A 119,231-nucleotide genomic window follows, 5' to 3' on the forward strand; every position below is an offset into this window, starting at 1 on the left:
TTTATATTTTAAAATGAGATATTTATCTTTTATTTGATTATGTTTATCCACAATTAGTTACATGAATTCAAACATGAAGCTTTAATAAGTTGTATTTGTGCATAATTTACTTGTAATCTTAAACTTTAAGTAATATACATCAATACACAGTACTTCATACATAAAAAATGGTTTTTAAGAGTTTTTGTCAAATATTTTATAATATAGTATAGATATATGTATTTATTGTTGTACTATCTTATTAAAACATAATAATTAATATATAATTATGTCAAAAAAATAATAACTATAATATGTAATTAATATTTATAATCAATAATAATTATATTAAAAAAATTATTCAACGAAACATCGATTATCCAAACTTTTAGTTTGTATCTTAGTTTATATTTTCAGCATTATAAATCTGTGTTATTGTATTCAGTTTTATATTATTATCTTGGTACATAATTATAACCAATATTTTTTTTAAAGTTTTTACTAATGAAATTTCATTCGTTAATTGTTTTATGATTATACAAATGTTCTTTTTATGTATTAAAAGTTTTGTCGATTATTCGTATTCTAGTTTTTACTAATTTTCATTTCTATTGAAAAAATTATTCAAATATAATTTACAATTTGAAAACACAAAGTAACTAAATTATAAACTTAATACAAAATATTACTTAATATATTAAACTATTAGGGAGAGGTTCATTTGAGAAATGGTAAGTATTTGAGAAGTAAATAAGTGATCTTAACCCTTCATACGGTTAATATTGGTTAAGAATTGCGGTTTTGACTGGTCAATATTTGCGACTTTGACAGGTCAAGTGGAAAATAGAGGGGTAGTTTTGTAACTTTTACAAATAGGCGACAAACAAGTACATATGTGAATTAATTAATTAATTAATATGTGATCAGTTAAATAGTTTATATGTGAATTACATGAGTTTGCATATTCACTTGTTTTGTCGCCTATTTGTAAAAGTTACGAAACTACCCCTCTATTTTTTATTTGACCTGTCAATGTTGCAAATATGTGAATTACATGAGTTTGCATATTCACTTGTTTTGTCGCCTATTTGTAAAAGTTACGAAACTACCCCTCTATTTTTTATTTGACCTGTCAATGTTGCAAATATGTGAATTACATGAGTTGGTGCCTATGTCTTGGCTCCTGGGTTCAAAGAAACAGAAGAAAGAAAGAAAAAGAAAGCTCACGTGTTTTATCTGATTTTCGTTGCTAGTTTAAATTTGCTATCCATTTGTGATTCAAGGTGAGTTTTATTTCAAAGTTTTAATTGAAATGCTTTTATTACAGAACCATATAGTTTTAAATGGGGTGTCTTCGGACATGATTAATTGCTATGTGTTAGTATAAATTTGGGTTTTGATATGTTATTATCAATTGACCAGAATAAGGGTGACATAATCAGAAAAAATGTATATTTTGTAATAAAGATGACACAATTAGGAGTTGGGTAAATTTGTAATAAGGTGGCACAATCAGTAGCTAAGTGAATTTGAAATAAAGATGACATAATCAGGAGCACAATCAACTATTTTGTGAATGATGATCTTTTGATCATGGGATACTGTTATCACATCTGTATGATGAGATGAGACTGGTGTTATCGCATCTATATGATGTGATGAGGTGAAGTGATCGTATCAGTGTGATGCGATGAGATGGTTTATCACATCTTATGGTGCGAAAAAGGTGAGTTATCACATCCTTAGTATGCGAGGAATGAGTTTATCGCATCCTTGTGATGCGAGAGGTTATATTTACTGCATCCTTGTGGTGCGACAAATTGTGTTTATCACACCTATGTGATGCAACAAAAAGGGTAATCGCATTCTTGTAATGCGATAAAACGTGTTATTATGTCTGTTGGTTGCATGAAATGGGTTATCTTATTATTGTAATATACTGAATTGGTTGTCTCATCTTTATGATGAGACAAAAAGATGGGATAAATATTATTTATATGTAATCTTTATAAATATTAGCTTTTCAGAAAGTATTTTGGTGATTTCCATCCTGTAATAACAATCAAGAGGATTACTCACTAAACTATATGGTCTAACACTCGTTTTATTAAAAAATGTGCATTACAGGGCAGACACATGTGAAAGATAAAGAGAAAGGAAAGATGTGAAGGGATATGTTATAGCTTTACATCTGTGAATTTTTGTGGAAGCTGAGTTATAAAATGTACTTGATATGTGAGTTTTATGCAAATATGTAAATATGTGAGTTTTATGCAAATATGGGATAGAGTGTTACATTCACACACACATACACACACACACACACACACACAGAGGGAGACATTCTTTTGAGAACTCATGAAATTGTGATATTTGTGCATCGTGTGTTATTTCATATGAGTTCTTTTTTTTAAAACAAAGACAATAATTTAGAATATTAATTAACATATATGTGTTTCACTATGTGCATGCTTCACATGTGCTTGGATCATAATGTGAACTTTTTGATGTGTTTGTGAAACACAAAATACACGTAAAAAAGTTTCACACTCTGAAACGAATGCATATAAAACAAACACACTGTGAAACAAATATATGTTAATCAAAATATTTAATAGTATGCCTAGATAGAAAAAAATCATATGAAATAACACACGGTGCACAAGTTTTCGATGTTATCACAATTTAATGTGTTCTCAAATGATTAAACCCCTATATATACACACACACGAAAGATCGTGTGAGAAGAGACGTTAAGGGGAGAGGTGTAAGAAGGGATCTGGACCCTTGATCACTTTTAATATATATATATATATATATATATATATGTCATCTTATGCCATGTCTTACAAAACATTATGTCTAAATCTTGAGACTTGATATTGCCATCATGCCACGCCTCTTATAATCTTGATTTAAATTAATTTCGATTAAAAAAAACATGGTAAATTTATGGAGTTTGTCAATTAGTTATTAGTTGATTTTATATAACTTTGAAGTATATGTATATAAAAAATAATATGTAACCAAAATTTAAGATATTTACATTGATCTATATTATATCATAAAATATTTGAAACAAAGTATTAAAAAACCATTTTTTATGCATCAAATACTATTTATTGATACATATTAATTAAAACTCAATATTACAAGTAAATGGTATATAAATTACAAATTTTCAAACTACATAATAAACATCCCATTTTAAATATTAAATATAATTAGGATAAACATCTCGTTTTAAATATTAAATATAATTAGGATAATTATTGAGTTATAACAAAATATTTAATTATTATCTTTATAAAAAATATACTATTAAATCAAAAATAAATCACATCGTTATTAAATTTGAATTAAATTATAATAAAAAATTGAATTAAATAAATTATATAAAAGATCGATAATTTTTAAAATTGTTAATCTGATACTAATATTGATATTTTTTTAAATTTTTTTATGAAGTCTTCAAATTTATACTTTATTCAAACATAAAACCATTATAGCTTTCTCAAAACCACAGAAAACCGAATTATAACATCGAAAAAATCAAAGAATAAAACAAAACAATAAAATCAAAATATATTTCGCTGCATTGCCCAAATACACTTCTAATAAATTATAATCGATTCTTACCAAGTTGTTTTAATTTCCTTTTGCTAAATGATTTATAATATGATTAAGATTTCCATTAATGAGCACCCATAATCCTATTTCTTTTCATCTATTTATGTAACATTATGTAATTACTATAATCATTTACATATTCACATGTGATTTGTGAACAATCAAATAACAATGATGTTATGATGTATAGTTGTATACCATTGCATTTGATAATATACATAAACATACAATATTGGTTTACGAACGTGATATGTGCAATCTAGTGATAAAAAATGGGTTTCATACATAATCACATGTGATTATGTATAAGATAACTACGATAATATGTAATCTATATACGATCAAAAGTGATTGTATGTATTATAGGTGCTCACGGGTTAAGTTGATCGGGTCGAAGATATTTGAACAACCCAACCTAATATTTGCAGTTTGAAAAATCTTACCCCAACTCAACCCATATGAGTTGGTCGGGTTAGTCAGGTTGGTCAGGTTGGTCGAGTTGATACTTTGGTACATTAAAATGTTCTTCTAACATAGAATATGTTATTTCTCTACTCATAATTTTTTTTCATCATCAACCATTTGATACAACTTATCCATACTTCTTACGTATATCACATTCAGTTAATTTTCTCAATTTACATATATATGTTCACAGTTACTGAACATATATACGAATGAGTTATATAAAGATGTGAATAGATTGAAACTATGTGTATATGAAAAACATACATGATAGTGTATTGTCCAATGTACATATTAATAGACATTCAACAATCATATTAAATCCAAAAAATAAAATGATATCGGGTTGGGTTGAGTTCGAATAATAACAACCCAATATCAACCAAATACCTACGGTTTAACAATTTTACAAATCAATTAGACATCAGGTTCTTTAGGTTGAATTATTTCGTGTTGGGTTGATCAAATTTTTGAACACCCCGAAAATGTATAATAAGATGTGATCATATAAATATTTGTTTTTTGGTATAATTTATTTACTTTCAATATTAAATTTAATTAAATTAAATCAGAAATAATCAAATTCCATGGTAGAGAAAAATGTGGACCGGAGAGAGACTGTAGAATTACACAATTGTCACTTATCTTCTCTCTCTACAGTCTAACTTGACAACCATTGTGATCGACTGCAAAACCATCTTTCTCTCTCTAAAAATTTGCTCTTATTTATCACACCAAGTTGGTGAAAATCATTGGTTAACTTTTATGGTTTTTGTCAACTTCTTTCCTTTGCTTCTCTTTCAGCTTTTGGTGTTCAATCCACTCTGCAAAAGGAACCCTAGTTTCATTTCTTTATTGGTGTAGATGACTGCCAAACCTAAAAGGGATCAAGCAAGCTTCACATAATTTTAAGTGTGTTTGCCACAATTGAAGGTTATTTGCTTGATTTATTTGTGTTATTATATATATATATATTTGGTTTGTGTAATTATAATTTGCAAGTTGTATAGGGAATTTTTTTTGTGTGAGTTTCTGATCTGATGAGATGATATAACGGTCCGATGATTACGGTTACTGCGTGAGTATTGCTAAATGGATTCGTACTTCTCCATATTTTTTGTTGAATTCTCGATTGAAGTTATGAATTTTTTATGTCTTTTAAGTCCCATATGAATTGATATGATCAATCTGGTTAAGATAGATGGGTGTATCGATGGAAATTGGTTGAATCTTCTATTATTATTGGTGTAGGTGTGATATCCCTGCATCCATGAATAGATTTCAAGGCTAAGGTGACAACCTTTGTGAAATTTCCACTGAGCTAGCAAAAAATAAAGGTAAATACACTTGATTTCTTTCTGAATATTACACTTCTGATGTATGCATATATGTTTGTAGCTGTAGTAGAATTTAAGTGTTGATTTCAGATCTTATTTTAGATTCTATTGAAGTAATGCTCTCCTTTTTCATGAGGTTTCTTATATCTCATTCTATTTAAATGTTCTTAGGGTTTAATTTTAGATGCTGAAGACCAATTGTGCTTTAAACAGTTATTGATTACTCCCAATCCAAGCTGTCTTTAATTTGTTCTGAATCACTGGATTGTTTTTCTGATGCAACGGTGTTCATGAAAATGCTTGATACAATGCTGGTTTACACTGTCTGATGCACACTATCTTCCTTTATCCTAGCTTGGGGCAGGCCATTAAGAATGCTTACGCAGAATTGCAGACTACATGCATTGAAAGGTTTTCAAGAGTTTGTAATCCTTTGTATTTTTACGTAAGGATACATAAGTCTGATGCATATTCGAGTGCACTTTGGTTAACGTAATTAATGTAGTTTATAAAAGAAATAATATTTACACAAGTGTGATGTCTGTTCTATTTTGGGAATTCACAACGTCAAGATTAGGGTTCCAGAATTTGCTCTTCCTCTGATGATCAGAGAAAGCCAGCTGTAACCATAAAAGCTTTTTTTTATGCAACTGGACCAGGAGTTCCTTTTAGCAATTTGTTTTCAAATATTATCCACTAATTTCTTCTTTCATCCAAAAATAATAATTAGTGTACAAGTATTAGTTATCCTCAGATTAAGCAATTGTCACCAACTTCCATTTTGGTCATGTTATGGTATATTTTGGTTCAGCTATACATGTTTTTACCTTTTGATGTTTAAGTATGGTTTTTTACCCTAAGCTTCCCTCTTACAATAACTTAAGCAAGTTATAAGATGATCCGAATTGAGTCTTGAGACAAGGAAATTGGGTTCAGTTGCTATGCTTTCACGCATACACAGGGTAAAAACCTGTTCAGCTGTCTTATACCTTTCGTGTCAAAATTATTTATGAAGGTTAATATACCTTCTTTTTGAAGTTATAACATATAGTCTTACACTTTTACTATAATTGTAAGCACCCTGATGTTGTAAGCTTTTCTGGGTATTGATAATTGCAGATACCTGTGTTTTGTAGAACAGCTTATCCTTCGTATCACACCTACTTTGGTTGTGCTTTCCATTGTGGTTTCATTATTTGTTTCTCTTTCTTGTATTAGGACATTGAGATTATGATCACTGTAATAGTTTCGTACGGGATATCATCATTTACTTTTTCTCTTCACAAGGTACATTGAATCTAATGGCTGAAAGCGGAAAAGGAAGTCGTGACCTTGGCAGCCAGTCAGATGATAGCTTTCAATATGAAAGACAGTACATTGAGCAGATTTATGATGCATTCATATGCCCTCTTTCAAAACAAATTATGAGAGACCCTGTTACCCTGGAAAATGGGCAAACTTTTGAGCGAGAGGCTATTGAAAAATGGTTCAACGATTGCAAGGAGAATGGAAGAAAGCTGGTTTGCCCCTTGACATTAAGAGAATTAAAAACAATGGACATGAATCCAAGTATTGCTTTGAGGAACACAATTGAAGAATGGAATGCTAGGAATGATGCCGTTCAGCTTGACATGGCTTGCAAGTCTTTAACTCCTGGTAGTGTTGAAAGTGATATTTTGCAGGCTTTGAAGTTCATTCAACAACTTTGCACAAAAAATCTTTCAAACAAGCACATCATCCGTAATGCTGAGCTCATACCTATGATTCTTGACATGTTGAAGAGCACCAGTCGTAAAGTCAGGTGTAGAGCTCTGGAGACTCTTCGAGTTGTGGTAGAGGATGACAATGATAATAAGGTTGTTGACTGATTGATATATCACCGTTCTTGACTGTCCTGGTTCTTATCAAACATTTTACTTGTGTATAATCGCTGTTTTTTTCTGCCTTTGCAGGAAATAATGGCTGAAGGGGATAAAGTGCGCACAATTGTCAAGTTCTTGTCTAATGAACAGTCCCAAGAAAGGGAAGAAGCTGTCTCGTTGCTCTTTGAGCTATCTAAATCTGAGGCTTTATGCGAAAAAATTGGCTCTGTCAATGGGGCAATTCTTATTTTAGTTGGAATGACAAGCAGCAAATCAGAAAATGTTTTGATCGTTGAGAAGGCTGACAAAACTCTGGAAAATTTGGAGAAGAACGAGAATAACGTGAGGCAAATGGCTGAAAATGGCAGATTGCAGCCTCTTTTGACACTTCTCCTAGAAGGTACTACCATAAAGTTTCATAATTTCAGTAGTTGTTATTTTACTGGTCCATATCATCTTGTCTTTTTCTTCAATGAGAAGCGGGAAGGCAAGTTATGCACTTGGTTCACTTCAAGCGCACTTGTTATCTTAATTCAGTTTATTTGGATAAATATAGAAGGTCAGAAATGGGGTTAGCCTGGGGGGTGGGAGAGTACCAGTTAATTACTTGATGCAATTTGAAGACTTTAACATGGCTGATCATGATTTTTAAAATGAGCACACCAACCTGCAATATTTGAATTCCTAAGAAACCAGTATGACCTTGTTGGAAAAGTCATTAATGTAAGGTGTTGTTTGTTTGTTTTCCATTAAGTTGTCCTTTTTGGATGTTCATAGTTTGTTTTTTTCTTTGCTGAATAACTGGTCTGAATAACAGAAATGGCCATATGACCCTTTTAGTGAAAGGAATAAGATCACACCACAACAAATCCATAGAGCCCAACATCTTTTCTTGGTTCATTGTGCATTGCACGGTGCTTCACTATTCTAAATTTCCCCAGTATCAAAATTGTCAATTAACTCTTTGCAATCCTAACTACCAAACCACAAACCTGTGAAGTTTTTATCGAAAAATATTATGAACATAAAAAACGATGGGAACATAGAGGGTGCAGGGTTTTTTAATTAGAATTCTTAGATTTGGGTTTGGGTTTTGCTTTCTACAACAGGAAATGTGAATCGACCACCTTTGCATCGACTCCTCTTCGTCAACTGGTTAACAATTCTCCAACCCCGCCACTGTTAACCTCTTTTCCCCAATCTCTCTTTATCTGGTTTGGGGTTTTCAATAGCCCTTAATCTGATTTGATGCCAAGTCTTTGCAAGGCAGCATTCGGCGGCAAGGCAGTAGGGGCAGTGAGGGGAGCAGAGAAGAGAAGAAACCTGATGGAGTCGATGAGCAAAGAACACTGCGATGCAAAGGAGAGCAGAGAAGAGGAGTCCATGCAAAGGTGAGGGGATTTATTTTTATGAGAGAAATGTGAAGGGAGCTGTTATTAGAGGTAGTGGGTGTAAAAAGTATGGCTAAACATATAAATCATTCCTTGGATTGCTAAGCGATTAAGCCACGGGCTTAATCAATAAGTCGTAAACAAACACCCCAATGTGGCTGAGTGGATAAGCCCCCAACACCATTAATCTGATCAAGTAAAAAACAAACAGCCCCTTGATGTAAACCGGGAAAATCAAAAGATTGAATTCAAAGGAAACCAAATGTTTCTCACTAATCTAATGCTTACAAGGGGGTTTTCTGGCATTCGAGAGGCCAGAATCTCTCCACAGGACTCACGCCCAAGAAAAAGGTTTACAAACCGAATCCCCTCCTAAATCCTCAAATCTCTTACTTATACTATCCAACTGCATTACCCACTTGTACTACTGCAGTAGACACTTGTACCAAACCAACTACTTTTGACCACACTAAACAGGGTATAACACCCCTAAGTCACTCAAAAGGTGGGGGGGGGGACTTGATATATGAGGATGGACTCACTTGATATATAACACCCCTAAGTCACTCAAACCATTAGCTTGAACAGACGTAGTTATTGTTTAGGATATCTGCACAATCCCACATCCTAAAACTTAATATAGAAGGATGGTTTAGTTACACATCCGCTTACCTTTTGAGTATAAAAATGAGTTCATAGTTGTATATTGGACCTTCCTGTCTAAATTAAACTGCTGCTCCACAGGCGGGGTCAGGGCACCCTTTTTTCTCTAACAAACATGATTCAGTTAATTATTTCCACCAACAACTGGAATCTTTACCATCACTATATATTACAAGCATGTAACTGCTTTGCTGATAGAATACCTGAAAGCACTTCATAAGCTCTTATTTAATCTTGCTATAATCATAGTTGCTGTTTCAGAACACCGACTTACAACCCTGTCTGCATAAATGAATGCATCTATAGTTACTGTTTCAATGCTAACGGTCCACACTTATAAAAAAGGATAAAAATATGTAGTTGTTCTGAACCCGGAACTTCCAAGCAGCCATAAGTCATAGAGTAACCAAACCAAACTGAATCAGTAAATCCCACTTGAATCATGTTTGTTGTTAGAGATGTCCTAAGACCTGACCTCTATCTAAAGAGTAGAGTGGTTGTTCCTGTGAAGACCCCCAGCAAGATTGTGAGCAAATAGGTAGCAAGAACAGAGACTAGCCCATAAGTCATGTTCAGTATTTGGTTGAAGAGACTGCAGTGGGTCAGACTACCCTAATCTTAATGTATTCATGTGCCTAATCAGCCTGATAAACGTTGCATGAGTCCTCAAAAGGATTTTAGCGGATCTTCAAATCAGTCATCAAATTTATAATAGAACACATGCTTCTATAATTGCTTTTGGATTAATGGTGTTCGACACCTAATGTTTGTATTGAGAAACTTATGCCTCCAAAAAGAGCTAGCATTCAACCAAGCACATCTGGTATTTATGTAGCAGCATTGCAACGTGGACACATCCATTTCAAGTGAAGGATCCGGTGCAAGTAAACTTAATACATACATACTGCAAAGACCTTGTGCAAAAAATATAAATACCCAAAATCAGAAATTCAAAAATTGCAGTAGTAATGCCATATTACAATGAATTATTAGCAGGATGATGGTAGGTCCAAGTATGCTTTGGAAGCTTCCTTTTCTTAATCTCCAAATTCTAGTACTTGCTAGCTGACACTATTCATGATCAATACATTCATGTTAACCTAGTTGAGGATTTTGTATGATGGTTGTCTTGGATCAAAACTATGTGACAACATTTTACGCTTCTTACACTGCAAATTAGGAAAGATGCTCTTGCTAATTCACTACTCGTTAACAAAGGAAACATCTCAAAAATAGATCAATCATAAATTGGCTGTCACAGTATCACACAATTATGTTTCTACTTGCATTACATACTTGCTTCTTATTCCACATCCATCTATACTCCCTCTCTAGTCTCTCCCATGAAAGATGCAACAGTAAATTTACATGTAGAAGTGGACAAGTAATCTTAATGCCTATATTACCCTTCCATTATAGAGGAAAAGCCGAGTATGATGGTGTAAATGGATACTTTTCAGGTTCTCCCGAGATCAAACTGTCTATGGCTTCATACCTTGGCGATCTGGCTCTTAGCAATGACGTAAAAGTCTTTGTGGCAAGAACGGTAGGCTCATCATTGATCAACCTCATGAAAAGTATCGACATACAGTCTCGAGAAGCTGCCCTAAAAGCCCTAAATCAAGTCTCATCTTGTGAGGCAAGTGCAAAGGTCTTGGTTGAGGAAGGTATACTTTCTCCTCTTGTCAAAGATCTCTTTGCCGGCCCAAACCAGCTTCCCATGCGACTAAAAGAAGTATCAGCTACAATCCTGGCCAACATAGTGAGTTGTGACTGTGACTTCGATTCAATCCCAGTGGGACCCAACCATCAGACCCTGGTGTCCGAAGACATAATTCACAATCTACTCCATTTGATTAGCAACACTGGACCGTCCATTGAGTGCAAGCTTCTACAGGTTCTTGTTGGGCTCACTAATTCTCCCACAACTGTAATTGGGGTCGCGTCTGCTATCAAAAGCTCCGGTGCCACCATCAGTTTGGTTCAGTTCATCGAGGCTCCACAGAAAGATCTGCGCATGGCTTCGATAAAACTTCTCCAGAATCTTTCTCTGCACATGGGCCAAGAATTGGCTGGTTCATTATGTGGTTCTGCTGGCCAGCTTAGCAGCCTATTCAAAGTAATAGGGGAAAACATTGCAAGCACCGAAGAGCAAGCAGCCGCCATTGGGATTCTAGCAGATCTCCCCGAAAGGGATGCAGGACTCACCAAACAGATGCTAGATGAAGGTGATTTTGAAATCGTCTTCTCAAGAATCAAAATGATCCGGCAAGGAGAGACTAGAAGAAGTCGTTTTGTGACACCGTATTTAGAAGGACTCGTGCATGTCCTTTCTAGGATCACATTTGTGTTAGCCGATGAACCCAAAGCCGTTTCATTTTGCCGTGATCACGACCTTGCTGACTTATTCACCCAACTGCTTCAGACAAATGGGCTTGACAACGTGCAAATGGCTTCTGCTCTTGCTTTAGAGAATCTATCCCAAGAATCCAAGAACCTGACGAAATTACCGGAGCTGCCAACGGCTGGATTTTGTGCATCGATCTTTCCTTGTTTAAGCAACCAACCCGTGATGACGGGTTTGTGTCGGATTCATCGTGGGGCTTGTACACAGAGAGATACTTTCTGTCTATTGGAAGGACAAGCCATGGCCAGATTAATAGCGCTCTTAGACCATACAAACGAGAAGGTGGTCGAAGCATCATTAGCGGCATTGTCGAGTTTGTTGGATGATGGGGTGAATATAGAAGAAGGGGTGAGTATTTTGTGTGAAGCAGAGGGAATCAAACCTATTCTTGATGTGTTACTTGAGAAACAAACAGAGAACTTAAGAAGACGAGCGGTTTGGATCGTGGAGCGACTATTACGGACCGAGGACATAGCCTATGAAGTCTCTGGGGATCCTAATGTTAGCACGGCACTCGTTGACGCCTTCCAACACGGTGATTATCGAACACGACAAATCGCAGAACGTGCCCTGAAACACATAGACAGGTTACCAAACTTCTCCGGTATCTTCCCTAACATGGGATAAGGTCCAACATTTTTCCATCATTCACATGTGAAAGATCTCATTGTGGTTTCATGGCAAGTGTTCACATATGAAGATCTCATTCTGGTATTGGTTTCATGGCTATCATTCGCATATGAAGATCTCATTCTGGTGTTGGTTTCATCCTGGATGCATCTAAGGAGCAATAGGAGGGAAGGGAGGTACATAAGAGGTATTTTGTGTTTTTGTTCTAGTATAAAGGTACTATACTTGTATGTGTTGTTGATTTCTTCTGATTGTTGTTTGTTTATCTTGATCAAAAATTCTTGAAATCTGTTTTGGTGTATAATATTTATCAGGTCAGGAAAACCGGAAAAAAATGTGAAAAACTAAGAAACACCCAATATGGTATGCACATGTTCATACAAATAAGTAATTTGTTAGGTATGCACATGTACATAACATACACGCATGTATAGAAACCAAAAAACAACTTCAATTACTTGTCTGCACATATGTATATTGTTCGGACAAATGGTAAGTTACCAGATGTTCCTTCATTTTTCATCCTTTTTTAGGGATTTTCCGTTGAACCTCCCTTAATATTTATATAGGACAACTACTCATAGCACAGGGTTTTTACCAATAATCCGGGTACCGTTAGATCAACGACTCTGGCAGAAAAACGAATCAAATCAACAACAAACAAATGAATACGAAACTCATAATCAAGAGAGAAAAAAAACAGAAGGATTTATCTGCAGGAATTACAACCACCGTTCATTTCGTCAAGCATCCGATCAATGGTCACAAGTGCAAAACGGCCACTGATTTTGTTAAGCATGAAGAAGCATCCAATTGATGGGCTACTTGGTTTCTAGATATGTGAATCCAGTTCTTTGTTGAATCGGACACATCAAACATGGTCAAGAAATCCAACACCTGCCCAAATATCTTGAACATTTCCACCCCCAAAATCAGGTTTTTCTGACCAACAAATGTTGCATTCCAGTCCATGGGTGCATCTGGATGTCTCGATATTTCTTCCCATTTCAGACACCTCAAATCAAGCTCCCATACCTTTCTAACCGCTTTGTTCCTCCTCCCGATTTCACCATCTCCTTCGCACCACGAAACTGACACCATAAACAACCGTTTATCGCACGATATAAGCTTCGGATAATACTCGTGAACACGAGCCGGCAACGTGTTCGTATGAATTCCAACCCAATATCCCCTTTCTATGTCATACGCCGCAAGGTTATCTGTTTCCGAGTACACATAAAACATCCCTCCGCAAACCACCGCCGAACAAACCACCCCGAAATCACCTGGCACCCTCTGGATTTCCGTCCATTTATTCGATGATGAGTCGTAAATTTCACAAGAGTCCAACGGCTCGTCCCAGGATCCAACACCTCCGACCGCAATGATAAAAAACCTTCTAACATCTTTCATGCTTGACTGCTCGTTCTTCTGTCTAACCAAAAGTCTGGATGGTTTTGCTGAAACCTCAGTTTCGTCAACAGAGTTTCGTAGCTGACGCCTAACAGAAAGTCTGTGGGGATCTTCGTAAACATCCGATACTCCACCAATGCGTGTCCTGAGCAAACGTCGATCTTGTCGACATTTGACGATCAAACAATCGGAGGTTACTTCATATACACCGAGGATAGGTTTCGATCTCGCGTGTTTCATGGATGCAACCTTATGCCAGGCCTTTGTTAACGGGCTAAACACTAAAACTCCTTTGTGAGTCTTGACAGAACTTCGGTCCATTTTACCGAAGTTGGTCAAGCTAGAACAACCTCCGACGATATAAACATCGTCGTTGATGCTGACTACGGAGAACAAGAACCGACCTTTAAGAACTTCGGACTCGACTTTATGCCATTTGTTGTGAGAAACATCCAACGCGTGAATCTCCCTCGAGCAGTAACCATCTTTGACGGTACCGAAAAGAAACAACCACGGGCTCTGATACAGACCTTCGCGCCTCATCTGCATAAACCGAGGCGTGGTCGTCAAGATTCTCCATTTCTTGCACACGAGACGGGCTTTCATTAGACTCGTCAATGGGAGTCTCACCAAACACATCTCCACAATATCGTCGGGAAGAAAGACGGGCCGCTCTTCGATTTCCGTAATCTTCCGATTACTTCTCTTCCAGAATCTCTCCTTCCCTCCGTAAGAGAAGCAATCAACGTTAGTATCGTCGGTCCCACATGCGGGTTTATACCCTTTTACGTCTTCACTCGAACTCGAAGAACGTCTTCGACAACCCATATCCCCAAAGTCTTCACCTGTAGTAGCTCCGACCTTGCAACCTCCGGCCCGACTGTATAGAGTCGGACACCTCAATGAAATCCCGTCCTCATCATGGCTCTTCCGCTTTAACTTTTGGCTCAGGCTCCTAACTAGACGCTTCGACACACTCAGAACCTCGAGTTCTTGATGAAGCGATGTCTCACCCGTCAAGCTTTCGGATATCATCTTGCTTTCTAATGTTTAAAACACATCAGGATCGTCAGACCTGTCATACATTACAATTACATACAATTATGCCAACATATAATAATAATAAATGCGGGTGTGTTCGGTACAAGGGAAGGGACATGATAGAACATAGCAATAACTTGTTGCCCCATGTTTGGAGCGACATTAGACGGGGACATGACAAGACAATGCTTTTACATTTTTGTAACCAAAGAATTTATCAACTCCATACTGGTTCCAAATTAGAGGAATGTCATGGTTTTCAGATCTGAATTCTGATTCTTTATTACCTTTCTAGGTTTTGTTGTTCTATGATTTGCTTTGCAAAACACATATTTCCAGTTTTTAAGTTTGAAATTCAAATTACTTTCCTAAATCTTGATATAATAGGATTTCCTATAGCCAAACAAATTCATATGGATTCGAACTCTGATATTGAATCATACATCCCTGAACATGATCCAGATTTCTAGTCTTCAAATTCCAATTGCTTCTTCAACTTTTGTTGTTTTACAATTTCTTATGCTTAATCATCGGCATTCAGATAATTCCATATTCGATCATACGTTTGAACCCTAGTTCAATGCACTAAGAAGTAAAACCCCAACAAATTGAAAACGAAACCCTCAACAACACGGTATAGGATGAATTTAACCAAAAGTAAATACGATCGCAGAAAATTCACAAATCAATGCGCTAAAATGCGTGAAAAATCGAGATGAATTCTCTCAAGGGAAACACACAATACTGCGAGAACTGATGAAAGCCATCGAAGATTAACAACACTGACCTCATCCAAGTATCTCCGGCCACCGCTTTACAAACAGAGCGAAATCTGTTCTGTATTTCGATTCAAAAGCCTTGATCTGCGCATAAAGATGGATCCAACAAGAAGTAGAAATTTGGTGAAAACTGAAACTTGAAAGAGATGAAATGAGGGGGCAAATGATGGAAGGAGAAGGAATGATAGTTGTTAGGGTTTGAAGGATGGATATGGTGATTTTAGTAAAGCTTAAAAGGCAAAAAGCAAAGATAAAAAAAGGAAATGCAAAATTCTGTTGAGAGAGAGAGAGAGAATGCATCTGGTTCTGGTCTCTTTTTTAAAACAATCATCATTTCAAGGGGTGGAGCATTTATTTCTTCACCTTTGCCTTTTCATTTTTTTTATATAATATATATCATTGATATACGATAAATACAACAAATAAAACTTATATTATTAAAAATATCTTTAACAGCTATGCTAAAATAGATAAAAGTGAGATTTTGGCAGTTTTATTGCTCTAACAGTTATGTTATCCTCAATGCTAAAATAGAGATACATGTTGGAGATGTTCTAACCTTCTAACATGTCAAAGGCTCAAATACATTTAGGACTAGGGGTGTTCATGAGTTGGGTTGAAGACATTTAAACAAATCAACCAAACGCTTGTGGTTTGAAAAATCTTAACTCAATCCAATCCAAAACAAAATGCAACTCAACCAAATCCAAACTGTACGGGTTGGTCGGGTTGGTGAGGTTGATACTTTGGTACATTAAGATATTCCTCCAACATTGAATGTGTTATTTCTCTACTCATAATTTTTGTTTCCATCATCAACCATTTGATACAACTTATTCATACTTCTTATGTATATCTCATTCAGTTTTTTCCTCACATATATATGTTCATAATTACTGAACATATACACGAATGAGTTATATAGAGATGTGAATATATTGGAAATATGTGTATATGAAGAGCGTACGTGATGGTGTAACTGTCTAATGTATATAATAATAGAAATTCAACAATCATATTAAATCCGAAAATAAAACGATATCGGGTTCATCGAGTTGGGTTGGGTTTAAATAATAATAACTTAATATCAACTCAAAACCTAAGATTTGAAAATTTTACAATTAGATTAGACATCGGGTTGCTTCGGTTTGAGTTATTTCACATTGGGTTTGGTTGGGTTAATCGAGTTGATTGGGTTGATCGGGTTTTTGAGCACTCCTAGTTAGGACATTACTGAAGTAAATCAAGGTAATGCTATATATATTCTTTTTATGTCAGAATTAAGTTAAATCATGCATTAAAAATATAAAAAGTAAGTCTTGATATTCATATCTGATAAAAAAAAATCAATAAGTGGAGTACATTTAATAATATAAAAAGATGCATTTAAATCATGATTGAAAAAAAACATACTAAAAAGGTGTAGTTGAGATTGTATGATTGTTCCAACTAATACAATTGGGTAATTGAAACATGCAAATCAAGCAAAAAAACAAGAAGGGCAATGCCAACAATGTCAGCCATTAATGCATGATAATCGTGGGTTTGATTGATGTTATAGTATCATTGGGTTTTTTTAACCATTTCTTTCACGTTTGATTTAAATGTCATTACATCCGTAATATTTAAAAGAAAAAAAAATCAAATTTAACCAGTTTATCATCGTAATTACGGACCCGGCTGTCGTAATTTATAAATCTGGCTGTCGCAATTGCATATTTGTGTTGAATTTGAATTGTTTTGGCTTTAATCCAGGTCCGCAATTGCGTAAGTTGTGACATTTGGGTTAACTCGGAAAAGAAATGGTTAGAAACTCAATTTGAATGAGGGAAATGGTCATTTAACTCAAAGACTTTTTTTTTAAATGTATGAACGTATGAGTTCGTTTTATATCTTTTTGTTTCTTTGTACTGTAAGTTTAAAGTGAATTTCAGATGGGGAAATTAGTAAAAATAGTTATTACTCTTGTATAAGTTGGTCTTCTAGTCATTCATCTCCCTGATTTATCCAAATATCATTGCATCTGCCAGTTTCACGTCCGCCACTTGCGTATCTAGCTAAAAGACAAAAAAATCAAATTGTAGACCTGACCGTCGCAATTGCGGACCTGAAAAAATCTGATAATTTTTTTTTTGTCTTTTAGCTGGGTCCGCACGTGGTGGACGTGAGACTTGCATACATAGTGATATTTGGATAAATTAGGGAGAAGAACGGTTATAAAGACCAATTTATATGAGAGAAATGACTATTTTGACCAATTTTCCTTTTAGATGCTAATACTTCAAAAAAGATATATTGTCGAATAGACTTGAGATTACATCATTATCGGGCTTTCATATGCATTAATTGTAGCATATGTCAAATGGGAAGTCAATTTCTAAAGAAATCTGTAAAGATTGATACAGAATATGTGAATTTAATAGAATCAAAGACTTCAGATATTAAATAACAATTAAAAAGATGTAATATTGCCTCGTGGACAAAGACAAATTCTAATAAACATGTCTCTTGACAACCTGTTTTGTTGGCATAATAGCTCATGAGCTACCGGTAGTCAAGAGGATTTGAAAGAGAGTTTTTAGTTTAGTTTTAAGGGGCTGTTTGGTAGTTGCTGAATGCTTTAATGATTAAGTGGTCAGAATGATTAAAATACTCTCATGATATAGTGCAAAATGAAATATAATTGTTTTGGTAATTACTTACAACGAAATTAGGGCGTTGAATTGTAAATGAAGATCTAGGATACAAAATCATTTAAAGGGTTTTAGAACCATTAAGAGCCAGACTTTTTTGCCAAGCAAGATTCACCTCTTAACGATTTAAAGACCGTCTCTTAATGGAACTATTAAGAGGTAAACAAACAATCGCTTAATTATAGTTGTAATTTTTAGTTTACATTCAAGTATATGTATTTCATCATTCTATCATACATCTGTAGTTATTACATTGTATTCATTATTTTCAGACATTTTTGATGATGTGTTTTTAATGCCCGTAAGGTTTTACATTTTCTTTACTTCTTCAATTTGAAGACAAATTATACATATTGTGGTCGTCAGAAAGAATCACAGGTAAGAAAACGAGATAACAATACAGTGTTGTCTTTCATTACCAGACTTATTCTGTTCATTTGAGTTTCATGTTGATAAAAATAACATCATATTGACGAGTTGATCGGTAGTCAAAGTGTTTGTATGTTGTAAAAACTTAGCAATGGGTCAACTAATACAAAAACAGTTTGAAAAGATCTTTTAGAGTAGCAGATGAAATATTTACTTTTTTTTTTAATTAACATGGATATCCAACCCGCTATGCGAGCCTACTAATCTCAGAGCGACTACCTGCTTTGCAGATAGCCCGGAGTCACCGTATTTGAACCTCCGTGGCCACAAAGAAATTTTTTATTCCTCCTTGGATTTAAACCTATAACCTCCTGGTACTTTTGACATTTGGAGTCAAATCTCAAACTCATCAGGCACCACCCTTATGGTTGAAATATTTACTTTTTTGTATGGCTTAAAGAGATCAAACCGACACAGAGCCAAATGTGAGTAGGTATTCAGAGTCGATTCAACGACTGAAGTGAACGGTTGGATTCAAACGTGTCTCCCACAAGATTTAAACTTAAACCAGTTGTTTAATTGAGCAAAGTTTGTCTACCTTTTTACCCAGTTGAACTACGCGCCTGATGACAGTGTAACACATAACGTTATAAACAAATAATTTCATAAAAGATGGACCCCTACACTATTAAATATAGTCACAATTATCCTGATTTATCATAAATATTAACAAATGGACCACAAGATAGACTAGACCCCTCAAGATATTTGCATTGGCCATTAAATGTTGGAAAGGTTTATTGAGATAACTGAATTAGATTTTCTATTAAAGTTGAACCTTAAATATTACAAACAACGTCAACTCGTTTTAACTCGAATGGCAAACCAGTTTGGTAACGGATGTCTAAATATTTGATGCTTTTTGATGATCTAAAAGGGGGCAAACATGTATAAAATGTGTTTTATAACTCGTTTTAACTCGAATGACAAACATGTAGAAAGGTGTCACCCCTTTTTACACGGTCATTGCTACAAAACCATGTATAAAATGAGACTTTCATACACGGGCTGGAGCAAGAAACCGTGTATAAGAGTTAACATCCTTCAGAAACAGTTTTATAATAATAATAATAATAATAATAATAATAATAATAATAATAATAATAATAATAATAATAATAAAAGCAGATATGAAATTCTTCCCAAACTGCGCCTCTTCTTCCCTCGATCCCTTGTCGCTCCCTCACCGCCCCCTCCCTCCCTCGCCACTCCTCGGTCTCTCCATCACCGTTCCTCTCCCATAGTTGCATAGTGAATGAATCATATGTGATACGTAATATATCATATGTTAAACGAAGCTAATCACATATGTTTCAAAGCGTGAGTCCAATAAATAGAGAAAAAGAATGGTGAAATAGATAATGAATCTACTGTGGATGTCACATGTGATATTTGATAAAAATTATAGTTCTTTTTATCAAAAGTGTATCTAAGAAAATTATATAAACCTGATAAGAAAATTGAATTAATCAAAATTAAAAAAATAAATAAATATGAAAGATATAATGAGATTTTTAATAACTTATCCAATTCAAAATGGTAATTATTCTAATTTCTAAATTTATTTTTTATTTATGATATTTTTTAATTAATAAAAAATAGTATAATAATAAGCAGTGTAAATCACATTTTTGATCCTTATGGTTGCGATTCATTATCAACTTTCATTCATATTTTGAACTAATTACAGTTTTGATCATTGTCATTGTTACGTTGTTTTGGATTTGGTCTCTCTGGTTGCCATTTTATTTCGAATTTTGTCTATCTGATTAACGCCGTTAAACAAACCCAGTCCAAGTTAAGAATATTTGGATCTTTTTACTTATTTGGTTTATCATATTTCAATGTTGGAGATCTCATGTTCAAATCCAAGGAGAAATAAAAATCCCCTTGTGGCCACGGAGGTTCAAATGCGGTGATTCCGGGTTATCTGCAAAACAGATGATCGTCCTGCGATTAGTCGGCTCGTATAACGGGTTGAATATCCAAGTTAATAAAAAAAAAATCAATGTACACATGCTTAAAGCATGTGTACAACCTATTGATCCATCCTAACCAAAACCCACCTCTTTTTCGGCGAACCAATAGTCTGGTGAAACCTCTCCGATCATCATTTCTGACAAAACCAGAGTAACTATAATAATTAAATGTGTAATTAATTTAAAATGAGGACGAAAGTTAATAGTGTGTGAGACCCACATGGACCAAAAGTGTAATTTAGTCTAATGAATAATAATGTCATCTTATTATTACTAGAAAGATGTTTCGTATAATATAGCGAGATAATATCTCAATTTTAATGTTTCGTTTTATTATTTATCTCTGTTGATATAATACGGATTTAGTGGTTTTAAGAAAGCGATAATGTTTTTTATTTTTGAGGAAAATATAAATTTAAAGATATCAAAAAGATTTGAAAGAAAATATATATCATCGATATTAGTGTCAAATTTACTATTTAAAGTTCTAGTTTTTATTGTGTAATTTCTTTAATTCAATATTTTATTTATAATTTAATTTAAATTTAATACCGAAGTAATTTATTTATCGTTTAATAGTATACCTTTTATAAAGATAAATAATTAAGTATTTTGTTATAATTACTAATGATTGTTCTAATTATATTTTAGATTTTTTATATTAAAAAATGAGGTGTTTATCTTGTATTTGATCATGTTTATCTATAGTTAGTTACACAAATTCAAAAATGAAGTTTTAGTAAGTTATATTTACGCACAATTGACTTGTGATCTTCAATTTTAAATAATATGCATCAATCAACAATACTTTATATATAAAAATAGTTTTTAAAATTTTTTATCAAATATTTTAAAATATAATATAGATTATAACATTAAATATTTTTTTTAATATGTGAGTAAAGCTGAGTTTTTTAATATACATATTTTTGTATATTTTTAGTATTTCTTTTTCTTTCAATAATTGTATGAAACAATCATCAACCAAAATTATATAATAGATTTGGGATCATGTGAGACCAACCTGTTTTCGTGAGATCACTTTTTTACACTTGAAACTTCACAGCAAAATGTTGTAAAGGTGATTTTTTTTAACCTTCACATTATTTTTGCTGTGAATGTTCGACTTTTTCTAACATTCACAGTGTTTTTGCTATGAAGCTTATGTGTAAAAATGTGGTCTCACGAAAACAGGCTGGTCTCACGTGAACCCAACTCTTATATAATTTACAAATAAATGGATTTTATAAATAACTTTAAAAAAATATTATTAACATTTTATTTATTTTTATGAAAATCAACGTGGGTTTGGTTGAGACACTCATATGATATGATTTGATGAGTGTGGAATGATGATGCCCATTTGGTCATCGATTATAAATAGAAACACCTTCAACTAATTCTTTTCTATTTTTTTTCTCAATATAATTTTTAAATTATACTTCCTCAATTTTAAAATAAATGTTCCTGATAAAAAAAAACATATAGTTTTAATAGGATAAATTCTATGGAAAAATAATATATTTTAACTTGATTCTTATATTAAGTAATATATTTTTAAAACTTTTATTTTGATACTTAAGATATAATGTTTTAAATATTTAAGTACCCGAAGAACCATTTTGGTACCATTTGATACTTAATAAGGGCAATGTTTATATAGCATTGTTTTATATATGAAACATTTAAATTGTTTTATATGTGAAAAAGGATAGTCCTTGACGTTTTACATATGAAACAACATTGTATAAACACTGTACGGATTAAGGAAGTGTTAAAACGATGCCGTTAGAATGCAGCATGAACATCATTAGAGAAAATGAATGTAAATTTAGATCAAGCCATGGAATATTTACAATGGGGTTAACATTAACAGTCACACTCCTCTCCTCCTTCCTTCCTTCCTATTCATCCTCAACCATACAACAATAATGTACATAAATTTAACACCATGAATCAACCATTTCGTAGCTCCGATCGGCATCGCGATTTCACATTTCGAGCGTGCTCGCTCACGAGTTGCTGTCCAATACACCTTTCAGAAAATTCAGCCCTTCTGCCGAAATACTCCTCCTGACTCGAGTCTGGGGTATCTCAATCCGTGGCGGAGGATCTGGCGAAAAACAGATGACAATAACCGTTAGATTGTCACAAGTGTTCCTTTTCAGCGCTTCACGGACCAGCTCCCTTGAGCATCTTTCTGGATCGTTATGAATCATCAGTTCTTTTCTTGTTATTGTGACTGCACATTGGCTGCTCATTACGTCCCACAGACCATCACACCCGATGATCACAAACTCATCATCTTCGGTTAATACCACTTCTTGCAGCTCTGGCTCTGCGCTTAACGGGCAGGCAGACCCTTTTGGGCCTTTCATGTGCCAATCTCCAAGGGCTCGAGCCACTGATAATTGGCCATTTAGGTACCCATCGTAGATGGCTCCACCTAGTTGTTCTATTCTCAGTCTCTCAGATGCACAATTCGGTTTGTGGTCTTTCGATAGTTCAATTGCTCTACCTCTTTTTCCTAACACGGCCCGACAATCGCCAGCATTCGCAACCACCATCGTTCTGTTGGAAATAATATAAACTAATCATCAGTTCAACACAATAAGACTATTCTTACACAAAGGGTCAAGGAATTGGAAGAAGTTTGATTCATCGAACCCGAAAAGTCAAAAACTTCCATTCACTACCTGTATGGACTAAGCTATCTGTATGGATCAAGTACTAATATACAAGACTCCAATAACAATGCCATAGAAATAGCTATAAGGCCACCCTGGTGCACCAAGTGAGCATCAGGGACAAGACTGGACGAGCGAGAGTGAGGTAGGAGGGTCAAAAAATTGTGGATGGTTTTAGGGTTTTGATTTGACAAGGTTAGTTTAGTAATTTATCAATGTTGTCTCGTCCCCTGGTTTTTGTTCCACCTAGTTTATTGGGACAAAAAGAAGCATTTTTGTCCCACTTAGTACAATCATGTCCTTAAGGGGTTGTTACTTGTTAGGTTGATTTTCCATTAAGTACTATATGGATAAAGTTATCTCTATAGATGAATCTATCTGTATAGATTGGAAATATTTTTATTTGGGAGGGAATTTTCATAATGGAAGCCATGTGTTTTTTAATCGAGAGGGACAAGTTTAAAAAAACTTAGCTTTCTACATAAAGCTACTTCCTAAAAAGCTTATTGAATAAGTCACTACCAAACAATCATATATAGTTGACTAAATAAGTTGTGGGTCTCATTAAGCTATTAATAAACATGCCCTAAGGGGTTGTTTGGTTGGTTTTCCCTTAAGTCCAGTATGGATAAAGTTGTCTGTGTGGATTAATCAGTCCGTATAGATTGGGAAGATTTTTGTTTGGGAGGTTTTTTTCATAGATGGAATGAACATGTTTTTCAATTGGGGATGACACGTTTGGAAAAAACTTGACTTTCTGCAAAAAGTTCACCCTAGAAACTTAGTGAGTAAGCCACTTTCTATATCCTCAAGCCACTACCAAACAGTCATGTATAGCTGACCGAACAAGTTGCGAGTCCCATTAAGCTCATTAAGCTGCTAACAAACAGGCCCTAAGTCTAATGTCGCCAAACATAACACAAGTTTTTGTTCTGTTATGTCCAGCGTATCAAACGCGCCCTTACTGATAGAAGTCTTTGTACATTATATTCCTTGCATTTATAGCAACGGGACTGTCTCCATAGCTCGAACCTGTGACGGAAAGATCACAAAGGTGTAATCTTTACAGGTTGCTCAAAATCACAATTCCTAAATATTGATTTTGGGGTGATTCTAAAGGCTTAGAACACAAGCAGGGTTCACATACCTTCCAAATATTAGAGCAGTCAACGCAGTGGTTCCGGACGAGATGTCAAGAGAACTGTTTTCTGCAAATGCATGATCGGCTTTCACAAATGCATTATGAATCGCCTTCTCCAAGCAAACAGGGAACTGCGAGTCCTCAACAATGAACTTTAATATGTTCTTTCTAACGTAAGATGCAGCATCCGTGCCACCGTGTCCATCAAAAACCTGTCGACATAAATTAGAAATCTTCGGTTCAATACATCAACGGGAGCAATGTTCCTATTTGAGTAAACACGTATCTGAAACTAACAAAAGGGTCATCGGCCCAATGGTATCTGGCCTCCCACGTGGTCAAAGGTTCAAACCTCACCAAAGGTGGAGTGTGCACGAGTATTTGTGTGTGTGTATATATATATATAGGTTTTAAATACAAACCATAACCAATGCTTATATTAGGAAACAATAATTATGATTGATTCATTATGACCAAGATATTTATGGAAGATGATAAGGTTGATTCATTATGATCATGGCTTTAGAGTAGAAAACAATTGAGATATTTATGGAACCAAATATTTATTACACTAGATGGACGGTTAAGATTTGTTTGTAAGAATTACAAGGTTTGTATTTCACACTTCCTCTATAGAGGAGCAAGTTCCGTCAATAACCTCATTTTCATTAAGAATCGAGGAACTACCCATAGGGTGACACGTGGCATATTCATCAGAAATATGGACTTGTAACCTGTTATTCACCATGAATGTTGTAATATAATCTCATGAACGTTATATCATATTCATCATGAATGTCTGTCTAATTCATGATTTCATGATGAATATTCATCTTGAAGAGGGACACATGGCGGGTTATGGGCCGTTCCCCGCTTGTCAACAAAATACAGGTTCTCAACCAAACTCCCCCCTCCCCTCTCTCTATATATGTATATGCATATATACAACAAAAACATGTGTCTGTAACTGCACTTCGAAAATTTTAGATCAGCAACTAAATCAGCATGATGATGAGAAAGGAAGCAGTAAAAGAATTTGACATACCCCATAGAAAGCTCCGGGGGGAGGGAAACCTTCTGTTCCATCTAGATATTCAAGAAGGTTGTCTATACATATATGTTCGTCTTCCATATACTGCTTTGGTCCTTTCTCTGCACAGCTTCCCGATCGGATTATGGGCAAAAATTCAGATTTCCCATCTGACCCTGACTTGGCAGCAACAATCCCGACCCCAAACTCCTATCAAAGTCAGCCAGAGTATGTTGAGTAACACCCAAAAACATAAGCAAAAGTGGATCATTCATGGAAGCAAGGTGGGTTCTTTCACAAAACAATTTGAAAGGCAAAGTAAAACAAGAATAGGAAGTCATCTTAATTCATCAAATTAGCTCAAAAACAAGAAATTTGGACAAGATTTTCTAAAATGAATCCTATACAACAAATACCATAAATGGATGATTAATGAACTTCAAACAACAGAACATGCTATTCATTATGAATATGCTTTATTATACCGTATTCATAGGTTGTAGCAGCGTTGCTGTGCTCATACTCTGCCGAACAACTGATAGATGCCTTGGAGGTTTTCGAATAGCCATCTGTTTCAAGTGATCTGAATTCTGTGATATCTCATCTTCTCCAACAGACACATTAAAACCACCTTCTAACATTGCAAAAGCCGGTGAAAATTCAGTACCTGCAGCCATGTTCTTTCTTGGTGCATATACACCCCCAGTTTGAACCAATTATCTTCCAACTAAAACAGAAAAAGCCCTAGAAAAAAACTACAATATTTTGATATTGGGATCGCTACGAAAACTGTGATGATCCCCAAATAGTCTCAAATTAGATTCGCTAAAAAGCTATCACAAAGCAGAATCTCCCTCGAATTTCTCTTCTAATTCTACTGAAAGTTCCCACGAAACCCCTGATCGTATGGATTCGAAGATCCAAACACGATTACTTCCGATATAAACCTCAATCGCTACAACTATGGTTAAAATTTTCCACCAAATTTTGACAATTGACCCTAAAAGTTGAAAATAGAATATGAAGTTGTGTCGATAGAGCAACAATCGACAGCCAAATCTGCTAAAACCCAAGTAGTATATCCTAACAACGGATCATACCCATATGATGAATTTCAGAAATCCAGATCCTCTTTTTTGGTATAGTTGGACAACATAACAATAATTAACAGGCTTATAAAATATGGTAAAGAAAGAAGAAAGCAAATTGCTCACGGTTGAAGGCGAAGATTGTAATACTTTTGTATGCCCTTTTATCACAGTTGTCAGCGTATTTTAACCCTAAAGAAAACTTCTTGAAATGGAAATGACAGAGAACGATATATACATATACACACACACACACACACACACACACATATATATATATATAGAGAGAGAGAGAGATATGAGATTTTAGAGAGAGAAAGTGTAGGAAAGCAAATTAAAGGAGTACTTGTTTGTATGTTAAAGATAATACATTCAGGCCCCTATATTTTATATAAAATAAAATAAGACCCCTAAGCAAAGAATTATCACATTTTTAACCCATTAAATATCTCATATCCACCTGAATTCCATTTCAATAACAAGTTTTATACAATAATTTATGATATTCTTAATCATTTACGTACTGATTCAAGGTTCCAAGTACACATCATCCATACAACCTTCGTGAGTTTGAACTTCCATTGATTAGTTGACGGTTTTGAAATATAAATTCGATTTTGATCCTTCAACTAACGAACCAACGAGTCAAAAAAAATTTAACGAGTTTTCACGTAAGACAAATCACATTTTCATTAAAATTTTAATATTGGATTAAAATATTCACATTGCCCATATATATATATATATATACACACACACATACGTACACAGAACTCCAAATAAAAAGACGATATATACGTGCAATCTTATAACTGTATACAGAAATGGATGTCCGATACATTGATGTTACGTAATAATTCATCTCATAGATTCTTTTTTGCTTTTTATAGTGATGCGCTTAGAAATTTTAAGATGATGAATATTTTGCAAATAATAGTGATTAATTAAATATTAAACCAAAAAAATATCGAACAAATACTTAACCGGATTAAAATAAGCGGGTGTCTTTAGATAAAATTTAATTGTTTATGTTAATAAGATTAATGTTCGATTTTTAATATTAAAGAGAATTAATAGAAAATGAGATGAGAACAAAATAAATTGAGAAATTTTATGGGGCATACAACTAGGGGGGTTAATTGTGAACATAGTCTAAAAAGAGAGGGGTCTAGATGCAATAAAACTAACAGTGTGGTTGGCAACCGGCAACTTCAGGTCATCGGATTGGTCGAGGTCAGGCTGAACACGTGTCAGATAATAATTGGTAGTTGACCTGATCCATGATTGCCTTTTTTGTGTATCCAACTGCAAAAGCATCCCAACCGTTGGATTTTGGGGATCATCATATAACGGCGGATGGATGTCCGTCTCTTTAGGGGTAGGTTCATTAAACCATCGCTGTTAAATGACGGTAAGGGCGGTGCGTTCCTTGTATTCTCAAATGACACGCGGCGGATAATAAGTGGCCTTCTTGAGAGTTATTGCGGCTAAGATTTCCTTTTTTGAATAAACAATTATATTTCTATTTTGGTTGCTCTAGAAAATAAGAAAAAATATGTAATGAATATTATATAATTTTGTAAAGGCCCAACTTTTAAATCCACTTTATTTATATTAAATCCGGTAAAAAAAATTAAAATTATTAAAGTATTACCGGTTATAAAATGTCGTGATGATCGAAGCAGTAAAAGATAAAGCTTAAATCACAAAGGTAGTGCCTGATTGGTTTAAATTTGGGCTCTAAAGATCAAAAGTGTCTGAAAGTCATGGGTTCAAATCCAAGAAGGAATAAAAAAAATCTTCTTGTGGTCACGGAGGTTCAAATACGGTTTAAACCACAGTTACTGAACATATATAAGAATGAGTTATATAAAGATTGAGAATAGATTAAAAATATGTTTATATAAAGAGGGTACATGATAGTGTAATTGTCTAATGTACATATTAATAGAAACTTAACAATCATGTTAAATTGAAGAAGAAAAATATCATCGGGTTCATCGGGTTGGGTTGAGTTCAAATAATAGTAACTCAATATCAACCCAATACCTACAGTTTGAAAATTTTACAACTCGATTAGACATCGGGTTGTTTCGTGTTGAGTTATTTCACATTGGATTGACTTGGATTGGTCGGGTTTTTGAGCACCCCTAGATAAACTACCCCTAAACCTATCCATTTAAAAATATTAGAAGAGTACTCGTGCAATGCATCGAGACACATTTCTATTTCAATCCGATTGGTAAATGTGATATATGTAAGATTTAAGATGTACAAATAAGTTGTATCAAATGGTTATGAGTAGAGAAATAACATATTCAAGGTTAGAAGAATATTTTAATGTATCAAATTACCAACCTGACCAACCTGTACGGTTTGGGTTGGGTTGAGTTAAGATTTTCAAACTGCAAGCATTGGGTTGGGTTGTTCAACCCGACCTGAGAGCACCTCTAAGTTTACCAATGGGGTGCCACTTATCTAATCGCGTATGATCGATGTCTTTAATAGGCATGACAACGGTACAGGGATGGGCAGAGTTCTAATCCCCGGCCCCAGTTTCTATGAACGGCTCCGAGCCCCGGCCTCGGTCCCCGGTGGGTATGGGAATTAATATCTCGTCCCCGGTTTATTTTGTGGTTAAACCACGGTCAAACCCCGATCATCATCCTTGGTCAAGACTTAATTCTAGAAAATAAATAAATAAATAATATATATATATATATATATATACACACACATATCTATTATATAAAATATATTAATAAAATTATATATTGAGTACTGGGCGGGAGCGGGGAATCCCCGTCCCCGTCGGTGGGGACAAATCACCATCCCTAATCTTTAATCTCATTTGGTAATAAGTATAATTTTACCCGTTAAGTGGAAAAAATAGAAAAAAATACTCTTAGTTGGTAAATGTTTGTCGAGTAAAAAACACTTACCAATAATCTATTATGATGTTATCGTAAAAGGTAAATAAGAGTGATGAGTCTTATCAGTAAATACTTACCTAATAATTGTTTAGTAACCAATGATCTTGACAAAAGAAAAGGGAAAGAAACAATATTTTAACCACAAGGGTTAAAAGTGTCAGGAGGTTGTCAGGAGGTCTCAGGTTCAAATCCAAGATGAAACAAAAATCATTTTGTGGCACGGAGGTTCAAATGCGGTGACTCCGAGCTACCTACAAAGCAGGTGGTTGCCTTGGATTAGTCGGCTCACAAAACGGGTTGAATATCCAGGTTAATAAAAAAAACAATATTTGTAATAATAAAAAATTAACGGAAATAATTCATTTAATAAAAGCAATGAGTTTATACACGCAAGCTTTTGACAGTCGAAAGCCAAAACAACTGACTTCTTACACGTAAAGTATTAGAATTTATTAGTTTGATGGTGATGAATAGCCTATTTACCAAATATTTATTCGAAAAAGTGTTTACCGATAAAATTCAATATTATCACGTACTTATCAGGTAAGATTTTAATTCATCAAAATGATATCAAATGTAACAATTTATTCGGTAAGCGTTAACTGTGATAAGAGTCATCGCTCTCATTTACCGGGTAAGACTTTCAATACTTGTCTTTGTCTTTATTGGGTATAATTCTTGGTACTTACCATATTCATCCAATAACTTAAGCCAACGAAGCAAAAAAAAAACAAGAGGACGGGTTACCGTTTTAAAAAGTAGCAGGTTACTCATTGCTATAATGGATAGATTTTTTAAAGTATGATGTCTTAATAAAGAATAATTTGAAAGTATATTGTTGTAATAAAAAAATGAAAATACAACACTATAATAAGGAAATTTATAAAAATAAGTTGCTATTTCATACATTTAACCCTAATTTCCCACAATTTCAAACAAAATTCGATATTCTTTGACTCGGCATGAAATATAAATTTAATATAAATTTTTATGGTCGTTTGAATGCTTAATTATACAAAACAAATCACCAAACGATGGACGTCATTTTTGGCAACCTCCGAAGAGAAGAAAATATTATGATTTGTGAAACAAAAAAAAAAATCAAGCTTCGTAAACTTTGCACTCCTCTTCAGCCGGGTTCGTCTTGCAGAAATCCTCCAACGGATCTCCGCTTCCCGTCGATGCAGCCCCGGGCCATTTGCTCGCCACTAGATGCGCCAAATCAACGACACGTTGGCTACAATAAACAAAAAAACGCACATTAGCTTCTTTAAAGACTCAGAAAACCCCGATAAGTATATATATGTCAAACGACCTTTTGGGTACCTACTGTTCACCTTGTTGAGTTGGTTTTCCATTAAGTCATGTATGGATAAAGTTGTTTGTGTGGATTAATCTGCCTGAAATCTTAATACATTGAAAAAGTTTTCTCATAGCTGAAATGAGTATGTTTTTTAATTGGGAAGGACAAGTTTGGAAAAACTTGGTTAACGTTTACACAATTTGTGTCGGTAAATAGTCAATAACTTTTGATTTGTGAGACTTGAGAATCAATATAGAACCCCGAAAAGTGCATTATACCTGTATCCCCATTCGTTGTCGTACCAAGCGACAACCTTAATCATGTCATCGCCCATCACCATCGTCAACGACGAGTCGATAGTGGACGAGACATCAGAGCACCTAAAGTCAACCGACACGAGCGGCTCGTCGCAAACGGCCAAGATTCCGTTCAATGGACCGTCGGCAGCTTTCCGGAAAGCGGCATTTACGTCCTCGGCCGTCATGCCCTTCTTGGCAACGTTGACCACAAGGTCAACAACGGAGACGTTAGGGGTTGGGACACGAAGCGCTATGCCGTTGAGCTTGCCCTTGAGCTGGGGCAGGACCAACGACACAGCCTTGGCGGCACCGGTGCTTGTCGGGACTATGTTCAATGCTGCAGCTCTAGCCCTCCTCAAGTCCCGGTGTGAAGCATCCAATAGCCTCTGTATCACACTGAATCAAGTTAGCCAAAGCACAACTCTCAAAGCAATCAATACAACTAATGTTTACAGGGGTAAAATAGACAATTACACATATTCGGAAGTTTATCGGTTTACAAAAAACAAAGACCTATGTATATACCTGGTCACCGGTGTAGGAGTGAGTTGTAGTCATTGTCCCCTTCACGATAGCTGTAGAAAAATTAGAGAACCATCGACGAGTTTTAGGTAGATGTATAATGGGTTGTACAGTACAAGTCTTTTATGCATCGGCAAGTTTAAACCACTGGCGAATGCATCATGTTTAGATGCTCAAACGAGCATCGAAAAACGGGTGTTTTTTCTTATTCAAAGTACGAAACATATGCTTACTGAATTCTTCGTCCATGACCTTCACGAATGGAGCCAAGCAGTTGGTGGTGCAAGATGCATTGCTGTGAAAACGATCATATTACGCAAATTTAGATCGTGAATGCTGTGCGTATAAACTACGATAAAAGTTGGCGTAAAACGGACCTGACGATGTTGGCAACGTCATGGTCATAGTCCTTCTCGTTAACACCAATAACATATGTCGGAATATCGGCACCTTTTGCGGGTGCAGTGATGATGACTTTCTTGGCACCGGCTTGGATGTGCTTGCCCGCACCAGGCCCGTCCACGAACACCCCAGTTCCCTAATCATCACACAAAATTCATCCGTCAAGAAATTTTTTCAAGAATACATTAGAAATGGGAATATTTAGATATATTCATCATGAATAGTTGATTCTCATGGTTCTTAAATGAACTTTCCTGCATTAGATATACCTCGATAACAATGTCGATGCCTAGTTCAGCCCACGGAAGCTTGAGAGGGTCACGGCTGGAAACAACCTTAATCAGCTTTCCGTCAACACTGATTGTCTCGTTATCGACAATCTTAACATCGGCTTTGAAGGTACCCAACATCGAATCATACTTGAGCAAGTGAGAAGCCTGAGATAGCAAAATTTCATAATGAAGCTTTGCAAACTTGTACCCTTTATCAATCATGGTAACATTCACTTACGTTCTTGACACCGCCACTGTCATTGACGACGATGACTTCGAGTGGGGAGTCTTCGCGGCCGTGCCAGCATCGAAGAAAATTCCGACCAATACGTCCAAATCCGTTGATTGCTACCTTCAATTTGGCAACAGTCTCTACCTTAACAGGGCCTGTTACAGCACCTGCAGCCTGATTCACAATGTTTCTCCCGTTCAAATCTACATATGATCTTTTCACATAAATGGAACCCTCTACAAGATATTATATATACATACATAGGGGTAGGTTCAAATGAGAACCGTAAATACTTTGAGAACCTAAGAACCAACTATTGATACTTTATTCATGATGAATGTCGTGATAGATGATCATAATGAAAACTATTCATAATCAATATACATCATATTCACAATGAAGATGCATGATATTATGATCATTCAAGGTTTATTCATCAAGAATAATACATGAAATGGTTGGTTTCAGGTTCTCATAATATCTATGGTTTTCATTTGAACTTTCCTCTACATACATACACAGATATATATATAAATATATATATATATATATATATATGGAAGAAAAAGAAAACCTTGGGAGTAAATTGGGCAGACACAGCATCGAAGAAGGACGAGTCCCTGACATACTTGGCATAGGTGACACTCCCGCTGGATCGGAGCCCGGAGAATTCTGCTATGTCCAATCTCTGCAATCGACCAATAATTAAAGTCAAAAAAGTCAAAATTATATATATACATATATATATATATATGTATATGTATATATGTATAGAGAGAGAGAGAAAGAGAGAGACCTTGGTGGCGCATTGGGAAGGGAAAGAGAGGGAGGGGGAGGTCTTGGAGGGAAGCCTGGTGATGGTGGGGATTCTTGTGGAAGCCAGAGCTGCATTGGAAGCCATGGCTAACTGCAACTAAAAACTCAGAGGTCTATCTTCTCCTCACTTTATATAACTTCTACATTTCCTTCTTCATAAGATTATGGGATTGAAAATATGGTGAAGAAATGAGTGGTAGAAGAAGCAGATAAGATCATGCTTTCAATCCAAAAATCACAGCCACAAAAAGATTAAAATTTGTAAAAGTAAGTACGGTACTATGAATTTGATTACAGAAAAATAACATGAAAAATTCCAAAATAAAGGGGACTTCAGGTTTGGAAGGATAAGATAAAATGCTTTTTTGCAGGTCTAAAGGCAACTTACCACAAAATACTTGGCAAGATTGGAGAGGGTATAAGGTAAGGCAGATATCATGTCCACATGGCATCCATGTGTATCAAAGTGGGTCCCTTTAATTTCATAGCTTAAGGCACCACCAATCCTAATGAAGATAGGAACATGTTTAAGGAACTTGTACAGTACAAATTCTATTCAAGGTCTCTCATGGTACATGGTCAAGTCTCAACTCATGCAAGTAATACATATACATATACGTATACAGGTTCAGGTTTAGGGGAAACCCACAAAAAAATGAAAAACCGAGGAACATCCTAGTAACTATATCTTCAATTACTTGTTTATTGTACATATGAACGTTTATTAGGGTGTTCCTCAGTTTTTCAATTTTTTGGGGGGTTTTCCCCTAAACCTCACTCTACATATACCGATATACATATACATATACACACATACACTATATCATTGTCTTGGATTGGAACATTCTAGCTCTAGGAAGTAATTTTGCCATGAAAAACGCAAAGATCCAAAACATAAAAAGAAATATTTCATGTATTACAAGGTTAAAAAAGGATAATTTGCATCAATAATTTAAAGTTGAAGTCAAGAACAGGAGAGAACATAAAAGGGTCAACTATTATTTCTTAGAACAAATCTTGCATACTGGTATTGAAGATCTGTGATGACAATGATGACGATCAAACACGGAAGTAATATTCTCAGGCAACGGATTGACTCTTTTCAAAAACAACGGCACCATTCTTGTTTGACTCCTCATCTTCTGATTTCAATTGAGAAGATACATCATCTATTGCATCATTCAGCTGTGCTATCTTCTCCGTCAATTTTTTGCGTGTTTTCTGAAGAAAAAAAGGAGATTAAATAAGTTTATTACTTCAAATAGTTCTCACGGAAAAAAGGATCCTTGAAGCATAGCATTGGTTCAACTTGAAGTGAAATATATGCAAGGAGTATGGAACAAAGGACTTGTTAATTGAAATGTTGACTTGAATTTTTTTGAATCAAACCATAGACTTTGGTTCGGTTAGGTTTGGTTTGGTCAAATTTCATAGTCCGGTGTTCTGGGTCAACTCAAGATTAAGAAAAAGGGAAAGAAAGAAAAAATCGGACTCAAAAAATATGGAGTATGACCAACAAAACTTGATTTTTAGCTTTAGATGCCGAGTCAAACTTGAGCAAGAAATTGAAGACTCACTTAAACGCTTAATATGAAAATCCAAAAAAGATTGTATACCTCCAAAGCTTTTTCTTCATCATAAATGAAAGTGGGCAGCTTCCTCAGCAACTCCTTTTTGTCAGCTTCAGCTAGTGCCTTGCTTATCTGGTTAAAATCAAAATAAAGCTTTGATTAAGTAGAAAGTTCATGCTGATATCTACGTGCAGGAAGAGCTGGTAATGAAACGCAATGAAACAAATCTGCATATTGCCCGTGCATTGGCCTCGAATTCCTAGATCCACTAAACTAACCTGAGGTGCATACACACAGCCAAGTGTGCCAACAATTAAACCTCCAAGAACAAAGCCGAAACCAAAGGCACTACCATTAGTTGATCTTCCATTATCACTGGAGATAAATAAGACAATAACTTACTCCTACAGAATAATACCAACATGCTTATAAGAAAGAAACTGATAATACATAGAGATTAAGGGAACAATAATACATATTTGAAGAACCTTCTAGTTGGATAAGATGAAAGTTATTTATTTGTGTATCTACAAAAGTGAAGTGCCGCAATATGAGTGCGGAAGCTATAAAAGCATCAAAAATAAACAATTGGACTGATTGTGTAACTGGACCGCAATCTATAGCAGAACTGGTGACACTCAATGTTGAAATCATGCTGCTGATATCAACCTTAAGCAGGTATGACATCAACAAATGCTTGGCAAATTAAAAGGGGGTGTTTCAAAGTTCAATGTAGAATAAAACTAGATACATTCTGCTAACAAGCTAAATGAGCTTTAAAAGAATCAGATGGACAAATTAAAGATGATGAGCAATGAGAGAGAAAGAAAGTGAAGGTTGTGCAGAAGCGACCCAAGAAACAAATTTGTATCAGTTGTAATGAAAACTTATGGAGTAAAAAGAACATGGTAACTTTTTGATATCTTCTGCCCCCCAAAAAGTTGGCAACAATTGCCATTTTGGGATGTCCTACGACAAATATTAATTAAAAAATATGTTTTTGGGTAAATTCTAAAGTTATACTGACATGTTTACCTATACTATTGTGACATTGATTCTTGTCCAAGTGTTGGAATAATAGTTGGACAATATGACAAACTATGTGTTTAGTCAAATGTTGCAATGTTTTAGGACAGAGAAAACATTCAAAAATCGAAGGCCCAAGTTATCTAGGGGATTAATCATTAGCCATAAAAACATATTTTGTTAAGGCCTAATGCAGAAGCTTTTCTGGTCATTAGAGTCTTCCACAAAACCAAACCAGCCATACATCAATCTATAGCATAAAGATTAATGAGGGACAAGAATAGTACGATTTTGGAGTTAAAGAATCCAGAAGAACCATAGAAGCATAACGAGGATAAAAGAATTAGATGGCTCCTAAAGTCCCTACCAAATAATATCAACCTTGAATTTTCAGAAACTTAGAAATTAAACGAAACACTCACACGTCAAAAAGTCAAGGGACAATTACCTGTATCTTGCTTGAACAGAAAGCATCCTTTTGGATGTGCGTAATCGTACATTACCCACATGACCCTGTCCAAACAACAATTTGGTGCTCTGATCAAGCGATTTCATAGAGGAACCTACCACAAGATCACACACCAAGATTGAATCTTTTAAGTACTTTCCAACCACAGATGAAACATGCTTAAAAAATTGCATATTTTAGGTAATTACATTCATACATATTGCATACTTCTCAAGGACATCAATCCGTGTAGATTTTCCCAAGGATGGTACCATGTCAATTTGCTAATATTGTACAACAAACTTATCAAACAGGCTTTTGACAAGTCTCATGAGTGCATGACATTCTTTCTCATCTTTCTATATGTATATGCATGTGAAGGAGAAAGCCATGTAACCATTATCATCAATATCATATGTTCGTTGCACTACAAATGGCATAGTAAAAATTGGGAAATGAATACTTTTTCAGATGTTTGGGAGCTTGAGCAATGGGAATAGAGATCATGATTATGCTTTCAATCAACAAATTGATGAAAAATCTACAAAGTAGCCTCATGTGTTTTAGAATATTAGATAAATATGGAATTAAAACAATGTCCTTGCTGGCGTCCATATTTATGCCATCACTTTCCTACTCACACCGCCTCACTATACAACATTTTAGGTAATTTAAGGATGTCTTGTGCTTTTAATTTATTTGTGTTGTGATGCATTATGAAAGTTGATCCATTGTTAAAGACGAGGAAAAAAAGTTTAAGAAAGATTTTGTAGACAACATTAAGACATAGCAAAGCATTGCAATATTGTTTCAGCAGGCATATAATCGAGTCATAGCCAACAAATTTATCACCAAATTAAATGTTTTCGACTTCACAATAGATATCTTCACTGGGTATAATATATCCACCACACGTTGTATTCAATGACCACGTTCATACTAATAAGTACATCAAACTTTCTCATTTTGCAATTCAACTTTTACATTGTCACTACCATAAATCCTATGATGGTCAAGACCATTTCTAATATTTTATCCTAGATGTTTAAATATGTGTACTCAACAATAAATCAGCAGTGCGAAACCGATAATAAATAAAACCCAAATGATGCTACTTTACCAATAGAACAAAATATGCAAAACTGCAATGGAGGTTTAATCTTATATGGATTCATGACATCAAATATAATTAAGGAACAAAAGAGGTTGACATTGCTACATAACTTGCGATCTAATAAAAGGATAGCACTATTTACATGATCTAAAAGCATATCTACCCAAAGAAACCCTTATTTACAAATTTGGGAGTGATACAACAGCTAGAAACAATGCAAATGTTAGGGTTTACAAACTCTACCAATCCATGAAAATAAGATCAATGCACACAATTTTTTTTTAAAAAACAATACACTTAATAATGAATCCATAAATCATATACTTGATGCTAAATTAATCAAACGTAAAGTACATGAAACAATTGAATTAATGACAACAATGGTGATGAATGAAGAACGGTACCAGATGATGATTGATTTGGGTTGTTGGTGGGTAGAACCAAGGGATTTGATAGTGCAATCATGGCTTCAGATTTGCAATACAGATCAGAGTTGTGTGGAATGAGAAGGTGGTGGTGGCGATTATTGGTATTCTTTATTTTCCTGTTCGATAATATCAATGCTTTAGCAGCGTTGTTAACGATGATGAAATCAAAGATCACCCAAAATCAAAACCAACCAAAACATCACTTTGAGTAGGTTTTTTGTAGTTACAAATTAATTATTGTATTTATAAGATATATAAAAAAAATGAATTATTTTGTATTTGTAGTTTTACGAAATAAATATTAAAATTTAGGGGTTATTTGGCATATGCTAAATTATTTGGTGTATAATGATTAAGCGGTTATTTGACAATTGTTGAATGATTTGGTACATAATGATTAAGAGACTTTTATGATACAGTGCAAAATGAAATATAATTGTTTGGTAATTGTACAATGAAATTAGGGCTCTTAATGGTTAAGGGATATCCATGATACAAAATCATTGGCAGGGTTTAGAACCATTAAAAGACAGACTTTTTTGATGTTGCCTATTAATGAAACTATTAAGAGATAAACAAACAACCAGAGCTCTTAATGGTTAAGGGAGACTCGTGATACAAAATCATTCAGATGATTTTAGAACCATTAAGAGACAGACTTTTATTGTCAAACAAGATTGATCTCTTAATGAGACAGAAGATTGTCTCTTAAAGGAACTGTTAAGAGGTAAACAAACAACCTCTTAATCGTTTTGATTATTTTTATTTTGACGTTTTAAGAGGTACTAGTAATTACTTTACAGTAAAATTATACTGATTAAATCCTAATATTTATTCTCCCATATAACTTAGGTTTCTCATGTTCGAGCTATAACTTAATAGTTCTTTTTTTTTGTTCAAACTTTAATAAAACATGACAATGAGTCATTCTACTGAGACACTAATCATAATACCTCCCTATCGGAGAATATTATTACATCCCTATCTTCGTCAGTAATGGGAACTGATAATTTTTTTTTTCTGTTTATGTATGATATTTTAAATCAAATTTATTGAACATCAAATTCGATCTAAAATGGTTCATGTTTAAATCTTACGTATTTCTAAAAATTTGTTTTTATGGAATATCAAATATTTATATGTTAACAAAATTATAACATCATAAGTACTTGTTTGATCAATATGCTTTCGACTATCCATGGTTTTTTATCTAAAAAAAGTAAAACAATTTTGCATAAACGTATATAAAAAGAAAGGTCAAAATACTATTTCGAAATCTAAAAGATACCAAATCTAACTCTTTATAAACAATATATTCAATAATAAATATACAATATATATTTAATATACAGGGAGGGATGGTTCGAGGATAACGTTACCTGCCCCTGTCCCCATCCTCGATTTTTAACTTTCGGGGATACTCATCCCTATCCTTGGTCGGCGAATTTGTGAGGAATCGTTGCGTTGGCCCCATCGGAGCGACAAAAAGATTCCTAGTGGGGTTTGTCTCATTTCCATGGGTACTTTCCATTTTTCAACATTGACATTCGTTATTAATTATTATATTCTTTCTCATTCATATTGCATTTAGAGGAACCAAACATCCCTGTAATCTTAGGGAAGTCGGCGTAAATTTTAGAACTTTAAGGATTTTGATATGTGTTGTCTCTGATTTCTTGATGAGTCATGACTCTTGGTTGACTTGACTTTAAGACCCCAAAAATGCATATTTTGGTTAGGTTTCATCACCTACAAAGTAACCTTGTTCGCACTTCTGATCAATGGTTGGACCATGCCCAAAAAATAAACCTCGGCAACACAACCATTTGGTGGTTGTGGTTTTACAGTAGATCAGTGAAGGCGTCAATGACGATGATTCATCCAGTTTTGTTTCTAAATTTGTGTACGACACTATTTATTTCAGTGAAACTAAACCATATGTTTAAAGGAACGATAAGAATTGCACCTAAAGGTGTTAATTTTCCACACTCCCTCCCCCTGACCATGAACTCGTTGAAATCGATCCTAAATTTTCACGTTTTCTAGTGAACTTCTATACGAAAAAAGTGTCATGTTGCAAAAATAACTGTTCATAGAAAATGTCAGAGGACTCCCCGTTGAGGTCGATCATGTCATGCACCATTGTCCACCGACCATCAAATAATTGCTACCCATTGCCACCGTTTACAGTGGTAGGTTACTAAATCAACGTGTTTCATTGAAAGTACATATGTTTTATTGGGTTATTTCACTCAGTATGCACATCGTTTTATGGTCTTTTCTTCAAGTTCGTTATGATATTTTCCCCTTTTATTAACACACCAGATTGTACAACACAATTCTATCGATATATCTTAGGTGGCTTATTGACATATTTTCTTGCCATACAATCCGCATGAGCCGTGTCCCCTTTACATGGAATTCATGTTTTTCTTGTTCTGTTCCCACATATTACGCAAAGTTGTTTGTATTATTAAACTATCTGTATTAAGTTGGCAGATTTTTCTCACATATTTTCTTTTCTTTTATGCATATTTTTTTATGTAGCTTATGGCCTTCTCCTTATAACTCTGTAGTTAGTCCAATATAATTTTTACATTAAAAGTTTACAGATGCCAACCAGATAAATATTCGTTAGATTTACTTATCTGTATCTGCTTATATTTGATATCCAGATACACATTAAACGAATACATATCTCGTATCCGTCCAAATTATTATCACCCGATATCTAGATTTAATTATGATTGAATGTCATTAATTATTTCTTAAAGAATAAATTTATAAATTATTTGTGATGAAAGTTAAAATGTTGAAACTTGAAAGAAAAATGAAAGAAAAGGCGGAGATTGAGGGTTCTTGCTGCGTGTAGAGACTTGGTCCACGATTCCCACTAAACAAAGTGTGCTTTAAGCCAATGGAAGGAGGAGTAGCAGCAGCATGAATTCACGAGTAAACCAACAAGAGATTTTCGAATCAAATGCGCATTCAGGCAGTTGTGGATCATACATTCAGTTTTAGTTTTTACTACACAGAATAACCCCCAACCTCCTCTTTCTCTTCCACGCCTCATTGATCGATAACACATTCCCCCGACCCACAAACCCTAGAATTTGAGAAATCGAAGTGGGGTTGGGTTATTTTGCAGGTTTAACATCTAATCATGAACAATTTTCTTATCCTGGACTCGAATCTTTCCCGTTGTTAGAGTGAACTAGATGGAGAGCACGCATTAGTGGATTCTGGGTGTTAATTTTTTCTGGTTTAGTTAGAATTAGGGATTTCTATGGCGATCTTGACCGTTAAATACTCTTTGATTTGAGGATTTTTGACTCCCGACTTTGGTTCTTGATCATGGCCAGGCGACATGGATGGGAACTTCCTGCTCACACTTTTCAGGTACAAATTTTGTGCTTAATTTGCTACTTCGATCTGTTGTATGTGTGTGTTTTTCTTATTTTTTGTAATGTGGGCTGGATTAGAAGTATTTTGTCCATAAACTATGTATAAATCATGGTTATCAGTTAGAGATTGTGGCTGGGTATCCATAGAACAGCTTGTATGCATTATAATTTATGAGATTTGACCAACTAATGACAATTTAGAGCCCATTTGAACACCCCTTTCTGTCACTCCCATATCCTCTCAAAGCTGATGAGCTTCTTTGCACATTTTTCTCACCAAACAGAGTGATTAACTTTATGAACCATTGCATTTGTCATTCTTATGTAAATTAGCTATCTTTCTTGCACAGATGCCAGAAAGAACATATAACTGATTGTGAAATGTGAATGCAAACCTACCTTACTTGTAATTTGTCGTCCAAAATCGCCTAATCTTGCAAGCTATACTACGTTTTCTTTCCTTCTTTTTTTCTCTTATTTTTGTGTATTTTTGCAAGAATGATGGTTTATTTACTACAAAAACAAAAACACCCGTATAAGTGATTAACTTGTGAGAATATTTCACTTTTTGTGTGGCATTCATTCAATATATTTAACCTGAATGTGCTACTTCAATAGCTTTTTAGAGTTTAATGTGGCTACAAATTACCTGTTTCTGTATTTTGATATAGCAGAACCAATTCCTCTTTTTGGTTATCAAATCAGATTCAATAGGGGCAAGCCTTGGAGCTTCTTTACGAATGGAAGGTCACTGGTTCTGTGGTTCGAGTCATGTAAATAACTAAAAAATCTGTGTACAGAAGCATCCTTCCCACCCTTTTCAAAACCGAGACGATTCTCTAGTTCTTTGTGACGATGAAGTGTCTCTATATTTGCTTTTTGAGGCTGACATTTATTTCATTAATTTGCAGGTTGTGGCTATTACAGTATTCTTCTTGTTGTCAGTTGCCTTCTATGCATTTTTCTCACCTTTTCTTGGAAAGGCTATCTATGAGCATGTGGCATATGGTGTCTATTCCTTCTTGGTAAATGACCTTTTTGACCTTCAATTAGTTATGTATATGTTAAACATAATGTTCCTAAAAGTTGTTTTATGTTTCAGGCTCTCTGCGTATTTGTCCTTTATGTAAGATGCACGGCTATCGATCCTGCTGATCCCGGCATTCTAATTGAACCGGATAGGGCATCACCTTATAGATCGCATAACGGTATAGAAGTTCCTGGTTAGTGACCGTATTTCAGCGTGGTTCTCTTGTCATTTGTTATATACGAAATATATTTTTTCCATTTTATCCTACCGTTGTTAGTGGTAAGAAGATCTAAAGATGCACAAAACCCTACATTAAAACATAAAAGCTCGGAAAATAAAAATGATCATATTAATAACAAGACTAATATGCAGGTAGCAAACTGTGAACGCCTCATGGACATTTAGGGCCTGTCTGTTAACAGCTTAATGAGCCTCACAGCTTATTCGGTCAGCTATATACGACTTTTTGGTAGTGACTTAATGATATAGAAAGTGACTTATTCAGTAAGCTTCTATGGGGGAGCTTTGTGCAGAAAGACAAGTTTTTTCCACTTCTGTCCCTCCCAATTAGAAAACACGATTCTTCCATCCATGAAGAAACCCTCCCAAACAAAAAACTTTCCCAGTCTATATAGACAAATTAATCCACACAGACAGCTTTATCCATACAGTACTTAATGGCAAACCAACCAAACAATCCCTTACTTAAAAATGGTAAAATGTTTATTTGGATATCAGGAAATGCATCTTCTGTTGGAGAACCTAGCAAGATGGGGTTTCAGAATGGTGGAATATATGACAACGGTAGTCCAGGTTTCTGTTCGAAGATCGGGGGACTCTTTTGTGGTTGTATTGTTAAAGAGGATTGTCGAAAAGATGAAGACATGCAACAAGGAGGGGAGGAAGAAGCTTTATTCTGCACATTGTGCAATGCAGAGGTATCAACCTGCTATCTATATTAATAGAACATTTCACGACATCGTTTCCGTTGTATATAACATTTCATGCACAATTGAATGTTTTACGTGTCTTAAACCATCTTTGATTGTTGAAATCATGAACCATGTATTAATTTTTATCAATAATCGTATCAAGATATTATCGGACAAATAATCCTAAATCTTGTTTCCGTTTCTTATAGGTGCGCAAGTATAGCAAACATTGCAGAAGTTGTGATAAATGTGTTGATGGGTTTGATCATCATTGTCGGGTAAGGACCAAATTTGAAACGGGTAGCACTCAACATTTGTGGGTAGCGGCCATTGCTGGTCCCACTCAAACTTTCGTTGCTAAATGAATAAAGTAGTTAGAATACATCATACCCTATTGGGACAACCGAACAAGCACATTAATACAAGTGGTGGATCCAGAAACTTAGATGACTGGGGGCCCTAGCGTATAAAAAAATCCGAAACCGAATGACTCCCCAAACCAAAACGATTTTGGGTTATTTAGTTTGCGGGTTAAACAGTTCAGTTAACCAAATAAGGTAAATATCGATTTCGATTATTTTTATACCATATAGGTCAACCGAATAGCAAAGTATACTATTATTTAATTTCTATAATGTCCTTCTAGATGAATTGGTTTGAACATATATAAAACTAAAAGAACAAGAAATTGAGATATATTTAACAAAATCATCAACCAACGTCATCATTGTAGCATAATTGCAAGAACTAGTGGTAACAATATACGGGGATAATGACCGTCAAGCAAGAGAGTGGGGTTTTTTGTTAAAATGGACTAGGCCACTGGGGAACCGTCGAAAATTACGGGGGGGGGGGGGGGAACTAAGCACATAAGAGTAGAAAAAACAAAATTTTACCTACAAAATTTTAATTTTTGTACATATTGAGTGGGGGCCTTTCCCCCACCTTGATAAAGGTAAGTCCGCCCTGATTAGCACTCAACAACCGCTCTACTGTAGAGGACATATCTGCATACATCCTCCGTGGACCCTACTTTTGAGTGGGGCATACTGAGGGTCTATTTGTTAACATTTTAGTGAGTCTCACAACTTATTTGGTAAACTATACATGAATGTTTGGTACTAGCTTAATGATATAGAAAGTGGCTTATTCAGTAAGCTTCTAAGGGGTAGCTTTATGCAGAAAGCCAAGTTTTTTTTCCCAACCTGCCCTTCCCAATTAAAAAGCACGCTCCTTCCATCTATGGAAAAGCACTCCCAAACAAAAACCTTCATGATCTATGCAAACAGATTAATCCACACAGACAACTTTATCCATACAGTTGATGGAAAACTAACCAAAACAACCCCTGAGTGTGTTCAGTTTGGACTTCATATGGAGTAATCTGTTATTCGCAAAACCTCTTACTCTATAATTTTTCATTATTTATCTATAAATTCACATGATTTACTTTTTATTCTAATTTATTTCTTACCTATAAATTTCCTGTGTAGTGGTTGAACAATTGTGTTGGGAGGAAAAATTACTTTACATTCGTGTGCTTAATGGCTGTAAGCCTTGTTTGGGTAAGTTGTTATTTAAGAAACTTATCGTTTGATATTTGTACGTGACTAGTTGTAGCTTTTCCTTTCGTTTTGATTTTTTTTTTCAATAGCAATTATTGTATATATAATTTTATGTGTTCTCATAGCAGATTATTGTATATTTTATGCATATACGTCTTTTAAATGTGAAGTTTGTTATTCAAATATTGTATTGTGTTCTCATCTCAGCTTACTTTTGAATGCGGGGTTGGGATTGCTGTTCTCGTTCGATGCTTTGTAGATAGAAGGGCAACGGAAAATCAGATTGCTGACAGACTTGGAGATGGATTCAGTAGACCTCCATTTGCAACCGTGGTGGTAAATTCACTCCTCCCATACTACTATAACATTACTCCCTCCATCCCAAAATAAATGTCCACAATGAAAAAGGCACACAATTTTAGAAATGTGTATTATTACAAAGTTTAATTAAATAAATGATGATTTTACCATTAATAGTAGAGGGAGTAATGGATTTCTCCATCTGATAGTTAAGGGTAGAATTGAAAAGTAGGCACTTACTTCTGAAAGCGGACCCTTATTTTGGTACAAACTAAAATAGAAATGTGAACACTTATTTTGGGACGAAAGGAGTATTAGTTATGGTCACTTTCATCTTCCAACTAAATTCAACAAATGCTTTGACTTTTTGGTTAAGCTTTTAATTATAATCAAAGGTCTAAAATACGTTTTAATAATGACAAAGTAAGGGACCTAGTGGAGTAAAAGACGTAGTCAATAATGTGTAATGATGGCGACGAACAAATTTCCAATTTGAACATGAAAACTTACTAAAACTAGAATCTAACAACTTTTATGGGATATCCAAAGTAGTTGTTGTGATTTGCATGAGATGGAGGGAGCTGATGTATTGTCATCATCCACTCAACTCTGGAGGTAGAGGTCAAGTCTACATACATCTTACTCCTCCTAGGCCCCACCTCCTTGGTGGGTGGGTAGTTAGCAAGATGACCCTCTACTGTATTTCCAAGTTTTTGTGGGATGAAGGTCATTCAGATAAAAGATATTTTTAGAAGGTCATGCTTCTAATTGAGAACTCGTTTAAGGTCGTTCATCCAAAGGACCCCCTCCGGATGGGATATACTAGGCTCATTTGGTTTTGTTTTATTATCAACCGTTTCTATATCAAGTGCTTTCCACTTTCCACATTTATTTGCCATCTTATTTTCTTCACATTTGCATTTGGTAAAGTCACTTCTTTTTCTCAGCAAATAATTTTGTTTTTCCCGTTATACCCTTCTTTCAGGCAATATGTACGCTTGTTTCTTTTCTGGCCACCATTCCGCTAGGAGAACTCTTATTTTTCCACATAATCCTCATACGAAAGGTTTCTCTCTCTCTCTCTCTCTATATATATATATATGTATATATGCATGCATGTGTGTGTATTGCATATCTATTAAGCAAGAGTTGATATCCTTAATGCAGGGGATCACAACATATGAGTACGTAGTTGCGATGAGGACCCAGAGTGAACCACCAGGTCCGTCAATAGATGGAATGGATCAACAAAGCCTGCAGTCTTCTCCCACAAGCTCTGCGGTGACTGCCATCAGTGGACGAAGCTCCCATGGCTTGAGCTTGCAACATAAAGGTGCTTGGTGCACCCCTCCCAGAATTTTCATGGATCAACAGGTACCTCCTCCTGTTTTAGACCGTTATCTTAACAAAATTTCACATTTAGCCATGCAAATAATGTGTCCCATTTGGCCGGGTTGGTAGGGTTTTTGTGCACTCCTAATCAATATCGAGTATCTACTTTCCTAAAATAGAAAAGATTGTTTCTCCACCTTTTGAAAACTATCATTTTTCATTGATCTCAAAGTTATTAACATGTTATATATTATCGTGACATCAGGATGAAGTCATCCCACATCTAGAGCCAGGACGGCTTCCATCCACAGTCGATCCAGATGCAGTCTACCCACCCGACAAAGGCAAAAGATTACCTCAACGACCTGTCAGAATCAGCGCCTGGAAGCTCGTGAAACTGGATTCGACCGAAGCAATCAAAGCAGGCGCCAAAGCCCGAGCTTCATCCTCTGTTCTACGCCCATTAGGCGCCAAATACAATCAATATGATCCTGACCATCTATCTAGTAGTAACGTGAGCGGAAAAAGCAGCCCGAACAGTACCCATCACAGATTCCATGAAAGGAGCCACTCCAAAAGCTCGTACCCACCTAGTCGAGCCAGCAGGGAGGATCTTGAAACCTGCGGTCATAGTGTTAGTAATTTGAGCAGTCCAGTGCCCGGTAGAGACCATTTTAATCCCATGTACCAGTCTTCAGCAAATCAGTCCCCTTGGTCTGGAAAGGCAAGCGAAGGGGGGAACAACGAGCCAATGGGGGTCCCACCTCCTGCCAGGAGAAACAACTTAGGTGTTGGTGAAAGTACGAGATCGTCCTCGGTGTACTGGGATCAAGAAGCAGGGCGGTTTGTCTCTGGTTCAACGACAAGAAGCATAGGCGGCTCTTCGTCTCAGGCTTCGGGCACAGAGCTAACGTACACTGGTCAGTCGATATTCTTTGGCGGGCCGCTTGTTGGCGGCGGTCGGAACGGTGGGGGCGGGGGCGGGGGCGGTGATCCTCAGAGGGGCCCAACCCCATTGAGTTATTATCAGCAAGGTAGATCACAGAGAGGAGGGCAGCTGCCTGTGTTTGTTCCAAGTGAACAAAACCAGACTCCTAGATTACAATGAGAATGAGATTGGGGTTATGAAATTTGTTTTCTCTGTAGATCTGTTCTTGAATCTTTTTCAGCAAATTTTGTCTTGTTTTCTAGATTCTTCTGCAGCCCCAATTTCAGATTGTGTTATCAAACCAACTGTGAAGTGGTTTAGTGTTGATTCTTGAATTTATCAGTCTATTGATTTACACCCCTGGGTCTCCACATCTGAAAATTGATTGGGCCATACGAAAAAGGGTTCTTAGACCATCTCCTTCTAAGATGCTTGGTTATCAAAATGACATGTATGCAACGATCTTATATGGTAACCGCTTTTCGGTAAAAGTCGTCACCTTCATTGTCGGGTAAGACTCTTATTCTTTGTCTCGTCTCTTATAGCATAAGGGTATTGGTTCTTGTGCTGTTAATCTGCTAGGCATTTGATTAATGACTCGTTAAGCTTATTCATTAAGCTCTCTATTCTTAATAAAAGAATAGTGTTACGAACAGTAAAACACCAAATCTGATATGATACTATTTATTTGCACAATTATTTATTAGTATATTCTGTTTTAATGGAGAAAATGGTAACAGCTATTGTTCGTACTAAATTTTACACAGATTGAGAAGTACTTTATCAGTAAAATTAACTAATGAAACAAAATGTCGTTGTAGTATAGTGGTAAGTATTCCCGCCTGTCACGCGGGTGACCCGGGTTCGATCCCCGGCAGCGGCGTTTTTTTTTAACATGGCCATTTTTTCCGACGACAATTGTAATCATATGATATTGGTATACCACTATACCTAACTGAATTAAACAACAAGGTCGTTGTAGTATAGTGGTAAGTATTCCCGCCTGTCACGCGGGTGACCCGGGTTCGATCCCCGGCAACGGCGATTTTTTAACTATCGCCATTTTTTCCGACGACAAATGCAATGATATGATATAGGTACAACCTAATGGAAACAACAAGGTCGTTGTAGTATAGTGGTAAGTATTCCCGCCTGTCACGCGGGTGACCCGGGTTCGATCCCCGGCAGCGGCGATTTCGTTTTTTGCTTCTGAATTTTTTCATTCCGTCTTTGTTTTTGTTCCGTTCTGAACCAGGCGAATTCATTTTTTGGTAATCTGTTTCGAAACATACACAGAATAATATCTATACGCATCTCAATTTGATATCAGAGTCCAATAAATTCAAATGGTTAATGACAGATATTTGAAATAGAACTTATTGGTTTGAACTTTTGTTTTACTTTTTCGTTTCTTATGGAATAATTTTGGTTTGAATAATTTATGTTGCAGATGGAATTCGACATTGTCCTCACTTCGTGTCGCATATTGTGATAATTTGGATTTTCGTTTTCAGTTCTAAGTCACCCACAAACTGTTTGCTCAAATGCCACAACCACAGTCCTGCAGGTACGCCTTTGGTCATTTAAGTATTCTAAAGAAGATACTTGCAGTTACTTTTTTTCTATAGTTTCTCTAGTTGTTATACTTTATGAACTAGGATCGTAGGAGAAATTATTTTGGATGCTGATCCTTCCTTAGATTAGGGGTGGGTTTCATACCCATAAACTGTTCGATGAAATGCAGAACCAACTTGTTTGATGAAAATTAGCATCCTATGATGATCATGGATATTAGCTGTGCCTGGTCGAAGAAATTTTGCATATCGTTTACAATTTTCTTTTTAGATGAAATATGATGTAATTTATGATTTTATATTAACATCTTGTTCCACAATTTTCTTGTTGGACGAAAATGATTTAATCATTTACAAAAACCAAATGTTTAATTAAAAAATGCTAAAAAAAAGAAAATATATCTTGAAAATGTGGATGAGAAAACTTGTTTACAAGGCTGTTCTTTAGCATGTTAAACGTGTGATTTTGAACATGGGGCCAAATTTTACGTTGTTAAGGGCTTTTTCATCAACGATTGTTATACTATAGCCGACTTCCATGCCTCTCTAATTTCTATCTGAAAACTAAAGTAACACGCCTTATCATCACCTCTGTAATTTGTATATAGGTTTCTTTATTATCTCAATTTGGAGTGTAATCGAAAGCTTTAGGTGTAATAGGGCCTCCAAAAAGATTGGAACGTACCTGTTTGTGTATAAAGTTTTACACTTTATGTTCAATTGGTATTAAGCAATTTTTCAGAAACTATCTTTGATTGGTTAAGTTACCAGGTGAACTATAAGAAACTGAACATTTAAATGGATGAGCGTTAAGATATGAAATTATGTTGATTCCATTTAAAAGTGGTGTATTTTAAGGGGGTGGCATTGTGATTTGCAAAAATACAAGGGGGTGTGATTGTGATTTGAACATATCTTGTGGCCAAGATTTGTGATCATGTAACTGAATCCCCTATTAACACTCTGGTTAATTGGTTTTTCAGGGTGTTGGCATCTTTGAAATAATTTTTTTTATCAATATGGGTAAATATGTTTTCCTTTTTTATTTGACTCCCAAAATATTCACATTTGGTCCATTTCTGTTAGGACCAGCAAAAAGAAGAAACCTTTTCTCAATCTGCTTTTTTCCTCATCAAGATTCAGGAAAAAGAACTTGTTGGAAGATTTGTTTTCATCATCTTAGAGCCATTGGAATATCTTAATCTTGATGGGTGACTGTGTTTTTGCAAAGGTGTAAAAGGAAAAGAACAAAATCAAGAAAGGAAGGAGGATATGATGGTTAAGAAAAAGCTTACATTTTGAGAAGGTGGTTGTGTGAATTCAGGTTTAAATGGCAGGAGGAGGTAGGGGGCTAGACGAAACTGCAACATGGTCGGTGGCTATGGTTTGTGCAATCATTGTTATAATATCAATAATCTTGGAGAAGATTCTTCATCATGTTGGACATGTAATTTATCCTCCACATTATCTTATTTCCATTCATTTGAGAACCAACTATTCATGAATTATTCATTATGAATACCGTGATAGAAATTCATGAATGAATATCATGAATAATGGAAATGCATCAATAAATTTTAATTTGTGTATTCAGTTGATTGTTGAATGTAATTGATTGTGCAAACATACATTTTTTGTTCCAGTATCTAAAAGCAAGACATAAAATAGGGCTACATGAAGCATTGGAGAAGATTAAAACAGGTAAGAATATATATAAGCATGAGGTTAATACAGGTGGGATACATGAAATTTTTTGTAATAATCTGTTTGATGATATATGTTGCAGAGCTTATGGTGCTTGGATTTATTTCTCTGCTTCTGACATTTTGTCAGAGCTACATTGCTGCCATTTGTGTTTCTAAGATGCTTACCAAAGATTTCTTGCCTTGCAAGAAGAAATATCCAGATAAACCATCAGATGATGACGATGGAGATGGTGGTGAGGCAGAAAACCGCCGCCGGCTCTTATGGTATACTCACGGTCATAGAATTTTAGCTGGCGGCGGAGGTCCGGAAAAAGAATGCAAGCCTGTAAGATTTTGTTTAGTTTCATTTATTCTTAATAGTTTTCGTCATGCGCATATTCGTCTAAATCGTTTGAATGTGGTTAATTAGGGATATGAACCGCTTATTACCGTTGAAGGATTGCATCAGCTCCACATATTCATTTTCTTCTTGGCAGTGTTTCATGTAATCTATAGTGCCCTTACAATGATTGCTGGGAGAGCAAAGGTGACATTCTTCCTAAGAATTTAATTCTCTTCAAATAACAAGCAAAAATCATCCCAAAAGACAATCTTGAAAATATTGTTGGAATTTCTCCATCTTAAAGCCTACATATTTCTTTATTGCAGATCCGCGAGTGGAAAACCTGGGAAAAAGAGATTATGGAGCAACAAGCAGCTGGACATGGTATTACTTGAACTTTCATGTATAAGTATGACTGCAAAATATGTGGAATCCCATTAGATTACTCTCCAAAAGAGTCCTTGAGGAGAGAAGTGTGGTTCCAATATATATATATATATGTGTGTGTGTGTGTGTGTGTAGAGAGAGGGGGAAGTTTTGTTAGGAACCCAAAATTGATTTGGAACCCGAGAATCGCCTCAACATGCCACGCGTCCCTCTTTGAATGAATATTTATCATGAATCACACATTCATGATGAATATGGACGTGTTATTCATGATGAATATGGTCGTGTTATTCATGATGAATATGGGCGTTTTCTTCATCATGAATCACATATTTATGATGATTATGTTACAATATTCATATGTTAGGTTTCGCACTATGGGCGGTCCCCCGTTTCTAGTCAATTTTAGGTATGTAGAAGAGAAATGATCCAAATCTAGCCGACTTGGGATCCTCTCCAATGGAGGCTAGACGGCACAACGTGTCCCATAGTGTTGAAAGGGGGCTAGACGAGTTTAGATTGCCCCGAAGTTGTAGACCTTGGCTCTGATACCAAGTTGGGGTCCAAATATCTTGTCATATATGTACGCTTATCATTTGACGATCCTTAATGTTTATTTGCAGATCCTTCTAAGTTTCGGCTTACAAAGGAAACGTCTTTCGTTAAAGGCCACACCACCAATACCGGATTGTCAATAGTCTTCTATACTGTAAGGAGATTATATTACTTATCAAATGATATATCTAAGCTTTTTCTTCTTTTATGTTCACCTTTCTTTATCATAGTCCATAGAAGCAATTACAGCATGTTCATCAGATTGATTATTGATGATAAACAAATCTTGATTTCAGGTCTGCTTCTTTCGGCAATTCTGTAGTTCTGTTAAGAAAGCAGATTATTTGACCATGCGCCATGGATTCATCTCCGTGAGTTCTACAGTCCTAATTTCTTTCGGCATTGATGTATCATATTTGGCCAACTCTTTGAAGTATATTATATGTAATATTATATACGGTAAAACTCACAAATACTCCTCACATTTGGTTCCTTGATCTCCAAGAAGGATGGGGATCTACAAGTAACCTGGGTACTGCTGGCCAATGACCCTTTTGGTATATTTGGCTAAGGGGTCGTTTGGTTGGTTTTCCATTAAGTTCTGTATGGATTAAGATGCATGTGTGGATTAATTTGTCTGTATAGATTGAGAATGTTTTCGTTCGGGAGGGGTTTTTAATAGATGGAAGGAGTGTGTTTTTCAGTTGGGAGGGGCAGGTTTGGAAGGAAAAAAAACTTGGCTTTCTGCATAAAATTCCCCCTAGAAGCTTCTGAAAAAGCCACTTTCCATACATTAAGCCACTACCAAACAGTCATGTGTCGCTAACCAAATAAGTTGTGTGTCTCATTATACTCATTAAACTGCTAAAAACCAGGTCCTAACTCTTTTCTCCAACAACTTTCTTCAATTTTGATATACAGGTCCATTTAGCTCCTGGCAGTCAATTTAACTTTCAAAAATATATAAAGAGGTCACTCGAAGACGATTTTAAAGTAATTGTGGGAATCAGGTAATTAGTTTCATGTATATTGGTCTTTTTACTTTTATTTAGCCCTATGAATTTTAATCCTATTTGTCGTGGTTGATGCTCCTTTCAGTCCGTTGTTATGGTCTACCGCGGTCCTCTATCTGTTTGCCAATGTTGAAGGTGAAGTTTAGTGTTTCTATTTATTGATACATACATATATATATGTATGTATATATATATATTACAGTATAAGACTCACAAATTAGTACTCATTCATGATACATGCAGGAGCTTATGCTATGATTTGGCTATCTCTATTTCCTGTTGTTGTAAGGATTTCTTCGTTAACCACCTTGAGTAAATGGTGTATCAGCATAAACCCTAAACCTTAAATCCCATTTTCTTGACGAAAATTGAGAATACTTGTGGAGAGATCCTATATATCTTGTGTATTTAGTGTATGAAAGAGGAATAACTAACGAACTAACTAACTGACCAAGTGTTGATTTTGGTATAAAGATACTGTTAGCAGTTGGAACAAAGCTTCAAGCAATTATTGCACAGATGGCTATGGACATTCAAGAAAGGCATGCTGTAATACAAGGCATACCTCTCGTGCAAGTGACCGACAAACATTTTTGGTTTAAGGACCCTACGATAATTCTTTATTTTATTCAGCTCACGCTCTTCATGGTATCTGTCTTCTTACATTTTAGTCATTGAAATTCAAACTCGATCATTTTCAATAAGTTTGATTGATTTGTTGCATCATGTCAGCAAGATTATATCGTGCAACCGTTATGACAAGATATAGGTTCTACGGCTGTCTAACTTCAGTAATTTTGCTAATTTTTGAATTATGATTCTTGTTTTTCCAGAACGCGTTTGAGATAACACACTTCTTCTGGATATGGGTAACGAGCGATTTCTCTGTTTTTTATCTTTTGTTATACGAACGAACTAATAGACTTTAACGACTGTATGTGATGTCTTATTGTCTACTACAGTATGAGTTTGGACTTGACTCGTGCTTTCACGTAAAACCTGTACTTCAATATGGTAGAGTTTTAGTTGGGTAAGAAAATTGGACCTTCTTGTTTTAAATCCCTTGGACCCAATGTATTGTCGGGATGCCCTTCTAATGGCGTTGGATCTAGCATAAACCGAGAGATTATTGGGCAAGTTTGAAGATTTTGATCTGTTTGCTTTATCAATTTTCCAGAATTATTGTTCAAGTCATGTGCAGTTACGCTATCCTTCCACTCTACGCTCTTGTGACTCAGGTACTCGGAACTGCTATAACATATTCATATATTCACTCGTTTTGGCTATTTACCATTTTCGTTTTATGAGCAATTAAGGTTGGACATGCCAAACTTAGATATTTCCGTGAACATGCTAATCTTACTTATTTTTCTCCGCTATTGGTTCCTTTTTCTTACTTATTTTTCTAGTGTTTTGTTCACGATATGCTGATCTTTATTCCTGTCACATGTTTGCTCACATTCTTGTACAAGCTGGTTGTCTTAACGAAAACAATCACTCTACTCCTTGCGGTAGAGATCAGGTCTATGTACATCTTATCTTTACTAGACCCTATATCTGAGTGGGATTTACCGGGTCTGTTCTGTTTGGTTTATTTTATGGGTCTCATGATTAAAGCTGATTGTGTGTTTTCATGTGGTAGATGGGGTCGAAAATGAAGAGGTCTATTTTCGACGATCAAACTTCAAAAGCTCTGAAGCATTGGAAAAAACACGCGGTGAAGAAAAAAGAAACCAAGGGGCAATCGGGCCACCTTCCTACCAAGGGTTTAAGCTCCCCATCGGGAAATGCTCAATCACACGTTGCTCCAAACGTCGACAATCCAGATTCCCCAAGCCAATCGGCCCACATTGTCGCTAGCGTAGACATTCCCCAAGACAAACGAAACTAGTCGTCCAACCCACATTTGCTTTGATCTAGCATACTTCATATATTTGTTGTTAAGTATTAACATCATACACACACACAATATGGTGTTATATTTGTATTTGTGATTCTATTTAGAAGGTATATACACATATATACAAGTCTTTTTATGATCATGATGAAGGTAAGATGTGAACATGGAAAATAAGATTTTTAAGCTACTTATAAATCGTATTTATGGACTATCAATAACTGTTAGTATGGTTTTAAGTCTTTATTTCGAAGTTATTAATTTAGACCTTTTTGACTGTTCATTTGGGCTTGAGGGTGTTACAAATGGTATCATAGATGATCCTTGTACCGTTGAGAGACTGAGCCAACCTCATTAAACACGATAAATCCTTGAGGTGCGTTTGACATACGAAACGAGACAAAACATAACAAAAACTTGTTGACTCGTGTTTGATGTAACAATTTGACTGTAGAGACGGTCTGATGTAGGATGATCCTGTATGTAGGGGCATTTGCCCCCAACAAATGCAATGTATAATGCCCCCAACTCCAAACCAATTTAAGGCATATTATCTTTCTCAAAACGCAAAGTCCTAACTATTACATATATAATAAATTATTATCTATACTATCTTATAAAGCAAATTTAATAAAAGTCTTAAAGTCTTAAAATACTAAATGACCAAGATACCCTTTATATCACTTTTCCACCCCCTCCTCTCCTCACATACACTCACCCTCTCACAACTGTTTTTTTTATCTATACTATCTTATAAAGCAAATTTAACAAAAGTCTTAAAGTCTTAAAATACTAAATGACCAAGATGCCTTTTATATCACTTTTTCACCCCCTCATCTCCTCACATACACTCACCCCCTCACATACACTCACCCTCTCACAACCCATTTTCTTAAAATTATAATTTTAAATTTACACTTTATACCCCTGTAATTAGTTAATTAATTTACTTTACGTCCTTTACTTTTAAATGTTTCATTTTAAACCTTTATCAAATTAATATACATAATCGTATATCAATTAAACATGTTTAAAAAATACATTTTTATTTTAACAAGTTACACCATTATAATCRTCTCGTTAATACCTTCGAAATGAGTCMTATATTRAATAGTTTTTGACTTAATTATATTAYTATATGTTATATRTACTGTGAAAAAATATTTTTAATATTTACGATTTATACTTTTATAGTTATTTATTTATATATATACTATATATTTTGAGGTTAGGCTGTCCAAATGACACTGTATAATATGTTCTGAATTAATATGTTCTTGGGTTTTTTTGAAATATATATATACACATTCAACCTTAATCTGAGTTTTTGGACAAGAAAGAGGGTAAACAGTTGAAATTTCATTCTAAAACCCATTTTTTTGGGTCTTTTCATGGCTTATGATCTGTCAAATTTGTAGTTTTTTTTATTGATTTTGAGTGTTTATCTTAAAACTCAAGTTTTTTGGTTCTTTACTCTTGGTGTAAATCGAACACATTTGTGGAGTCGTTTAAAGATGTTGGATTTTAAATATATTGGATTTTAAACTGTCATACAATTTTTTTCATCGATAGTCTAAAATTGGAACCATAACTCTTATTTATTCGAATTGTATTAATATGTAAAGACCAAGTGTAATATATATATCATCGTTAAATCTTATCTTATAAAACCAGTGGAACTTCAAAATCGTTAAAATTCATGGCTCCCGCCGCATTGCGCGGGTACACAACTAATATATATATATATATATGTGTGTGTGTGTGTGTGTGTGCACGCGTGCGCGCGTGCGCATGATTTGGGGTCTGATGAGAATGAGAGTTAAGTGTGTAAGAAGGGATTACCAACTTTGGATGCATATTAGGATGAAATGCACCGAGACGCACCAGATTAATCTCTCTATCAAATGCGATTCATGAGTGAGTTTAAGATTAAAGGTGAACAGAGGTTCAGATCTCTTCTTACTTTTCTCACTTTAACTTTCATTCTCACACGATTCTTCGCCTGTATGTGCAAGTGTTATGTATATATAAAATTAAAAATATATATAAAATATACGGTGCAGTGCGGTTTAAACTACGATTTGATAACTCAAAACTGTAAACCATATGGTATAGTGTGGTTTGATAAATACAAACCATAAATTATACTGTAAAAGTTCTAAAATGCATCGTTTTGACGGTTTAGATGAACTGGAAAATAGAAATATATAGTAGCGCAATATAACAATTGCGAGCTAAATTACGCAGCTATCTGCGCATTTTAAAGTGTCCATGGCCTTTTGGTCCTGCATAAAATTCAGTCTGTCCTAATCTGACGAGAAACCCTCTCTTTTTTTCTCCCACTGATATCATAAACCCTAATTCAATTACATTAACATATTCGGGAAAGAAGAAAAATCATGGGTAGATTTCGATTTGATCTACTCATCTTATTACTCGCCATACATTGGTCCACTGCGCTTTCCGATCTGGTCATCTCCAAACTTGATCGACGGGTAATTTGTCCTCTCTTTGTATCAGTTTATTTCATTTCTGATCTTTATAGCTTAAATATTATGATGAGATCCGAAATTTGATTATTATGGTTGGTAGATTTCGTAGCATGTAGAGTCATGATAATTGATACAGTTTGATTGTTGATGCGAACGCTGCAGTTCTCAAATGTAGATTTGATAGCACGAATACTTCTGTTTTTGTATCAACTGTTATGTAGTCTAATGTAGTTAGCAATGTTTTCTTGTGAAGTTTAAAATCAATATCAGGTTTGAACTTTAGACTTGACTTTTGACACCTAAGTCAAAGTGCAGCTATGGAGGGGACATGCTGTTAGGAAGAAGCTAGAAACAATTGGCAATGGCTTCAACAAGACCTTGATTGAACCTATAGTTTCCCTTTCATGAATCAGTTTGGCTATGCTAAATTGCTAATGTTTTTTCATTAATCGTTCTTTATGGATTAATCGTTCTTCAGGAGGAGGCCTCCAAGATTTGTTGTCTTCAAGACTCCTCATACGGTCTTAGGAAGTCCCCTAGAGTTTGGTTTGATTGCTTCTTACACATTCTTTTACAATTTGAATTATCCAAGAGTGCATGATTATTCAGTTCTCTATTGACGTTAACATAAGACTATTACTTTTCAAAGAGCTTTATGGGAAATAGTTTCATATTACTGGACTTGAATGTCTTTGTTACTTTCTAAGAATTGGAGTTTCTTGATCCGAATAGGGGATATTACATCCAAGGGAGCATGACTAGATTTGCTTTTAGAATGTGGATTACTGAGCAATGAACCAATAGATTCCATCCATGGTTTCAAAGCTGTTACTTGAGCTCAGAAAACCTATAAACCAACAAGCGATTGGTAGGGGAACTTAATTATCTAACTGTTACTAGACTGTATCTTGCTTACTTGATTACTTGCTACATATACATGTTAGTGGGATGCAGTTCTTCAGATTTTTGGTATCTCATAGCCTCTCTAGGCAAGGGGATCTTGTATTTTGAACAAGGCCATTGTAGAGTTGATGCTTTCACCGAGGATGTGCCAGAAAATATTAGATTGCTGGAACTTTAGATGCAGATTGGACAGGTTGCCACATGACTTGTCTTTCCACTGCTGGTTACTATGTCTCTTTTGGTGGCAATCTTGTCTTGTGGACGAGCAAGAAACAACACAGTGTATCATATGGTCTAGTGTAGCCTCAGAATATTGATCTATTACAGATGTTACTTGTAAGATGACATGGACTGGATGTTTGTTTCACGAATTATGACTTCCCCTGGAAAACTGATGAGGCTATATGGTGACATTGGTATAGCCAAGATTAGATTTTTCATGAGATAACTCAACACATAGAGGTGCATTTCATCTTGTGAACAAACATATTATGGGTATGCAGATTGAGCCACAATCTATTTATTCTATCCATATTTCTTTGTATTACCAGCTTGCAAAAATAATGAAGAAACCACTGTGGGTGCAGATAGACTTCATATGTAGCAAGTAGGGCATGATAGATATCTATGCTCTAAGTTAAGGGGTGTTAAAAGAGTCCAGTTAGTATGTCCTTCATTAGTGTTTATCCTTGTAAGTCATCATGTTAGAATGTGAATCTTTACTAAATACTAACGTATCCCGGCTGCCAAAAATTTTCTGAGACAAACTGTATTTATTGCCACAATTTTATCATGTTCTTTATGGTAGCTACCACCTGATAGTATGTCATCTTCTGTTGCAGATTGATCTTACTTCACAGATTGTGCGGATGAGTTTGAGCTTAAAGGTTCGTGTTAATTTGAAATTCTGCCTCATGTCATTGATAAATCTCTAGCACCACGTTTATTAATTCTGTCACCTCTTTTAATCTATTCTAAAAGTTCTCCATGCCTTGCAGGTTGAAAATACCGGTCCTGATCCAGTTTCAGAGGTATCTTTGACCTTTCCAGAATACCAAGCAAAAAATTTGGCGCTGTTAATGGCTATTAGTACTGAAGGGAAAGGGAAAACGAAAGGTTTCTCTAGCAATCTTCCTATCAAAGTTAAGCAACCTGATGATTCACCACCATCACTAATTTGGTATGCTGTATCTCTGCTTAAGGGACTGGGTAAGGGAGAAAGTTTGACCTTGGAGGTTTTGGCGGTATTCACTCATACATTGCGACCATTTCCCGAGAAAATTACTCAGGCTGAAGCTCAGCTCTTCGTGTTCCAGGATAGTGCACATTTTCCCGTACCTTATAATGTTAAAATCCAGTCACTGACTGTTAAACTGCCGAGTGAAAATGTAGAATCTTATACAAAACTTGAAAATACCAAGTTATCTGGCTCAGAGATCAAGTATGGTCCTTATGAGAATCTTCCTGCTCTTTCATACTCTCCGCTAGCTATTCACTTTCCAAGTAATAAGCCATTTGCAGTCTCGCAAGAATTGGTGCGCGAAATAGAGATCTCGCATTGGGGCAATGTACAGGTGACCGAGCATTATAACCTTATCCATGGTGGTGCTCAAAGCACGGGTGAATTTTCAAGGTATTTAATTACATTATGTAGTTTGTGTTGCTACCTTCTTTATGTGTTCTTGTACCTACTTTATCATGCACCCATCTAGAGGCCCAATCCCATTCCTAGGTAATATTCTAGAATAGTTAAGAAGGGGTAATTTGGGTACTTAGAATAATTTTTAGTATAAATAGGGAGGATGCAGGGAGTGTGTAGCATGCAGAAACTTCGTGAGAGGTGCTAGCCTCTCGTATGCTAGATTTTACCTTGTTTTCCATTTGAGTAATCATCTGATTTGTCTGTTTTCATCTTCATTATCTGTTCGTTACTGATTTGGATTCCAGTTCATAACATACTTTTGTTTGCATGCTTCGTTTGTTGTTTGCCTGTCTGTTTGTGTGTTGTTGCTTACTCCTAACACATTTCAGCATTTTGGCACTGCCTTCCTTTTTTTTCTAGTTATTTTCATGGTCTTTCACGTCAATCTTTTGAGCAAGTTTTATTCTTTTCCGCACAAGCCAGGGGTCTTCACGGAAACAACCGCTCTACTCTTAAGGTAGAGGTCAGGTCTGCGTACATCTCACCCAATCACCCTCTCCAGACCCCACCTCCGGGTGGGATATACTGGATTTGTTTGGTTTGGTTTGGTTTAGTTTGCATTGCTATTTTGGTGACTTGAGAGCTTGACATTGCCAATTCGACTATATCCAGGCTGGACTACCAGGCTAGACCGAATGTGCGAGGTGCATCAGCTTTTAGGAATCTTATTGCCATGTTACCACCAAGAGCCCATTCGATATACTACAGGGATGCAATTGGCAATATTTCAACATCTAATATATATGGTGATTCAAGCAAGGTGGGATTATTATGTTCAGTATGAACAAAAATTTGAGCTCTATCCTGTTTTTCTTAAGTATTCCTATGAATTTGCAGACACTACTGGAAATTGAACCTCGATATCCTATGTTTGGTGGTTGGAAGACTTCATTCACCATCGGATATGGTTTGCCACTTCGAGACTTCTTGTTTCAATCAGGGGGATCCCGCTTCCTTAATATTTCATTTGGTTCACCCATGAATGATGTGCTCGTTGAAAACCTTACTTTGAAGGTAGCTTTTTCTAAAAGATTGAATTTAAACTCACTGTTTGGTGTAGTTCATTTGTGATCCAATTGTCAACCTGAAATGATGTTATCCACGTTCATCATTAGCTTTCTTCTGGACCTATCATTTGTTCTTAAGCCACCGCTAAGAACTGAATCAAATTTCTAACTAATTTGTATATTGTTTTGTTATCCGGGTTTTGATATTTTCTCTAAGCCTGATTTGTTCCTTTTGACTGCAGGTTGTTTTACCAGAGGGATCAAAAGATATATATGTTTCAATTCCATTCTCTGCAAAACAGTCACGAGAGGTACTGCTAAACCAGATATTAGTAATTAATCCCCCTTCCATTGAAATTCTGTTGACCGTCTTATGGTGTTTTTTGCAGACAAAGTTTTCCCATTTGGATATTGCTGGTAGACCCACAGTTGTAATAGAAAAGGTTAATGTTGTCCCAGAGCATAACCAGTATTTCCAGGTAATCAAACTGCAACCATGTTGGATTTTACTGATATCAGAAAAGTTAACTTCATTGAATCAGATTATAAACTTCTTAACAAAGTCTTGAGATATGTGGTACATAGTCTGATATTATATATATATATTGACCTTTGCCTTTTCAGGTCTACTACAAGTTCAGCAACCTTTCATTGCTTACGGAACCTTTGATGTTGATATTTGGCTTTTTCTCCCTATTTGTTGCTTGCATCGTGTATATGCATGCCGACTTTACCATCTCAAAGACTTCTGCTTCTTATTTGGCAAAACTTCAATGGGATGAGGTACGTGTAGATTACATCCAATTAGATTATTGTTGTTTATAAGAAATCTCTGAATCATGAATGGTGTTCTTTTCTTTTTCAGGTGCAGGCAACTATTCAGCAACTCCACGATATCATTAATCATTGTCTAGCGATCCATGACAAACTAGAAGCTTCATTAAGAGAACTTTCTAGAACAGGAGATGTCCAAGCTTGTAAAGCAGTCCGCAAATCAGCCGACAGTTTGTTGAAGGACCTTTCCAAAGACTTAAAGCCCCTTTTGGCTTTCTTACAATCTTCTCCACAAGCTGCACATATATTACCCAAGGTATGCATACAACCCCCAGATTTATCACATTTAGACTAGCTATTGCTGTTTTAGCTTTTCCGACGCTTCGCCATGGAGGCTTTTGTTCTTTTTCCTTCTTGGGAACAAATTTGTTTTTATCACGTAATTTACAGAAGGAAGGGTAAATATACTAATATACATCATCTTGTTTATCCTTCGTCATTAGTTTTTAACATTGAGGGTCAGCTGAACTGGCAGATTAAGACTAGGCCTTGGGGCTTCTCCCCATAGGTCGCCGGTTCGAGTTTTTCTGGTTGTTATCTTCAAGGACCCATGAGATTAGTCGAGGTGTGTACAAGCTGGCCTGGACAATTATTTAAAAAAAGAAAGTCATTGTTTTTCATTTGTGGTGCACAGGTGGAGGAGTTGGTTGTAAAGGAGAGAGATCTGCAAGAAAAGATTATGCTAAAACACACAACAGTGGTGGACTCTTATGAGAAAAAATCCGGGGGGCGGGATATCGAGAACCGTGTGGCTTCAATCCAGCAGAAAATCACAGCTTTGAAGCAGGAAGTTGATGATCTTCTTGAGTTTGTCGAAGATATTTAATCGGTAGGACTTAATGCTCTTCAATGGCGTTCGGTTATGCTGCATTCTGTAAGGATGTCCACCTCCTTATCTGTTGTGCTAAAGCTGTCGGGAATTGGTTGTCTTTTGTTCAACGTAACGACTTTACGTCAGTAGTTTATGAACCTAGATTTTGAATGAGATTTTGTGTTGTTTTTTTATGACATTATGTAGAAACTTAATTTTTATATGAAATAGACCTGAGTTTTTAGTGAAGTTGGTATTGTGTCATCTTTGATGATGCAACAATATTGAAGGATGGGGTTGCTTTGAAGTAATAAGAGAATGGTTATAAATGCATCATGCATGGATATTGTTTTGTGGGGTCTCAATTGAATCCGGTAGATGGTTGTTCGAGTTCGACTTAAAGAAATAGAATGTGGTTTGAGCTTGATTTAGGGCCGTTTACTAAACGCTTACTTAGGTAAGTGAACACCAAGTCACATTACCTTACCAGATGAATATGGTAAGGACCAGGAATCTTACCCGGAAGAGCGAGAGAAAGACCAAAAGTCTTACCTGGTAAGTGAGGGTGATGACTTCTACCACGGTAAACGTTTACCGGGTAAATTGTTGCATACGATACCGTATTGGTGGACTAAAATCTTACCCGGTAAGTAAATGATGGTGTTAAATTTTACCGATAAGCCGCTTACTGGGTAAGTGTTTGGTAAACAACCCCTTAATTTTAAGAACTCCGTAATTTTGTTGTGAATAGTGCTCGGTGTCAAATACTTTTTATATTTTGATTGTATGAATTTGAAACATTTGAACATGTTCGTCTCTGAATTTTAACGAGTTAAGTCCAACATTTGGTGTTATAGAGTTCGATCCATTAAAACTATGTTCTGTAGACTAGTTGATAAGCTATCCATTGGAAAACCAGATGATAAACTAATCATGTTTGGTAAAACTAGACGATAAAAAGACATTAAAAAATTATTCGATTCTACAGTTACATAATATAATTAAAACAAATCACTGATATGTTTTGTCATATTAAATAACTGGTAACAAAAATAAAAGGTTTTCTAATTATTTAGCTTTAGGCTATATTTAACAAATTAGCTGATAAACTAGCTGTTATGTTAATGAACATAACATGTTTGATAAAAATTAGTTGTTAATAAACATAATCATGATGATGTTATCGTACTACTAGAAGAACCCTTAAAAATACCATGGAGTTGTAACTTATGAGTTGTTTGTTTACCCCTTAATAGTTCTATTAAGAGACAATATCTGAATTATTAAGAGATGAATCTTATTTGATGAAAAAAAGTTTGTCTCTAATAGTTCTAAAACCATCTTAATGATTTTGCATCATGGGTCTCCCTTAACCATTCAGCGTCCTAATTTCATTGTAAACAATTATATTTCGTTTTGCACTATATCATAAGAGCCTCTTAATTCTGATCACTTAGGGTTGTTTGACAGTTGCTGAATGATTTAGTACAAAATGATTAAGCAGTCAGAATGATTAAGATACTCTTATGATATAATGCAAAATGAAATATAATTGTTTGTTAATTGTTAAGAGTATAATTAGGACGTTGAATGGTTAAGGAAGGTCCAAGATACAAAATCATTAAAAGAATTTTTAGAACCATTAAGAGACAATTTTTTTTTTGCCAAACAAGATTCACCTCTTAACTGCTCAAAGGCTGCCACGTAATAAAACTATTAAAAAGTAAACAAATAACCCTTTAATCATTATGCACCAGATCATTCGGCAACTGTGATATAACCCCTTATACGGTAATAAAACTTGAATTTGTTTATTAAAAATGTGGATTTCTATTTAAAAAAAATAGTAATGTAAAGAAAATCAGCAATTTTTAAAAGAAAATTAGATAATATAAATATTATTATAATATTTTGAGTGTAATGGAAAGGGAAAAAGGGTCTAAATACTCTTGGCCGTATCCCTTTTAGGGTTTTACTACCAACTCTTCTCAATCTGCAGAGGAAAATGGAGACTTCTCTCAGATACGGCGGAGATTCCACCGCCCTCAGAGTCAATACAAACAAGAAGCCTCCTACAGTCAGGTACGCCGGTGATGCCAGCGCCCTCAAAATCCATGCTAAGCAGAAGTTCCGGATCGATTCCAACACTCGACTTCAGGTACTCCCATATCCAAAGCATCTAATTCCAGTTCCATTTGTATCTAGGAATCGTGTGGGTTTCATAATGATTTTACTCTTCGCCAATTTCTGTAAATAGTACAATATTTTGTGAGTTTGATTTGTCACTTTTGGTGCATCGATGTCTATGTGAATCGAATTATACCTCGATTTGTGCTGCATTTTTCTGTTTGTTTAGACGAACGGATTTTTAGATTAGTCGCTTCATGATGTGAGCTTCATGACATTGTTCTGTACCAAAATGATACGTATACCTAAGCACCATGTGGTTTATATGGTTTATTAATCATTATAAACTAATTAATGAAGGGACTTGGGTAGCAGAAGGGACCTGTAGCTAATGTGGTTGGAAGGATTGGAGATTGGAGAGGTTGAATGTGAGACGGGGAGCCGTTAGATATGTTGGAACTTATGGGTTTTATCTACAATTTTGTATTATGTATCCCACATAGGTGGGTAAGAAAAATGAAAGTGTGTTAAATAAGTACTATTCCACTCAATTGTTTGAAAGTCATTTAGGAGGCTTTTGGAGGGAAAATGGTAGTTATTTTTGGTTCATTTTAACTACTATATAAAGGGTGCATATGATCAGATAACCTTCTCTGAGACACTTTCAATACATACATAATTACAATCGTTTGATGTTCATGTGAACTTTATGTACGCTGCATAAAGTTCTGTTAGTTGAGGTTGAATCGTGGGAAGAAATTAGTCTCGAACCACCAGCGAAAATAGTGGGGGCTAATATTCTTTAAGGACAGTGATTATCACGTCCTCAATTCTGAAGATCTATCATATTGCAACAAGATAGGCCATGGAAGTTGAGATAGATTGAGGGGGAAATTGACTAAAATAGTTCCATCAACCAAATTCACTTTTTAGCCGCCTCCTCCTAAAATAGCCAATCTCTTTATCCATATGCCTAAAGACTGATTTCTGGGAAAAAAAATTCTTACACATATGGGTAAGGATCCTTATACAGAAATTTGAATCCTTGAGCAGATATGTTTTTGCGTAAACTCTGGCAAAAAAGTGAAGTTGGTCAATTTCCCTAGATTTAGGGAAGTTTAGCTTCTTGTTCTGTTTCTATGTTTTCTGTATATACTTGTGAAACAATTTTTCATAAGCATCGTGTCTTCACATAAACATTTGTTCTATGGAAAGGGTTATGTACTTGCGAAACATCGTGTCTTCACGGAAACGTTCCTTTGCATTTGTTGGCCAGTGCTTAAAATTGTGTGAGTTTCAGCCCAAACTTTAAAGTTCATTGCGATTTGATAACTTTGTTTATTTTGGTGTACTTCTTGACACTGGCAGCTTAATGGAGAACTTGATACAAGGATCGGGGCTCCAACATTTTTCAGCGCACTCCTTAGATACTTCCCGCCTGAAGTATGACATCATTTTTTTATTGCTGAAATTTACCAACTTCAGCAACTAATTGTAATTTCTTACCCATTCAAACCTTTTTATCCTGAAATTTAACTTTTCTTTGCGGTATATATAGCTTTCAGCAACAGTTGGAGTCGGATTGCAGTATGATAGACGTGAAAAACTTCATTATACCATGCGTGGGAAAAAGTCATTTTCTCTGACACCTGATCGATTTGCCAGCTTCGTTGTTAAGGGACGTTGTGATCTTGATAAAGAATTTAAACAGGTTGGTGTTTTAGTTATGCTGTTTAAGATTTTGTTCACTAAGCATGCATTTGGTACATAAGACAGGACAATCTAGAAATTTGTCGGCTCATATTTGGTAAAAAGGACAGGTTTGGAGGGGGGGGGGGACAAAGATACATTTTTCTGCCCCACTGAAATAGCTGGAACAAAAATGAGGGAGATGAGACATTTTGAAAATTACTAAACTACTCATGTCAAATTTAAACTCTAAAACCTTCTACAATTTTTTCACCCACCTACCTCACTCTCGCCCATCCAGTCTTGTGCTGCTCTTGTACCAAACAAACCATAAGAACACAACTTCAAGTTTGAAGGGGACATCCACCAACCACCATAATGATCTGTGTTTGATTTAGGGAAGATTGTTGACATTTGGAATAAAATATCATGGTGTAATGCCCAACGAATAAACTATAGGTCAAGCACTTGTACATATTAGTTAGTTACTATTGAAGGATTTTTTTTACATAGTGTTGTGCTTCTCTTATGATATGCATGTATTTCTAACAGCCAAGACCAAGTGGAGCCGCTGAATTGGTTTGGAACATTCTTGATTTTCAGAAAGATCAAGACATTAGGCTTAAAGTTGGCTATGAAATCGTTGACAAGGTATTTTCATTGAAACTAAGTTGTTTCACACCAAAGGAACCTTGCTTTACTTTGTCTAATGAAGTTCCTATGACCCCTTCCCCAGTCTCTCTCTCACTCTCACTCTCTATACACACACACACACACTCTTATATGTATATCCCTTCATGAAGACCTGTAATTGGATTCACAATTAGATCCTGCAATGTGGTTGAGTTCCTTTCACTGCTGTTTTGTAAATCTTGGAAAACTCATTTTGCTGCATATCTTGTTGCAGATTCCATATGTACAGGTGAGGGAAAATAATTGGACATTTACTGCTGATGCTAATGGCAGATGGAATGTGAGATATAATCTATGAAAAAGGTTGCTAGTATATCCTTTTGCCTGCTTCAATTGCAAAATTGAAGAGAAAATCAGATAGTTGGTGTAGGTTTGTAGAAGCCGCTACTGAAAGGACTGAATTCAGGTTTCTAAAGCATTCCCATTCTTATTAATTACTACCAAGCTTTTATCATATAATGTTGCTACATCTTCTCATTCATCATCACCTTTTAATTACTTAATGGAATCTAGAGATTATGGCAACCATGGTCCAATCACTAGTTGACAAGCCTTAGATTCTGTTCTCGCTCAGGAATTAAGAGGCCGTTACCAAGCACTAACGGGTCAATTATCTTACCGGATGAGCATATGAAGGACTGAGAATCTTACCCGGTAAGAGGGAAGGTAAGGATTGAGAGTTTTGCCCGGTAAGTGAGGGTGGTGACTCACACCCCCCAGTAAGAGCTTGTTATCAATACACTTTGATGGCTGGGAATGTTACCCGATAAGAGAAGTGGGGGTGATAGACTCGTACCAGAAAGCATTTGACAAACAGCCCCTAAGATTGCGTTTGGTATTAGGATGAGATTAGAGTTGGTTGAAAACGGGTTGCTAAAAGGTGCTAAGAATGCATATTTTACAAGGTTTAAAGACGTTATTTGCAAAGATTTAATAATACATGGTATCAGGTGCAAAACTTTTGGTATTTCATAATACATGGTTTCATGATGATTTGGCCCGTCCTGTCGGGGCCGGGGGTTTCATGTAAAAACAGGTACCAAGTTCGGGATCCCCAACATTTTGAAAACTAGGGGTTGGGGCCGGGATTCCATGTTAAGACGGGTACGGAATCTAAGGATCCTGACATGTTGAAAACCGGGGTCGGGGCAGGATAGGGTAATGTACTCCTCAACCCTCCTCATCTCCGTCCTTGAATGTAAATGTATTGATTAAAAATGTCTTTTTTGTTAATATACGTTTTGTTTTTCAACCAATGACCATTTTTTGTTGAATCGGAGATGGACCAGGGATAGGTCCAATAGAAAAACGAGGCGGGGATTCAATTCCCTGTAGCCATCGGGGACGGGGACAGGAACGGGGACAAAGGGTTGGAAGGCCGGGAGAAGAACATTAGAACACACCATTCTTTGGCAAAATCCAACACTATTTTCATTTACAAAAATGTTAATAAAAATAAGATAAAAAGTAATCCAAAAAGAGAAACTAAAGTTAGAGGTTTGTTTGATTACCTTTTAATAGTCTTATTAAGAGGCAACATCTGAATTGTTAAATGGTGAATTTTGTTTGGCAAAAAAAAAATGTCTCTTAATGGTTCTAAAACTTTCTGAATGATTTTGTATTATGGACCTCTCTTAACCATTTAACGCCCTAATTTCGTTGTAAATAATTATCAAATAATTATAGTTCATTTTGCATTAGGGGTGAGTAGCGGAACCGGAACTGCTTTGGAACTGCCGGTTCCGAATATGAGTGGTTCCGGTTCCTAAAATACGGAACCGATTGAGAATGGTTCCAGTTTTCAATTTTTTGGAATCGTTACCCGTTGGGACCGCCCCGGTATTTTTCAATTAAAAAAAATTATTTTTTTAATACTAAATTTAAATTAGGTCAAGAATTTAGAACTCTAGATTTAGAATTTTAGATAAAATGATTCGTATTTTTTCAAATTGTGTGTTTAATTGGATTCGTAGTATGTAATCGTTATACTTTGAACTTTTACAATTATAGTATGTAATCGTTAAACTTTCAACATTTATTATTAGTCTATTATGGTTTGTAATCGTCAAACAATATTTGTAGCCATTATTCCATATAATTTGTATTCTTGTTTATTTATTTAATGTTTTGGCAATGTTTTATTTTTTATTTTTAAATAACAAAATTTTAATATTTTAGAAAGCAGGTACCCGGAACCGGTTCCAAAAATTCAAAAACCGTTATAGCCGGTTCCGGTTCCAATATCTCAAGAACCGCCGGTTTCGGTTTCGGTTCTTGTCAAATAGGGCCGGTACTAGCCTATGCTCATCCCTATTTTGCAGTATATCATGTCAGCCTCTTAATTATTTTGATCACTTCATCATTCTACATCAAACCATTCAGCAACTGTCAAACAGCCTTAAGTAAAAGACATAAAAAGTTTTACATATTTTTAACATTTCGAAGAACCCTAAAAGATGTGTTTATTTTGAGATGTAAAAAGATATTTAGTACGATAAAGTTGTTACTTTTAGAAAATACAAGTGCAATCAATACGATTAAAAAACCGCTTTTAAATATGGGTGATATTTATTTTTGATATTTTTTTATATAGTTGTCATGGAAAAGAAATATAATCTTGATAGTAGCAGACACAGATTTTTTCATGACTATAAAATATTGAATACGTTAAATGGACACCTATTATTTATTGATGTCTACAACCTATTAGCTTTCTATTCACATACATCAACATCGATATTTACTTTTCACATTTTTAATGTTTGATTTGACCAGATTTCGATATAGCAGATAGGTGATAACGTCTGAAAACGCTATGTATGTATGTGATTTGACACTTGCATAGTGATACGCTATGTAAGTATTGTACTATGTTAGGTCGACTGCACTCAAAATTTTCTAGATTGGTTATTGATTTTTGTGCTTGCGGCACTATCTCTGTTATGCTTACAACACTATCTTGAAGAATAATAGTATGATATACAAGAAAATATCTATAAATCTCGTGTGTGAATGCACATATAGCGTTCAAACTGGAGAAATAAGCAGAAAAAGTTAAGGAAATGGATCGTAAACTTGTTGGTCTTCTTTGTTTTATCGTGTTGATTTTAAACTTTTTAGTAATCGGGGCAGAAAAATCAACGACCATAACTTCTCAAGGTATGTTTTTTTTTCTTCGTGATCTTGTTCTTTCACGTTAAACTCGATCATAATCTCTAAGTTATAATCTTGTTGAAGTGCATGTAGCTCTACGGTCCCGGAAGATCCTCCATTATCCGAGGTACGGTCCCGGAAGAGACTTTGGCCTCTCAAGCGTTCCTCCTCCTGATTTTATTCTTTATGGTCATTGATTTTAAGTATTAGATCAGATCTTGTAATGTAATATCTGATGTTTATTTGATTTTATTACAGATTATTATTCAACGTGTATTAAAATGTATAGTTTATGGAGACCATCATACGTATTGTACGCTTTTGCCTTTTATTGAATAATGGAGGAAGGGGTAAATCAGATAAAAAAAACCATTCAAATGCTATAATTTATAAACGCGTGAAAACCAGTCATAACCATTCAATTAGTTTATTTTAAGCTAGGATCCGATCCGATTGTTTCATACGTTTTGTTATTGTGCGTGTGTGTATTTCATATACGAAATGTATTTATGTTTTTATTCACATGTGAATTAATCATGTATGTTTTATATACAAAACAATATTGTACATTTCACATGTAAAACAACACGTGCAAAAACCTGTATTCACAAACTAAACATTTTTATGAATTTCATTTTACTTTTTCTCTACCAGAGGAGAGGAAAGCGAATGCATTCATATTCGCACAAGACTTGCAATTTCATAACAAAGCGAGTGAAGCGGGTCTAGTCTCGTACCCTCATCGTCACAGTAGGTGACAAGTTTTATCGTATATACAGATTGATTTTGTTGAATAAACATCTGGAAGCTATACAAATACATTTTTTTGTTTAAATTTCTTTATTATACAAAAGTAAGAAGTCATGATTCGATATTCTGTTAAACAACTGAATCATATGCTATATTTCTCGGTAACAACAGTGTCCGAAATTTGCCCAACTAAATCTACGGAACTTGATTGGTCCACAATCACACAGATTCAAAACGAAACATACCTCTCATTCATGAACGATTGGTGGAGCTGAAATTAACAACGATTAGTAACATTCAATAAAATAAAAAGTCAAAACTTCCGTTTACAAGTAAATATATAATCTGATGGTTATTATTAGGAGTGCTCATGAGTTGGGTTGATCGTGTTGAAGACATTTGTACAACTCAACTCAATGCTTGCGGTTTGAAAAATCTTAACCCAACCCAAACCGTACGGGTTGGTCGGGTTGATATTTTGATGCATTAAAATATTCTTCTAACCTTGAATATGTTATTTATTTACTCATAATTTCTTTTTCATCATCAACCATTTGATACAACTTATTCATACTTTTTATATATCATATTCAGTTAATTTTCTTAATTTACATATATATGTTCACAGTTGCTGAACATATATATACGAATGAGTTATATAGAGATGTGAATAGATTGAAAATACGTGTATATGAAGAACGTACATGATAGTGTAATTGTCTAATGTATATATTGATAGAAATTCAACAATCATATTAAATCCAAGAAATAAAATGATATCAAGTTCATCGGGTTGAGTTGGGTTCAAATAATAATAACTCAATATCAACCCAATACCTACGTCTTGAAAATTTTACAACTCGATTACACATCGAATTGCTTCAGGTTGAGTTATTTCATGTTGGGTTGAATTGATCAGGTTAGTCGGGTTTTTGAGCACCCCTAATTATCATAAAATATCAGAGTCGACACCATATAAAAAATTAGGCTAAAAATAATAAAGTTTGAAGGTTTATTAGATAATTGAGTGAACACCAAAAAAAGAGTATGAAACCGCGTAGACAACTTATGTCAATGAGTCAAATGTTGGCTTCAACTTCAAAGTCCACGCATAATATTTTTCATATTTAATTTTCAAAAAAGGTTTGCAATAAAAAATTCATATAAATATGAATTTAAAATAAATAAAACGTGTATATAATTATTTTATAAACTGTTGTTTGATTTATAAATTGAGTTATGGATAAGTGTTTATCAAGTAACATTACCTTACCGGATAAATATAATAAGTACTAAGAATTTTACCTCGTAAGAGCAAAAACAAGTATCGGGAGTCTTACCTAGCAAGCGAAAGCGATGACTCTTACCACGATTAGCATTTACCGTGTAAATTGTTGTATTTACTTCACATATTTTATTGAGTTTTGAACCTCTAACCTTTTAGAAAGCCAAAAACTCACATACTGTAGGGTCATTTGGTTTCTGACTCTAAATTTCCACCTAAGATGATAATAATTAATAATTCATTATTTTTCCAAAATAAAATAATAAAAAATAAAAATAAGTATGTATGGGATCATGGATTATATTGACTTTTGATCATTAGACACCTTGGCCATCTTCCAACTTTCTATTTGCTTTTTTATTTTATTTTTTCTTTTTCAATAAAATATTTTATTGATTTTTTTTTTATAAATTTTCAATTATATATTTCTATTTTGGACAAAATAATCAAGACGTATAACGAATCGAAGATAACATGTCTAACTATAGAATAAAGATGATCTGGTATGATTTTATCTGATAAGTGCTAATAAATTTAAAATGCCATTTTACAATGTAGAAGGGTATTATTTGCCAAAATTTGATAATATAAGTGGGTGAAGTGAAATATGTGTATTCTCATAATTTGTTTTAGGTGACCACTATGGCTTAATAATGGAGAAAATCAATCATAACTTTGTTTCTAATTTCAATACAAAATAATTATAATCATTAATTTAATAAAACACTTAATTAATTAACAACTAAACTATCATCTTGAATAATGCACATATATATTAAACGCAATAATAGACACACATATAGAGAGACATTGGATCATGTGAGACCAAAGATTTTTGGTGAAATTCGTAAGACCAATTCTCAACCCTTGGATTAGATCTATAATCTAAACATTCATAATCACAAAATTGTAACGAGACTTCTCAATAATCACAAAATTGTCACCGTGCACCTTTAGACCATTAGATCATTAGTTTATAAAGTTGATCAATGAATATAAATTGTCTTACGGGTCTCACAAAAAACTCTTGGTTATAGATGAACCCAACCCTATATATATATATATATATATATATATATATATATATATATATATAATCGAGGACTATGATGTCCTTTGATACACATATACACCATACAAGCACAAACGTATATTCCATATATCAAATACATACACAAGTAAAAATATCTTTCTCTCTCTTTTTTCATCATGCATATTTGTTTGGACATAGCATGACATCTTAAGAGTTGATTGTTTACCTCTTAATAGTTTCATTAAGAGGCAGCATCTGAATCGTTAAGAGATGAATCTTCATTGACAAAAAAAAGAATATGTCTCTTAATGATTCTAAAACCCTATGAATGATTTTGTATCCATGATCTTCCTTAATCATTCAACGCCCTAATTTCATTGTAAACAATTAGCATACAACTATATTTCATTTTGCATTATATCATGAGAATATCTTAATCATTCTGCACCAAACAATTCAGCAACAACCCCTTAGCCAAATCATTTATACCATGATTCATTGAACAAAATTGCGTTGTCGGTTATATAATTTGTAAATTTAATAAACATAAGAGTATTATTGTGAAAAATTTATATAATTGAAGATATAAATAAATATGCTTAAAATATCTGTTTTGTTGAAAATATTGTAAAGAATTATTGTTTGCACCAAATTTTATACGATGCGTTTTACCAAATAATGTAAGGTTTGATGTCGTAAATACTTGTATTTATGAAGTATTATTCATTTTCTTTGAAAAAAACATGTATATGTGAACCAATTTTCATTTCAAAAACACGACAAACTCGAACCATAATACGCTCTTTGACGGTCCCAGATCGGGAATACGATTTAAATTACTACGTTCATGATGTCGGATGATGAATGCTTCAATTGTGTGTATAAACAACATAATGCCAATTCTTATCATTGGTCATTCAATTTTATCTTTCCAAAATTAAATTGAAATGTTATCCATATTGATTGATGTCGACAAACCCACATGGAAAATGTCGAATATCTAACATGTTCATGTTCATGTACTTAAAAATGTAAATGTTGAATTACAAAAAACGAACTTGAGATAACGAGTTGAGTTTTAGTTTATGTATTAGGTTCAAATTAATATTGTTTGATATTGGGCTTTAGAGACCAAAAGTGCCTAGAAATATTTGGAATGGCAACGGGTCGGGTATTGGTATCCCCATCCCGAAACCGATAGTTAAAACCGTCTCTGTAACCGTCCCGATCCCCGTCGGGTCCCTGCGGTTTCCCCGATCCCCGTTGAGGAACCTGTTAAGAGTAAAAATCCTCTCTTCACTGTTGATTATAACGAACCCGAACCCAAAACCGAAACCGATCTGAAAAAAATTAGAATATGCTAATTTTCGCAATTAAAAGTAAATTATTTTTTAAAGATGTAAGTTTAAATGTCTCAAACATAATCGAACCATTACAAACAATGTATTAGATTACAATATAAAACTAAACAGAAATTCAAACATCATACAACTAAAATCACGATTTTAAACAAATAAACTAGACTTTTTCGTGAGCTTTATTTGGGTTGTTGAGGTAAAGTACATAAAAGTCTTTTAAATTTTAATGATATTATTTTCTTTTAATGATATTATATATATAAATATATATATACACACAATATATATATATATATATATATACATATCGAGCTGGGCCGGGCCGGTGATCACCATCCCCGCCCCCGTCCCCGTTAAAATCTCCACTTCAGTTTTCGGTTTTCACCATCGGTTTCGATTTTTTTTGCCATCCCTAAGGTTGTCATTAGTAATATCAATATTCTATGGAATAGATTTCCACAGCAAATTAGGTGCACAATAGGGGTGAACATGTACGGTACAATGTTTTTTTTCAATTTCGTGTACCAACCAATTATAATTGGTATTTAAATATTTTATACCATGTACCAACTAACTGTACTTGATACCAACTTTTTTGGTTGGTACGGTTTTGTACTAACATATCAAAAGTTGAAGTTACAAATCCTTTAACATGGTACAATACCAAGGATCAATTGCAGATTCGCATGGTCATGTATGTACTTTTGTAGAGGTATAGAATGTGTGGTTGTCAAACGGTGGAAGTGTGCATTATAGAGGCTAAAAGGCATGTGTGTGTTGAGAAGAATAAGAGACGAGGAGTTACTGAGTAATGAGTTAGACTTGCTATCAGAAGCTGTGGATCAATAAGTAATTACTAAACAGTAAATAGTAAAATGTTACATTAATAAATTCTTTTAAAAGAAAAAGATACATTAATAATTAAAGACAATTCATTTGTTATATGATAAATAATTTAATATATCTATACTATATTATAAAATATTTGATAAAAACTCTTAAAAACTACTTTTATGCATAAAATACTATTTATTAATGCATATTACTCAAAACTCAAGATTACAAGTAAATTGTGAATAAGTACAACTTATTAAAGCTAAATATTTGAATTCGTTTAACTAACTGCATATAAACATAATCAAATACACGACAACCATCTCATTTTAAATATAAAAAATCTAAAATATAACTATGATAAGTATTAAGTTATAACAAAATACTTAATTATTATCTTTATAAAATGTTATATTATTAAACCAAAAAATAAATTATTTCGTTATTAAACTTAAATTAAAGTATAATAAAAAATTAAAGAAATTACATAAAAAATTAGAACTTTTAAATAGTTGCTTTGATATTAACATTGATATTTTTTTTTTCAAATTTATATTTCATTTAAAAATAAAATCATTAATGATTTCTTAAAAACACATAAGTATTATAACATCGACATAGACAAATAATAAAATAAAACATTAAAATTGAGATGTGTCTTGTTGCATTGTGCGAAAACTCTTCTACTGTGTATATATATAGAGAGTTCGTTTCAAATACAACCCGTCACATTTGTACAACCAATGCAACCCAAAAAATTGAGATATTTATGAAAATGATTAGAGTTCATTTATTATGATTTGAATATTTATGAAAGATGAATATGGTTCATTAATTATGATTAATACTTTATATTATGAAATAATCAAAACTTCTATGAAATCACATATTAATCAAATAAAATGGACGGTTGAGATTGAGTTGTATTGGTTGCACAAATGTCAAGGGTTGTATAATAACCAACCTCTCTCTCTATCTCTCTCTCTCTCTCTCTCTATATATATATATATATATATATATATATAAATAAGGGTTCAAACGAGAACCCCTGTGATTTACGAGAATGCGAGAACAACACAATAACCACATATTGTGATAAAAAAATAAAATTAAAAGATTTTTAAAACTAAAATTGAAATTTAAAAAGATTCAGAAAATATTATAATTAAAATCGTAATAATGAAAAAGATACTATAAAATCTTTTAATATGATTACTCGATCATGATTATCATTATCTAATAAACGGTTAATCATGTGATATGGGTGTGATTATCACACAATTATCACATTATCGCTTATATTAACACGATTTGATGTGATTTGGGTGTGATAATCATGTGATTATCACAAAATTATCACATTATCGCTTATATCAACACGATTTAGTGTGGTATGTGTGTGATAATCATGTGATTATCACACAATTATCACAAGGATTCCGCTCGGCTAGGGTTAACTTAGAAAATCGACTACCGATTTGGTGTGATATGGGTGTGATAATCATGTGATATCACYATCATAACAGCGCACTCGATTTGATCATGGTTTCGATCGGTTAGGATTAGACGATCACACATTTATCACAACGATTACAGGCGAAATCCATTAAACAATTTGGTGTGATAATCATGTGATATCACTATTATAACATCACTTGCGCACTCAATTTAATCATAGTTTTGATCGGTTAGGGTTAGACAATCACACATTTATCACAACGATTACTCACGGTTTCGATAGGTTATGGTTATACTTCATTGATCATGGTTTCGATATGTTATGATTACACAATCACACAATTATCACAAAGGGAGAAGAGAGAGTGGAAAAGAACGTGCACGAAAAAAAAGGATAATTATGACTAATTAAAATAAAATAAAAATTATAAAATTAATTAATTACATTACTTATTTAATATAAGTTAATTTATTAATTAAAAAAGTTTGAGGTTATTAGATTGTTCTCGCATTCTCGTAAATCACAAAGGTTCTCGTTTGAACCTCCACCTATATATATAGGGTTAGGTTCACGTGAGACCAAGGGTTTTTCGTGAGACCCGTAAGACCAATTTATGTTCATTGATCAACTTTATAAGCTAATGATCTAATGGTCTAAAGTTGCACGGTGACAATTTTGTAATTATTGAGAAGTCTCGTGGCGTTTATGAATGTTCAGATCTGATGATTGTAGATCTAATCCAATGATTGAGAATTAGTCTTACGGGTCTCACAAAAAACCATTGGTCTCACATGATCCCAAATATATATATATATATATATATATATATATATATATATATGGTAATCATTTTCAATTTTAATGCAAACACTTTATGGTATTTTACACGTTGGCAACGCTCACAGAGGAAGTAAAGGCATCACCGACACAGTAACGCGCCTCCAATTGGGCCCCACTCCTCTTCTCTCATTTTCCTTTAATATTTTAACCTTTTCTTTGGAACGTTTCTGCATGTGACCTTCCCACTCCCACATTAAAATTCCTTATCGTTATTTGTCATATAAATTAATATTTTAGATTCTAAACCATTTTAATTATTAATTCATATAACTATTTCTCCTCTTTTAACAAAAAAAAAAAAAATACTAATTAATATTCAATCACAAAAACTTAGAGCTTCTTTTTTTTTTCTTTCTAAAACTATCACTTTATTCATTGAAAACAAGATTGAGATGACATTTGTTTTTTAAAAGCTGTTGAAGTCTGAAATTTTATTTCATTTCTGATTAATAAGAGATGGTGTTGAAATCTGAATTCTGTTTTTGTAAAATCAGTTGCAAATATTTTGCAAAATTCTCTTGATTTTCATAAAATTTTCATTGTTGAAATTCATCACAACAATTATTTAACAGATGGAACACAGTAAAAATCTTTTGGATACCTTTCAGACTTTCGATGCTGTCGGGAATGCCGTCGATGAATTTGTTTGTGGAAAGATCGATATTTTGATAGAGGATATAGATCGTCGATAGAAGTTTTTGTTACACATAATCTTTTAAGCTAACCTACAGGTACAAAAATTATATATATATATATATATATAGAGAGAGAGAGAGAGAGAGAGAGAGAGAGAAGGTAGGGCATGCATTTCACGATGAAAGGATAGTGGCGTCTCTGGTGGAGAAATAAACAATAATAAAAAAGAATCAAACAAAAGGGGAAATAAGATGAATTAAGGTATTTGTTTACCTTTTATTTATATTCAGACCTTATTAAGTGATAAGAGAATCTGAGAATAATAAAAAAACAAACAGAAAAAATATCTGAACGAATCAGACATAAGTAGTAGTTAAGAGCTAAAAAAAAGATAAGCTTAAATATATTTCATTTTTCTTAAAATATATTATGATATCATAATTTAATATTCTGATCTAAAATAAAACAATCAATAATATTTGGTATCATTGATTTTAAAATTATATAGGAAATATAAGTAGTTTGTATATTTTAATGTATGCAACAATTTACTCGGTAAGTATTAACCATGGTAAGAATCGCCGTCATCACTTACCAGTTAAGACTCTAGGTCATTGTTGTATTCATCAGTAAGGTAATATTGATAAATACTTACCGGTTAAGTGTTTGATATACAGTCCTTAAGTTTTATTATATAATTTTAAATGAAAAATAATTTAAAACAAAATTCTAAGAATTTACGATTACATATATATATTAAGAAAACACTGTACAATGTTGTATTGAAGAGGTAAGCCGAAGGTGGTTTCTTGTGTCGGTAGATATATCATAAATACTATTTTATTAATCTTCTTTTTATACCATACATATTTTTACCATATATATAATTTTTGTTTGATTCTAACAATAAAAGTCGAGTTAATAGCAATATATATCGAGGTTCAAACGAAAACATCTTCATTTAATGAAAATGGGAAAACATTCTTATCACATGTATAATATACATGAGGACACCTGGTGGTGTGCAGATGACGTGTCATGCGACTTAGGTCACACTAAAGGTTGTATGTCTCTGATTTAATATCACGTCAAGAACACATTTATCGCATATGTGATAATACACATGAGGGGACTAGCAGCATGAGTGAGACTTGACCCGCAACCTAGGTCGTGCAAAAGTTGTATGCATCTCTGATTTAATATCATATGTGATGAAATATAGTATCACATTTAATTGATTATATTAAAAGAGTATTATCATGTTCTCTTAAAATGAAAGTGTTCTCATTTGAACTATTCCCTGTATATATTACAAATCATTTGGAAACATTCTACTACTGATATAAATTGTACAAAACCAATCTAGGATAATAAATATATAGTTCCATAAATATCTCAATTGTTTCCTATTTTAAAACGTTGATCGTAATTAATGAACCATGATCATTTTTCATAAACATTTCGATCATAATAAATAAACTCTTATCATTTTTCATAAATATCTCAATTGTTTGGTTTGTAACGTTTTAGAAGGTTTGCAAATGATTTGAACTATATTATAATTTTCACTTGGATCTCAACAAGATACAAGAATCAGTCGATCTCGCATATGACATGGCTTGATTTGTATGCGGTCTTGTAAGTCTTTACTGGCTTTGTCTCTTGTTTTAGTGTTGTTTTCGTTTTTAACGGTGTTGTAAATTTTGATAAATAAATGAAAACCATAAAAAATGTTACAAACTAATAAAAATTGATATAAAAATATTTCATTACATATTTTTATTTATCAAAAAACTATGATTTAATGTATTGTTTCACATATGCTTGTGTTTATCTGGTAAAAGAATTAGTTCACTTAGTGAAATGAAAAAATACATATAAAAAGGTTTCACATGATTAAACAAATACATGCAAAACTATCATATTATGAAACAAATATATGTGAAATAATGTCTTAAATCATAGCATTTGCTGAAAAAAATCAATGAAACAAACATACAAGAAAATTCAGTTGTAAATTCGAAATATGTTGTGAGTCGGGGATAAACGAGAGTGTGACATATGTCCTTATTTGTTATCATTCTTTGTGCATAATGAACGTCAACATTTATATCCGTAAATGTTGTTCTTGCTTGTCCCTCGATTCACAAGGTAAGTAAAGGTGCGTTTGGTATCCAGACATGATATGACAAAACTAGACATGATATGACAGTTGTTTAGTGTTTGGCAAGTAGAACTGGTCATGACATAACAAATAAAATGACCAATATATGTGAGACAAGATTGTTTTTGTTAGACATAGTTTTTACATTTGAAACTTTCCTGCAAAACACTGTGAAGATAACCTTTACAGTATTTTTGTTGTGAATGTTCGACCTTTTTTTAACTTCACAACATTTTTGCTATGAAATTTTATGTGTAAAATTGTTATCTCGTATGTTTCACGAAAATAGTCAGTTCCCACTTGAACCAAAAATCTATGTTTTGATGCAAGTTGATAAAAAGACGAGAAGAAAACAGTGAAACGAGTGAAAAAGGGTTTTATAGATTCTATGCTTTTGAGATCAAGTACCATTTTTCAGAAACTTCAAAAGTTTTGTATTTTACCTTGATCAAAATTTGATATTTTTTAGGGTTTATGAGAGGTGGTGGAGCCTTATTCCCTTCATAATTCCATGCCGGTGTAAAGTGTGAAATTGAATACAGCCTTCTCTCTCTACATATAAATGTATATATTGACCAGCAATTCCGGCGGCAGATCTACACAGTGACGGTGGTGGTGGTTGTTCGAGGTAACAAATCGTTTTCTACATTTAATAAAGCCAGCTGATCCCAAGTCATCGCATCCCTCTGTTAATTCAATATTTTATACAATTATACTATCTGTGTGTGAAATTGTGTTTTATGAAAGTCGTCGTCTATGGATTCCATCTCTGTAACACAGTAAATGATGCTAGCTTAAAGAATTGATTAAAAATTAGTTAATTTGAGGTGAGTCTCATTGATTGACCTTGTGTTCCTAATTAATTAGGGACCTCTAATTAGGGTGTGTGAGCAGTATTAGCGCGTTTAAGTTGACATTGATCCATCACGCATCTAGTCTACTTTCTTCACTACTCTATGTCTTAATGTGTGTATAAAATATACTTGTATTTCTTCTCTCTCTCTTCGTCTCCATCTGTCATCTTATTATAGAGAGTCCAAGTGACTAATATTGACGAGGGAGCTTTATGTGATTGGATCCATTCGCAATATCAAATCGTACCCCTCTGTTTGGTCTTTTCAGTTGTACCAAAAAACCCTCACAAACACCCTTTGCTCCACCTCCTATTTGTTAATAGCCAGGTGTGCTTCTGTGTTCTTGAGAAAGAGAAGAATTTAGAAGAAAGGTTAGTGGGGAATTGAGAGAAGACATAATAATTGAGAGATGGTGTGTGAAATGATGGGGTGGAATTGCCGAATTGTTGGCTGAATTTCTGGAATTTGGTTGACTACCCTGTATCTAATTAAGGTAAAAAGATTGTTCTTTTCCATTCACCCAAGTTTTGTGTTCTTTTCTCTACGTGCAAATTTTGATACATTTGTTGCTTTTTTGTGAATTAAGGTTTCTTGGATCACCTGACTTTATCTATATGGGTTTCTGTTTTATTGTGAATTTTATCAAAGTATAATTCACTAAAGTGAAATACTTCTGCTTGGAGTTTAAGGATCTTGGTAACCTGTTTGAAAAAGTTTATGCAATTGCTTTGGGTTTATTGGATCTAGTAGAGTAATTATATGAACAGATCTTGTACCAAGCATTTCTAGCTTGTTTGCAATGATTATGTTATTTCTGTTATGTTTCTTTTGATATTTAAGCTCTTTTTGGTGCCTTTACTATATGTTTGTGTCTATTTCAATGTAGGAGCATGTCCAGGCCACTTCATCGAGGTGTTTTGGGCGGCGGAAGACTTCCAGGAAACATTCAAGATTATATCGAAGACTCTCAGATGAAGGTTAAAATAGATAAGGAAGATTTTGATAGGAGTCGGACATCCTCTGATCATGTATCCTTATCATTAAGGAATCCATTCCAATTCCTTTTTTCAGAAAACTCGTCATCTAAACAAGATTCCACTGAGAATGGATTTGTGGTCTCTGATCCATTTACCCCAACAACTTTAAGGAATCGCCATATGCTGACGTTACTTTTTCTTAAATTCAGTTTAGTTTTGATAGTGATTCTTGGTATTTCTGTGTCATTTCTGTGGACAATCTCGCTCATGACAGCTTCTAAAGGTCATATGCTTCATGGGTATAGACGGCTGCAAGAACAGCTTGTGTCCGACTTGTGGGACATTGGGGAGCTCTCACTTGGTTCCACTAGGTTCAAAGAGTCTGAGTTCTGTTCTCTAGAATCCGAAAACTATGTACCCTGTTTCAATATTACTGAAAATCTTGAGTTGGGTTTTACTGAAGGGAAAGAGTTTGACCGTCATTGTGGGCCTATGTCAAAGCAGAATTGTTTAATTCTTGCTCCGCCCAAATACAAAATTCCTCATAGGTGGCCCACTGGAAGAGATGTAATCTGGATTGACAATGTTAAAATTACTGCACAGGAGGTACTTTCATCTGGAAGTTTGACGAAAAGGTTGGTAAAACTTCTACGTCAATTAAAGATAAGATATGAGTTGGTTATTTGGTTAAACATGTCCATTGCTGTCACTTTCTTATTATTAAATTCTTTGTGGCTGATGTTAATTAATGTGGTTGCAGGATGATGATGTTAGATGAAGACCAAATCTCATTTAGTTTTGCATCTTCTATGGTAGATGATAATATCGAAGACTACTCTCATCAGATTGCAGAAATGATTGGTTTAAGAAATGAATCTTATCTTGTACAAGCTGGAGTAAGTAAAAGTTACTTTCGTGCATAATATTGCTTTTACTGCTAATATTGTTCGTTTTGATGCCCCTAATGAGTTTTCTTTATGAATTATATGGAAGTGACCATCTTTTATCTTCTGCATGTGCATTGTAACTTTGGGATTTACATTGCACTAAGCCGATCATGAAAATTCCAATCTTTGACTTGATGCATAGTTTAAAGAAATGTTTGACTATTTGTCAAATACTAATAATACCCTTCAAGAAAGACTAATAAAGGAAAGTTGTAGATTTCAATGAATACTAGAATTTTTTCTGCAATGATGATAATGGGCAAATAGGTCATTTGGAACCTTTCTAGAAATGGCTGTGGCAATATTCATGGGACATCTGTTGCAATTTTCATTGGCCGAAGGAAGTATTAGTTTGGTAAACTAACAAGTATTTTTCTTTTATGTTATAGAATTGGATTTGAACTTCACAGAAACAGCCGCTCTACTCTTGGTGGTAGAGGCCAGGTCTACTTTAGTCTTACCCTCCCTAGACCCCACCTCCGAGTGGAATATACTGGGTTTGTTTGCTTTATATTGGTTCGGTTTATAGAATTGGATCTGAAATAGCAATTGCAAATGCCATTTTGACCAACCACATTGGCTTAGTTATAGACGCATTTACCATTCCATTATGCATGTCATTATGGTGAAAATGCATAGTTTTCTAACGGTTTTTATCCATCCTTTTTTCAGGTGAGAACCATGTTAGATATAGGTTGTGGTTATGGTAGCTTAGGAGCACATCTATTCCCGAAACAACTTTTAACAATGTGTATTGCAAACTATGAGGCTTCAGGCAGTCAAGTTGAAATAGCTCTTGAACGAGGTCTCCCTGCGATGGTTGGTTCTTTTGCTTCAAAACAGTTGCCGTTCCCATCACTTTCCTTCGACATGATACACAGTGCATGGGATGGTGTTGAATGGGATAAGAAAGGTATCATTTTGTAAGCTAAACTTCATGGTTATGTTACATTAGCTAATATTTATGCGCACATTTCCTGGTCTCCAGAAGATCGAGCTGAATTTAAGCTACCTTTTTGCCTTTTGGGTTTTGTCACAGATGGTATACATTTGATAGAAGTCGATCGAGTTTTGAGACCTGGAGGATATTTTGTTTGGACCTCGCCATTTGCCAACACGCCAGCTTCTGTTCGTGATAAAGAAAGTTTGAAAAGATGGGATTTTGTGCGTAATTTTGCTAAAGATCTCTGTTGGGATTTGTTATCACAGCAGGATAAAACCGTCGTGTGGAAAAAACCTAGCAAGAAAAATTGTTATGCTTCTAGGTATATCTACCTCTATGCGAACACCATTACACATTTACAATGTTTTTTCTTGTGAAATCCTTTTTGCTTTCGAACGTTAAAGGTATTATGTAGACATTGTATGCAAAACTGGTCTTCTAATTATAAAAGTTGTAACTTGTGAGTGATCTTAATCTTGTCTCTGAACCACTGTGATTGATAGAAAACATGGTCCTGGTCCTTTGATCTGCAAAGAGGGTCGTGATGTTGAATCTCCATATTACCATCCACTTGAGGCATGCATAGGAGGAACTCGTAGCCGGCGATGGATTCCTATTCAGGAAAGGGCAACCTGGCCTTCTAGAGCTATGTTGAGCCCCAAGGAACTTGCGGTGCATGGTAAGCTTTTGTCGTTATTTTTTTTTGAGCTTATTGAAAGAATCCCTTTGGTTAGCCATAAGCGAGCTTATCAAAACAGGCTACTTCAAGTAGTTTTTCAATAAGCTAGCTTATCAGAACACGCTACTTAAAGTAGTGTTTCAAAAAGCTTCAGGGGAGTTGTTTTCACTTCTTTCCAATTATACCCCTTATATATTTCCAATGAATTTGTTAACATGTCTTTTTAGGTCATTTTACATTGTCATCTAGCCTATGAGCTAGTTTTTACCAATCATGACTAGTCATGCAAGTTGTACTCCCCAACTCTTATCTGATTATGGATTAGGCCTAATGTACTCTCTCCGTCAAGTAGTTTTTCAATAAGCTAGCTTATCAGAACACGCTACTTAAAGTAGTGTTTCAATAAGCTTCAGGGGAGTTGTTTCCACTTCTTTCCAATTATACCCCTTATATATTTCCAATGAATTTGTTAACATGTCTTTTTAAGTCATTTTACATTGTCATCTAGCCTATGAGCTAGTTTTTACCAATCATGACTAGTCATGCAAGTTGTACTCCCCAACTCTTATCTGATTATGGATTAGGCCTAATGTACTCTCTCCGTCCCGGAATAAGTATCTACATTTATATATTAGTTTGTCCCAAAATACGTGTCCACTTTCAAAAGTAAGTACTCACTTTCCATTTCTACCCTTATTATCAGATGGAGAAATTCATTACCTCTTATGGCATTAAGGGTAAAATAGTCATTTAGTTAGTTAAAAGGTGTAATAATAACACATTTCTAAAACTGTGTGCCTTTTTCATCGTGGGCATTTATTTGTCTGACGGATGTAATATGTATGCATCATAAAAGTTGTACTAATTTGTATCCACACATCTTAAGACTAGTACTAAAGAATGTTTTGACATATTTTTCTCTGGTTTATTAGGTGTACTTCCAGACGACTTTACGGAAGATAACATTAACTGGAAGTCAGCAGTTCGAGATTACTGGTCTCTACTCTCCCCACTGATATTTTCAGATCATCCAAAGAGACCTGGTGAAGAGGATCCTATTCCGCCTTATAACATGGTCAGAAATGTCTTGGACATGAATGCCCATTTTGGCAGTTTTAATTCCGCCTTATTGGATGGCCGAAAATCCGTATGGGTGATGAATGTGGTTCCCACCATTGGGGTCAACCACCTCCCCCTTATCCTAGACAGAGGGTTTGTTGGCGTGTTGCATGACTGGTATGTTCTTTGTTGTCTTACTCGAAATTATTTGCACAAAAATTCTAATCTTCACGATGCTTACTTATTTTAATGGGCTTGGAACTCGGCTTTAGGTGTGAGGCATTTCCATCCTACCCTAGATCTTATGATATGGTGCATGCCGATGGACTTTTATCTCTTCAAACCGTAAAGCAGTCTCATTGCAGCATGGTGGATCTTTTCTTTGAGATTGATCGATTACTCCGTCCAGAGGTATCTTGATTGATTGTTTTTATTTCAAATGCATTCAAATTTTTAGAGGTTACAGTAGACCAAATAGCTTGATGCAAAGGGTATGGGTGCATGGATATAGGATTTTTTCGATTCTAAAAAACCAAGGACATGTTATGTTAGGGTCCCATATCGGTTACAGTTTCTCCTTAATATATGTCGGATCCTCTTTAGGTTAGGGTTCTTTTGGACAGTAATCTAATGGGTTCCATGTATTCTTACATGGTATCAGAGATAAGGTCTATCACTCTATAGACTTGACACTCGGGGACAATAGGTACTCGTCTAGCCCCTCTTCACACCCTCGGACAATCTGTACCCCTTTAGCCGCAGTTTCTTTTTCGGGCTGCCCGGGGGGGGGGGGGGGTTAGAGTCCCAAATTGGCTGGTTGGACATGGACCATTTCCCATCAATTTACTCCTTAAAGGCTCTTTTAGAGAGTAATCCAATGGGGTTCCACATATCCTCACACGGTATCAGAGCCAAAATCTACCACTCTACGGACTCGACACTTTGGGGCAATATGTACTTTTCTATCCCCCTCTCGACACTCTTAAGACAATTTGTTCCCGTTTAGCCTCCATTTGAAGAGTAGGGGGGGTGTTGGTTTCTAGAGTCCGTCATCGGCTAAAATTTGGACATTTCCCCTCGGTATATGTTGAAGCCTAGTTTTAGTTTTCATGTTAGCTAATAGTTACGAAAATGAAATGCAGGGTTGGGTGATACTACGTGACGCCGCCTCTCTGATTGAATCAGCGAGAGCCATCACAGCTAGATTAAAATGGGAAGCACGAGTTGTGGAAATCGAGAGCAACAATGACGAAAAACTCCTTGTTTGCCAGAAACCTTTCGTAAGGAGCAGTTCAAACTCGTTATGATGACATTCAACATTCATTTTCTTCAAAATTTTCAGCATTTTTATTGTCGCCAAACTGAGGAACGTTTGGGCAGAAAAAGAAAGCCAAAAGGAACTAAAGTTATTGGTGATACTCGAGAGTCAAAAGAAGGTCCTGTGCCGCCATAAGGTGGACGTAGGGCGGGTGTAATTACACAAAAGTATAGGTGCGGAATTTTTTATACTTGAAGCTTATCGTCTTTCGTCTCGTATGGATACCGACTATATGAATTTGATGGTTATAAGAATAAGTAGAATGGTATATATACGAGACTTTGATGAAACCAAATATTGTTGTTTCTTGACAATATTCTTCCCATTCATAATATATTTGAATTCTATTCTTTGATACTTGATTATCGGAATTCACTCTGGTCTTGTGTTTGTATTTTGATGCTTCATCAGAATTCACTGTTTACCGACACAAATTGGGTAAACGTTAACCGGGTAAAAGGATGTTTGGTTGGTTTTTCATTAAGTGTAATGTAAATAAAGTTGTCTATGCGGATTAATTTGTCTGAATAGATTGAGAAGGTTTTTGTTTGAGAGAGTTTTTTCATAGATGGAAATAATGTTTTTTAACTGCGAATGGCAGGTTTGGAGATCTTGGTTTTCTACAGAAAGCTCCCCCTTAAAGGCTTATTGAATAAGCCACTTTTTATATGATTGACCCACTATCGAGTCTCATTAACTCATGAAACTGCGAACAAACATGTCGTATGAGTCTCTTGCTTAACTTACTAGGTCAGCATCGTGGACAGGTAAGAAGGGTTTGGTAGATAGCAGTATCTCTGACGAGGTAAATACATACGGAGATGGAGTCAAACAATGGTCCGTCATTGTAGCCATTGCTTTGTTTTGAATGTTGTGGCTTTGTGGTTTGCGTTTCACAATGGTATTCAATGTGGTTTAGTGGCCCGTAAGTCGATGAATACACAATGTGGTTCAAAATTCACATGTGAATAGTGGAATAAAATCTTCCTATTCATTGAAACATGTTAAAATAAACAAAAAACTATAATTTTTTTAATTGATAATAAGGTTTGTACAACCAATTATTATAGCCACATAAAATTAAAATCTTTAAAAAATATTACATTCAATTCTTACAGATTTTTTATCTTAAACATTTCATTATTAATTATATTATTAAAAATCTTATAATTTTATAATCACAATATATTTTTAATAAATAATTTCTTATATAGAATAAAAATAATTTAATTTCATTGATGCAATGAAATAAAAAAATCAAGTATCAAATATGCAAGATAAAATTAAATAAGTGTACTTAAATACAAATACACGTATAGTTTATGTTGATCTTGTAATGTAATGACTTATATATGATGTGTTTGTAGAAAATGATTGAATACAAACATAACAAATTTTCAATTTTAATTATATATTTTGTATTAAAACAAAAAATTATAGATTTGTTGGAAAAACTAGGAAGGTAAGACCTGATTCTAAACAATCTGACTGGTGATAAATTTGCTAACAACTGAAAGAGTGAGAGAAGAAAATATTCTTTTAGATCTGAAGTACTTAGTTTTTTTTTTTTTGATAGTGACGCCGATTTTGCCTAAGAAACTATTAATCAGAAGTTCTTTCAAAACGGACAAGTTGTAAACATATGACAAATGGGATCTTTTATAGCCACCGTTACATTAAAAGTTGCTTGCCAACTTAAACACGTATTTTATTTGATTTATTGATGCATGCATGCTTGTACTATTTATTTTTGTCTTTGAAGTTGATATAGACACTTGTTAACCCAATTCATCTTTTTATATACAAAGAGAACAATAAAAAACTATGATACTACTAAAAGTAGTAAGTTATAACTTACTTTGGCTGTTGACATGCTTAACATGTTCTCATACTATGATAAATATTGCTAGAGTTGGTGAGTCAAACTTACTGGATAAGTGTGCACACTAAAATCTGGCTTGCCAGTAGTAGTATTTGTCAGACTATTATTTAATTTTATCTTGTATTGATATTATTACGGTTAAATGACAAACCAATCCACTTTGATAACGATTTTGACCTCACTTTAACTAACCTTCAATTTTGTTGAAAACCTTTTGTTTTTGGATCAATACAAATAATTATAAGACTTTTATACAATAAAATCCTATTTTTATCTATTTCAAAAATATAAACTATAAATCATATTCCATCTTTATCTATACTATCTTATTAAGCAAATTTAGTAAAAGTTCTAAAGTCTTAAAATTCTAAATGACCAAAATACCCTTTATACTTACTTTTTCACTTTTTCACCCCATCATTTTCTCACATACACTCACCCCCTCACATACACTCACCCTCTCACAACCGATTTTTTTTAAAATTGTAATTTTAAATTTATACTTTATACCCCTATAATTAATTAATTAATTTACTTTAYGTCATTTACTTTTAAATGTTTCATTTTAAACCTTTATCAAATTAACATACATAATCGTATATCAATTAAAACATGTTTAAAAAATACATTTTTATTTCAACAAGTTACATCATTATAATCGTCTCGTCAATACCTTTGAAATGAGTCCAATATTGAATAGTTTTTGACTTAATTATATTATTATATATTATGTATACTGTGAAAAAATATTTTTAATATTTACGATTTATACTTTTATAGTTATTTATTTATATATATACTATATATTTTGGGGTTAGACTGTCCAAATTGCACTGTATAATATGTTTTTAATTAATATGTTCTTTGTTTTTTTTTTGAAATATATATATATATATATATATATATATACATGTATTAATTCAACCTTAATACGAGTTTCTGGACAAGAAAGAGGGTAAACAGTTGAAATTTCATTCTAAAACCCATCTTTTTTTGTCTTTTCATGACTTATGATCTGTTAAATTTGTAGTTTTCTTTATTAGTTTTGAGTGTTTATCTTAAAACTCAAGTTTCTTGGTTCTTTGCTCTTGGTGTAAATCGAATAAATTTGTGGAGTCGTTTAAATATGTTGGATTTTAAATTGTCATACAATTTTTTTCATCGATAGTCTGTAATTAGAACCATAGCTCTTATTTATTCAAATTGTATTAATATGTAAAGACCAACTGTAACCTATATCATCATTAAATCTTATCTTATAAAACCAGTAGAACTTCAAAATCGTTAAAATTTATGGCTCCCGCCGCATTACGCGGGTATTATGCGGGTACACAACTAGTAAATAAACATTTATAAAACACAATAAAATGCTACAATTTAACACCAATCAAATCTACTCTCTTTGGAGTTAAAATCCGTGCCCTTTTTATCTGAGACAAGGAAGCCCGTAAGGTTCCGAATTATGGCCACCACCACCACCACCACCACCGTCGATCCCGACCGCCCTCCTCCTCTCCGGCTTGACTCTATCCCCACCGTCGACCTTCGTCTCCTCTCACAATCAGAACTCTACTCCCTCTCCAAGTGCTCCAATTCCTCATTCGATCTCAACCGCTGTGATGACGTTGTAATCCCCAAAATCGACCGCTCCGTTTTCAATGAATCCGCCGGTAGCCGTAAACAAACTTACTCACGCCTTCGGCTTGCACCCGCCGAGTCCTCCACGTCCGCCAAAACCACCATGCACCGCCGGACGTCTCACATCCGTTCGCCACATGCACCCACTTCCAACAATATTAATGACCCCGAACAAGCCGAAAACACTCAGATCGTTCGTATGTTGAAAGAGCTCTTTAATTCAGATCCTAATTTTGAGGATTTAGTTCCTATTGAGGTCCAAAACGATACCAATGTCGTAGTGCCTGAATTGTTGAAACCTGAGATGAAGCGAAAGCGAGGGAGACCACGAAAGCATGAGAATGCGGCTTTCATCCATCCCCCGGCTGCCAAGAGAATGCGTGATATTATGGTCAAGAAAGTAGTTGTCTTTGATAATGATAGGGATAGAGAAATTGTGAATAGTAGAGGCGTGAAAGTAAACATAGCGAATCTGGGCAGGTTGGAGGATCCCTACGGACCTGAAATTAGGAGGAGGACCGAGGGAATGTTGACTGAAGGTGAGTTGTTAGGGTTTTTGGGAGGTCTGGATGGCCAGTGGGGGACTAGTAGAAAGAAGAAGAGGATTGTGGATGCAAGTGATTTTGGAGATGCTTTACCTAAAGGCTGGAGGCTGAGCCTCTCTATCAAGAAGAAAGCAGGTCGTGTTTGGTTATTCTGTCGTCGTTACATAAGGTTTGTTTTGCTTTCTTGCTTTCATGGTATCAGTTGTTATTCTTTTTGCGCAGTTAGTTTATCATGTGGTATAGTATTGGGTTTTGTCTTAACTTTACTGGCATTCTATTGTGTGTGCACAAAGAACACGATTGAAGAGTATTGCCCTTGTGCATAGTGGAATTCAATCACTTATGTGTTCTTTTTTTTATCCATATGTACGACTTGTTTCTAAATATCAATGGTTTAATATAATATCTAATGTTTGAGGTAGGGTGTGGGCAATTGTGATGCGAAATTGAAACTTGAAAGAACAATTGAACACAGAAGATAAGGAAGAAAGGTATGATTTGAATTGAAAACTTGGAATGAACACAATTACAATCAAAAGTCCAGGGCTGATCCCTCTCTCACAACCATAAGGTTGGAGCCTCAAACAATATGAATGAAAAATAACCGAATGAATGATTACGGGATCTTTCTTCCCTTTTATTCTTCTCTCTCTTCTAACTGACCTCAGCCACTTGCTTCATTCCTTTTGTTGTCATTTCCCCTTTTTTCCCTTCTAGAATACACCTTTAATATCCTAGATTGGTTTGCATTGGAACTAATTAATTCTCCATCCGTATCATTACTCCCCCCTTCCAACAAAGTCTTGTCCTCAAGACTTGTATCCAGAAACTGACTTTGGATTGATAGGGCATCTTCCCACGTTGCCTCGTCTACCGTGATATCCCTCCATTGAATCAACCATTGTACCACATCTTCATTATGAACTTTGATCGTACGAGATGCTAACACAGCAGTAGGAATGATCAGATCAGCGATATTTAAATCCAATTCAGGTGGTAAAATACCTTAATGCCTGTGATTCTGGCAATTTGGGAACCAAAGATAGCAGATACTCGAATTCATCGATGTAATCGTAAATGGAAGAGGCTTGTTTAATGGTGGCTAGGTGTTCATATGGGTTCTGGATCTCTAACCCACTGAATCGCTGTAGTAATTCAACCTGAAATTGTTCCCATGTGATAGAATCATGGACCTGCTTTACAATCGTGAACCAATGCTGTGCTACTCCAGTCATGCTTAATTGAGCCAAATGGATATGGAGATGGACAGGGGTACCATGAATTTCAAAATACAGATTAGCTTTTTGAATCCACCCTTGAGGATCAAATCCATAGAATTCTGGTAGCTTAATTTTCTTCACCGCCCATGGCAACCCATCAGTTGATTTAAGAGGAGTTTGAGCACCCCCACCGCCCGGAGACCCGATGAAAATACCGGAAAATTGATCGCCAGATCCCGATGCACCCCCAGAACCATGAAGCTGTTGGTTCCCCTGTTGTTTCAACCATCCCAACATCACCTTACGAAATTCAACAGATTCATTTCGATCCACCTCCAAAGCCTGCAAGGCCGATTCGATTTCAGTCACTTCAGATTGGAGCTGATGAATCACCTTTTCTTTTGATTAACCTGGATATCCAACCCGCTATGCGAGCCGACTAATCCTAGGGCGACCACCTGCTTTGCAGATATCCCGGAGTCACCGCATTTGAACCTCCGTGGCCACAAGGGGATTTTTATTCCTCCTTGGATTTGAACCTGGGACCTCCTGGTACTTTTGACATTTGGAGCCAAGCTCAAACCAATCAGGCACTCACCCTTGTGGTTGATGAATCACCTCTTCATGTTGCTCCAGACGACCTTGCACCGAACGAGTTTCCATTGGTAGAGAGCCAACACAGACGGCAGGTCCTGGCAGGTCGGACCAATGATACGAAATTGAAACTTGAAAGAACAATTGAACACAAAAGATAAGGAAGAAAGGTATGATTTGAATTGAAAACTTGGAATGAACATAATTACAATCAAAATCCAGGGATGATCCCTCTCTCACAACCATAAAGTTGGAGCCTCAAACAACATGAATGAAAAAATAACCGAATGAATGATTACGGGATCTTCCTTCCCTTTTATTCTTCTCTCTCTTCTAACTGACCTCAGCCACTTGCCTCATTCATTTTGTTGTCATTTCCCCTTTTTTCCCTTCTAGAATACACCGTAATATCCTAGATTGGTTTGCATTGGAACTAATTAATTCCCCATCCGTATCAAATTGCCATTGTAGAATTCATGCATGAAAATAAGTAGCAGAAGAGCTTCTGCAAAGAAATGCCTGAATATATAACCCAATAATAGGATTAGACTTCTATATCCTAATTAAGATCTGAGTAGCAAAGAGGGTGAAACATACTTTGCAAGTTCAGCAAAGTGAATAGAAAAGACAAACGATGGGCCTAAATCATAATGGGTGGATCCATAGTGTCATGGTCTGAGGTCTAAACTGTAGCCATGAATCTCTAAAGTTTGAGACCCATACGAGTATGACATGTGCAATTTTATGTTCTCTGATAGAGGAAGACACAAATGTGGCTAGTAGATTTGTTCATACTATCTTAAATCATAGGCAGCATATATAATTCTTCAAGGGGTACTTAATTTCTAAAAGTTTGTAGCTGATTTGCGTTGCATGTATAATGGAGGCATAGAGTTAAACACATGTCAACTTAGAAGTTCTATTTTATGATCATCAACTATCGATGGGCTAGAGAACGTGTTCATCTTGGTATGACTTCTTTGCGGTTTACATTACATGGATGTGGCACATCCACCCTTCATTTTATGAATGTTTAGGTATAATGTTTTGATGGATATCCATGTTATAACTTTGAATGTAATAGTTTTATGGTTCTAAAATGCACTTTGATGATAACCAGCCCTAGTGGTCGGCAATTTGAGTCTTGCAAGGAAGCATCTATGTACTTGCTCTCTATTGTTGGAGAAGAAAAATTGGATAAACCAAATCAAACTCACAGTAACAATTGTGATGACTTTGCCTTGAAAGGAGCTTCTGGGAATGTAAGTTGGTATTTGCAATTAGTTCTATGTTGATGCTTTCTCTTTCCCCCCTTTCCCCCTTTTATCCTCTTCTTCATTATTTTCTTATTATTGACTTTTATCATTTACTTTTTTTTCTTCATAAACTGTTTTTTTTAATTGTCCATGGCAGGCTGCAGATCTTTTTGTTCGAGAAGACTTAAAAAGAATTAGCTCTGTTCAAAATCCATCAGCACTGCCGACTTCATTACATACAGACTCTGGGAAGCAAGTCATGCCCGGCAATTTGGATCCTGTTGTTGAACAAGTTGAAGAGCTTTTCAAGTGCCTCAAGTGCTTCATGATATTTGAAGGAAAGATGGGTTTATTGAACCACCAGGTGTTATTTCACAAGTATGAAAGATCTGACATTGGTTCAGCAGTTTCTGATTGTACTGTAGTAAAAGGTGGAATATTTGAGTGCCAGCTCTGCCATAAGACATTTTTAGAAAGGAGCCAGTATAATGGACACATTGGGATGCATGTGACAAATGAGAGCAGGACTGCTGAAGCATCAGAAGCTCCAACTGCAGAAAAGACTAATGACCCTGTATTGTATCCTGGAGTTCCTGACAAGGAGTTGCCAGCTTCGGTTTCAGCAGAAGGCAATGTTGTAATAGAAACTCATGATGCACATCATGGTGATAAAATTATATCTGCATCCCCTCAAAGTGATCATAAGTTAAGTTCTGGCACAGAACTTAAAACCAACGAGCATTTTCGTGACCTTAACATTCTGGCTCATGGTAATCAGGAAGGCCATGTTAACATGAATGGAGTTGTTTTAGTTGAAAAATCTGGTGATGAGATTGGAAAGAACTGTAATGTAGATGACAATGAAGTTCCTGGAACAGACAAAGCTCCTGTTGTTTCTGTTTCTAAATCTGATCTTTGTTTTGATTATGAACCTTCCATGTCTGCTTATGAAAGCAGTAGGAAGTTTGAAAGTTCTGGTGGAATAGTTGATCGTGTTGATGACAAAACAGAGTGTGATCTTGATCAAGGTACTAGTTCTGGAGGCTGTCTGCTTTCTCCATTTTCCAGTAAACAGTTGGGCAGTGCCAGTGCTGTTGTTGAGAAAGATGGAGTTTCTAATGGTCAAGATGCAGTTTCTGGAAATGGGGTTACCCATGTTGACAAACCGGAATGCATTCTTAAGCAGGGAAGAAGTTCAGGAAACAGTCCTCCATATATAAATGAACCGATAGGCAGTTCTGGCGGTGTCGGGAAAATTGTAATCGGAGAGTATGCTAGTGTTGAGGTGCTCAATCATGCCGTTTCTGAAACTGGGGTTCCGACTTCAAGCATCGGTGGGAAAAAGGGCTTTAGAGCAAACATAAATGATACAAATATCTGTAGTTCGCTTGACAAGTTGACGCCTGAAAAGGAGAAAGTTGTTAATAGCGAGTCATCATCTGGGGTTTTCCATGGTGTTGGGCTTAATGAGGATTGTGTGGTTGAAATGGAGAAGCTTTCTGGTTCAGAAAGTCTTTCCCTTGTTTCACCAAGTAGTGCTGTCAATAATGCAAGTCTGATATCTTCCAAAAAACAAGAGTCTCCTCGAGAAGTAGGTTTTGCTGGCAGCATAATTGCTGCATCTGTTGATCAGGTTACTCATGCTTCTGATGAGAATAGATTTTCTTATGGCATTGCAAGTTCCAAACTTGATGGACAATATGAAGTCAGGAGCAGTGCATTTGCCAGCTATAATGTCTCAAGTATGTATGGCGGGACTTGTATGGAGAAGGAGCGCAATTTTATAAGTCGTTCATCTGTCTCATCATGGTGCAAAAAAGAATGTATGAATGAAGATGTTGGGAGCAAGGTTCTAGTTTCCACTATGAAGGAACCTCAGACACAAATGAGCAAGGAAAATTTCCACATGGAGAATGATGTAAACAATGCTTCTTCAAACAAGTCAGGGGAAGCCAATTTAGATGACTTCCAAATATTTAGGAACGATGAATCAAAGGACAATGAGGTTGCTTCTTTGGGCAGCAGCCAGAATGGCTTAAATGCGGGTGTTATGGCTTTTAATACGGGGAAAAACCTTGAATTTTGTTCACTTGCTCCCCCTGAGAATGAGCAAGCATTTGGGTTCCAAGATGATGTAAGTGGCCTGTATGACAATGCTCATGGGAGCTCTGAAAGGGGATTGCTTGATCATTTTTGCGTTGCTGAAACTTCTGATGATATTTTTGGAAATAAGATGTATTCCACACCACTAGATGGGCTTAAATTTGGTGAAGAGAGAAATATTGGCATCCATGAGTTAAGTCTTGCTTTTGGGAATCCTCATGCGCTATATGCAGATACAATTAGTGTCGAGCAGAAAAAAGGTGTGAATTGTTCAGTAGTTCCATCTAAGATTGAGGACGCTTTTGACGTCCAAACGAATTTGAGTATGGTTAACAATAGTATGGTTGAGGATCTCAAAGGGGTAAGAGAGTCAGTGGGCGGATCATTTAGCTTATCTTGTAACAATGAGGCTAGGGCTTTTCAACATAATGGTAATACAGTTTTCTCGGGCAGAACATGGGAAGATCTCGGATCAGATGAATTTAGAAGTTCTGAACGCAAGAAGTTTATGATTGGCTCCAGTAGCAACCAACGCCAGCTTAATGAGGTTGTGCCTAGTGGTATGTGGAAAACCGACGATAGAAATCAACTACAAAGTGGTTCAGCAAATCGTCATACACAGATCCAGTCACCGAGCGGTTTTCATTCCTTTGACATAATGTCCGACAAGGTGTTGGGTTTTGGTCATGTCAAACCTTTTTCCCACTAAATTCATACTCCCTCCGTCCCAAAATAAATGTCCATATTTCTATTTTAGTTTGTCCGAAACAAGTGTGTACTTTCAAAAGTACTAAAGTGCCTCTTTCCAATTCTACCCTTAATTATGAGATGGAGGAATTCATTACTTCCTCTATTATTAAGGGTAAAATTGTTATTTAGTTAATTAGAAAGTGTAATAGTTACATATTTCTAAAATTGTGCATCTTTTTTTTATTGTGGATATTTATTTTTGGGACGGAGGAAGTATCTCATAATGACTAGCAAATATTGCATTGCAGCAGTTGGTGATTTAGAACGTTTCTGAGAGCACTGATTTAACCATCTTCATTGACAGGCTGAAGATGGACTCTTTAGACTTGATGAAAGATATAAAGATGGTTCAAGTGTCGGTGGACTCAGATCTGGTAGATCTGAACCTCTGGAATTCAGATTCCTAACAGGTCAATCCGAACATAATCCACATGCTCTTCAAGGGGATTCCAGGGTCTTTCCGTATAACACGGGAATGGAGCAAGCTTTTGATTCTCCTTTTTGGATGGGAAAGAATTCTATGATGCCGAATATGGCTAGAAATCTGGTTACTGGTTTATGTTCTTGGTGTAGAAATGAATTCCATTTCCATCCCCAAACACAAGCTGGAATTGGTTCTCTATGCCCGGCTTGCAGTGCAGGAATTTCTGGGCAAGTCAACATGTTGTAGCATAGCCTGTCTTTGGAGATTTCTGCTTTAGTAGGACATGGAGGCAGAAGGTAACTTCTAGACCGAACCTTTTTATTTATTTATTATTTTTTTGAAGTATATAATATTTATATACAGCAAATATAACAAATAAACTCACACACCCTCCTCACTTTTGGTGAGTTTTGAACCCCTGACGTCCTAGGTAGCCAAAGACTCACATACCGCTAGGCCAATTTTTTTTTCATGTTAGCAAAGTAGCTGCTCTTAACCACAAGGATGGTGCTGTGTTGGTTGAGACTCAGGGGGATGAGGATGGCATCCTATTTTTCCCGGGTTCAATTTCAGCCCCCCTCTACTTGTGGTTTCCACATGATTATGTGGGGCGAATGCTTTAGCTTCTAGGGTTTACCGGGTCAGGCGACATGCCTAACACCCTCCCCAAAATTTCCAACTTTTTCTTGCGGCTATTCAGAGATGTTCACCTGCATATATGTAACACCCCATAGCCAAAAGCAGTCTGGCCCAATAACCAAAACCCAACGATGCCAGGGTCTGGGGAGGGTGACCCAATAACCACTTAACTTAAAACCATGGTGAAAGTTATTTGTAGACCATAACTTTGAGCTTATACAGTGCGTTTGGTATCTAGACAGGATGAGACATGACAAGTTAGTTGTTCAGTGTTTGTAAGACAAAACTGGACAGAACATAACAAATAAAAATGACCAATTTACCCCTAATGAGTTGTTTATATCTTTTATATATTTTGATTAATCATGTAATTTCTTAAATTACAATAAAATAAATATTTTTTATAACAAAATATGTTTTTAGAAAGTTTTCGTTGAAGGCGATTAAAATGACTCCAAAATAAAAAGTTTATATAGTTTATACCTTTTCTATGTTATTTTATTATTATTACTAATATTTAATAAATTATATAAATTAATCGAAATATAGAAACCGTATAAAAATAATATTTTGAGGACAGTAAAGTGAGAGTTTAAAAAACATAAAAAAATAATAAATAAAATTTAAAGAATGAATAAAATATATAGAGTGACGCTATTTGATGTTTGAGAAGATTATGTGGTTTATTTTGAGGATATATTGGTAAAATATAGATTTGTTCCACCTTGTTCCGTGGGGTGGTCATGCCGAATGTGAAACAATGATCCCTATTATGTACTGTCTTGTCTAGTGTACCAAACGCACTCATAGGAGCTCACAAATCTAATTTTCTATCCGATGTGGGATGGATTGTTACTAATAGAAGTATTGATGCGATTTCATTTCCACAGGCAAAGAAGATGGGGACACATGATATGTAATTAAGACCACCTATAGTAATGGATATTGGTCACTTTTGGTATGCTTTTTGAAATATCATGAATTAGTTAAACCTCATATTTCTATAACCATGTTTATTGCTTTCTCTTGATAAATATCGAGTGGTGAAAGCAACGCTTATAAGTGAATCTTATTATCGATTTTTCCTCCTGGTGAAGAGGTATGATTCTTCTAACCCTAATAGCAAAAACATGAATGTTGATTATGAAACTGAGAAGCCAATTGTATTTTGTATATGAACAGCATATATCATAGTTTTTTTTTTATTAACCTGGATATCCAACCCGCTATGCGAGTCGACTAATCCCAGGGAGACCACGTGCTTTGCAGATAGCCCGAAGTCACCGTATTTGAACCTCCGTGTCCACAAGGGGATTTTTATTCCTCCTTGGATTTAAACCTGGGACCTCCTGGTACTTTTGATCTTTGGAGCCAAACTCAAACCAATCAGACATCACCCTTGTGGTTATATATCATAGTTTATGCAGCTTACGGGTGAAGTATATGTGTAATACTCGTGTCGTTCCTTCCATAGTTATTGTAACGTTCGATTAAACGTATAGTTTGATGCATTTGTTACTATTGGTCCTATCTCTAATATTGACAAAATGAGGGATCTTTTAGATCAAAATCAACATAGTTGTAATATTAAAAAAATTCAAAGAAAGAAAAAGAAATGTTGCAATTAGTTGTTTATACAAATGCTTGGTCTGGATGAGTTGTTTGTTTTTCATATAAAAGTAGGTGGTTTTATGTTGTTTTATTCTGCAGGTTGCCATAGTTTTCTCAGCTCTGTTCATGAAGGCTAGAGAGGCAAGCCTTGCAAATTGACACATTTGGTATAACGATTCATTTTTACTTATTACAACAATGTACTTTTAAGTTGTTTTTTTATAGAGCGTTGCATTTTGACAAATTTAATGATAACAATAGGTAGTTTTTTTTTATTTGAATTAAGATGGTATGGTTTTAATTCAATGTCGTTGTCAAGTGACATTTATTACAATAACGTTGTACGCTTAAGGGGTGTTTACTTTTGATTGATTGGGCTTATTCACACAGACCTTTTGGAGTGTTTACTTGAAGCTTAATGAAAAATGTGGGCTTATTTGCACAGTCCAAATACATCACTTGTCGACGTTTAGCCAAAAAATTGATATCCCTACCCTTACACCCTCTCTTCATGTCTATCTCCCTCAACACCTCTCTTCACGTTTATCTCCCTCAACATAACCCTAGTGCCCTCTCTTCATGCCTGACGACCGATGACATCTCCGTTCATCTCTTCAGGACCGACGGCTAACGACCGGCGACATCTCTTTCACACCCTTTCTTCTTCGTTCATCTCTCCCCAACGACACCCCTCACCAAACCTTCTACACCCCTGCATCACTGAGAACAAAACCCTAATCAGACCCATCAACATCTTTGCCAAGATCTGTTACAAGCTAATCAACTTCGACGCCCATCATCATTTTCTCCCCTCATATATCTCTCGGTTAGGTTTAATTGAACTCATCAACATTTTGAGTTTAACAAGGCTGTGTTTGGCAGACTGTTGTTGGAGTAAATCTGATCAATGGAGCATATCCATTGATGGATCGATGCTATCCGTTGATGGATCAATGGAGCATATATGTTGATGGATTAATGCGAATGTTGAAGCTTATATGATCAATGAAACATATCAATTATTTGATTTTGATTGAATTGGCGTAAATAAAAATACGTTGTTATTGATTTAAAAACATTGGATTGAAGGTTAATTTTTAGATAATGAGAGAAGTATACCATTTGTACTCGGGGGTAAAACAATCATTTCTATCATTCACACTGTTAATTCAGGAAAAAAAAAGTAAACAACGAGGACAGACAGATTTATCCATACAGACAAATTTATCCATACAAGACTTAATAAAAAATTTGGTAAACAACCCCTTAATTTATTTTAATATTGAGACAGAAAAGTATTAATGGATTAATTAGATTTTATTTTGAGCTGAATTCGTTTGATTGATTGTTTAATTTGTCAATTCAACATGTTATAACCAATTATTCCATTCATACCTTGAGCTGAATACCCACATTCAAGAATTATTTTGGATCCAATCGCATATGAATCAGTAGAAATAAGTTGTACAATGGAAGCTTAAATGCGTAGTTACCGTCTTAAAAATTTAAGCCAAGTTACATAAAACCCAAGAATAGACGATTAAGCTATATCCCATCGTTAATCGATTGTTATTTTTCCTTTGATTCACCGATTTTCGTATATCAGATGCATGCTTATCTCGTATAAGATTATTTAAACATGATTGTATATGCAAATATAATAATATCTCAGTTAAAAAACTATAATATGATCTTAACTTACCAAAAACAAACGATTCACCGACTACATGATAACCCATACAAATGCTTACATACCAATAAATGTTCACAAAAGAAGTTATCATTGTTTTTCTCTATAATCATATTCGTTTTTCTTAAAGAGCAAATTGTATGAAAAAAATAAGGTACGTTAACTTGATTCCTATTTTGAGTAATATACTTTCAAAACTTCCATTTTGGTACCTAAGATGTAAAGTTTTAAACATTTAAGTACCCCGGGTGACGGGTTGAAGCAATAACCGGTTATCATGCTGATCTGACGATTGATGTGGTATCCAACTCAGTATTATTTGCTGATTTGGGATTGCTTATTTGAAGCAACTTATGTTTTTCTACAAAAACATTTTTCAACTTATTATAATTCAGAAGAGTTTAAATTCTTTAAAAACTTCTTATTACCGGTTTGACACCGGTATAAGTTGTTTATCCAAACACTTAAAAATGCTTATTATCAATGTCACACCAAAATAAATCAATACATTATTTTTATAAGCAATCCTAAACACCCCAAAAACTATAAATAAGAATTTATGTGTTGTTGGAAGGGCGAATCTCTAAAAACTTGTTAATCCTGATGGGCCATGGCTACCAAGAAAAAAAAGGAAAAAAGAAATTATTATTTTCAGAGTGGGTGACGATATTATCTTTCTTCCTCCCGTGGACTCTCAAATGCAAAAGAACCTCCATTGATTCAAAATCACACAACCCATTTGCTGATTTTTGTTTCTTCCCATTCCCTTTTCCACAAATCACCCAGATTCATTTCAATTCCAATAGCCTCAACACTGAGGCTTTTTCTGTTCTTCAATCTTTTGAGGGGTTTTTCATTTGATTCTGTATCAAAATCATATATATATATAGATGTTGGAATCATCAAAAATCATGAGTTCAAATAGGATTTCGAGATTTGGGTTCGTTCTATTGGTGATTTTTGGTAGGTTAACATGCGCAAATGAAAGCCCTAGGGTTTGTAATTCTATTTGTCCCCCCAAATCGATCAAGGATTCAATCTTCAGTTTTCAAGTTCCGGTTTGTCCCTTGAATCGGATGGATAATTCTTTCGGTGTTATTGAGGTATGTACGCACACTAAGAAGTTAACCAAAACACTTGTGGATATTACCAGCTGCTCTTATCATTTTGTATGATGAATTCATGTATATAATATGAATTATAGTCACTTGTTATGTTTGATTCGTAGCTGGTTTGTTATAAACTATGAATTAGAATCATCTCTTTTCTAGAATCACATTGGCTGAATGATTAATTTGATTTGCATCGTTAGTTGATATAATTTCATTACAAGCTTTGAATTTGATTTTTCTGGTTGATAGAATGCCATATTCATCATCTATCATGGCTAGTTCATGTTAAAATTATTAGAATTGATGATGTTCATTTGGGTCCATGAGATTTCCCTTTTGTTGTCACGATGAATGTTGCGATTATCGGAGGGATGGAGGGACGGTGTAACTTTATAGCTTCAACTTTGATGGGAATAAGGATATTTGAATCGAATGCTGTTGTTATCAAGTCGAATATTGCGGTTATTTTGGGGATCGAGTGAATAACCTTTTTGCTTAAAAGGGTATTCAAGATAGTTGATTTTGGTCAAATGTTTTTGTTAATATTGTAATTCTTTGAGGGTGGGGAGAGCAACCCTTTTATGCTCTCACCATGGTCTTAGGAACAACAAGAAAACGTACACTTTGTGATGATGATCATCTTGAGTTGTCCATGTCGACAAGAACTTGTCCCTGCCTTGAAAACGTCCACAACCACCACCAGCAACGCCCATCTGAAGATCTGGATTTACACTGCCAACCATATTAGAGAGTAATCAAATGAATTGGAAACCATATTAATTTGTTCTCTAATATGGTTGGTGGCGTAAATCCAGATTTTTGTGCAGCGTTGTTGTTGGTGGCGGTGGGAATGGAATATGGTACTCCATTGGCTCGATTTCAAAGCGAGGACGAGTTCTTGATGACATGGACGACTTAGGATGATCATCATCACCAAGTGTAAGCTTTCTTGTTGTTCCGGAGGCAATGGTTAGAGTATACATGGAGTGTTAAAAGAAAAGCCTAAGAATAAACAGGCACAATGGTTGTTTTTTTATCCTCCTATTTTTTTGTTGGTGATGAGACTTGCAAGAAGTCGAAGATGATTGTATAAAATAGGCATACTAACAACGTTTTGCAAATTTTTATTCCAAGGGAGACGAGACGTCATTGCAAAAGGCGTTGAGCAAGGTTCACAGGAATGCTCAAGATTACGTTGTGGTGCTCTTCTATGCGTCCTGGTGTCCCTTCTCAATAACATTTAGACCAAGTTTATCAGTGATGTCTTCCTTGTATCCTTCAATCGCTCATTTTGCAATCGAAGAATCCGTCATAAGGCCAAGGTTTGAGATCTTTATACGCCCATTTGTTCTCTACTGAAAAGCCTTGCTATCAATATGGTTATTTAGAAGTATATAATAATGCACATACCGCAAATGAATTCACACACCCTTCTCATCTTTGGTGAGATTTGAACCCTGACTTCCTAGAAGGCTGGGATCTATCGGTAACTCAAAGGCCCTTAGGTATCTCTCTCTCTCTATATATATATAGAGGGAGGTTCAAGACCCCCCCCAAAAAAAAATGAAAAACTGAGGAACACCCCGGTGACTTTTGGTTCACTTTAGGGGTTCTAAATGTGCATCCACTTTAATTTGATGTGTGCTTCTCTAAGTTAATAAGAAGTTATTGCAGCTTCCTGGTAGTGGGATAAAAATCTCCTATCCCAAATTCTCATGTCTCCCTCTTGTCCACCAATCACATGAATACACATCGTCAGTGAGGGAATGTAAGCTTGAATAAAATGATTTAAAATATATAAAAATCTGATGTGCCTTCATTTCATTGGTGGGATGAGAGTGTATCCAAATAACATTAGAAATTTGTATGCAGCATACTTTCGAAATATGGAGTTCATGGGTTTCCTACTCTCTTTGTCTTGAACTCAACAATGCGTGTGCGCTATCATGGCTCCCGCACTCTTGGTTCGCTTGTGGATTTCTACAGTAACGTTACAGGTAAAATAATTTCTGAAAGTTCAGCCATTCCTAAACGTTAGGCCATGTTTGATCTTATTGAAAAAAAGCCCCGTTTGGTTAGCCACAAGCTTGCTTCCTTACGTTTTTGCAATTAATTTTTCAACATGTCTTTTTAGGTCATTAATTTTACATTGTCATAGAGCTTATCTGCCAGTTTTTACTAAGTATGACGTGTTTATCAATATTAGCTAAACAGCTAGCTTAGCGAGGCTGTTTACTTTTTTGTTAATCCCTGTATGGATTAAGTTGTTTGTCTTAGGGACGGGAGACCGATGGATTTGAGGGAAGCAAAGAGAGAGGGTAGGATTTTTCTGGGGCATTTATGGTATTAAGCTTAACGGGGACAAAAAAGAGGTCATGGCTTATTCCATATAGCCAATTTGGCTTAATGGCCCAACAACTAAACCGTAAAGAAACAATCCCTAAACCGTAAAGAAACAATCCTGAATGGCCAAGTGGATAAGCCTCCCAGATCATTAAGCTCATTAAGCTGCAAGTAAACAACAATAAAATGACCCAATACATTAATCGATTCTATGTATAGGTATTAAAGCGGAATCTGTGGATGAAAAATCGGTAGGCGAGACAGTATGCACTTTAGAGCACGAGAACCGAGACAACAATGAGCCAGAAAGTTGTCCGTTTTCATGGGCACGGTCCCCAGAAAACATGCTTCGACACGAAACGTATTTGGCGTTAGCCACCATATTCGTGATTCTGAGGTCGGTTTACCTGAGTTATCCGTTTATCGTGATATGTGCTCGAGTGATTTGGAGGAGAAGGTTCGTAAACATACGGTTCAAGAGTTTGTGGGACCGTCCTTTCGCGTACTTGAAACGTGCGATACAGTTATTCAGGTCGCTCACCGAGCCTTGCAAGCGAAGCAATCTGCATGGAGCGATGAACGCCAAGGCTGCATGGGCGTCAAAGTCGTTGGCTTCGGTTTCTTTTGGGGAGGCGAGCGGTGACGGATCGGGAAGTTAAACCAACTGTGGAATTCCCTTGGGATTTTATCTTGGTTCTTGATAGGGAAGTTTTATGTGAAATGTAGATTACAATTTGTTTGATAGAAAAGAGCTGTAACAAGTTTTTATGTGTCCTTCCTTTTGTACTTTTTCCTTTTTTCCTCTCATCTTTTACAAGCAGAAGGTTTTCACGAAAACAACTGTTCTACTAATTTGGATAGATGTCAGATCTGTATACATTGCAACTCAGAATGAGATATATTGGTGCTGTTTGGTTGCATATGTAAGAGAGGCCTACACAATTGTAGCTTCAAATTTTTTTACCTTCACAGTATTTTGTTGTGAAGTTTTAAGTATAAAAAAGTGGTCTCAGGGGTCTCACGAAAACAAACTGGTCTCACGTGAACCCAACCCGGTAAATAAACATGTGTGAATTGATTAAATACAATTTACTGTGTTTACTATGACTAGCATATGCTCGAGTATTTTCAGCATCTAATTGAAAATCGGACTTATCGTGTTCTTGTTTTCTAACATAACAATTTAATTCTATAAATTCATCTGATGTCGATTTCAAAATTAAAAAACAAATAAAGATTCTTTTTAGCCGGTCATGCAAAGACAATCAAACCAAACTAAACGGATCCAAGTAGGTATTGATAAAACTATCATCAAACATCATTTTCGAACTGTGTTTCCACTAGATATCCATAAAATTGTCCCAAAATACCCAAGATTTTGTACGTAAATAAAATCATATGCATATTTATTAAAGGTGTATTCCCTAAAATAACCTGAATATATAAATAAAGCGAAAAAACGATCAAATTTTTTCATATTTCCACAAAAATGTCCGGCTAAATTGTAAAAGAAATTCGCCATTGATGGTTTTCCTATTGTTGTCAGAGGTGAGACTCATTTTCTTATAGAAAAACTGAAAAAGTCCATGTAAATCGTCAAATCGTGACGTTCTTGACGGTTTCTTGAAGATGCCAACCAACTATAGTGTAACTCATGTCATTTCGTCAATAGCGAATTCTTTTGACGATTAGGATTATGAATTACTTTTATTTAATAGAATAGTAAATAAAATAGAATATTAAACTCGGTAGGAATAATTTCAAATCACGAATTGACGCGAAATCCAGACTATTGTCATTCAACAGCTACCAAGATCAACAATTCCATAAGCTTGGGCCCCCTTTTTAGTGGATTATTTCAACGCAAGGGTTCATATTTGTTATATTCTGTTGGTAATAATGGAACAATTTTGCATATAGGAACAAAGAGAAGCATATTTATTCTATACTCGATAAGCACCAATACGCAATGGGGAGGTTAATGCTATTTGATACGAGCGAATGTACCCATACCTGTTCTATTGTTGACATAATAACCTTTATACAGATATGTATAGAAAAAGCGTGGTTCAAGTAACATCTACTAATATCAGCCAAAGTATTGTTAAAATACTTTTACGAGAGGTTACTGGGGTTCACAGTGGTGGAGGAACTGGATCAGAAAACATAGAGATTCTAGTTGTAAGATATCTAATGAAACCGTTACTAGAATTGAGATCTTCTTCAAAAAGAAAAATCTTAAAATAAATCCAATTGGTTTCAGACTTGGTACAACCCAACGTCATCATTCCTTTTGGTTCGATTTGACCAGTGATTTTGACAAATACGTGTAAATTTAGGGGGTGTTTGGGATTGCTTATCTAAAACAACTTATGCTTTTCTACAAAAGCACTTATCAACTTATTATAAGTCAGAAATGTTTAAATGCATTAAAAACTTCTTATTACCGGTTTGACACCGGTATAAATTGTTTATCCAAACACTCAAAAATGCTTATTACCAATGTCACACCGAAATAAGTCAATAAGTTGTTTTTATATAAATCAGAAAACCGAAAAGCCTTGAACCATTCACATTCCGTCAAGTTCACCTCCAATCCAACCTTCCATTTTCAGTTGCCGGCTTCATCTTTGTATCAACCATTTGGAAATTGGTGTTCTTTCTTCCATCAAAATCAAGTAAATCTAACCATCAAAATCCAAATCTGCCGCAAATTTCCAACTTAATTCTAGTTTAAAAACACCACACTTCAAACCAAATCCATAACTCATCAATGGCGGAATCGATTTCAACAGCTTATACATTTTCACCCAAACAACCTCCAAGAAGAAACACTTTACCTGTTACTCAAGAACAACCAAAAATCAAACACACCCAGAAACGATTTTTCTATAATGTTGCTGTTCTTCCATCTTACTGTCAAAAAGTAAGTGAAAATTTTCAGGGGTTTTCGCCATTTTTTCCAAGAAATTAAGAGAGTGCTGATAATTTATCGTTACCCAGATTATTGCAGAGCTTTTAGGGACGTATATCTTGATTTTTGCTGGATGTGGATCAGCACTTGTGGACAGAGATCGATCTTTAACAATTTTGGGGATTGCAATGGTTTGGGGTTTATGTTTGATGGCTCTGATTTATTCACTTGGCCATATTTCTGGTGCCCATTTCAATCCTGCTGTTTCTATTGCTTTTGCTGCTTCTGGGAGATTGCCTTTGCTATATGTAAGAACCCTAAATTCACTTTACCTTTTAAATCGACTTAAAACCATGGTAGAAATTACTGATGGCCATCAACTTAAAAGAGCTCACAAATTCATGTGATTTTTGATCTGGGATTTTGTTCTTTTAGGTGCCAATGTATGTGGTGTCTCAGATTTTAGGTTCGGCATTAGCGTGTCTCACTTTGAAAATCTTGTTCGATCATCAAAAGGACACGCTGCCGACAGTGACTCGGTATTCGACTCCAACAACAGATGCAGAAGCTTTCTTGTGGGAATTCGTCATCACTTTCATTTTGATGTTCTCCATCAATGGTGCTGCGACTGATGATAGATCGGTATTACTTAGCTTTCTTGTTAGCTAATTTTCGATTTCTAGTTCCTTTCGGGATTCTTAAAGGTATTAACTTTGATACTGAAACGATGAACACAGAGCAAGGAACTTGCAGGGGTTGCAATCGGAGTCACGCTGATGTTCAATGTGATAATTGCAGGGTACGACAATATCATACTCATTGCAACAAAATCGGCTTTATAAGATTCATATATGTTTAAAGAAACTGTTTTATAGAATTTAAGTTGATAGACCAAAGAACTATGCATTGTATGTAAAAATGTTACAATAAGTTGATATAACGTTTTTGGCGTACTAACAAGTTTTTTAGGACACAATGTCTTATTAATATTTTTATATAACATTATTTGGAAAAATGTCATATACAAACAAGTACAATATTAATTTGTTTGCATAGATTGTGAAGGTTTTGTTAACTTGCTTTCTACATAAAGCTCTCCCCTGAAAGCTTATTGAATAAGTCAATTTCTATATCATTATACCATTATTAAACAGTCATGTATGGCTGATTGAATAAGCTGTGATTCTCATTAAGCTCATCAAGCTGCTAACAAACATGCCTTTAGACATATTTGACATCTTATAAAGCTGATTTTGTAGTAATGACCCTACAAATAATAAAATAACATGATAGAAGATGTTTTATTTCGATTCTGATACGAAAAATTGATTGCAGGCCAATTACAGGAGCTTCTATGAACCCTGCAAGAAGCATAGGCCCTGCAGTTGTGGCAAATGAATACGAAAACCTTTGGATTTTTATCGTTGCCCCTATTCTAGGAGCTCTAACCGCAAGCCTCGTATACAGTCTTCTCCGACAACCAAAGCAAGAGAAACAGGATTTCGAAAACGAGGACCCCAGAAGCATCTATAACGATCTGTTTTCCCAGTCGATTCCATAAAAACCACAACTTTTCAACAATTCACGACACCAAGTAGTTCTAAAAAGGTCGTCACATCCCTCATAACAATTTATTAGTTATGCAGCATTGATAGGTTGTACGCCGAAGTACAACAACGACATGAACATTAGAAAAACACAAAAAATCTGGGGTTTCTAGAGGATTCCAGAATTCTTATGTCTAAAACACTTCTTTTTCTTCACTATACAGCATTAGAATAATATGAACAGCATAGGAACCAAAATGGTTTACAGAAAGATTATCTTTCCGGTTCCAAATCTGGCCTCGATTGTCTTTGAATCCGAGTCTTGGAAAACAAGATCGTGGATGAGAATCTGTAACGGCTGATTTTTGCCAATATCTTTGAGCTTCTATAATTTCTCAGACGACAGATTACCTGCTTATAGTTCAACAAACCTTCATATCAGATATTGTTCGATTTTTGATTGCTTAAAAATCTAAAACTAGTGATTTATAGAAAAACATTCAACAGTTCAGATCAATTGTAAATGATGCAAACTTCTGAAGATTGATAGTTAACAAAGAGACCAAGGTGAAGTAGATCTCGTAAGGCCAAGAAATCTTGAAATCGGGCAAGAAATCTTGAAATCGGGCATCTTTTAGAGTAAGATGACAGAAAACTAGTAATTCAGAATGCAGTTCATCAGCATACCTTGGGGGAAAGCTAGGAAAATGAATAAGATTCCAGATGGATTGTGAAAAAAACGCAATTTTTTTTGTTTGTTTGTAATTTTGTCGAATTCCAAAGAGATTGAGATGAACTGTCTTATGAGGGCAAAAAAATCTCGAAACTAGATATATTTCAAGTATTATGATATAAGGTTGGGTTTAGGGAAAAACCACAAAGAAAAGAAAAACGGAGGAACACTCTAATAATCATTCATTTGTATAGTTGCACATGTGGATAAAAAGTAATTGTCTAATGTGCATAAAATGCACACGTGCATAGAAACTAGGAACCATTTTCATTCACTTGGATGCACATGTGCATACTAGACAAATGAATGGTTATTAGGATATTCCTCAGTTTTTTATTTTTTTGTGGTTTTCCTTGAACCTAAGTCTATGATATAAAACCAGTAAAGTTGAGGGAAATACTTTACGGGAAAGCTAGGAAAGTGTGAAAGTTCAGATCGATTACTAAAGATGCAAACCTTTTGGGGGGATCTAGTTCAACATTTTGACACTTAACAAAGAGATTGAAGAGTATTGGATCATACAAGCACGCACGGGTACCTTTTGCGTATGATCACATGAAACTAGTAATTCAGAACTGATTGAGGAGAATACTTAATGGGATCGAAGCTAGAAAAAGATAGGAAAGTTCAGACCAAATGCAAACTTTTTAAGATCCAGTTCTGGAATATTGGCAATTAACCAAAAAACTAGATCATATAAAGGCAAACAGATGAGTTCCACCATGAAAACTATCCCATCTGGAATCAATAGGGGACATCTAGAAAACGAAGGTAATGATATTTACTAACGTCTTACCCGGTTTGAGAAAGTTCCCTCCAGTTGATCATTTGGTGCGACTGTGGATGCCTTTGCAAATAAGAACTGTCTTCACCTACAAACTGCTCTGAAAAACTAGAAGTTGCCGGTGACCACACGGGAACCACAACCCCATCTCGTTCCCTCCTAGAAGTCGTACCGTTAGAAGATTCAGCCGGAGAATCTTCAGCGTTCCTCAGAGCTATCTGGATGTTAAACTGTGCAAGTTCTTGATGAAGTGATTCCCTTGCTGGTTCTGGATCCATAACATCATCAGGAACTTCTGCCCTGCTATCATTTGCTAGACTTCTATGATCTGAAGATGATTCTTCTTCTTCTTCTACTCCACCTCTTAACAAAGATGCAGTCAAACTAGGAACCATTTGATCTTCATAATGGCGAATCGTGATACTCGTGTGATTCCTAACAGTATCTTGATCCATCTCCATTTGCATATCTTGTGGGAAAGCTATCAGAGCGTCTTCAGACGAATCACCAAGACCTTCTTCCATCCCATTTTCTAGAACGGCTCTAGAAGTGGCTTCATGCTGCCACATTTGTGTAAGTGCTTCACGTAACCGAGCTTTTGCTGCATCAATCTTTACGATGGGAAGAGGGTAATTCGAACCAAGCTCTATTCCAGCAGCTCGAAGCACGTATTCTGGCGCATCCCACGGCTGATGTATCCACTCAGTTGGTAATCTAGCAAGCTCAGGAAGCCATCTTCGTACGTATTCCCCATTCGGGTCAAATGTATAGCCCTCAATCTGACAAAAAAATATAAAAGAAAAACACAAAAGTTTCTTGATTTTCAGGTTAAGTCGTTGGAATCGCTGAAAATTTCCAGTTTTTTGACACAGATTAAGTTTATTGACTGTAACCATTTGATCCCAAAACACGATGCAGGAGAAGTCAAAGAAAGGTCATACCTGAGGATTATCTATGCGGTCAAACTCGCGGCTATCAGGTAAAGTTCCAGATATATACTGCCAACCAAGAGCATCACTCTCAAGATCCGCATCTAGCAACGTATCCCAGAAATATTTCATGCCCCATCTCCAAGGTAGTTGTAAAACCTTCACGAAGAAACTAGAAACCACCACTCGGATCCTATCATGCAACCAACCGGTGGCCCAAAGCTCTCTCATGCCGGCATCAACTAAAGGGTAACCGGTTCTACCTTGTCTCCATGCCTTAAAATAGCCTTCATCAATCACCCAAGGGAAAAACTTCAAATGTCCCAAAAGCGGCCTTTCGTGACTATATGGATGGTTGAAACTCATATATCTTGAGTATTCACGAAGACCGATAGATTTCAGGAATAAATTAACGCTTTCTTCACCAGCATTGTTCCCTTCATTGGCCCAAAGGATTTGTTTGGTTCGTACTAGGTGAAAGACTTTCCGTACACTAACTTCTCCGAAATGCAGGTGCGGAGAAAGAAAAGATGTTGTGGCACTATCTGCTTTTCTACGGTTTCTAGAGTAATCTAGTAATGGCCCGTTGACGAAAGCAGCTAGTGCCTTGTTAGCATTGCTCCATCCTGGTGACCATGCCCGAGCTAGAAGTGCATTGCTTCCCCTTTCTGAATCGTTTTCAAAAGCCACTGTGTCTGAAGGGCATCTAGAAAAATCACCTGAAGGAAACCATAAAACCATCGAGTATCCTTGCAAGACCAAAGGTTGGACACAATATCTACATGGTTATCCAATTTGCATAGTACATCTACAAGCATTGCTAGAATTTTATCGTATTTGGTGAATTTTGTTGGGGGTGCGTTTAGTATGCAAATAGAAATGGATAGTACTGGTCAGACAGGATTGGATGAGAATGAGGTACGCGAATTAAAAAAAAATGTAGAAGGTTTTAAGGTTTTAATTTGATGGGGGTATTTTAGTAATTTACCAAGCTTTTCTCGTCTCACTGATTTTTGTTCCACTTGTTATGGTTGGATAGGAAAAAAAATCCATATTTGTCTGGTTCGGTCCTGTCCAGTCCCAGTCATGTTGTCGCACCAAATGTGGAACAACAAGTTTTTGATTTGTCCAGTATTATCAGCATACCAAACGCACCCTTATAAGATGAAAAACCAAATAGTAAATGGATTAGACATGGAATGATTCCTAACTCCGAATCCAACATACCCAACAAAAGAAACTAAAAATAAATTAGGCAAATATATGTGGCCCTAGAATCATTAGGAATGTAACCTGAGATTATTCTTTTAGGTGGGAGTTGTGGAGGCTCGGGATCATACGGCATGCTAAGGCATCGATCCCAAAATGATGTAAATGTAATAAACGGCCGACCATCATCATCAAGAACTTCCCATGGTTCATATAACAAGTCTGCATTGAACGAGCGCACTGCTATGCCATTTTCAGTTAAAACCTCCTTCGCTCGGTGATCCCTAACCAGAGATAGAGGATCTACAATATACCAAAAACATTAATTACCCTTAATTCAGCACAAACCAATAAAATTTAAGCTACTTTTATAAGATCTTGATCCCCAATTGTTGCAAGTGATATCAAAATAGAAAAAAAAAAAAAAAAAGGAATATGCTTCAAAGTTCTCAAACTCCTATAATCTGTAATCTGTGGTTAAAAAGGGTTATAGAATTCATGAAACTTGTAGCTAAAGATCTATGATGCATTCATACAAGAAACATGAAATTGACATCCTTGAAATCTGCTAAAATTATAACCAAAAAGGGAAGAGGATAAACAATTGAAAACCCATATAAATGAACAAAAACCCATCTAAATTGCATAATCTTGAAAAAAAAAACCCTATATGAATGGCATAATCTTGAAGAAAAACCCATATAAATGAAGTTAGGGGCTGACCATATAAGTGGTTAAAAAAGATCTGAGTAGCACCAGTGGATTTGGTGACATCAAGAAGAGAAGAAACACTATCAGAAGATCTCTTGGTGATGAGAGAAGTTCCAAGATTCTTCAAGGATGAATCAAGCGAAGCTAAACTCTGTTTAAGCCACCATCTTGATACTCTCCCTGGATAATAATGGCCTTCTTCTTCAGGTGCCCATATGAAAACTGCTATCACTTTACCTGCTCTTACACCTGCAGCTAAAGCAGGGTTATCTTCTACCCTCAGATCTCTCCTAAACCATACTATACTGCATCCACCTGCCATCCCTCAAGAACCCTAGCCCCAATTCTCACCCACAAACACTTTAAAACCAGGATTATGTTGGAAAAATAGAGAAGAAGAGAAGGGGAAAAAAACCCAAATTCCAGAATTCTGATCCCTTTCTCTCAAGAAACCCAGTAAAGATTCTGATGATTTTTCTATCAAGAAACCCTAATCCCAATTCAGCTTAACAACTTTTTTCAAGAAACCCAGATCCTAATTCGAATTTCTGACGATCTTTTTCTCCATAAACCAGAAACCCAATTCGGATAACTATGAGTTTCTCTGGAATACACAAATCTCAGACGCTCAATCACAGACAGGTGTTTGTATTTGCTTGGAGAGCAAGTTGGTAGTCTTCTTATCCTTGGTTTCTTTTTTGTCACTCAGTCATGTGATGAAGAATCATTTGAAGAGCAAAAGCACAAAAAAGTAGGGAAACTTTTACTCCACTTTGATGGGTATTTGAAGAAGAATCTAATAAACAATAAGGAAATCAGAATATTTGACCCCTTATAATTGGGATTTTAATGAACAAGAAACACCCAAATGTGAGTTAGAAAGGGAAAAGACAGGGTTGGATGGGATGAGGAGAGGCAATTTGCAGCCACAAAGCTTTGTGTTGTAATTTCTATTTTCCTTTTTTTTTTTATGAATCTGTTTTTTTCTTTATCCCTGTTCTTATCTTTGAATTGGAAAACAAAAACCTCTCTTTCTTTGCCAGAGTGGAATATCTTTTTACATGGACCATTATTTTTTGATGCATTTTTTCATGGATTCTTGGTGGTGTCTGATTAGTTTAAGTTTCGCTCTAAAGGTCAAAAGTACCAGGAGGTCTCAGGTTCAAATCTAAGAAGAAATAAAAATCTCATTGTGGTCACGGAGGTTCAAATACGGTGACTCCGGGCTATCTGCAAAGCAAGTGGTCACCCTGAAATTAGTCGGCTCGCATAGCGGGTTGGATATCCAGGTTAATAAAAAAAATTTATTTTTTATTTTGTTAAAACTAATTTAATGTTTGATTTGATGTATTGTTTTATGGTTTCATGAGAATTTTTATGATTTAATAGAAACAAGATGCAAATTAACTAACATTGAAATTATATTTGTAAGGAAGAGTCGAATGTGTTGATCAATGCATCGTCAAGTGCATATTTGCAGTCAAAATTTGGACTTTAGTTCGGGAATGGTCCTTATTGGACACCCAACTGTAGTTCACAGCAGTTAATCTTCTTCTCCATCATAGACCATCACATTTCTCACTGTGGGTGCATCACATCTGGCAAGCTACCATCTCGGTTCCGTGTTACATGGCTTTGAAGCATCAAATTGATGTCATTTCCAAGCAGAAGTCGCTCAAGACGGATCTTTTGTTTGCCGATATACAAGTTCGTTTCACGTGGGTTTCAAGTAGACTCCGTAAGGGATCTATTTCACGAGACTTGTGGTTTACTTCACCCCAACTTACACATACCTTCGACTAATCGCTTCAAGTTCTGTTTCGTTTCCCCCTCAATGAAGGAGGTTTGGCTTCACGTTTTCTTTTATTTTTATTTTTTGTAATCTTTTGTTCCTTTACCGCCCTTCGTAGTTTTGATCGTGTTTGGGCACTTTGTTCTTCGATTTTGTATCTCCAGTTCGGGTGTTTTTCAAAATAATTACTGTATTTCAAAAAAAAAATTAATATTATGTGAAAATATGATACGACATCCTTTAGGAATAAGATAGCATAAGAATGAAGGTAATGGTTATTAACCGGGAAAGACACTGTAATTTCAATATATTTACGGGTATTGGTTGATAATTTAGCTGATAGTTAAAAAGCTAAATAATACCAAGAACAAAATAGTCACCTATGAACATGCCAGGGGTATACTATGCATATTAGTGGGCCAAAATACGGCTTTTATTGCTGTATTTATTACTTACATAATGTTTCAATGAAAAAAATAAAATATCATACGTCGAACCGTTTAAAGTTCCGATTAAAGATATTGATTTACTGGTTCATTTCTTGTTCTGATCAAGAATCTTGGATAAAAAGCCTGTGAAATTTTGTAGGTTCTTTATTTTCTGTTAACTTTGATTAGATATAAATACTTTTATTTATAACAAGAAAAATGCAAAACATCTGATCATTGAATGAATTTCAGAATGTGTTGGATAATATCCGAAAAACTAGCCTTCTAAAGAGAAAACGTGTTGTGTCTTTATGACGATTAAGAACATATGAATTACCGTCTTAAGTAATACATTTTAATCGTTAATGAAGACTGAAATGTCGTCATGATTCATATCAAACTCAGATCATGTGGGCATATTGTATCTTTCACTGACTTCGGTACACGCATCTGGTTATTTTGTTTGTAGGTCCCACTTAATTTGTAGGAATTCAATTCTATATATTCAGATACAAGGCTTTATATGTAACGACTTGAAAGAAGAGTTCTATTCCGATACGACACAAGGCATTACATGTAACGAGTTGAAAGAAGGGTCCAGATTCAAAGTTGTCGATGGTCAAAACTGCTTTTTATCATGACTGAATAGATTAAGACAAATTTTCTGAACTTTGGTTTTGAGTGGTACCCAAACTAAAGCCATAAAGCACAACATGAAACGTCCCATCTTTTGTAGTATTTTGGGCCTAATAGTGTCCTTGAAAGCCCAAATTTTATAAGCCCAAATCCCTGTCTGGGTAAGCCTCAAAGTCTGATCAAATTAAAATGTTGGGGGTAGTTCTGACCTAGGCTCTGTTCGAAAATGCGTCGAAAAGTCCAAGTAAGTCTAAAAAAACTCGGAGTGAAAAGGTTGATTGAAACTCAAAGCGTGGTCATGCCCGAACCGCTTTTTGTTCATTGAGAACGGGTTTGGAAGGTCCGAGCTTAAGCCTGAAAAGCCTGGACCTTGTGTATATGTAGGTTGGATCAAAGTGATTTGGGTTATAAATTAATACTTGATGCATAACATTCTCTTTTGTCTTAAAATGAAGGGAAAAGTCCAAAAAAAATCCAATAAACTTTATCATTTTGAATGGTTTAGTCGCTAAACTATTTTATTGAATGAATAGAAGTTAAGTTGAGAAACGTAAGAAGAAAACTTCACCCTTGGATGCACATTAGGATGAGATGCACCAGATCAATCTCCGTATCAAACTTGATTCATGTGTGGGTTTGAAATTAAAGGTGATTAGGGGTCCATATATCTTCTTACGCTTCTCATCTTAACTCTACTCCTTACACGATCCTTCGTCTATGTGTGTGTGTATATATATATATATATATTGGGGCCTAATCAAATAAAAACTAGATAGTTTGTGGTAACCGTGAGATCCAATGTAAGTCAATCATTTAAGATAATTAATGTTATTTACTAAAATAAAATAAGTGGCAAATGGGTATTTTGACAAAATTTTTTTATAACAAATCAAATCATTAATTATTCAATCTACAGTTACCTCATTTATTTGAATTTACCAAAATATCCTATTTTGAAGCCCACACCTCTCATCCCTTTCCTCATCGAAGTTGCTCTCCACCCATCCCCTTCCCCACGGTCATTCACCATATTTCGCAAACCATCCCCTCTCCCCAAGGTTGCTCACCATATTCGACGAACTAGACCGACAATGCACCAACGACGCAGTCCAACCTAAGAAAAACAAGATGATAATGAATCGATGTGTGACAACCGGCCTCAATGCTATGATCAATCCTTTTGAACGGGATCCATACCGAAGAGAAAAAAGAAGGTTGTCGTATCTAGGGCTTTACTGTACATCTGCCTATACATTGCCGACAGATTTCCGTTTGAACGGATCCCTACCGGAGAGAAATCTGCGTCAGTCTGGTTTCAAATCTTGAAGACGATGACAGAGATAGAGATTTGATTTCCAAAACACCCTTCTCCCCTATTTGGTTTTATATATGAGGTTTTTTTGTTTCTAAAGTTATGTTTTTAAGGATTTTTTTTTTGGTTTAAAATTCATAGGTATCACATGGTTATTATAGTGGCATTAGGGGTATCACCGTTAGTATCACATTGGATATCACAGTGTATCTTGTATGTATTTTGGGTATTACAATGAGTGTCGTTTGTGTGTGTGTGTGTGTGTGTATATATATATATATATTAACAGTGTCAATGTGTTTAGGTATCACATTGTATATTGTCTTTAGTTGGTGTTCGCCGTAATAAGGTTTACCAGAGAGAGGAGAGAGAGGAGTTGTAAAATACCTAAAATGTTTTTTAATTAAATTTAAATCAAATTACCAATCTTATTTATTTCCTAATTTATTATGTGATTTATGGTTGAGATTAAATCTCACGGTTAACACAAACTATCTACTTCTTCCTTGAATGACCCAAGTGAGATATGTGAAAACTTCTATCTTTAGGTTTTGTTTCATGATTTTTTCCCATCCAAGTTATAGTATTTATGTATTAATTAACATAATATTTTTTTTCAAAAGGTGTTTGTTTCATATGTATTCGGTTCACAATATGAAACATTTTTTTACATTTATTTTTGTTTCACAAACACGTAAAAAATGTTTACATTGTAAACTGAGTACATGTAAAACAAGCACATTCTGAAACAAATATATGCTAATCAATATTCAAAATCTTAGTCTTAGATGAAAAAAAATCATATAAATAACACATGATGTACAAGTTCTCAAATTTATCACAATTTTATGGGTTCTCAAAATAAGGTTCCCCAATATATATATATATATATATATATATATATATATATATATATATATATATAGG

At 35.1% G+C, this 119,231-nt stretch overlaps 14 protein-coding genes, 1 long non-coding RNA gene and 3 other non-coding genes across 27 annotated transcripts; 13 read left to right on the forward strand and 5 right to left on the reverse strand.

Moving 5' to 3' along the window:
- Positions 1-4,717: 4,717 nt before the first annotated feature.
- LOC112509748 (U-box domain-containing protein 44-like) lies at positions 4,718-12,699 on the forward strand. The gene is made up of 5 exons (XM_025114867.1): positions 4,718-5,007; positions 5,326-5,411; positions 6,699-7,267; positions 7,364-7,673; positions 10,788-12,699. Exons 3-5 carry the CDS (start codon positions 6,713-6,715, stop codon positions 12,359-12,361), a joined length of 2,439 nt encoding a protein of 812 aa, XP_024970635.1. The 5' UTR covers positions 4,718-5,007; positions 5,326-5,411; positions 6,699-6,712; the 3' UTR covers positions 12,362-12,699.
- Positions 12,700-12,858: 159 nt separating this feature from the next.
- Positions 12,859-15,847, reverse strand: LOC112509759 (F-box/kelch-repeat protein At5g42360-like). The gene is made up of 2 exons (XM_025114879.1): positions 15,606-15,847; positions 12,859-14,852 (listed from the first exon to the last, which is right to left on the reverse strand). Exon 2 carries the CDS (start codon positions 14,810-14,812, stop codon positions 13,127-13,129), a length of 1,686 nt encoding a protein of 561 aa, XP_024970647.1. The 5' UTR covers positions 14,813-14,852; positions 15,606-15,847; the 3' UTR covers positions 12,859-13,126.
- Positions 15,848-22,476: 6,629 nt separating this feature from the next.
- On the reverse strand, positions 22,477-26,874 carry LOC112509814 (probable protein phosphatase 2C 27). Of its 5 annotated transcripts, none has more exons than XM_025114989.1 (5): positions 26,771-26,874; positions 26,042-26,190; positions 25,572-25,766; positions 24,533-24,738; positions 22,477-23,269 (listed from the first exon to the last, which is right to left on the reverse strand). In XM_025114989.1, exons 2-5 carry the CDS (start codon positions 26,123-26,125, stop codon positions 22,711-22,713), a joined length of 1,044 nt encoding a protein of 347 aa, XP_024970757.1. In that variant the 5' UTR covers positions 26,126-26,190; positions 26,771-26,874; the 3' UTR covers positions 22,477-22,710. The 5 variants fall into 5 exon arrangements, with proteins under 5 accessions (XP_024970757.1, XP_024970756.1, XP_024970754.1 ...); XM_025114988.1 differs by having other exon boundaries at positions 26,042-26,223; XM_025114986.1 differs by having other exon boundaries at positions 26,042-26,125; positions 26,224-26,844.
- A 3,660-nt stretch (positions 26,875-30,534) lies between these two features.
- Positions 30,535-33,522, reverse strand: LOC112509283 (glyceraldehyde-3-phosphate dehydrogenase B, chloroplastic). Its single transcript, XM_025114156.1, has 9 exons — positions 33,404-33,522; positions 33,182-33,295; positions 32,614-32,781; positions 32,373-32,540; positions 32,079-32,239; positions 31,935-31,996; positions 31,705-31,754; positions 31,159-31,565; positions 30,535-30,814 (listed from the first exon to the last, which is right to left on the reverse strand). The coding sequence occupies exons 1-9, from the start codon at positions 33,506-33,508 to the stop codon at positions 30,679-30,681; spliced, it is 1,371 nt and encodes a 456-aa protein (XP_024969924.1). The 5' UTR covers positions 33,509-33,522; the 3' UTR covers positions 30,535-30,678.
- Positions 33,523-34,322: 800 nt separating this feature from the next.
- On the reverse strand, positions 34,323-38,184 carry LOC112510155. Its single transcript, XM_025115469.1, has 5 exons — positions 37,987-38,184; positions 36,469-36,583; positions 35,273-35,369; positions 35,040-35,126; positions 34,323-34,644 (listed from the first exon to the last, which is right to left on the reverse strand). Exons 1-5 carry the CDS (start codon positions 38,045-38,047, stop codon positions 34,504-34,506), a joined length of 501 nt encoding a protein of 166 aa, XP_024971237.1. The 5' UTR covers positions 38,048-38,184; the 3' UTR covers positions 34,323-34,503.
- Positions 38,185-40,877: 2,693 nt separating this feature from the next.
- LOC112509865 (protein S-acyltransferase 21-like) lies at positions 40,878-47,836 on the forward strand. Its single transcript, XM_025115057.1, has 10 exons — positions 40,878-41,409; positions 42,326-42,439; positions 42,517-42,637; positions 43,183-43,382; positions 43,586-43,654; positions 44,870-44,941; positions 45,149-45,277; positions 46,227-46,307; positions 46,409-46,615; positions 46,839-47,836. The coding sequence occupies exons 1-10, from the start codon at positions 41,365-41,367 to the stop codon at positions 47,679-47,681; spliced, it is 1,881 nt and encodes a 626-aa protein (XP_024970825.1). The 5' UTR covers positions 40,878-41,364; the 3' UTR covers positions 47,682-47,836.
- Positions 47,837-48,312: 476 nt separating this feature from the next.
- Positions 48,313-48,384, forward strand: TRNAD-GUC. The gene has a single exon. It is a non-coding gene; the product is annotated as a tRNA-Asp (tRNA).
- Positions 48,385-48,473: 89 nt separating this feature from the next.
- Positions 48,474-48,545, forward strand: TRNAD-GUC. Its single transcript has one exon. It is a non-coding gene; the product is annotated as a tRNA-Asp (tRNA).
- A 77-nt stretch (positions 48,546-48,622) lies between these two features.
- On the forward strand, positions 48,623-48,694 carry TRNAD-GUC. Its single transcript has one exon. It is a non-coding gene; the product is annotated as a tRNA-Asp (tRNA).
- A 39-nt stretch (positions 48,695-48,733) lies between these two features.
- LOC112509866 (MLO-like protein 9) lies at positions 48,734-55,008 on the forward strand. Of its 2 annotated transcripts, XM_025115059.1 has the most exons (18): positions 48,734-48,772; positions 48,952-49,068; positions 50,400-50,522; positions 50,719-50,776; positions 50,862-50,869; positions 50,972-51,106; positions 51,191-51,307; positions 51,430-51,487; positions 52,114-52,199; positions 52,342-52,416; positions 52,967-53,055; positions 53,144-53,193; positions 53,302-53,342; positions 53,533-53,706; positions 53,892-53,927; positions 54,021-54,088; positions 54,236-54,296; positions 54,701-55,008. In XM_025115059.1, the coding sequence occupies exons 3-18, from the start codon at positions 50,406-50,408 to the stop codon at positions 54,947-54,949; spliced, it is 1,422 nt and encodes a 473-aa protein (XP_024970827.1). In that variant the 5' UTR covers positions 48,734-48,772; positions 48,952-49,068; positions 50,400-50,405; the 3' UTR covers positions 54,950-55,008. The 2 variants fall into 2 exon arrangements, with proteins under 2 accessions (XP_024970827.1, XP_024970826.1); XM_025115058.1 differs by having other exon boundaries at positions 50,862-51,106.
- A 2,346-nt stretch (positions 55,009-57,354) lies between these two features.
- On the forward strand, positions 57,355-62,953 carry LOC112509847 (dolichyl-diphosphooligosaccharide--protein glycosyltransferase subunit 1A). Its single transcript, XM_025115037.1, has 10 exons — positions 57,355-57,450; positions 59,193-59,237; positions 59,349-59,983; positions 60,665-60,812; positions 60,890-61,066; positions 61,302-61,370; positions 61,449-61,538; positions 61,684-61,842; positions 61,925-62,149; positions 62,528-62,953. Exons 1-10 carry the CDS (start codon positions 57,355-57,357, stop codon positions 62,717-62,719), a joined length of 1,836 nt encoding a protein of 611 aa, XP_024970805.1. The 3' UTR covers positions 62,720-62,953.
- A 1,708-nt stretch (positions 62,954-64,661) lies between these two features.
- Positions 64,662-67,667, forward strand: LOC112509427 (outer envelope pore protein 21B, chloroplastic-like). The gene is made up of 5 exons (XM_025114382.1): positions 64,662-64,862; positions 66,200-66,274; positions 66,390-66,542; positions 67,073-67,171; positions 67,428-67,667. The coding sequence occupies exons 1-5, from the start codon at positions 64,710-64,712 to the stop codon at positions 67,509-67,511; spliced, it is 564 nt and encodes a 187-aa protein (XP_024970150.1). The 5' UTR covers positions 64,662-64,709; the 3' UTR covers positions 67,512-67,667.
- A 2,409-nt stretch (positions 67,668-70,076) lies between these two features.
- Positions 70,077-70,755, forward strand: LOC112510369. Its single transcript, XR_003068922.1, has 2 exons — positions 70,077-70,372; positions 70,451-70,755. It is a non-coding gene; the product is annotated as an uncharacterized LOC112510369 (long non-coding RNA).
- Positions 70,756-81,266: 10,511 nt separating this feature from the next.
- Positions 81,267-87,869, forward strand: LOC112508557 (probable pectin methyltransferase QUA2). Of its 3 annotated transcripts, none has more exons than XM_025113223.1 (9): positions 81,267-81,353; positions 82,466-83,191; positions 83,317-83,452; positions 84,176-84,416; positions 84,543-84,768; positions 84,950-85,125; positions 86,058-86,361; positions 86,457-86,595; positions 87,327-87,869. In XM_025113223.1, the coding sequence occupies exons 2-9, from the start codon at positions 82,470-82,472 to the stop codon at positions 87,489-87,491; spliced, it is 2,109 nt and encodes a 702-aa protein (XP_024968991.1). In that variant the 5' UTR covers positions 81,267-81,353; positions 82,466-82,469; the 3' UTR covers positions 87,492-87,869. The 3 variants fall into 3 exon arrangements, with proteins under 3 accessions (XP_024968991.1, XP_024968990.1, XP_024968993.1); XM_025113222.1 differs by lacking the exon at positions 81,267-81,353 and adding an exon at positions 81,660-82,072; XM_025113225.1 differs by lacking the exon at positions 81,267-81,353 and having other exon boundaries at positions 82,228-83,191.
- A 2,977-nt stretch (positions 87,870-90,846) lies between these two features.
- On the forward strand, positions 90,847-99,729 carry LOC112508619. The gene is made up of 5 exons (XM_025113291.1): positions 90,847-91,736; positions 94,502-94,643; positions 94,795-97,410; positions 97,795-98,210; positions 99,444-99,729. Exons 1-4 carry the CDS (start codon positions 90,847-90,849, stop codon positions 98,158-98,160), a joined length of 4,014 nt encoding a protein of 1,337 aa, XP_024969059.1. The 3' UTR covers positions 98,161-98,210; positions 99,444-99,729.
- Positions 99,730-102,551: 2,822 nt separating this feature from the next.
- On the forward strand, positions 102,552-106,202 carry LOC112508529 (5'-adenylylsulfate reductase-like 4). The gene is made up of 4 exons (XM_025113173.1): positions 102,552-102,957; positions 104,101-104,288; positions 104,839-104,963; positions 105,529-106,202. The coding sequence occupies exons 1-4, from the start codon at positions 102,745-102,747 to the stop codon at positions 105,966-105,968; spliced, it is 966 nt and encodes a 321-aa protein (XP_024968941.1). The 5' UTR covers positions 102,552-102,744; the 3' UTR covers positions 105,969-106,202.
- Positions 106,203-108,082: 1,880 nt separating this feature from the next.
- Positions 108,083-109,843, forward strand: LOC112508620 (nodulin-26-like). Its single transcript, XM_025113292.1, has 5 exons — positions 108,083-108,235; positions 108,313-108,531; positions 108,659-108,865; positions 108,961-109,022; positions 109,559-109,843. Exons 1-5 carry the CDS (start codon positions 108,083-108,085, stop codon positions 109,782-109,784), a joined length of 867 nt encoding a protein of 288 aa, XP_024969060.1. The 3' UTR covers positions 109,785-109,843.
- On the reverse strand, positions 109,819-115,020 carry LOC112508824 (cryptochrome-1-like). 3 transcript variants are annotated; one of them, XM_025113613.1, is made up of 5 exons: positions 114,149-115,020; positions 113,510-113,728; positions 112,229-112,965; positions 111,300-112,066; positions 109,819-110,181 (listed from the first exon to the last, which is right to left on the reverse strand). In XM_025113613.1, exons 1-5 carry the CDS (start codon positions 114,456-114,458, stop codon positions 110,178-110,180), a joined length of 2,037 nt encoding a protein of 678 aa, XP_024969381.1. In that variant the 5' UTR covers positions 114,459-115,020; the 3' UTR covers positions 109,819-110,177. The 3 variants fall into 3 exon arrangements, with proteins under 3 accessions (XP_024969381.1, XP_024969382.1, XP_024969383.1); XM_025113614.1 differs by having other exon boundaries at positions 109,845-110,181; positions 112,229-112,935; XM_025113615.1 differs by lacking the exon at positions 109,819-110,181 and having other exon boundaries at positions 111,296-112,066; positions 112,229-112,935.
- Between the last annotated feature and the right edge of the window lie 4,211 nt (positions 115,021-119,231).

The sequence above is a fragment of the Cynara cardunculus genome (assembly GCF_001531365.2).
Source record: "Cynara cardunculus var. scolymus isolate 2C chromosome LG 3, CcrdV1, whole genome shotgun sequence".
NCBI lineage: Eukaryota > Viridiplantae > Streptophyta > Magnoliopsida > Asterales > Asteraceae > Cynara > Cynara cardunculus.

Coding starts and splice junctions, on each gene's coding strand:
- LOC112509748 (XM_025114867.1), top strand. CDS start 6,713: ATGGCTGAAAGCGGAAAAGGAAGTCGTGACCTTGGCAGCCAGTCAGAT. Junction 7,268..7,363: donor AGGATGACAATGATAATAAG/GTTGTTGACTGA, acceptor CTGCCTTTGCAG/GAAATAATGGCTGAAGGGGA. Junction 7,674..10,787: donor TTTGACACTTCTCCTAGAAG/GTACTACCATAA, acceptor GATACTTTTCAG/GTTCTCCCGAGATCAAACTG.
- LOC112509759 (XM_025114879.1), bottom strand. CDS start 14,812: ATGATATCCGAAAGCTTGACGGGTGAGACATCGCTTCATCAAGAACTC.
- LOC112509814 (XM_025114985.1), bottom strand. CDS start 26,233: ATGGCTGCAGGTACTGAATTTTCACCGGCTTTTGCAATGTTAGAAGGT. Junction 25,767..26,041: donor TGCTACAACCTATGAATACG/GTATAATAAAGC, acceptor TGACTTTGATAG/GAGTTTGGGGTCGGGATTGT. Junction 23,270..24,532: donor ACTGCTCTAATATTTGGAAG/GTATGTGAACCC, acceptor TATTTCCAACAG/AACGATGGTGGTTGCGAATG.
- LOC112509283 (XM_025114156.1), bottom strand. CDS start 33,508: ATGGCTTCCAATGCAGCTCTGGCTTCCACAAGAATCCCCACCATCACC. Junction 33,296..33,403: donor CTTCCCAATGCGCCACCAAG/GTCTCTCTCTTT, acceptor GGTCGATTGCAG/AGATTGGACATAGCAGAATT. Junction 30,815..31,158: donor GACAACGAATGGGGATACAG/GTATAATGCACT, acceptor TGTTTATTGTAG/CCAACGTGTCGTTGATTTGG.
- LOC112510155 (XM_025115469.1), bottom strand. CDS start 38,047: ATGATTGCACTATCAAATCCCTTGGTTCTACCCACCAACAACCCAAAT. Junction 36,584..37,986: donor CCCAAATCAATCATCATCTG/GTACCGTTCTTC, acceptor ATCTTGTGGTAG/GTTCCTCTATGAAATCGCTT. Junction 35,370..36,468: donor TCTGTTCAAGCAAGATACAG/GTAATTGTCCCT, acceptor ATTTATCTCCAG/TGATAATGGAAGATCAACTA.
- LOC112509865 (XM_025115057.1), top strand. CDS start 41,365: ATGGCCAGGCGACATGGATGGGAACTTCCTGCTCACACTTTTCAG. Junction 41,410..42,325: donor TTCCTGCTCACACTTTTCAG/GTACAAATTTTG, acceptor ATTAATTTGCAG/GTTGTGGCTATTACAGTATT. Junction 43,655..44,869: donor GGTTTGATCATCATTGTCGG/GTAAGGACCAAA, acceptor TTTCCTGTGTAG/TGGTTGAACAATTGTGTTGG.
- LOC112509866 (XM_025115058.1), top strand. CDS start 50,406: ATGGCAGGAGGAGGTAGGGGGCTAGACGAAACTGCAACATGGTCGGTG. Junction 50,523..50,718: donor TTCTTCATCATGTTGGACAT/GTAATTTATCCT, acceptor TTTTTGTTCCAG/TATCTAAAAGCAAGACATAA. Junction 53,928..54,020: donor CACACTTCTTCTGGATATGG/GTAACGAGCGAT, acceptor TGTCTACTACAG/TATGAGTTTGGACTTGACTC.
- LOC112509847 (XM_025115037.1), top strand. CDS start 57,355: ATGGGTAGATTTCGATTTGATCTACTCATCTTATTACTCGCCATACAT. Junction 57,451..59,192: donor TCTCCAAACTTGATCGACGG/GTAATTTGTCCT, acceptor CTTCTGTTGCAG/ATTGATCTTACTTCACAGAT. Junction 61,539..61,683: donor AGCATAACCAGTATTTCCAG/GTAATCAAACTG, acceptor TTGCCTTTTCAG/GTCTACTACAAGTTCAGCAA.
- LOC112509427 (XM_025114382.1), top strand. CDS start 64,710: ATGGAGACTTCTCTCAGATACGGCGGAGATTCCACCGCCCTCAGAGTC. Junction 64,863..66,199: donor ATTCCAACACTCGACTTCAG/GTACTCCCATAT, acceptor TGACACTGGCAG/CTTAATGGAGAACTTGATAC. Junction 66,543..67,072: donor TTGATAAAGAATTTAAACAG/GTTGGTGTTTTA, acceptor TATTTCTAACAG/CCAAGACCAAGTGGAGCCGC.
- LOC112508557 (XM_025113223.1), top strand. CDS start 82,470: ATGTCCAGGCCACTTCATCGAGGTGTTTTGGGCGGCGGAAGACTTCCA. Junction 83,453..84,175: donor CTTATCTTGTACAAGCTGGA/GTAAGTAAAAGT, acceptor TCCTTTTTTCAG/GTGAGAACCATGTTAGATAT. Junction 85,126..86,057: donor CAAGGAACTTGCGGTGCATG/GTAAGCTTTTGT, acceptor CTGGTTTATTAG/GTGTACTTCCAGACGACTTT.
- LOC112508619 (XM_025113291.1), top strand. CDS start 90,847: ATGGCCACCACCACCACCACCACCACCGTCGATCCCGACCGCCCTCCT. Junction 94,644..94,794: donor TGAAAGGAGCTTCTGGGAAT/GTAAGTTGGTAT, acceptor TGTCCATGGCAG/GCTGCAGATCTTTTTGTTCG. Junction 97,411..97,794: donor TTGACATAATGTCCGACAAG/GTGTTGGGTTTT, acceptor CTTCATTGACAG/GCTGAAGATGGACTCTTTAG.
- LOC112508529 (XM_025113173.1), top strand. CDS start 102,745: ATGTTGGAATCATCAAAAATCATGAGTTCAAATAGGATTTCGAGATTT. Junction 102,958..104,100: donor ATTCTTTCGGTGTTATTGAG/GTATGTACGCAC, acceptor TTTTATTCCAAG/GGAGACGAGACGTCATTGCA. Junction 104,289..104,838: donor GAATCCGTCATAAGGCCAAG/GTTTGAGATCTT, acceptor ATTTGTATGCAG/CATACTTTCGAAATATGGAG.
- LOC112508620 (XM_025113292.1), top strand. CDS start 108,083: ATGGCGGAATCGATTTCAACAGCTTATACATTTTCACCCAAACAACCT. Junction 108,532..108,658: donor GGAGATTGCCTTTGCTATAT/GTAAGAACCCTA, acceptor TTGTTCTTTTAG/GTGCCAATGTATGTGGTGTC. Junction 109,023..109,558: donor TTCAATGTGATAATTGCAGG/GTACGACAATAT, acceptor AATTGATTGCAG/GCCAATTACAGGAGCTTCTA.
- LOC112508824 (XM_025113613.1), bottom strand. CDS start 114,458: ATGGCAGGTGGATGCAGTATAGTATGGTTTAGGAGAGATCTGAGGGTA. Junction 113,729..114,148: donor CTTTTTTAACCACTTATATG/GTCAGCCCCTAA, acceptor GGTATATTGTAG/ATCCTCTATCTCTGGTTAGG. Junction 112,067..112,228: donor ACCGCATAGATAATCCTCAG/GTATGACCTTTC, acceptor TTTTTTTGTCAG/ATTGAGGGCTATACATTTGA.